The following is a 144179-nucleotide window of genomic DNA, read 5'->3' on the forward strand; positions in this document are numbered from 1 at the left end:
TGCTTCGTTTTAATGTTTGTTACATGCGAAAAGCCGGACTCGCAAAGATAAGTGGTGGTTAATGGTAAAAGAAATTTTACTGCGCGCTTTGCTAAGACGGGGTACTCTAAAATTGCACATATCCAAAAATCCAAAAGCTCCTTCCCTTTGAAACTCAATTTTAAGTTGCTACCTTCAGATAGTTGCAGCAAATCGTTTTCTGTATCTGTAGGAAGATTCACTTCTTCTGAAGCAATATCACACATAAAAGGATTCAAAATCCATAAATTTCCGATGCTAACATCTTTAGGAAAATAATGTTAAACATTATAGACAAAAGATCAAAGTGGTTGTATATTTCGTCAGAGAAGATGAATTCTATGTATTTTTCATGGGCCTCATCAAACCGTTAAAACATCGCAAAATTACCATTGCTGACCTTTTTCTTCAAAAAGTTAATTTTATTTTTGAACAACTCAATCATGACATTTGAAATTTTGCTTCCCTTGCATGTGTAACTTCATTGCTCCTACATTGTTTGCTTTAGTGATAATACCAGTATTTTTATGACTTCACTAAAAATAGAAATTCTAAAATTTGCAAAATTTGCGCAACCAGGACACCTATTAATAATGAATACCCATTAAAAGTCCTACCGCTTGATACACACTAAGCAGATCAATGACTACTATAATTATATATGTTTTCCATTTTATGTGTTCCATTTTTTTTTAAGTTTTATGATTTTTGTTTTATTTTTTCAAATTTCTTTTTTAAACTTCGAAAGGCTTCTCGGAACCCCTGAAAGGCGTCGCGGAACCCTAGGGTTCCGCGGAACCCCATTTCAGAAGCACTGCTCTAGACTACAACTTTGTAGATTTCTGTGATTAATCAATTAAGAAGTTACTAAAGCTCAAGCTAAGAAATATTAAATTTACAAACAACTAGCAAATATAAGAATTTTTCTTAAGAAATTAACAAAAATTAATATACGAATAGAATATATAAAAAAGAAGTCAAAATAGAACCTAATAAATATATTTAAAAGAATTTTGAAAAAATAAAATAAAAATAATGTTATAAAATTATTGCAAATTTAAGGATTAAAATTTTTTTCTTCTGATTTTAACTTATAATCTGAATTTATAACTACATAAAACTTATTATAACTTATAAATATTTATCTGAAACTAAAGATTTATAAATACCTATTAAAATATAAAATAATTTTGTTAGATACAAATAAAAATTTTAATGATTGAAAATTTTGATACCATTCTACTACAAGTTTAGGTTATAAACCTTTTTATGTCAAACTGAAGTACTAAAAACAACTTTACAAATTTTACAATATAATTAAATTTTTTTAAATGTTATAAGTATCTTATTTTATAATAGTTTAACTAATTAAAAGACCATAGTGCTTTATATCATTGAGAAAAGTTAAGGTTATTAAATTTTAGTGTACGGAGTAAAAAAGCTTCAAGTTTTTACTTGAGTTATTATTACTCAAGTTATTAAATGAGTAAATTCTCTGCTGCCCCTAACAAAAATACCACAAGTCGCCACTGGTTCTAACTTTTATAAAACAAGGTTCACGATCGTTTTAAGTTTACTTTCAAAAAAAACATTAGATTAATGTTTATTAAGTATAAACTGATTCTCAAAAAACTCTAATTTTACAATTCTTTTTATTTAATTGTTCAAATTTTTCAGAAGTGATATTAAATGTACTGTCATTTGTTTTTATCGTTCTAACCCTCGAGCCGGCAGTATTTGATCCGTAAGGGGCAGATTTTTCTATAAAAAATTATTTGCTGGCCGCACTGTATAAAAAAATTTGTCTGCAGGCGGAATTTAATTAAAAATACTTGTAGTAATCAACATTAAAATATTATTACAAACAAAACAATTTTCATAAAATAAGCTATATTAGAGCACTAATATTATTAAGTAACTATAGAATTAATAGACAAGTTTTAATTTTTTATCACAAAAACTTTTATTACTACTGTTTTTTAGAAGGTAAGTACAAAGGTACATGACCGTCAGATCCGCATAGTCCACGACTATTCAAATTCGGACAGTTCAAATTCCGACAACTGAAAAAAAAAAAACATACAATTGACCATAACTTATAAAGTAGTGTTTAAAAAAAAAAGCTCTTGTAGTCCTAACAAATACTTTTGTTGCTTTTACAAAAAAATAAAAGATATTGCAAAATAAAATTTTAGAAAGCATCCACTTTTAGTAGTTTTTGAAATTAATATTTTACTATAATGTATATAATGAAATTTTTTATTAGACATACAACCTCCTTTTTTTTTAAATATTGGTTAAGATTTGAGTTTTAGCCCTTAAAAAAATTTTTTTTAGAACTTGAATTGTGAAGTCATAATTATCTAAACTAGTTTAATAGCTGAAATTACTGATACAAGATAAGATAGTATTATTTAGTATTTTGTTGTTAATTTTTATAAAGAATTGTATGAACACTTTTTAGGTCTGTTTTAATGATTTTTCAGCTATAAATAGAGTTTCGATTAAAATTACCAATATACAGTTGTAAAATTTACAGCTTGGAAAAAATTTTGTAAAATTTTATTTATCATTTTTAATATTCGTTTTTCTTAAACGCATAGTTTCCATTGCAACCTATATTTAAGCTGTTTTTTTAGAAACTTTTTGAGATTTTATTATTGTCGCTGTTTAAAAACATATATTTTTTCACCTTAATTTAGTAGCAGATAACTTTTATAGTTGGTAGTCCAGAATCCAAATATACCATTAAGTATAAATACTTAATCTAAAATATACTTCAAGTTTTATTTAAAAACTATAATTTTTCTACAACTTTGAAATAAAAAGCTACTTTAATATCTATTAAAGTAATTATTAACAAAAATAAGAAACTTGAAACAAAAATAATAATTTCAACAACAAATTTATTAATAAAATTAACTATTCTTGTCAAAAAATTTAACCAAACAATTGATTTAATTTTAACTTTTAATATAATTATAACTCTAATGATTTTTGAAAATTAAACAAACTTTTTAACCTAAATTTACGTTTGAAATAGTACAACAATGCCTTAAATCAGGTTATAGTTTAATTAAAAAAGCATAAAAACTTAATTGTTTTTTTATCTTAATTGTTTTTTTACTGTTATTAGTTATTGGACAACAAAAAAAGAGCTCAAATTAATTGGTCATGGGAGCTTAGATACGAACAACCTTTCGGTTATTACGTCGTACACCTTTTTGGATACAATTTACGTCTTCTCAAGGATACTAAATGAAATACGACTCAATTCATTATAAGAACTGTTCAAACTTTTAAACATCTTATTTTATGTACTTTTGTAACCTTATGTATTTTTATCGTTCTAACTAGTGTTCGAAAAATTAAAAGTGTTTGAACTAAACTTTACACTAAAAAGAACCTACATTAACTTCTGAAACAAACGCCATTACCTAAAGCACTATTATTTTAACAGTTCTTAAAACATAAACAGTTTAAACTTTAAGACATTTTGCAAAAATTACAGTCATGTACCCGTTTGGTTTTTACAGTTTTAACTAACATATTATAAGTTTCATAACATTTTAAAGTTTACTTATTAAATAAACACCTTTTTTTTGCTTTTTCAAAGTATAAACTAATACCCAAAGTACTCTTACACAAACAACTATTTAGAAAACACTTAAAATTTTGTAGACATGCAGTCAAATGTAGACTTAACATTGCACAGCTATATTCCCATCTATTTTTAACCTTTCTAATTAGTGTTTTAAGTATTGAACGTTTGTCTGAACTTACCTTAAAAATAACATCTATATTTTAACTATTATTAACAGTGATTAAACAACTCGATTTTTCTTTATGTGTCTAGAAGAACTAATATCATAATTTGTTAATTAGATTGCGGCATAAACAAACTAGTTTCAATTAATTTTTGATTTTCTCCCTTCTCTATTTTAAAATAGAAGCCGCTATAGTAAAATATATACAACTATAATTACTGGTACAGTGCTTATTCACTTATCCGGACCTCACTTATCCGGACGCTCACTTATCCGGACAGTTTTGGTCAAAAGAAAATTCAAAAAATTTTAATAGTAAACACAAAAATTCATTTAAAAAGTTTCACAACTTTATACATTCCATGAGTTTTCTGCGGAAAAACGTGGAAAGACTATAAAATAAACGTCTATAATTTCTTATAGTACTTCCAACAAAAACTAGTTTGTTAGGAGTGATATGTTTCCGTTAAATTGACTTTAAACTTAGTCAAAGTTTCTCCTTTTCTATCTATCTGTTTTTGAATTTCTATCTTTCGATTAGTTTTTAGTTATAATTGGACAATTCATGATTTAGTTGTTACATTCATTTTTTTTATTAGTCTCGATTCTGATTTTTTTTTAAGTGTTAAAGTTTCGATTGTTTTTTTTAGCTCATATTATATATAATTGATAAAAAAATTTAAGCATTTTCGCTTATTTTTTGTTTTTATTGATAAACTTGTAATTTAATCCTTATAGAAAATGTTTTAAATTTACTACTTAAAACTTATAATATTTTGACATTAATTTAGGGACGGAAAACTTTTATAATTGGTAGGCAAGATTTACCATAAAAAATGTTTTGTGGGTCTTAATTGTTAAAAATATCTAGCGTGCCAGTAAATAAATAAAAAATAAATTTGGAAAGGAACTATTTAAAATTTAAATAAATCAATTTTAGATAACTGAATGCTTTGTACTATAAATAAAGTTAAGATTAAGACTTTCAACTTAAGAGCCCTAATCAAAATATTTGTTATTCAAAGTTCAATGTTTAATTTACATAATATGTTTTTTATTACGAATTTTTGTGTCAGCATAACTGAAAACCATTTGATAAACGCTATAAACATTGCAAAAAATACACTACAGTAGGGGACAGGGACATTAAATGAATTAAGCATATGTGTAAATTAATTTCTACTTTTAAGAAAAAAAAAATTGGATCAAAAAAGACAACAGCAATCTATTTGACATTCCCATGGGCTCCTTTATCGGTGTCGAGTTATCCCATCCAATCTGGTTATGTGCATTAAGTAAGCTTGAATATCTTTATGATTTTAAAGAGATAGGCTTATATAGAGACGACGGCCATTACCCACTTATACAACAACCAAGATTTAGAAAACAAAAAGGGAAAAAATACATCTTAAATATTCTATGACATTGGTTTTCAAACAACATATATACCGGTGCAACTATATTCAACTTTCTATACGTAACTTAAGACCTTACAAACAACGTATTTAAATCGCACAAAAAAGAAAACAAAGAAATTAGATACAACAATAAAAATTTGAAATATCCTAAAATTATTATAAAAAAACTTACCGACAATGATAGAAAATTGACTAATAAAAGTATCTAAAACAAAAGTATATTTGACGACAATATATACACATACCAAAACGCTTTAGACAAATAGAATTTTTAACACAAACTGACTTATACGGAAGATTTAAAAAAAACAAAAAAATAAACGGATAAAGAAAGATAGTTTTTTTCACTCAACCATTTTGCAAATTACTAAAGACAAATGTAGGAAACATATTTTTTGAATTATTAAATAAGTATTTAAATCAAAACAACCGTCTAAACAGGTTAATTAATAACAATAATTGCAAGTTGTCGTATAGTTGCATGAGTTTAACTAAAATGTTTATTCAAGGACACGATAAAAAAAACTTTAAATGATATAGAAAAAAACTGATAGTACTAACACAGAATAGTCACTTTGCAATTGCAGAAACAAAAACCCATGCCCACTCAAAAACAAATGTCTCACCAAGAACGTTATTTATAGAGCCAACCACAAAAAAAGAACTTAAGCAATACGTAGGAAGCACTAAGGGACCTTTTAAAACTAGGTGGTATGGCCATATTAGAGATTTTAAATTTCACAAGGAAAACAGCACCGAACTGTCGAAATATATTTGGAAATAAAAAAATAAACAATAATACTGATTACAACATTAACTGGAACATTTTATATCATATCGGAGAAATAAGAAATCTGCAGAGAATCTGCATGACCTGTATATATGAGAAGATATAAATAGCGAACGCTGACGGGAATTAATGTGTTAATTTTGAATTAATGTGTTAATTTTGAACAGCTTTATTTTAAAACTATAGAAATTTTGATAAATACATCCCTATTTGAACTTGTGCGAGCAAATATTAAAACCACCGACAAAAGTAACCAAATTTAAAGTTTCAAACTTATAGCACTATTATATTTTCAACAAAATTTTACGAGTGTGAAGTTAGCTGGAATAAATTTTTTTTAAATGTCCAAACTTTGGATCTAATTATTTTCCTTATCTTAATAGCTAATTAAAAACTTTTTTTTATTCTAAAGAACGGTCCTTTGTCTAACAACTAAAAAAATATCTTTTGGATTGGGGTTTCTTTTTTTGAGTGGGGTGAGTGAACAAAAAAAAATTAATAGTATTTATTTATTTTTTAAACCTTCTTAATTATATATGTATAAACAGCTATAATTTTTTCTTTTTACTTATTGTCAATAATTAATAAGAATGTGAATTACAACAAATTTAATTAAACTAAAATAATTTAATGTAAATTTGTTGTAATTCACATTCTTACTAATTATTTTTTTCCTTTTATCAATTTTTTATCTAGGAAATGGCCAAGGCAAATGATAGTGTAATATACATCATTTTGATTTGGGGCCAAATCGTAAAATATATTAACATTATTTATAAAATAAACATTTAAGAGTTTAAATAACATGCAAAATAAGTGAAAAAAAAAAAAAAAAATTTTTAGTTCTAAAACAATAATAATGAAAAAAAACAAAAATAACCTTTATTTTTGGAGGGACCCCAAGAAATAATTCCAACCCCAAACCAAATATTTTTTTTAAATTAAAGACAAAGGTGCGTTCTCTAAAATTAAAAAAAAATTTTAGATAGCTTTTAAGATAAGGAAAATAATTGACATTAAAGTTTTATGTTTTGTAAAAAGTTTATAAATTTGCCTTTAAAATTAACTCTATGCTCGTGGGTTTTTTTATGAATTTTCTTATTTTATGAGTTTGAGTTCATAATTCATAAAATTCATAAAAAAACCCAATTAAGGCTTTATTGTACAAAATATTGACAATTAGTAAAAAAAAATTATAGCCGTTTATACACATATTATTAAGAAAGTTTAAGAAAAATAAATTTGTTATTAGTTTTTATATTTACTCAAAATCAAAATATAAAAAATAAACAAAAAAAAACCAATTTTTTCTAAGGGGCCCACTCAAAAACAGAAACCTCAATCCAAACGATATTTTTTTAGTTTTTAGACAAAGGACCGTTCTTTAGAATAAAAAAAAGTTTTTAATTAGCTATTAAGATAAGGAAAATAATTAGATCCAAAGTTTGGACATTTAAAAAAAAATTATTCCAGCTAACTTCACACTCGTCAAAATTTTGGCGAAAGTCTGCAGAACAGAAGTCTAGACTTTCGTATGCCGTGAGACAAGATCAAGTTTAATAAAAAGGTTGATCATACCAATTCGATCATCAGACCACAAGTCTTCGGTAGACTAAAACCGGTTTCGTCATTAATCATTTTATAAGCCTAACTTACAATTAAATCACGATACGATAGTTGAATTTTTTAAACAGTAAAAGCAGTCATTCAGTACAGTGCTTCCTCGCTAATCCGGTCCTCGCTAATCCGGTTTCTCGCTAATCCGGCCGGTTTTAGTCGAGAAATCGACTTATTTACTTTAGCGTTTTTAGCGTTTAATTTCATTTTACTTCGAAAAAGTATTCAATTTACGCTTTATAAGTATGTAAGCAATATATAGTTACGTCGTAATAAGTTATCATTTGATAATCTTAAGTTTTTTTTCATACTTTTCCCGCTCAGTTGTAACAAACTTGTTTATTATTCATTTGCAACTTTTCTGTCTTTGCTAAGCAAGTTACACTTTAATGTACTACAATTAACATATCAATGTAAGACAGCAAAGAAACGAAAACGCGTTCAACTAGCAATTTAAAACAAGTTAAAAGTTTGCGAAATGGCAAACAATAATGTGCCTAAAGCTGTTATAATGAGCCAGTTTAACATTGGTAAGTCAACTTTAAATGACATTTTGAGAGGCGAAGAAAAGTTCAAAAAGTTTAAAGCCCAAAAGGAGTAGCTGGGACTAATTGGAGCTGCTAAAACGGCAAAAAAGTAGAGGGAGGCGTCTTTGACAAGCTAGACAGCGCCCTTTACATTTGGTTTCGTCAGGAACGTGAAAAGGGTTGTCCAATCACTGGCCCAATACTATTAGAAAAAGCCTCCGAGTTCCATCAGTTAATTTACGGTGAACACTCAAGGCCCTTTTCAGCAAGTACGGGGTTTCAATGGAGGTTTTGCAGAAGATTTGGCTTGCGTAATCTTAAAATATGTGGCGAAAAATTAAGTGCAGATAGTTCAGCTGCTAATAAATTCATAAATGAGTTCTCTGTCATAACTGAGGGCTATTCTGAACACCAAATTTTTAACTGCCAACCAGAAGCCACACCTGAAGATGTGTCAAAACTCATCCAGTTTCGTGAGTTTTCTGCTAAGAAACGAAAAAGCACTGTAAAACAATATTCCAATCTTTCTTTTTTCAAAAAAAATCTTAATTTAGTTAAAGTGTTAACAGTGTAGTTTTTTCCATTAATTTTGAACTTATAAAATTTTGTTTCGTTTAGTTTAGTCTGTTTTTATTCTTTTTTATTTAAATAAAGTAAAATAAATTAAATTAATAGAAATTTTATATTACGTTTTGTTATATACATTCATAATATAACTAAGGTAGGTAATTTGTAAAAAAAGCGATATTTTTTTCTTATCCGGCCAAAGGCAAATCCGGCTGTATTTTCAGAAAATTCTTACCCAACTTGGCCGGATTAGCGAGGAAGCACTGTATTGCGTTTTAGTTGCAAGATTTTTTTTGTTGTTCACGAATTTTACAAGCCTGCTAATTGTAAGTATGTATACTTGTTTGAATTTGAAAAATCATAGTATTTTTAAGTAGCTTACATTTTTCTAACCTTAATATAAGTTAACCTGGTAATATTATGATTTCCTAAGTTTATAGCTTTAAACTATAAGTTTTATTTTGTTTATTTTTACACATAAAAGCCAATTTTAGTTTTACTTTTTTTCAAGTTAAGTCTAATGTCTTCTTGAATGTTTATATAAAAAAAAGTTTAAGACTTTATTCAACTGATGATCTAGTTTGATTAAGTTCGAACGAGTGAAACATTGTTTTGTTAATAAAATTTAAAAATTTAAACAGATTATTCTCCTTATCATTTAGTCGAGAATTTTTATTGTGATCTTTAAAGTACAAGTACATAAGATGTTTTCAAGCTAATAATACATCCCTGTTACCCATACAATACCCGTACCTTAAATTGTCAATAGTAGCTGCTTGACAGTCTAAGTTGATAAAAATATTTATTTTACCACAGCTAGATTTACGTCATATTAAATTCTGGTGGCTATGTTGTGGTACTAGTACACTATCACTTTTCTTAATTTAACTATGATTTTTTGTTATGATGAAGCTGTGTTTACAATTTTAGATAGTTATTCATTTATGTTTTTTGAATAATAGAAAAAGAATTAAAAACATTTCATATTTATTATAAATTATATTAAAAGCAGACTCAAAAATATTCAAATAACAATTTAAAAAAGAATTTCCCACTAATAGGATTATTAATAACTATTGTTTTTTGAATGACAAGCGCTCAAAATAATTGGTCCCCTAAGACATTTCTTACATAAAAACCTTTCGGTTATCTAGAGCAGTGCTTCTGAACCTTTTTCTAGTGGCGGAACCCTTTTCCAAAGTTCAACTTTTCCGCGGAACCCCTAATTTTAATTTTGCATAAAATTTTTAATTAAATAAATGTTCTTTTTTAAATTTCGAAAGGCTTCGCGGAACCCTAGGGTTCCGCGGAACCCCATTTCAGAAGCACTGATCTAGAGTACACCAGGATACAATTTAACGTTTTTAACCAAAATACAGGACATAAAACTAAAAAAATTGAACTTAATATCATAGTTAATATTCTATAGTTATTTTAAAAAAAGTTTATTATGCCTTTATATAAATTAAAATCTAAACTTAATTAATTTTATTTGCTGAACAATTTAAAGATTATATTGTGTGTAAATACCAAACTATGAACAATAAAAAATGTAAAATATTTGAGAAAACAAAATGTTTTTGCTTTTTTTTATAGGACTTACTTTTTTTCAAAAAAAAAAAAAATTGCTACTAGTTGCACAAGACATAATGTCACATGTGCTAAATTCGAAATGTATTCCAGGCTTTTTTTTTTCCAGGACAAAGTGAAAAAATATAAAAGAATATTCTATAAATTTTTTTTAAACTGGAATACTGTTTATCAATAATCTGTACATTAGAAATACTAGTTGACATAAAAAACAGTTTAAAATACTTTGAAGTCTTTATTTGGAGTATATGGTACTAACTATAGAAGTTGAAAAAAAAAACAATAAATTATAAAAATATTTATACAACTTAAAACTTTATGTTACACTAAACTTTGTGTAATAGGCTAAATTTTATCAGTTAAATGTAAAGTATTTATTTGTAGTCTTTTTAGGGTAGATATCAATATAAACTTTTAAGGGATATGACAAAAGTATACAAAGCTTTTGTGCTCATCAGGTTTAGAAAGAAAGAAAGAAAAATGTGAACGCTCACAACTAAGGTCAATGGATTGGTGTGGAGAAAGACCTTTCGGTCATCAAGCTGCACACCATTTACTTGTAACTAATTCTTTGAGCAAACTTTAAAACAATAATGAAAAAATAAAAACAAAAACTTAGAAAGTAACTGTATTTACAATTTTTTTTTTAAGTTTAAAAATGGTAAGCACTCTTTTTTAACCCACTACTGCCAATATTGACCATGGAAACCATAGTCTACCATGGGCTCCACACCGTCTCCTCCCCTAGATTTCTATTTTTATGATCATGTACATTCACATTTTTCTTGTAGCCCTTTCTACAAGAGCAACCACAAAAAATGCAACAGATATCTCAAAATTGAATAAATGGGGAAAATTAGTAATACATAAAATATTTAGTTATGTCATACAACTGAAAGAGCGCCATGTATTATTATTATTAAATAGTGTCTTTAAATTTCTAGTATCTGTGTTTGTAGGTAAATAAAAATAGAACAAAAAAAAAATTGTTTAACTGTTTTATAGATTGGTAAACAATTCAGTTTTAAACAATAAATTCTAGCACTAATAATTGATAGAATTTGTTTAAACTACTTAAAATAAAATCACTCCTAACAATAAACAGCTAAATTTAAAAAACAAAATAATAAAACTTAACAAATATTCTGAAAAAAATTAAGTAATAATAAAAGTATATAATTGAGTTAAATAAACTGTTTGTAAACCTAAAACTAATTTTTAACAAACAAAATTAAATAACCAGAATGTCTAAAAAATATCAAGTTTTTACTTCTAAATTTAAAATCTCTATCTTCTGAAACAAATTGACAATTAATATATAGTAAACAAAAAACTACAAAATAGAATTAAAAAAGAAAAATAATACATCTACTTGTTTAATCACACTGTCAATGAGGACAAAACAATACTATTAAATTTTATGTACAAGAAACAAATTAAAAAAATATATACAGGGTTGCCACTTAACCTGGAATCCTGGAAAAACCTGGAATTTGACAATTTAGGCAAAAAACACCTGGAAAAACCTGGAATTTAAGAAATTTTGAAAAAAACCTGGAAAAACCTGGAATTTTGATCAAAAAACCTGGAATTTTTAAGAACTTTAACATCTTCAGTAGTAAAGTTTCGGTTTGACTCAAAAAATTTATCATATAGATAAAAAATTTAAGTCATTACCAAAAATTTTTTTATTAAAAAACATATTTTAAGTAGCTTTACATTATCTTTTCAATCTTTTTATACTGTTTAGCACAGTTTCCTACCTTAAATTTAACTTAAAACTAAAAATAGACCCAAAAATGTGTACTTTTAAAAACCTGGAAAAAATTTTGAAAAACGAGTGGCAACCTTGTATATATAAAAAATAAGATAATAAAAATAATAAAACCAACCTATACCAATCCAGCTCTACCTTCACCCAGTTTATAAAACCAACAGCAATCAGCCCAAAAAAAAAGTTTAAGACAAACACCAATACAAAGATATAAGTTTAACTATTAGTAAAGATTATGCTTGATATTTTTCTTATTGTCTTTTAAGTAAGTTTTTTATCATTCCATATTGAAATGCTCCAAGATATCTCTGATCTATTAAGTTTCTAGGCAATTCTTCCCATAGTTTAGAACCAAGGTAAGATAATGTTTTAAGACCAAAGAGACTATTTACTCTGGGAAAAAAATAGTTTGTTTTAGCAAATCTTGTTAGATGAATATGCCATTTATTAACGTTTGTAAAGTAAGGCTTAAAGTTAAATGGCAAAGTATCTTTTTTAAATTTGTGCATAAAAACTCCTACCTCATACTTAAACATATTTTTAACATCTAATATTTTCTTTTCTATTTTTATACTTTTAACACTTTTATTCCAACCTTTGGAATGAATGCATATTAATGCTCTATTAATGAGTTTATTGATCTCAGTAATTTTAGTTTTACTTGCCCTACCCCAACACAACAAACCATATCTTACATGACTCAGATTTAAAGATGTAGTATAAGGAATTTTGATTTAAAAAGTACCTTGTTTTGTATAATATACCTATTGTCTTCAATAGCTTTGTTTTTACTGCTTCAATATGGTCAGACCAATTGAGGTTACTATCAATTGTAAAACCAAGATACTTAAATTTTTCTTCCTTTAATATGGATGTATTACCTATTTTTATTTGTAAACTTGTGTTTTTCCAAACTTTTGTTTTACCAGAGTGAAAGAGCATGTACCTTGTTTTATCAGTATTTATTTTAAGCCTATTATCCTTTAATAATTTTGATACATTATCTAGTTTTGAATTAAGGTATGCAGTGTCTGTTTTGTAATTGTCTTTTTTAAAAGTGGTATATAATAATGTATCGTCTGCAAAATTTAGTACATTTAGACTGGTGTTGTTTTGAAGATCATTAATATGTACCAAAAACAATAATGGTCCCAATATAGAACCCTGTGGCACTCCTACTTCTACACCCTCCCAATCTGATTCATGCCCTCCAAAATTAACAAATTGCTTTCTTTCAGTTAAATATGATTTTATTAAATTATGCATTTTTCCATTTATTCCAATATATTCTAATTTGTCTAACAAAATCATTCTATCCACACAGTCAAAGGCCTTGCTCAAATCTAATAAAACAGCACAAACTGCATTTCCCTTATCAAAGGAGGACAATGTACTTTCCACAAACTCTGAAAGAGCTAAGGTAATAGAGTGTCCCTCCCTAAAGCCAAACTGAGAGGAATTTAAGATATTGAACTTTGTAAAAAACTTGTATAAGCGACTATATATGGCTTTTTCTATAATTTTGTTAATATTTGATAAAAGTGAAATTGGTCGATAGTTTCCTGGGAGTATTTTTGAACCTGATTTAAATAAAGGTATAACTTTGGCTAATTTTAAACAATTTGGTTAATTACCTTCATGAAATGCTTAATTGGTTAGTTCACTAATAACTGGAGCTATATGATAATTTATTTTCTTTAAGATTTTAATAGAAATATTATCTACACCACTAGCTTTATCTGAACTTAAACTTTTTATAATACTTATTATTTCATTTTCATTTACATCAAACCAGACAAAACTGTTATAGTGGTTTTTTGGGCTATTAATAGAAGACTTTGGATGAATTTTCTGTTTTAAATAAGTTTGTTTTCCAATATTGGCAAAATGAAGGTTCAAGTTATTTACAATTTCATCTGGACTAACAAAAGATTTTTCATTTATTTCAAGTTTATGAGGAAAAATATGTTTTTTTTCTGTCTGTTTGTAATATTATTAATTACCTTCCAAGTCTCTGCTGAATCTTTATTACAGCTTTGAAGTCTTATTTCAAAATACTTTTTTTTTGAAATTGTTTTAATTTTTGTTAACTTGTTTCTGTAAACTTTATATTCTTTTACTTTGCTTTTACTTGGTTAATTCAGGCTAAATCTGTTTATTTTTTGTCAGCAGAGTTGCCACTTTACCTGGAATCCTGAAAAAACCTGAAAAAACCCGGAGTTTGACAATTATGCAAAAAAAACCTGGAATCTGGGAAATTTTGAAAAAAAGCTGGAAAAACTTGGAATTTTGAACAAAAATCACTAAAAAACCTTGGAAAACCTGGTATTAGCAACTTTCACATGTTCAGTAGTAAAATTTTAATTTCAAAAAATCTATCATATAAATTAAAATTGTCATCATCAAAACATATTTTTTATTTAAAAACATATTTAAAGTAGCTTTACAGTATGTTTTTAATGTTTTTATACTATTTAAAACATTTTCTTACCTTAAACTTAATCTTTAATTAAAAATAGACCTAAAAATGTGTACTTTTAAAACCCTGGAAGAAATTTGGACTGGAAAAACGTTTGAAAAAAAGAGTGGCAACCCTGTGTCAGTTCAAGTGCTTAGAAATTTTGAACATATAAAAGTAGAGTATTGAATTCTGATTTTTTTTTTAAACAAGTATTTGGTTTTTGATGGCAAAGTGCCAATCTTTGTCACAGGGTTTTCACAAAACATGGAATCATGGAAAAACCAGAAATTTAAAAAAATTGAAAAAAACCTCAGGTTTTAAAAATTTTAACATTTAAAGTTAAAAAATTTTGATTTGACACAAAAAATCTATCATATAAAAAATTTATTTTATCATCATCAGTTATTTATTTTATTTAAAAACACATTTAAAATATCTATTATAGTATCTATAAAACTTTGTTATACTATTTAACACAGTTTTTTACCATAAAATAATTTTAAAATAAAAGACGTGTACTTTCAAAAAACTGTAAGAAACTTCAAAATGGAAAAAATTTGCCAAAAACCAGTGGCAACCCTGTTGTCAGTTCAGTACGAACGCTTGAGTCTACTAAAGAATATTTTTTCTGGATAGATTATATTTAGGTGTCAGTTAAGGCCATAAGGGGGGGGGGGGGTCCAACATTTTTTTTTACAAAAATTAACTTTGGCTGTTATATGAAAGCTTTAAGTACAAACTACAAGCCAGTTTTTATAGAATTCAAAAATGTTATTTAACTTTTGAGATATTTAATTTTTTGTAAAAATTTTCCTGTATAAACGTATGGACCGCAAATTTTTTTGGGGTCAATTTTCTCGGAAATTTTAAAATTTACTAAAATTCTATTTCCTCCTTCATTTTTCAAGCAATCTTCATCAAATTTTCAGGAAACATTCCTTATTATAAAAATTTAATCACAAAAATTAAAAAAAATGTGTTTTTTTTTCAAAATTTTTTTATTAAAAATAATATTATATTATTGTATAAAGATTAGACTGTGAAATTTTGAAGAAGATTGCTTGAAAAATGTAGGAGGAGATAGATTTTAAATGAAATAGTCTTTTTTCGCTGTTTTAGTTTTCCCTTCCCATAGGGAACCTATTATGCGGCCCGACTTTGACTGGTCATATCTCAAAAAATAATTTGAATTTTTAAAAACAATAAATAGCATCTTGAAGCTTAGAAAAAACTCTATAAAATCAGATCAACTTGTAAAAAAAAGGTTTACCCCCCCCCCCCCTTTGGCCTTAATTTCTAAAAAAAACCTTTATTGATAGCTAGATGATTGTTTGCAAGAAGTAAGCCAGGGTTGCCAAAAAACCTGGAATTTGACAATTTAAGCAAAAACCTGGAATTTGAGAAAAAAAAAAACACAAATTTTGAATAAAAATGTCTATAAAAAGCTGAAAAAATATGAAATTTTAAACTATTTTTACATTTTAAGAAACTAAATTTTATTGAGATACATAAAATAATATCATGTTCTGATGGTTCTAACCATTTTTTGGTTTTTATTTACAGGGTTGCCACTTTACCTGGAAACCTGGAAAAACCTTGAAAAACCTGGAATTTGACAATTTAGGCAAAAGTAACCTGGAATCCAAGAAATTTTGAAAAAAAACTGGAAAAACCTGGAATTTTGATCAAAAAACCTGGAAAAACCTGAAATTTTTATCAATTTTTAAATTTTCAGTAGTAAAATTTCGATTTGACACTAAAAATCTATCATATAAATAAGATTTTTTGTTATCATCAAAACCTTTTTTATTACAAAACACATTTAAAGTTACTTTACAATATCTTTTCAATATTTTTATACTATTTAACACAGTTTCTTATATAAAAATTAATTTAAAACTAAAAATGGAGCCAAAAATGTGTACTTTTAAAAACCTGGAAGAAATTTTGAAAACCTGGAAAAAATTTGGAAAAAACGAGTGGCAACCCTGTATTTAATAAAATTTTATATAGATTAAGTTTTTTTGTATCACTTTTATTTTTTCGTTAAAGAACACAATAAAAGTATCTTTTTAGTATCTTTTCCACTTTGTTGTACTATCTAAGACAGTTTTTTACGTTAAGTTTAATTTTATACTAAAAATGAATCAGAAAACTTGTTCTTTAAAAAACTTTTAAAGAAATTCTTAAGAAAACCTAATGATATTTACAAAAAAGCCTCAAAAAGGATAGAACAGGGTTTTCTAAAATAGTTTTCATTAGCTCTCCTTATCAGAAAAAAAAAGAAAAACAGTTTCTAGATATTGCTTCATTACTAGTTAGTTACCAAATTTTCCCATCCTACTAATTAATACTCCCTGATAGCCATAATTAACCCTAAAAATTTGCCCTCTTTCAAAAAAAAGTCAATCTAAATAGGTCTAAATTACTGAGCTAAATTTGAAAAACTTTGTGCACAAATCCTGACAAAACAATGGTTTCAGCTTAGTACTAAAAAAAAGTATTTTTAATCACTATAAAGCCACAGGGAGGGGTAAAGTGATTTAAAAAAAAGCTAGTTTTGTTTTTTACACAAATAAAATGGCATAGTCTGAAAGTGATTTAAAATATATTTTATATTTATATCATCATGCAATTGAAATGACATTACATCAGTAATATCTTTCTGCCTAGCTGACTTGACACATTTTATATTCTAAATAAAAAAACTAAAAGTAAAACGGCTGAAGAATTTGCTTTTTATATTAGAAAAAAAAAGTACAATTTTACAGACAAATTTTGCATATTTAGTGTAATAATGACTTCATAATACAACAAAAACAGTTGAAATGTCTTTAATTTATGCCTAAATTTATAAGCTTTAATTAAAATATAAATTATAAGTCTAGGACATGTATAAGTAATTTTATTACTGTTTAAGTTGAAAAATAAAAAAATATGTGATTTTTGAGGTTTAAACTAGTTTTTTGGGCAGCAACTGTTTTTTTTGTAAAATTATAACTTTTTTTAGATTTGTTTTAACTAAGCAAAAACACATCTGAATCATATGTACTTATTTGAATTTTACAATATAACCAGAAAAATGTGCTGTAATCCCTACCCCTACATTGTACAGACAAATTTTGCGGATTTAGGGTAATTATTATGTCATAATACATCAAAAACAGTTAATATGTCTTTAATTATATTTCAATAAGTATAAGCTTTCATTTAAGACATAGATTATAAGTCTAGAACATGTATAAGTGATTTTATTACTGTTTAAGTCAAAAAGTATGTGATTTTTCGGGGTGAAATTATTATTTTAGGCAGCAAACTTTTTTTTTTAAATTAAAGTAAATTTTTTTTCAGATTCTTCTTAATGAAGCATTACACATCCAAATCATATGGACTTGAATTAATATTACAATATGATCAAAAAAATGTGCTGTACTCCCTACCCCTATTTATACACTTCATTTAATTTTTGATAAACGATTTAAAACAGATGGTTTCTCAGGGTTAAAGCAGGCAAACAACAAACATACCCTAGCTTTTATTTTTTTTTCATACAAACATTTTGTTTCAAAAAGCAGTCAGAAGCACCACCCAAGTCAGATATAAAATATTGAATGTGCAAATAAATAGGGAACTATTTCACAATTTGATCTTAATATTTAGAGTTTCAACTAAGCTACAAGAAGCTTTTTACAGATTTTAAAAACTCAAAATAGTTTTTGAGATATAGCTGGTTGAAGTCAAATACTACAATAGGTTCCTTACGGTAGGCTCAAACTAAAACAGCAAAAAAAGACTATTTCACTAAAAATCTATCTTCTCTTACGTTTTTTGAGATAAATACCTTGAACTTTCAGGAAATGTTTCTTGCAATGTTTGGAAAATTTATTCAGAACAAAATAAAAAAATAAAAAGTAAAAAAATTACTAAAAAATAAAATAAAATAAGGTTTTTTTTTTGTTTTTTTATCATAAAATTTTTATTTTTCAATTTTTTAAAATTATGTTCCAATAAAATTTTCAATATATTGCAAGGAACATTTCCTGAAAGTTTGAGGCAGTTTTCTCAAAAAAACATAGCAGGAAATAGATTTTTAGTGGTCAAGTTTACCGTTAAGATTTGTAGATTGTTTAAGATTTTTTTTTGCTAAATTTAGGACATTATTAACTAATATTGGTTTAAAACTTATTATATTATTCCTTTTCAAATAACAAATATTTATTTTTTAAGATTGCATACACAAGGGTTTGCCACAGTGGTTGATTTCAGTAAGTCAGGGGAATATCTAGTTAAGGAAAATGGGGGCCAACTTTTAGATTAATGAAATAAGGGAACAACAAGTAAATTAAGTTTAGTATTTTGGGGTTTGTAATGACGAGTAAAAAAAAAATGTCTAATGCACAACTTACATGAGATTAGAAACTTACTGTGGATGTTCTGGTATTTGGAATTTTATAACTTACATTATATATTCTGGAATTTTATAAAAAAGGTCGTAGTTAGAATTTATGGGAGATTTGAAACTTACATTAGATTTTTTAAGGTTAGTAATGAATAGGGGTGCTCATTTTTTGATGCTCTGAAAAATAGGCAGTTGGTAAAAAATTGGAAACCCTGCAATACACTCAGGCTGATTTAAGAATTAACAAAAATAAAAGTGACTAAAGGGCATAGGGTGGGTGAAACCTTTTTTCACAATTAGATTTTATTTTATATAGTTTTTAATGAGCTACAAGATGCTTTTTATAGATTTAAAAAATTCAAAACAATTTTTAAGATATAGCAGGTCAAAGTCGGAGGCAACAATAGGTTCCTTTAGGGAGGCCCAAACTAAAACAGCAAATAACTAGAAATCACTAAAAATCTATTTCCTCCTATGGTTTTTGAGAAAACTGCCTTAAACTTCCAGGAAATGTTCCTTGCAATGTTTAGAAAATTCTATCTGAACAGAATTTAAAAAAATTAAAAAATAAATTTTATAATAAAAAAACAAAAACTGTTACTTCTACTTTATTGTTGTTTATTTAAAATCCTATATTTTGCATAAAGTAATACGTATATTAGTATTTTTTTATTTCCAATTGTAGAAGTTTAAGTAAACAATGTCAATTAAAGAAGAAATTAAAGAAGACAAAACTAAAATTCAAATCCAAATAAATGGCTTTAACGGAAGCTCACAAAAGTTTTTGGTCAGGAAGGAAAAGCCATTCAAAAAACTCTTTGAAGTTTACGCACAGATTAAAAAGCTGGACCTTGACCAAATAAAGTTCCATTTCGAGGGAGACAGGGTCCAGCCCCATAACACTCCCCTGTCGATGAAAATGGAGCAAGACGACATCATTGACGTGTCTGCAGCTCAAGAAGGTGGCTAATCTGTGACTTCAGTCATCTTTTTAAAACAATCAACGCAATGCTTTAAACTGAACTGGTTTAATTTTTATACCTCATTTTTCATTATTGGTACTATTCAAAGCGAGCCTACATGACATTTACACGAAACTGCTTCTTTTTTGTTGTGCTTGTGATTAGCTTATTTTCTAAGCTTAATTAAAATATGAAGACCGTAATGCTTACAATTTTAAGTAGCTTGGCTCAATTTGTTTTTAAGTTTACTATGCATGGTTTTCAAAACTCATACGTTATTTAAAAATAACTGCAACTGTATTTTTTTAATTTAGCAGTCAAACATTAGAAATTTGTAGCTGCATAACTATACTGTATAAACATACTATGCACAAATTTTAAAAAGATAGTTTTTATATTCGTTTTGTTTTGTATTTTCTAAAAGTGTTGCTAATTCCATTACAGATTTTTAGTAAAATTACAACCAACAAAACACCAGTTATTTACAAAGGTTATCAAAATGGAAAAAGGGTAAGCTTTTGTCATTAACCTCATATACTTTAAGAGCTTATTTGGTTGTGAAACAATTTTTCTGTAAACTTTTGTTAGTTTTTGTAATGTCTTGTAGCCCACTGGTGGAATATCTTAAAATTTGGGAACTTACTTTATGATATTTTGATTTTGATCCCTATCATATTAAACTTAGAGTTAACTTAAAAGTTAGTAATTTCAACAATAAACATTTAAGTTCTGTCTCTAAATGTGTACTATATTAAAATGTAGTTTAACTACAGACTATTTTGAAAAAAAATATTTTTGTCGGATTTAAGTTTTTTTACCATTAAAGTTTGGTAAAATTATATATTTTTATCATACTCAAAATCTGTTTAAATTATTTGTATTTTTAGGATTTAGTTTTGCTGAGGCTAGTACAAAGTTTGTAACAATGACCATCTTAAAGTAATTTTTATTTGTTTTAAAGTCATTAAAATGCTTTTCTCTTTCTGGATCCAATAAAATTGTATTTATTTATTGATAATATCTTTTAAAGCTATGAAGTATATTACAGTAAAACTTTTTTTTTACTGTTTGCTTCACCTTAGAAATTAATTCTTATTTAATAAAAAAGGTTGAAAGTTTTTTTTATATTCATAACTTTGTAACCAAGTTATAATCTCAAGCATATTTGATTCGCTTTCTTATTCACCTAATTTCTCAATTTCAGTGTGAGTGAAGAGAAGCTTCACAAGAAAGCGTCCAAGTTGATCGCTCAGCTGGTCGAGCAGAACGAGCTTGAAGAATTGGAGAACACCCTCCAAGACCTCAACAACAATTGCAACAAGTACACCGGAATGAAGTTGCAATATTGGAAAATTTGCTCCCAGCTTCTAACGGTTGTCTAATTTAATTTATGTATAGTTTAATAAAAAACATTATGAAATAACAGCATTTAAATGATAGACTGTTTAATGAAATTAAAAAAAAAAGTTTCCAAGTATGTGATTTGTGTGACTTTACAGTTTTTTGTTTGGTAGTTTAGCCTACTTTTTAGAGTTTTTATAGCGTTGTTTTGAGAAATGCAAATTTTACTTAAGTAAAATACTAGTTTTGCATTATCTCCTCATCAGTAACTAATTTTGAATGATCACATATTTTGAAAAAACACAAAAGTAGCTGTTCATATCAAAAAACCTTTTCTTCTGTAGTTATAAAATATATCTAGATACGTATTAACATTTTTTTCAAACTTAAACAAAAACTAAACTGATAAAAAGTTGTTTTTTAATTTACTGCCAGTTTTAACTCAAAAATTTTCATTACTCCAATTTCATATTAATTTATTATTTAGCAAATATTACATAAATTTGTACAATTCTAAACCAATCTATTTAGATATTAGGTTTATTAATCAAATTTTTGTTTGTTATGCATAACATTTTTAGCAGGAAAATACAAAAATCAATATAAAACTATCAATCTTTATTAAGGTTCTAATTTAAGGGCATAGGGGGGGGGGGGTCAACCTTGATTTTTACAAGTTGGTCTTATTTTATAGAGTTTTATCTGAGCTATCAGACATTTTTATCGCTTAAAAAGTTCAAAGTAATTTTTGAGATATGAGCAATCAAAGTCAGTTACCTCTATAGGTTACTAATAGAAGGCACAAACTAAAATCGCGAAAAAAGACCATTTCATTAAAAATTTATCTTCTCCTTCATTTTTTAAGCAATCTTCTTCAAATTTTCACAGGAAGTGTATTATTAAATTTTAAAAAGATTGAATGCAGGAATTTTTTTAATTTTGAAAAATATTTTTTTTATAAAAAAAAAACTACTTAACTTTTTTGTATATTTTATCTAATTTTTTTTTTTTAATAATTTTTAAAATTTCAACATTCAAAGTGTTTTAAACTATAAAAGGAACGTTTCCTGAAAATTAGAGGTCTCTAGCTCAATAAATAAAGGAGAAGATAGATTTTTAGTGATTTTTTAAATTTCCGAGAAAATTGACCCCGAAAAATTTGCGGTCCATTTGTTTGTATTGGAAACTTTTTATAAAAATTACAATATCTCAAAAGTTCAATAAAATTTCAAGTTCTATAAAAACTGGCTTGCAGTTTGTACTTCAAGCTTTCATATAAGATCCAATTTTATTTTTAGTAAAAAATGTTGGACTTCCTATGCCCTTAATGTTTTCTTAAGTTTAACCTAATTAATTACATTTTATACAAAATTTATTTCAGTACACTTAAGGTTTTTTGTATAAAGTAACTGAACATCCTTTATTTATATAGTTATATCTTTGTTTAGTGAAGCAAATGTAAAAATGAGTACTGAATATAAGTTTTCAATTCACGGTGTTCATCGTGATGTGCATAAAGTAGTTTTACTGTGCACAGAAGATTTTGTAAGGTGAAAAATTATTTTATAAATGGCAATAATTTTTTTTTCAGAAAAATATAACTATAACAAAAATTAAATTTTTAAGCAAAATACTATTACGTCAAGCCATTTAAAAAAAGGTTGTTCTTAATAAAATATTATTTTTCTATTCCAGTGTGCACAGGATTTACTGTGTGAGATTTCGAAGAGGTTGACAATCGCTACTTTAAGGCATTTAAAAATTTTATTATAACAATTTACAATAATTTATTTTAAATGTAATATTCCAATGAGTGTAGTAAAGTTTTTTTAAACGCCCAAGATTAATTTAAACCGCAACGATCAGGTTGAAATAAGCAAGTTGAAAGAAAAAGCAGCAGTGAAAGAAGAGAAAGTCAACGAAATACTTGATCTTACCAAAAGTATACCGTCCTATATCACCAATGATGAGTAAGTTCCATATCTGTTTTCAGTGTTGTTGCTTGAAGCTTGTATATATGCAAATTTAATTCTGTTTTTCAAAGCGAAACGTTCAAAACAAAAATGATTTAATATATGCAATATGCATATGTAAAGATTAAAATATTTTCACGCTCAATTATTAGTTTTTGTAAAAGCTTAATGCTGATTAAGTATGATCTTTTGCGAAACTACACTTTCAACACAAAAATAAGAATGCCAAAGGTTTATACCTGTTTGCGGTATTTTAATTGTTTTAAATTTTATTGTCTTACTATTTATTGTGGTTTTAAACTTAGTTTGATATAATTAATTTTTTTTATTTAATTTTATTAGTGTTTAATAGCTTTTTTGCAGGTTTATAATCGTTTTCAATTTTTTTTTTAATAAGTTTACATTTTTTTATGTCTGTTGAAAAATATTTTTGTTTGCAACTATATGTTTTTAAAACTTTAAACTGTTATAACTGTTTTTGTCTTAGGTTTTATCTACTTCTCCTAATCATTAATTTATTTTAAGGTATTTTTTTGTTCAACTTTGTTTAGACTCATAAAACAAAGTTAAAATTAAACTTCTAGTTTCAAATCTGTATGTCTGTTATTAACGATATGAATTAAATTACTTTCAATTTTTCTAACAGTTTAAACTCTATCAAGTACGAAAAAAGTGCAAGTGAAATTTCAATAAAAAAGGAGTATGCTAAAGAAAGCTTTGTCAATGAAGAAAAAAATGTTCTTATTCCTACTGAGCCAAATATTATAGATAACATAAAAGTATTTTTATTTTTTAGATGATGTAGTTTTTTATAGTTCTTAAAAAAAAAAGGTTCAATAAAGTGTTGATTAAAATATTACACTTTGTTTTTCAGAATGAACTTTAACTGAAATTAGCTATTTTTTCTCTGTTTTTATCTAAGTTTATAAAAAAGTGATTTTTACGTTTTGATATTAACTTTATGCATGAATTTGAATATAAAAAATTAACAGAGCGACGGCAAGCCTTCTCTCAACTCTCTCAAAAATGAAAATAGGTGAGAAAAGCCATTTACAAATAGAAAACAAAACAATAGTTACTCTCATTTGTAAAAATAAACCGCATAATTGTTTATTAGACAGTCTTGTTTTTTTACTTATTTGAACATATTGGTTGTAGATAGTTAGTTTCAATTTGTTTTTAAAATAGTTTTTTGTCAAATTAGAAGTGAGTTTGAGCTGTAATTTGTTTTTCAAAATATTAAAATAAGAATGTAAATACAAAAATGAAAAGTTGTTCATTTTATTGCATTAATCAAGTGTATGTATATATATCATTAGAACTTTGCTTTGACAATAGATGCAATAAGCATTAAAACAATTTTAAGGAATATCGAAAAAAGTATTCATACAAAAAATATTTTATTAAAACAGTGCTCATTAAAGAATTTGAAAATTATATATTTAAAAATCCAAAACAGTAGTTCAAAGACTCCGAAGCAAGGTTCGCTTGAAAGCAAGAAGAAGGCCGAAGAGTTGAACTTGCGAGCAAAGAAGCTGGCGTCTGAAGGCAGCATCCGGGAAGCTTACGACCTTTTTGTCCAGGCTAACAAACTTTTCCCCAACGAAAAGTTCAGAAAACGAATGGCCAAGCTTGAGGTTGTTTTTGTGTAATTATATAAATATTTGTGTTGGGTATAAAAAATTGCTCGATTTACTGTATAAAGAGCTTGTTTAAGTAATAATACAAATTAGCTAATTCTGTTGAATACTAATTTTCGGTGGGAAAAAATTCCGACCTTGTCAAATGTTTATCAATTAGTAAACTTACTAATTAAACTGTAGTTGTACTTAAAAATGTTACCTAATGTTGAGTTAGGTACTGTTTGAATTAGTTAATAGATTATTAATTAAGAATTGTTAGCTTCATTAGTAAGTTTACTATTTTAATTAAATTATTTTCTTAGGCTTTTACTTAGGTTGATTTTGTTTGGAGCAATGACTTAATTGTGTAATTTTTAACAATGTTTTGGTACTGTTTAAAAGCTTGCAATTATTTTAAAAGTATTTTTGGTTAGTTGTTTTAAGTCTTGGTTAATAATTATTTGAGGTAGTTTCGTGTGTTAGTCGTTGAATGTTTAATTTTAAACTTTTGTTAATAAAACTGGTATTTCAAAACTTCCGCAATAAATTTTATTTTTCAAATTTTTAATGTTTTTACTAGGATTATGAAGCTAGTTAGTAGAAATTTGCCACCCACCTCACTAAAATTTTGTTTGTTAATTTGTTTTATGTGTATCTGAAATTTTTTAAAGGGAAGTTTATTTTAAAATAAATCACAGTTTATAGTTTTATAACTACTGAAGTACGCAGCCATTGTTTGTGTAGTTTAACAATCAGATGTCCAATAAACTTATACTTTCACGCAAGTAAACACTTTTATTCGACTTGTTAAACCATTGTGTATGAGCAATTTTAGTTAGTATACTTTAAGACTTTTAATTTGATATAAAAAAAACTGAACAGAAGCAGTTTTCACGCCACGTTCATCGGTGTTTAATTTCGTATTTAAAATAGCTGTAACAAAATGAAGAAGTGTTTGTACTAACTAAGAATCATTTAACCTAACAAATCACAAGTCTAAATCAATTCGAAATAATAAAATGTAGTGTACCTAGGTTACCAGCCGTTTAACAACTTGTTTCATGCAGTTTTGGCTGAATTGTAATTTTATATTGTAATATTTTTTATCTGAAATATTTTATATCGCCCGTGTACTATTCACTAACCCATTTGATTTTTTGTCGCATTACTATTTAACGCTACCTGATGGCCTGAATGGTTGACATTGCTCACTTTGGGAAACCCCCTGACTCGAGCAACCAGGAATACAACAATAATTTAACTAATCAAAAATACGAGCAAACTTGATATAAATAAACACAGTACTAATAATAAAAATTCAAAATAATAAAAAATTAAGAAAAGGCATGTAACTAATTCGTTTCGCGCAGCCCCTGCTGGCCGAGCAGTCAGCCGAAGAGGAAGTTGAAAATTTTGACGACGCGAAGAGGGACGGCAGCGAACTGCAGATGAGCAGCAAGATCGTGTCGAAGTTGTACCAACACCAGTTTGTCGGCGTGCAGTGGCTGCACACGCTGTACAGGAAGAACATGAAGGGAGGCATACTGGCCGACGACATGGGGTATTTTGTTACAACTGTTTGATTTGATATAATTTTTGTGTGCTAGAAAAAAATCCTTAATATAGAAAACGGTAAACTCTATGAGGTTAGGAATTAGAGTTTTTGATTAAATGTGATCGGTTTTTTTTTGTTTATAAATAGAAAATAGCTTTGTAGTTCACAATAAATATGTATCCTTTAAAATTTAGCTGTTAAGTGACAAATGATTTCAATCTGTAAATCTAATTTTGAATTTACTTGAATAATTTCTATAGATTGGAGGTTAATCCTTCAGATTTTTATGCATAGGTACATGGTTTACCATTAAAAAACTACAGATATTATGATGTTAAAGTTTTAGGTCAAAACTAGCTTTTTTAGGTTGAGTGTTTTTTATTATACATAATTATATTAAAATTGTTTTAGTTAAAATCCAATTGGTATCTATACACATAAAGTAGTCAATTTTAAGTTTGTTTCAAATTAAAAAACACATTAAACACTACAACAATTCTCTTTGCTGCTACAAATTCGTTTTAAATTTTAATTTGGCTGGGAAAAGCGGTGCAAAAATTATCGCTATGTTTTGAAAAAAGTTAAATTTAAAAAAGTTATTTTGTGAAATAACATTTATCATTATAGTTTTCCCTATGGTCCACCTAAACAATAAATTCTAACACAGGTTGGGAAAGACGGTGCAAATAGTGGCGTTCGTCTCGTCCATGATGCGGCAAGGAAAGATCAACCACGTTCTACTGGTGCTGCCCAAATCGCTGGTTTCTAATTGGCGGGAGGAGTTCGACAAGTGGGCGCCGGAAGTAGTCGTCATGCTGTACTGCAGCGGCACCGACGTTCAAATGAAAAATGTTCGTTGTTCGGATAGATGTTAACTTAGTTTTATTTTTAAACTGTTGTAGGAGCCTCTGTGCATAAATAAATTTGTCAAGAGAAGATAGTCAACTTGTTTATCATTAATAAAATTAAAGTGTTCAAATGGAAATAGGAGATTCTTTAATAAATGTTATCAGTTGATTGTTAACTAGTATAACTTATTTAACACTGTTTGATTAATCACTAAAAGTTAGTTTTACAATATGTCATCTTGCCAATAGAGCTTACTTGTTATTTATTAAATTTAATTAAGCCCTTAAAATTCAAATTTCAATAACCGCATCATAGGTTTATTACATTAAGATTTTTCTTCTAGTCAAATTTTAATTACTTTATTTTAGCATCGTCTACTGCTCCATCTTACTAATGTCCTAAAAAATCAAAAATCTAGTTGATAAAAAAAAACTAACTGTTCAAAGGCGCTGCGAAACGCCAAGAGGCAGCAGTCCGTCCTGGTCACCACGTACGGCATCTGCCAGACGAGAGGGGAGTCGGTGCTGAGCCAGTTCAAGTGGGACTACACCGTCTTGGACGAGGGGCACCGCATCAAGAACCCGAGCAAGACCACCAGGGCCCTGCACAGCATACCTTCCCACAACAGGATCATTTTAACTGGTAGTTTTGTTCAACAATAATAATAATGTTACGCTTAAATTATCTAATGATAACTATGTTTTGAAATGTATCAATTATTGTTTACAGCTATGATTTTTTTAATGTTGTGTTTTTACGAATCTCATGATAGGATCATTTTAACTGGTAATTTTGTTGTTTTACAAATAAAAAACTATTACTTGCAGCTGTGATTTTATTTGAATAAGAAGACAATAAAACGTTGAATGTGTGTTTATTTGTTTTAATGACATTTAACAACTAAAATTTAGCTGAGTTGACTTATAACTTTTTAAATTTCTGTTTACCATAAACTATTTATCACAGGTACACCTCTGCAAAACAAGTTAATAGATTTGTGGTCGCTTCTCGACTACACGACTCAAGGAACCATACTCGGTTCAAAAAAGACTTTCATCAGTGAGTATCAGTGGCCCATTGAAAACGCCAGGAAACGAGTTTGTTTTGTTGATGTTTTATTTGAACGTATTTTGTGTTAACATTTTTTTCAAAAATTTCAAAATAAACTTGTTGTATTAAATGAAGATAAAATAATCAATATCCAGATTTTGACTTCCAAATACTGTTTTCATGCAAATTATTTTAAAGTATTCATGTTTCTATTTTACATTAACTTGTTCATTAAAAATTTAGTTTAACAAAGGGTTGGTCATGCCAATTCGATCATCAGACCACAAGCTTTCGGTAGACTGAGACCGGTTTCGTCCATATTAGGACTACTCAGTTAGTCACAACCGAAAAACTTGCAGTCGTCAATCTACAAACGGTTTATGATGCTTTCACATAAGGCAATCATTTGCTGGCAATGATCAGTGACGTCAGCATTGTCTTTTGCCGTGCAACGTTTAAGACATAATTCACGCTCGTATGAAGTACGATCAACAAGAACATCAGCGAAAGTCTGTAGAGCAGAAGTCTGGACTTTTGTCTGCCGTGAGACAAGCTCAAGTTTAACAAAGGGTCGATCATGCTAATTCGTAATAAGGACGAAACCGGTCTCAGTCCACCGAAAGCTTGTGGTCTGATGATCGAATTGGCATAATCAACTCTTTGTTAAACTTGAGCTTGTCTCACGGTAAACGAAAGTCCATACTTCTGCTCTGCAGACTTTCACCGATGTTGTTGTTGATCGTTAAAAAATTAGTATGCTATAGTTTGGTATGACTCATATTGTTTGTAAAAATATTTCCACTGCAGTTTTTAACTTAAATAATTTTTCAGGGTGCAGGACCGTCCACCATTTCGCATGGAAATTTCAAAGCGCAAAGTTTGTGGGAAGTTACGAACCCGTACATATTGAGAAGGACTAAGGTATTAAGTTAATTTGTTTTGCGTTAATATGATCAGAGATGCATTTGAAACTTTTACGGTAAAACTTAAAACTGTTCGTACAAAGATATAAACGCTGTTTAATTAGTGTAACACCGATAAGCTCGATTATGAAAAGTTAAAAAAAAACAAAGTATATAGCTGATTTGTTTTAAGCAGTTTACAAAGGTGTACTTCAGTTATATTATCACACATACTAGCAAAATCCGTACTTTTATATTTTTTCTCAAAGGAATCAGTCACAAAAGAGTCTCTGCAAACCATGAAGGAAGACGGTAGTGGTGATGCGATCAAACACGCGCAATTCCCAACATTGAACAAAAAGAACGATCTCGTTTGCTGGGTTAGCACATTTTTTTGTTGGCTGTTTAAAATCAGTATAAAACAATAAGTTATAGAACAAATATAGAAAACACATTCTTGTTGATGTTAGTATATATTTTTTAACTTGAAACAACTTATCATTAATCTGCTTGTCGTTAACTTGATGCATAAAATTAGCTAAGCTTTTTCTACAAATAAAATCATGTAATTAAAAGTACTCCATATTTTATTGAATTTAACACATAAAAAAAAACTTGGCTACTTTTGTAAAAATAATCAAAGCAGCAAGTTCTATCTCATACTTGCAACTTCATTCTTGAAACAAAATCATATGCTCGTATTGCTCACAATTCTTTTTTTACAAACTTTGTAACAAGAAAATTACATCAAGAGAAAGTTATATTGCTTCTGAGCAGCTTTGACAAATTAGTGAAAACGTATTCGCAGTGCTACACGAGCGAAGTGCAGAAGAAGCTGTACACCGACTTCATGTCGCTGCCGCAAGTGCAGCAGTTGCTCAACAGCAAAAAGTCCCCTCTGGTGCAGCTGAACGTGCTGAAGAAGATATGCGACCACCCGAGGCTGCTGAGCAAGAGGGCGTGCATTGAACTGGGGTTCATCAACGGGTGATTGTTTATAAATTTTTGTCGGGTTTTTGAAAATAGAAATAATTTAAACATAGTTTTTGCACATATTGTGGACTTTGGAGTCGAAAACTACAGGGTTGCCAAAGAATCTGGAATCTTGAAAAAATTTGGAATTTGAAAATTTAGGCAAAAAAAGCCTGAAATTTTTAACAGTAATCATAACCTGGAAAAACTTAGATATTTAAACTTTTTTTACGTGTAAAGTAACGAAATATCTATTAGGTATGAAAAATCTATTATAAAGATTAAAAAATGTTTGAAAAAAAAAATTCATTCAAAAAACATTTATACAGTATCATAACAATGTTGTTATACTATTTGAAACAGTTTTTTAACTTAAGTTCAATTTTATACTAAGAATGGACCAAAAAACTTGTTTTTTAAAAACTCATAAATTCAAAAATCCTGAAAAACGTAACAAAAAACCTTTGGCAACCCTGAAACTATTACTAAGCATAATTATCTTTGGTTAGATTTATGAAATAACTACTTTATATAATTATAGATCCTAGTTGAAGAAATATTTTTGTAGTTTATGAACTAATAAGATTAAAAACTTGAAACATTTATAAATATATTCAGCATGGATTCATCTCTGGACGATTTTTTGTTTTAATTGTGTCCAGTTTTCAAAAATATAAGTAATTTGATATTTGTTGACGTTTATTTGAAATATGTTTGTTACACATATATGGGTCGAAAACAATTTATTTCCTAAACTGTGATCATTTACAAAATTTGTAAACTATTTACTTTAATTTTCGTAATAAAGTAAGTTCTTATAATTTATTATGGGCATAGGGGGGGATCCACCTTGATTTTTACAAGTTGATCTTATTTCATAGAGTTTTATCTGAGCTATCAGACATTTTTAACCGCTTGAAAAAATTCAAAGTATTTTTTGATATATGAGCGATCAAAATCGGTGACCTCAATAGGTTCCTAATAGGAGGCGCAAACTAAAAGTACGAAAAAAGACCATTTTACTAAAAACCTATCTCCTCCTTCATTTTTTAAGCATTCTTCTTCAAATTTTCACAGAAAGTGTATTATTAAATTTTAAAAAGATTGAATGAAGAATTCCTTTAATTAAAAAAAATTAAATTTTTATTAAAAAAACCACCTATTTTTTTGTTTTTTTAATCTAAATTTTTTTTTTTAATATTTTAAAAATTTCAACATTATAAGTCTTCTAAATTACAAAAGGAACGTTTCCTAAAAGTTTGAGGTCTCTAGCTCAAAAAATGAAGGAGAAGATAGGTTTTTAGTGATTTTTTAAATTTCCAAGAAAATTGACGTTGAAAAATTTGCGGTCCATACGTTTGAATCAGAAACTTTTTATAAAAATTACAATATCTCAAAAGTTAAATAAGATTTTTTAATTTTATAAAAACTGGCTGGTAGTTTGTACTTCAAGCTTTCATATAAGATACAATGTTATTTTTGGTAAAAAAAAATGTCGGATCCCCCCTATGCCCTTAATTTAATCAAACAAATCTTATATAGTTTTTCGATTTGTAAATGTACATTAAATAAGTTTTTAGATGTTGATTGTTATATGCTGTTTAAAGAATTTTAATTTGTCTCTTAAGTTCTTCTAATGTTATTTGAAATTAAGTGGTGGTACAATTATTAACTTAATTTTGTATGGTAAACTTTTATTGTAATACTATTTAAGCTCGTAGTCTATCATTAAATTGTCGATGAAAATATAGAAACTATTCAAAATAACTTTTGAAGGAGTGTTATTTAGCTAAGTGTTCATGTTTTTGTGGTTAGAAATGTTGTAAAAATTTTTTATGAAGAAATAAAAGTTAAAAAAAAAGTTTATTCTTAACTTTGAAAAAGTTTACACAGATATGTTGCTTCACTTTATATAATGGTATTAATTTCAAATAAACGTTTCTACAACATTTATACAGTCAATTTGTATGCGAAGTCAAAAAAGTATACTATTATATATAGTAGCTACATTTAACTCCTTATAGTAGCTGACTAAAATAGTAGCTGACGTTTGATTCAATATTTACGTTTTATTTTCTATATTATAAATATTTGCAATAAGTAAGTTAAAGACAAGCTTTTTAAAAAGTATGAATGTTTAATATTTCATATGAATGTTTTCACTTTGTTTCAAACAATCACTAGTTTTTTATTTCTTTTTTTTCTTTCATTTTTTATTTTTTCATAAAACTTTTTAGCCGCTTAAAAAATCTGAAATAAGATAGTTGAAATAATGAATAAGTAATAAATAATAAATAAGTAGATAATATCAAGTTATAACTTGTTATAAAATATTTTTCATAATATTATTAGCAAGCTATAAAATGTTTTAAGCTTAAAATAACTACTTATAAAAAAAATAGTAAAAAACAAAAGGCTATTTATATGAATTAAAACCCAGTACTATTTACTTATATAAAGTAAAACCCAATACTATTATATATGTACATAAATATTAAAACCATTTCTTATACAGAAATTTTTTACTTAGTTACAATAGCTTAATTTCATTTAGTTTTCACTGATTTTTTACTGCGTATTTTTTATAAGCTTTTGATTTAAAAATTTATAAAAAATTATGCACGTATTATATTTATGTACTTATCTTCAGGAATGCAAGAGTAAAACGTATTTTTCAGTCGAGTTATTTTGTAGTTCGTTTTCAAATTCCTGATCAAAATTTTGATATAATTACAAATATGTTTCTTGCAACAGAGACAACATTGACGATGATGAACTGGATACGTGTGCGGCAAACGACATTGAAAACGTTTCCACCGACAAACTCATGAACGAATCTGGTATGTTGCATTACAAACAAGTTTGATATAACTAGTTGTAGTTTGTAACTTATATAGTGTTTTTTAATAAAAAGTTTTTAATTTTCTTTTCTTGTGATAATCTTGCTAACTTAGAACAGTTTGTAAAGGAATAAACTCTTAAAACTTTTGTCTTAATCTATACGTTTTTCAAAAAATATGTAAGCTTGTTTGTTCGAATATCTAAATTTATATCGCTATTAGTTTAAACAATTTGCAGTAATTTTTTGAGTTAATTTAGATCATCGATCAACTTACGTTTCATAATTTTCAGGAAAAGTTCAGTTCGTGATTGATTTGCTGGAGCTTTTGAGGAGAAAGAAGCATAGAACAGCGGTTTTTTCAAGTTCCAGAAAAATTTTGAACATCATCCACAGAATTTTGGCCGTGAAGAACTTCAAGGTTTGAAAAGCTTCATAATTTTTTAAACCTTTAACAGTTCTGAACATGAAGCTATCTATGCACTTAATGTTGTGTGAAATTATCTACGGTTACTTTATACTCAAATCGAAATAGTTAAAAAAATTATTGCTAGAAGCCGTGTTTTACTTCACAATCCAATTAAGTTGTTAAATGATTTTGCAGATAATGCGTTTGGACGGAAGGGTTACGAAAATTGAAGACCGGCAAATGCGGGTGAACAAGTTTCAAACCGACGAATCTTACAACGTGTTTCTCCTAACCATACAGGTAATAAATTGTTAAAAAAAATATTTTTATCTGAATAAAAATATGTTATTTAAATTACCACAGATGTTTTTGTGCTAAAACTTTATTCCGACTAACGGCGTTTCACTGCTCTCAAATAAGTTTAAGAACAGATCTACGGAGTCTATAAAGTATTAACACACATTAGAAAAAAAAACATGTATAATTATGTATAATGTTTATGTGAGGAGTAACTATAAACGAACTTTATGGTTTAAAAACAAAGTTTTGAATAAAAACATTAAAATATAAAATTGTCTGCAAAAATTACAAATTTAATAAAAGCATATACTAACCCCAAAAAAGCTCTAAGATTATTTAAAAAATTATACGTCCTAGCTTTTTTTTTTATTGTGACTGGTTTGTTTTGAATTGTTTGAAAACGTCAAATTTTTTCTCACCGAAACCGGTCACAAATAACTATTCATTCTAACTATACAGGTAATAAATTGTTATAAAATGTATTTTTGCCTGAGCACAAAAAGTCCAAGTAAATTTTTAGTCTTGTACAAATTAAATTCCTCATGAAAGTTTCTTAAAATCATCTCAAGCTTTGCACGTGGTGTTTTTATGATGTTATCTATTAATTAAGAATTGTAGAGCCGAAAACTCAAATGTATCATTTTTGATAAACACCCTAACATACAGTTTAATCTTGTTTATTCAGGCAGTAGGATTTGGTTTGACTCATTAGTAAACTTACATTGTTTGTTTTCAAAGACTTGGTTATTAAAATAAAAATCACTTAAAATATACTAACCAGTGTTTTGATATTTGCTAAGCGTTGAAAGTCTTTTAAATTAACAAAACAACCCTGTTGTGAAATTTATTCAGCTTTTGTTGATCAGTTTAAATTGGAAAAAAAAAAACTCGCAACTTCAGCAACATATTCCTCTCAATGTCATGTGGTAGAAGTCGGTTTTCCGCTCTAGTAGACTTACAAAGTTTTAAAATTATTTGTGTTCATCAGATCAAGTATTATCTACCAGCTTCAACAAAGTATTTAATGCAGGTGGGAGGAGTGGGTTTGACGCTGACAGGCGCCGACAGAGCGATCATATTCGACCCCGGGTGGAACCCGAGCACCGACAATCAGGCCGTCGACAGAATCTACAGGATCGGGCAGGAAAAGTTTGTTCAAATAATTAATACGTAATGTGTTGTTGTTAAGACTGTGTTGTCTGTTATAGTATTATTAGTTTATATAATATATAATTTATAATTAAATTGTGCTAACATTAAATCACTATATGTATTGATATTAAAAGTGTATAGTTTTCTTTTTTGCCTTTTTAGTATGGTTGTATAAGTTTTAAACTATAAAAAATTATTTGGCTCCAATTACTCAAAGTAAACAAACGCAATATAAAACATATCTTCCAGGGACTAGTAGTGTAATTAAAAAATATTAAAAACATAAAGTTTTTATTTCCTAGGGAAGTGATAGTGTACAGACTGATAACATGCGGTACAGTGGAAGAAGCTGTTTACAGAAAGCAAGTTTACAAGTCTTCCATCATAAAGCAAACCGTTGAAAAGAGCGAAGACCCGTTTAGGTTTTATATAATTTGTTTATAGTAGTTCCAAAAAAATCAAGTTTATATGAGTGGCTTTTGTTTTTCATTCTGTTTTGAGCTGTGTGTTTTATTTCGATACCATCCAGTGTCAAGCAATTGCAACAGTGTAATGTTGACCAGGAATTTTGAATATTAAATAGATTTTAAAAGAAAAAAATCACAGATACTTCAAGAACGAGGAGCTGAAGGAGTTGTTCAAGCTGGAAGACACGAGCTGCTCGAAGACGCAGATGCAGCTGGAGCAGGAGCACTCGCGTCAGAGGGACTGGAGCAATTATGTGGTGCAGCATGTTGACGAAATAAAAAAATTAAGTCAGTAATCAACTTTTTTATTCAAATTTTTGTTGCTTTGATATACGGTAACCTGCCGGTTGGGTGAGCACTTTTTTGGCCAAAAACGCTGTGCTTTTTAAACTTTAAGAAGAATAACCTGAAACGAATTTTACAAAAATATTAGTTTTAGACTAAGTTTTCTATTGTAAAGTTAAAAATATTGTTTGTTTAGCATGTTGGTAAAATTAAATTTCAGCTGACTGAAATCTTCCAGTTTTTCAGTTTGTTTTTTTTGTTTTTTTGATATACTTGTCCTGAAAACATCAATTTTTTTCCGTTTAACTCTACTGTTTGAATTTTTTTCAAAACTTGAAAATTACTTTAATGTTCAGGACTATTCGGAATATCTGACAACGGGCTGATGTTTTCAAAGAAAGCCGACGATTTTGAGGCGACCAGCGAACAGGAAAAACAAGCGATTATACAGCAGGTTGTAATTTGTTGTTCAATATAAATAAAAGTGTTAGTATTTAGTTTATGTAAAATGCAGCTCAAAACAACCACTAGTTTGCGAACAGAGTTCTGTAGTGCAGAGTTGACAAAAGTAGTTTTATATATTTTTCAGCCTGCATACTAACTAAAGCACTGTGGTGCTGTATTTTTAACATGTTGTTCAGCCTGTTTACTCAAACACGTTCTGTCAGGTGGCCGCAGCGCAGATAAAAATGAAGCAGGAGTCGCAGATGGAGATGAAGATGGACGAGAGGTGGGGAAAGCAGGTGGGTGCCAAGACCAGGCAAGTCACTGAAAAGAAAAAAGTCGACAACAAAGAACGTTTGAAATAAATTAATTTAAAATAGCTGCAATATTGTTGTAAAGGTTTTATTTTTTATGAATTAATGTGTAGGTGGAAATAAATGTTTAAGATCATCAGTTAGCTTTTAATGCCTTCCGGTATTTTTCGTTTACAACTACTGAGCTTCTGATAAAAATAAAGTAGGAGTAAACTGTTAAACACGACTCTAGTTATAAAACCTACATCAGTTTTTTTTCTGATTTTGTTTAAGAAACAAATTCTCATGCCAGCCATCTACGAAGTTGACGGCCTGGAAATGATCGGCAGCACCAGAGTCAGGCCCAGTCCTTCCAAGTATCCCTCCATAGTCATCGACGAGGACGAGCCAAATGAAAAAAGCGCCAGTTTGTCGCAGCTGAAAATCGAGGAGAGCGTCGACATTTCGGACGTCAGCTCGAAAAACCTTCGCAGTGACGTCATAACCGAGTCGATCGTCATCGACGATTCGGATGACGAAAGAGTTTGTTTTTGCAAAATATTTTATTTCGTTTTTTTTTGTTGTGTATTCAAAAGGGTTGCCACAAAACATGAAATCCTGGAAAAACCTAGAATTTTAAACAATTTTGCATTTTTTTGCATTAAGTTTTTAATTTTGTTCAGTAGATAAAATTTTGATTTGACACCAAAAGTCTATCATAAAGATAAAAAATTATTGTCACCATAAAAATGTTTTTTTATTGAAAAACACATTTAAAGTAGCTTACAGTATCTTTGCAATGTTGTTATACTACTTAACATAGTTTTTAACCATAAACTTAACTTTTAACTAAAAATAGGCCCAAAAACGTGTACTTTCAAAAACCTGAAAGAAATTTCTCAAAAACCGATGGTAACTCTATTTTAAGCAAATTTAGAAATGCATTTTGTTTGGCATTAGTTAATTTTTCTTATAAAGACCTTACTCAACATTTAAACTTTTGCATTAGGAAAATGTACTTAATTTTTGTTTTAAGTGAAATTTATCAAGGTTTACTTCCAACTTAGTTTTATATATAATAGTTTATTTAAATTTAACAGATGAACGAATCAGTAAAGAAGCCTTCCTTTGTTGATTTAACACATGTTAGTCTGCTTGTTTTGATTTTAACCTCTGCTAGAATTGTGTTAGCTAATTAATCTTAATAAAAAAACTTAACCATAACGCTCTTAAAGAACTTAATTAACGAGATATAACCTTATTTGACTATACTTTGTCTGTTTATTATGAAGCAAATTCAAATTAAGTATTTTTGTAGACAATTATATTGATTTTTTTAAAGTGTAGTTGTATCTATATATTCTAACCTTACGTTGTATTAATTGTTTCGTTATTTTAATTTTTTGCGCATAACATAGTTATAAAAGTTAAAGCTATAAAATAATTTTGAAGGACGATGACGATGAATCCATAGTGAAACCGGTGAAAAATAAAAGAAGAAACAACCATTTGATGAGCGATGATGATGATGATGAAGAAGATTTTGGTGTATCAAAGGTTATTTATCTTTTCTTGAAATGTTTTATTAATTTGATTTCACTTTCGAATCCAATCAATATACAACGCTTCAGTTGCATTTTTAATTTGTTTAAACTACGCTTGATAAACTTTTCTGTTTAACTAGAATAGATTTTTGTAATTGCTCGTCTTTAAATATACCGCTGTGAAGTAAAACAAACAAATAATTTTAGATGGACATATCAGCTTTGTCACTGGACGACAAAAAAGTTTAAAAATAAGTTTTGCATGCTAGTTGGTGTTTAGGTGTTACTAACAATTGTTTTTTTGTTTGCTGTTAGCACTATAATATTAGTTTTTTTTTTGAAAAACTATTAGTTTTAGATGAGTAGAAATTGAAACAGTAACATTTTGCTTGTCGTTTAATTTAAGCTGTTTTTGTTCGATAAAAAAGATATTAAGATTTTTTGAATAGAAAATTTGGTATTAACTATAAAGTTTTATTTTTTTTTTGTTACAAAAGTTTTAGTAAACTTCTAGTAGCGTAATTTTTCAAATTACATTAAAAAGTTTTTGGTTGTATCTAATATAGTAGTTATTAGTTGATTATTTTTTAAAGATTAATAGAAAGATGTATTAAATAAGTTTTATAAAATTAAGTTAACTAGTACAGTTTATTTTTGTGTAAATAGGGTAAAAGTGATTAAAATAAAGTTTAATTTAAGGTCCCTGGATTTTTCAGTCAAAATTTCAAAATAGTTTATCCTAATCATTAAACCTATTTGCAAACTCCACAGAGTTATAAACCAAAAAAAAAACTGGGCATTCTAGATAACTAACTTTATATCTATTAAAAAAAACTTCCTAAGATGTATTTTTATTATATTTTTATTATAAACAAATTAAGCAATCTAGAAACTAAGAAATAAAGCTAAAAAAATGTGAGAGGTAACAAATATATATCCACTTTTTAATTTTACTTATAGTATTTTCTGTGCACAATTTGAGGAACACTGTTCTACATAACAATTTTTATTTTCACGCTTCCAAAGCATGGCGAAGTTAATTTTTTTTCAATCTTAGTAATCTTTAAAACAGTAATTGTGCTGAGAAATGCTTAATTTGAATTTCAATTAATCAATAGAATTGTTATTTTAAAACAAGAAAATTTATACTTAATATATAGTTGTTAATGGTAGCATGTTTTAGTTAAAAATGACTGATAATAAATATTTATAACATAAATATTTACATTATTAGTCGTAACTTACCCTTAAAATTTCCAAAAGTTAGCAAAACAATTCTAATTAAGTTTATTTTGTTACATATAAACCTTTTTATTTCTTGATAACGGTTTAATGCAGTTTCAAAATATCTACAAACTGAAAATTAACTTTACTTTTAAATGTATGTAAAAACAATTCTGGTGCTTATTACAATTTGTTTATTTAATAACAGAAATTAAAGTCTGAGTTGTTTGAAACTCGCTTCGAAACCAGCCAACAAGTGAATGATGTGAAGTTTGCTTCTAACAACCACCAGGTGAGTGCATGAGTGATTAAGTGGCTTTATTTTGTATGAAAATCAACAAGCATCGTTAATTAACACAAGCTAAAAATACTAAAAAAAATGAACACCCATTTGATTGATTAGTTGTAAATATACATTTTTGAATATCTCAAGTTTGATTGTTATATTGTAAGTGACATTTGGCTTGCACTTTTTCTTCAGCAGCCATCAAACTCTGCATTCATCAAAAAAGAAGTTGACGAAACAGTGGAAACGATCGATGACGTCACAAAGCGTTTTGGATTTAACATCGATACTGACGCCACTAACACCAATTACGGAGATTCCAAAGATCTGAATTTTGAAGAAAAGGTTGGTTTGAATTTTCTATAACTTAGAGTTTTAAAACTTAAATAAATTTAAATAGTTCTAAAGAATTCATCAATATATTAAAAATTTGGTATCCCATATTATTGTAAAACTTTCAAGTAGTTACCTGTTTTAAACTTCTGCCTGTACAGAATATTTAATTTGACACTTACAGAACTCCTATGCCAATACGCCGTTGAAGTCAAATATTGACGAAACAGTAGAAATGACGTCAAATATTGACGAAACAATGGAAGTTGATGACGTAAATCTTGAAGTCGATGACGTAAAGCCTGTCATGACGTCATCGTTGATACAAAGTCCCGCCAACATGCAATCAACGCCAAACGACTCGAAAGTTCGCAACAAGTTTAAAGACTTGAACACCACTCCGGTACGTTTGAAACTTTTTACAAGCTTATTAAGTTTGTTCCTATGTTTTACACGAAACCTAATTTGTTCAATAAAGAAAGTATCTATATTTTTTTATACAAAATTATATATGATAATAGTTAAAAGTTTAATTATGTATGTATGTATTCTTAAACTTTGGGTTCATGTGTAAACAAAAAAATAGACATAACTTTAGATCAGTGTTTCCCAAACTTTTTTTTTTAAAGGTCCCCTTTAGAAAAATTAAAAAAACTTTAGCGCCCTACCACAAGATTTCTCAAAAATCTACCATTGAAATCGCCCAAGAACTTTTTTTGTTATTCATCATCAACTCCAGAGTATCTAGTGTAAGTTTCAAATTATGACCTCGTTAGGCACCTTTTCTGCTCATTGCCCCCAAGGGAGCCACTTGGCCCACTTTTGTAAACCCTGCTTTAGATCTATTCAAAAATATAATATTTTTATATCTTTACAGATTCACACAGAGCTTTCAAATTTCAACAAAACGTCCCAGACTCCAACCGGGAACGTTCAGGAAGAAGTCATGTCTTTACAGAAAAGCGCCAATTTCGTCCAATCGTTTCTTTCTCCCCCTTCTTCCACCGAATCAACGCCAAGTAAAATCCCCGAAAGTTTTCAAAATTCCGAAAACAACCAGAGCGCTTTTCACGGCTCTCTCATACATCAGTTGATAACTTCAGGTTTTATATTTTGTGCTTCAGTGATTTTTTGATGGATTCATAAACTTTTGTCGTTTAATCTTGCACGTTTTGAACTTTGACTTTTTTCTATCAAATTATTATTATTTTACTTACGTCGCTTCAAACACGTTCAACTTAATATTTTATTTGAAATATTTAATTTGTACTACTTATAACATTACTTACTAATTGCCTCCGGTGACTTTGACAACTTTGCTCTGTTCAAGTATAACTTAAAGATATTTTCTAACACCAACCGACAAACGCCAGGAAGAAACGGGGAAGCGCCCACGGACGAGACGCAGTTCGCCAGCCACGACTTCGACAGCGACGAAGACAGGGACTTTGTCGACCTCGAAGACGGATCACGTGACCTAGATGACGAAGATGATCACGTGAGCAGCTCTCAACACCGGGTGGCGGTCACGAGCTACCAAAACTTCTCGGAGAGCGAAGAGGTAAAATGAATAGTTGTTTAGGAATTATATAATATTGTTATTAAGTTAAACTGTTCAAACGTTAAAATTTAAAACGTTGTTGAACGTCAACTGCTGTTTGAAGTATGTATGGAAAAAAGTTTGCATTTTTAAACGTTTTATTATGCATAAACTTAGATTTCAGAATGAATAGTTCTAAACATCTAAACTCGCACTTTAAAAGCAAATATTTTACAACGTGTGATTTCAATTACTTATAATAAATTTTTTGAATTTCAATTTAACTCCAACATTTATTATAACACAACAGGAGGATGATATTCTAGCCGAGGCAATGAAAACGATTACGGACGACGACGAAACAAATTTGACGTCAGATTCGAATTTTAGTTTGTAACACAATATACTGCCTCTATGTTGATTGATTTTTACTTGCAAAAACTGCTCGTTGTTTGGTAAAAAACAACGAAACTGTTTGAACCTTTTTTTTCAGTCGTGAGCTGATGGTTACTGTAAAGTTTTAAATAAGTTACCGGCTCATGGCTTACACTTTTGATTTTTTAATTTGAAATTTCACACTTTGAAATATTACTTTATATTTGATTTTTACGAATTAAGTTGTTTTTGAAGCTTCAATGAACTTAAAGTACAATGTCTGCTTAATCTTTCTAAAATTTGATATTTTTTTAAAAAGATTTCGGTTCAAAAGCAAGCATTGCTTAAATATGCTAATAACAATATTTAGATGTATTTAAAAACTAATTTATGAGCTAGGCTTTGCTAATGTTCGTATATGATTACCGTTTTTTTTTAAACTTAGCCAATAAAATTATCATATTTTAGTTTAAACAACTTTGTTTTTTTTAAGAAGAATCAAGAAAAGTGGTTTATCTAAAACACTGCAGAGTATTGAATATTTTAAAACTAAAACTAAATATTTATATATACGAAATTTTTGATTATAAGTGTTTATTTTCAGCAAGTTTTATAACTTATTCTAATTGATATGTCGTTTTATTATAGAATTAGCTATTTTAATAACTCATGTTTCTTAGATATACAGGCTGCAATTGAACAATGATTCAGATATGGCTGCAATGATTCGATAAGTATCACGCATCTATATTGTATTTGGAGATAGGTCAAATATGAACGAAGACACTTTTGCACAAAGATACTTTTGCACATGTGACAATTTTGCACAGGAGTAAAAATATATATAAAAATAAAAACTAGTAAAAATATAAATTACCGACCCAAGAGTTAGGGATAGCAGTGATAGTTAAAAAAAAGAAAATAAAAGCATATAAACAAGAAAATAAAGTTACTAACTAAGGGTAACAGTAAGGGGTAATGATCTACCGGTTCCGGAACTTTTTTCTAAATTAAGATCTGAGCGAATCCGATTCCGGATCTTATTTTTTAATTTGGACCCGGTACTGGATCTAATTTTTCAAAATAAGATCCGGTTCCGGATCTATTTTCTAACTTAAGATCCGGCCGGATCCTAGATATTTTATGTAGATTCAATAGAGAACAAACTTGTAAAATATAATTGTTATAATACCATTAATTAGTAAAAATTGTTTAATACAAATAATTTTAATAAAAAAACGCAATGTTATTGTCTAAATTTGTATTCTAACACTACGATAAAGAACGTTATAAAAAAATCTACTTATATGAAATCTCAGTTTAATTGTTAAATTTCAAGCTAGTATACGACTAAACTTCAATTTTGTATAATGTAAAAGAAACTAAATGTAACAATGCTTAAAAAAATAACGAACTTAATTTATTTTGATTATGTTAAGCTTTACATTATACCTGTATTTATGAAAGTTTGAACTATAAGATGAGCAATAACTTTTTTAGCTTTAACTTGTTTGCAAATATAAAATTAAGTAATTCGATTTTGCTTTTGTTCTTTAAAGTTACCAGGTTTGAAAAAAACCTTTTAGAACAAACAGAAGGTTGTGGTGTAGAAAGATATCTTCTTGCAAACTTGGCAAGATGTGTTTTTTTTTTGTTTGAGTTCCACCAAGGAAGACTTCAGCTTCTTTAACTTCTTGAGCAGGTATATCTTTTAAGGCAAAAAAAGACTTGGTTTCTGTCTCAATCTCTTGATCAACTTAATCTTGTTGCTCACTTTCTCGAGTGTTGCACTTGTTTCCGATTTAGATGTAGAAAAGCACGACAAAAACCTTTTGGGAATATCATTTTTAGGTCCATTCGACGGCACTAGAGGAACTTGACCACTTTGACCAGTCTCACGAAAACTGTTTATTTTTGCTTCTGATATCAGTAGTCTTAAAACCTTCTGTTTGAGATTAGCAAAGAAAAAGTCGATACTGTGGATCAACAGCTGTTGTGAGTAAAAACAAGTCGTTATCATGAAGGTTTATTCGTGTGCTGTTATAAGTAATATGAAATCTTCTTTCAAAATTCTCTTTAATATTTTCTACTAAGGTTGTAGAACTACCCTGACCTGGTAGACTATAAGCTTTATGATTAAAAAACTTTTTTAGTACTGCTGTATGCGGGATTACACTTGACAGCAATGCGCTTTTGTATAAATTAAGTATTTAAAACACATTGATGTTATTATATAAAACTGAAAGAAGCTGATCGAGGAAAACAAAGTATTTCCAAACTAACTGGATCCACAACTGGCAAAATCTCAGCTAAGGTCCGGCCGGATCCGGTTCTATTTAAAAAGTTAGGGTTATAAAGCTTATAGCCAGTTCCGGATCTTGGGTCCGGTAGACCACTAGCTAGGGGTAACAGTTAAAAAAAAGAATAAATTAATTAGAAAAAAAGAGTTACGAATTTTTTGAAGAAAGAAAATATTTTAAAGCTGTAAAAACTTTTGCTTTAAATATTTATAAAAATTGCACTTTTTTTAAAAAGCTTATGAACTCTCAAGAAACGTAGCTTGGTAACGTTGCGATTGCTGTTGTTTCTATATAGAATTTGTATTGCCTTATTTTGCTGTTATACTTTTTAGTAATTTTATCTAAATTTTATAAGACATTTAATCTTTTGTCATTATTACTAGTGCTTTTGTTAATAAGTTTCTCATGTTTGATTATAAAAACTATTTAGAAAAAAAATAGTTTATACTATATTAAGTTAATTTATTTAAAAAATACAACTACAGTTTAAATTATCAAAATTGCAGCACAAGCTGATTTTTATAAAAGAAAGAACAGTGTACACTTAATAAAAATGTTTCTAAAACTACAAACTGATCTATATTTTGAATGAATATCAAGTTGATACAAAATTGTTTATTTGATTCATAAAACGTCAAATACTTCAAAACGATGCATTGATTGATATTGAATACAATGGATAAAATTACTGCTTTGAAATTTGATTTATAAAATATTAAATTATAGTATCAAACTTAATTATAAAATTAAAATAAATTAAACAGCCAGTCGAATAGCATTTACAAGATAAGGTATCAAAAAAGTTTTACGTAGTTTAGTATTTTACTAAATGAATTTCTACAATGACTATAGTCTAAGATATTTCATAAAGTTTTATGGAGCATTTTGTTGTGGTTTTATGATATTTTGTAGAATTTAAGTAATTTAAGCAAACTATAAATTAATTAAAGTATTTCGTAAGTAAAAAAAGAAAATTTATACTATAACAGCTTTATAAAATGATTTTTTATCAGAAAAGTGATTAAATCTTAAATTTTTTTTGTGAAGAAACAAACAAAAAAAATCACTTAATTCCTATTTCATTTTATAATTTTGCCAACCTTTTATTAAAATTGAAAACTTTATCTGCCTAAATGACAATAGTTTTGGTTTAGTTAACAAATAAAGTTAACAAATAATTTTTTCTCACTATTTACGCAGGTTGTTCATAGATATTCTTTTAAAAATAAAATATAATAGTATTAGTATTTATTTTCAACAAACGCTTGAGATTCAGTCGACAAACCAAAAAAAAAACGAAATCTAAGTATAAATAGTACAAGGTAAAATACAGTAACTTCAAGTCCAATCTACTTTTGCCTTTTATTTTCTGCCCTTAAATTTTTCCATTGTCGAAAAGATATCAAATAAATCACCCAAGTAATGGAGTATTTTGAATGGAAACATTCTGAAAAGAAGATTTGAAAGTTATTTTTTGAAACTTTATGATCTCGCACGTTAAACAAAAATAAACAGTTTAATGCTAATAGTAGTTTCTTTAAACACAAAAATGGTAATGAAATATTATTTAAAAATTGAAAATAATTGTTGTTATTTGACATCATTAAATTAACAAATGTGGTGATCGATGTTTTATTTCTATTTCAAATAAATAAAGAACTTTGCAACAGAGTTCACATGTATATAAAATTATTATTTTTTTTTAATATGAACTTTATTTTTAAAACAACTAAAGTAAAAAAAGGATTTACAAAAAATATAACAAATTTAGAGTGGCTAACCCTCTTGCAGCATAGCTAAGAATGGTGACAAATGGCATGATCACCATTTCTTTGTTTTTGAGCACACCATCTACTATTTGCTGGACTGCATCGTCCGGTTCGATGATTGGTATGTATCTGTTGTCGTGTTGTTTTTTTTAATAATAATCTATAAAACTTCCCAATGACTAAGTAGGCATTTAGAAAACTCATTAAGTGATGTAAAAAGTTGTTTGTAAAAAAATTAAAAATAAAAACAATTACTTGATTTTTTAGATTCTAAAAAGACTAAATTTAAACAAAGTTTTTTTAAATTTTAGTTTAAAGCATAAATACTGGTTAAATAAAACAACTAACGAGCTGACTACTCCCTTGAACATGCCAGTACTGATGTAGTAAGGACACACCGTGGTCACTTTGACTCCGGTCTTTTTTCTGTACCTCAGCTCCATGCTGAGAGCTTCAGCCATGCCGACAGCTGCGTATTTGCTGCAGAAGAAAGTTAAATTAAGAAAACTCTTGTTTCAACGTTTGGTTTTTTATAAGGAAAATGTATTCAAGTTACATAAATAACTAGTTTATATATTATAAAACAGTAATATATTTATTATACTTGTTCTGCATTCAATTTCATCTATAAGTTAGGTAAAATAAAATTATAGTTTAGAATAGAAAAAAAAAAATTTTGCCATTAACAACAAAAAAAAACTACAGCAAGTGCAAAAACGGATTACCTCGCGCAGTAGTCAATCAGTCTTGGCATGCCGAAGAGGCCGGCCGCGCTGGCAACCGACACCACATGACCATAATTCTTTTCCATCATTTTCGGAAGGAAAGCTTTCAAAAACTGTGTAACACTTTATTTGTAAACCAGTATTGATTTATTATTTTTACAAAAAATTAACAAACCCAGAAATGAGCGTTGCAGTTGACATCCATGGTTTTCAAAATGTCCTCATCTTTGCAATCGAGGAAGTCTCCCCCGGTAACGATTCCCGCGTTGTTCACCAAAATATCCACGTCTCCCACTTCCGATTTTATCTGTGACATCATAATTAATCAACCTTTACAGAACTCTTAAATCACTTTGGCTAATAAAGTGTTTTACACTTTATAAATTTAATGTTGTTTAAATTAAGTTTTTAACTAAAAAAGTTGATTTAAGGTTATCCTTTTGAAAACCTTAAAAGTTTTTCTTCGTGTTGTGAAATTAATATTAAAAAGTAAAATGATATTTTGATAAGTGACTTTATTTTAAGTTTTGCTAAATATATTATATTTTAGTTACATTGATTTCAATAAAGATGTGCAAACAAAATATTTTATTCACAACCGGGTTTGGGTGACAAAAAATGGTGACCACTTCAACTTAAATAAAATACTAAAAAAAAACATTGGCTTTTGAATAAAGTTTGTGAATAATATATTTAACTCGCAAATTATAAGTTTAATTTAGTTTAGATAAGTACAAACGAAAATATTAGTAAAATATAAAGCAAGCAATACTCTTACTCACTTGGTTTGAAGTTTCATAAACATTGCTTCTTTTACTGATGTCACACTTATAACAATGCCAACTCGAACCAAAACCTTTTGATTTCATCAGTTCTTCAGTGGTCAGAAGGCCTGCTGGAGAAATGTCAACACCGACAATCTTGCAACCTTTCTTTGCAAACTCAACACACATTTTTTGACCTAGAAAGCGTGATTTACTAAAGACTGTTTTTACAGTTATAAAAGATGTTTTGTTTAATTTACAATTATTTTTTACGATGAAAAACAGAAAGTAGATTTAAGTTTAAAAGCAAAGTTGACATAATCTATAAACAAAAGCTTTAGTGAGCAAAATTTAGCGAAAATTTTTATGATGTTTAGTAGAATACGAAATAAGTGCTTTGCTGGAAAAAGTTGTTTTTTAAATGAAAATAAAAATCAACTGCTAAATTTTCACTAACCTATACCACTTCCAGCTCCAGTAATCAAACAAGTCTTTCCTCTAACATCTTTGTCAGGTGTAGGAAATATTTTCAGGTACAAAGATTCCAAAATGTAGTAAGTTAAGTAGAAAGGAAACAGAAGAAGTTGTAAAATAAAACTTATCATATTTTAAATATTCTAAATGTTGTACAAACTATCTACAAATTGTTAATGTTTTTTTTTTCTCAGTTTTTAGTTTATATTAACACAACTATGAAATATAATAAACACGTTTTTGAACAGTTAAACTAAATTATTTATAAAATTTGTATAATTTTTAATTGTTAACAAATGCTTATTATCAGTAAAACTTATTTAACTTCAATTCAACAAAAAAAGTCTGCATTTTCATTTTGCTAAAACTAACTTATTATAACTTAAAACAAAACTTATTCAAAAGTTATTTAAATTCAAAAAATGTAATAGTAAACTGAACTAGTAGAAAAAACTAACAAAAACTCATTTTAATTCAACTCAAACTAATCAACAAAGCTACGAACACAGTGCATGTGCTGACGCAAACAAACTTGCTTGAAACTAGACAGCAGGCTAGCATAGCCTTCAAAAATAAAGTAAACATTTGTCGTACAAGCCGTTTGAGCAAATAAGGAAACAAATAGGCCTTCAATTGATCAATGTAATTTAAAACGTAGTGTTAGTAACTTTTAATTTATTTAAATTGTTTTAATTTGTGTAGCTTAACTCTGTGTAGCTGGTAATTGGTGTTATTAAAATGATACTAATACTACAGAAGAATATTTAAATACATTTTAAACTTTTTTCTCCTATTTAACAAAATTTGTTAATTCACTTTGTAATGCTTAAGTTTTTTCTCTTCAAAGGAGAAAACAAAGTCCAAACTCCAAATAACTTGTGAAATAAGTAAAACAATTTATGAACTATTGATAAAAATAGATTAAAATGAACATGTTTTAGATAATTCATTTTGTTTAAGTAAAGTTTAATAAATATAGAGTTTTTAACAAATGTGTTATAAAAATGTTTTAAAAACAGATTTCAAATAAAAAAAATAGTTCAATTAAAATGTTCGCATAATCAAAAGGTTTATTTTATTTAATAACGAAGTTTTGACCTCAATCATTACATTTTTTTTCTTTGAATATTTTTTGAAGTAGAGAAAAGACAAAAAAAAAGTTTGACATTAGAAATAGACTATGAACGGTTTAACCTATTTATAAAGATTCATCATTTATACGTGATGAAATCAAATTTTTTTGTTATAAATGGCTAGAACTACGTTAACTATAAACTTTAGTTAGTTACTTTAGAAAGTTTTGTTTTCAGACTAAACTAAATATTTTATTAAACGGTAAATTACATAAGATAAAAAGTCTATTTAAATTGAACACAATTATCTGATACTAGAATACAATTACAAAATTAACTAGTATAAGTTGATAGCTTTTTTTTTAACCTTCAAAGAAAAATAAAAACTGTCACTTTCAAAAAAGACAAGTTTAACTACTGCGTAGCTCATTTTAAAGTTTATTTTTTACTTTATAGTTTTAGTCAATAATCACAGAAAGCACCCAAATTCAAATAATTGCCTTGCAGTTTACGTTCAAAGATTTTAAAATGTGTTTCTTATCTGAACTCTGTAAACTCAGCTCAGTTTACTACATCCGAATCGACGACCAAAAAATCACTCTTTTCCAGTTTCGTATGTGACGTCATAAAACCATACGTCCTTCATATACAGTAACCTCTCGCATCTTTACGCACTCGTGACGTTACGCACTCTCATTTAGTTACGCATATTAGAATTCTGAAAATTTCAAAAAATAAAAATGATAATTTTTTTTAATAGTGTACAAATTAGGTTTATTGTATATTTTTAATTTAAAATATGTTTTTAAATGCTAACTCACCTCTCTATATCTTTAGACTTTGTAAACTTATGTTCCTAAACTAATAGATAAAATTTTAATTATACCTCAGTATATAAGAAAGTTTGTTAACAATAAGAGATTAGATTAAAATTTTCAAAGAAACATGACTGTATTAAATAATGAAAATAATATTTTGCAAATTCATATTTTTCTAAAAGGCTATAAAAATAACTTTTAATATAGACAACACACCATTTCGTAATTGTAAACAAATGCTTAATAATAAATTTGCTATGTAGAACACAATATAAATATTAAGTATCAAATTAGTCACATATAAATAAAGATAAAAGTAAAATCTACTTATTACTAAAATTAGTAAACTTTATCTACAAGTATTATTATTTTATATAAATTTAAACCCTTTTTTTTTCAATATATGTATAGTTTTATCTTTTGTTTTCATATTTATAACTAAAGTAAACAAATTGTAAAAAGTGGGACAGTCCCCAGTCTGCTTTTAACTAGAAGCAATATCAAAAACCAGCCATTATAGTAAGTATATTTGGTACCTCTCGTATCTTTACGATGTCTCGTATCTTTACGCATTTTTTCTATGGAAACAATGTGCGTAAATAAGTGAGAGGTTACTGTAATTAAATTGCAGAACTTGTTGGAGAATATTTCTTATATTTTGATTTAGAAAAAAAACACCTAAACTACAAATTGTAAGACAGAAGTGTCAAATATTTTAACTGCTTATCTTTTGAAAAATAAGACAAATATTTGATAAAAATGTTTTATATAATATAAAAATAAGACAAAATTTTTTTTTATGTAGAAAGGCAAATAACTTATAAATTTGTTAAAAGATACAACTTAAACATTAAACTTTTGATTAAAATATTTAAAACATCTTGACTTTTCTTTATTAGTTGATAGTTTATAGATTATACAATAAAAATGTTGTACTGTACATAGTTTTCATGACTAAACTTTTATTAATTTTGTACAGAAATTTTTAAGATTAAAGCTAATTGATAAAATTTACGACTGAAATTATATATGCCAACGGTATTTATATACTTATAATCAAAATAGTACTAATTGAAAGTTTATAAGGTCGATAAAACATATTTAAAATTAAAAAAACGGCAGCATCAAAAATTTTATAATATAAAAACAATAGAACACAACAACAGCATCTATCTGTACATCTGATATGTTTACTATTAAAATTAAGATGTAAGTTAAAAATAAATTATTTTATTAAGTGTTCTAATTTAAATAATTGAATTTTAACTTTTTTTAAATATGTTTATTTACAATAATGGGTTCAAAAAGTACTGATGCTAATTCTTTATCAAATGTTACTACTTTAAATATTTTTTAGTGTTTAGGTCAATAAATCCAAAGATGTTTTTAGTGGGATTTATCAGTTTGCACATTTTTAAATACTTATTTTAAACGACATATTATAAATGTGTCCAACTGTAATCGTGTATTGTTAAGTGTTGCTGGTTAATTGTTCTTTTAAATAATCATAAGTCATTTAAAGTAATAAAATGTATGAAATAACTTTTAAAAACTAGCTAAAAAAGTGAAAAAGAAAAACATGTACTTTTAGTTTTACAAAACATGAATTAATGCACAAGATTGTGTAAACAAAAGCTTATTTGTGTTCATTAGCAAACAATAAAGTGAAATACATCTGCTATACAAAACAAACTTAAAATAAGTTACTTAATAAAAAATTTAAATGTTGAAAATGTAGTTATTTAGTTTAATGTATTGCTATATTCTTACAATGCTAATGTAAAACTAATTCTGTGTGTAAATGATTACAATAAATAGTAAATTCGAATAATAGTAATTTAATGCATAAAGTTAAGTTTGTTGAACTAAACTAAAGACAAAAGTTGAAATTAAAGCTATTAAAGCAATATTTAAAACGAAGCACTGTTGTAAACCTATAAAATTTAACGTAAACTTATTTAACACTAAAGCAGTTCTAATAACTGTCATCATGTAGCTAAAGGCAGCATTAATTTCAACGTGTGTTTAGTTGTAGTATTTTCTTCTTTGAAAATAGCTCATCCGTACAAAGCTTGATTGAGAAAAGCAGAAGCTTTATGTAATTTCTAGGACTTTTCTACAGTTTTTAAACATACGGTTACTACTTTTTCAAATGCAAACTCATAGTTTGAGTATGAGTAAAAATCTAAATAAAACTATCTTGTTTATTGTCTTGAAAAGTAGTATATTGAACTGCAACAAAATTAAGTTAAAAACATTGTGTTTAAACTGTACCAGCATAAAACTGATAATGTACAAATAGTACAAATAGTATGGATAAAGCTCAGAGTATTTTTCTTAAAAACTTTTATATAAATTTTTTGAGAACATTATATGGTTTTTAAATAGCTTTAAGGTTTAAATGTTAAAAATGTGTCTACTTGGCTGCTCATTTTATTTTGAGGGCTAATCAACAAAACTTAACTTGCTTTAAGTTTTTTAGATGAATGGTATTTTATCAAGAAAAAAAGAATTTAAGAATTATTTTTTTACCTTTTCACAAGATACATCTGCAAACGTTTCTAATATGCTATAAATAATACTTCAGTTAAAATAAATGTCATTTTATTGTAAAGAATTTTGCTGATGAAAAGTTATATTTACTTTTTTAAATAAAATTAAACTAACTTTTTAAAGCAGTTGATATAAAAAATATGAAAGTTGTTCGAATATTTTGTCTTATACTAGAAGTATAATAATTAGTATTCAGTTAAAGTTATAACAAACTTAAATAGTTTTATTTTTTAATTATTGCTTATACTGTTTTATTTTATTTTTACAAACTTAGTACAATAAACAGCTGATTAAGTTACCAATGTTTTAAAATTTACATTTAGTTTATTTAAAATTGCAAAGCTATTTTTATCGACTTATGTTAATTTGTTGTTTGTTTCTGTATAGTTTTTAGTATTACTTAACAAATATAATCTAAATAAGTTAAATCTACAACGTAATACCACGACTGAAAAAATACTACAAACAAACAGTCGTAAATAATTGTGAAATTAATCTAATTACTAAATATAAATTTAACATGTGAAAAAACATTACACAAAAAAAAAACATAATATAATATTGCATACTAGTTTAATTACCGCCATTACCTATAAACTATATTAAAAAATAAAGTTTAATTTTTTTTTCAAGTAGTTATAATTTATTGATCTATTTTTTTATAGTCGTTATATAACATACTCACTAAAATTGGTGTTAACATGTTAATTGTTATTTATTTTACAAAATTATTCTCTTCACCTGAATTATTTTCAAATCTAATAAAAGTTGTAATGCACTGCACATAATTCATTATAAAAAAAAAAGTTCCATTTTTCAAATAGCTTTTATTTAATGCAAATGTCGCTTTATGTACTTGAAACTTTATACAAACGTACTGTAAATTTAAAAGATTTTTAAGATTTTAAAAACAAATTAAATTTTGAATTTTAATGTATTACAGCAAACTAAGACATGCAAGATAGATTTACAAAAAAAATTTTTATAAAAAACTATTTTAAGCGAAAATCAAAGTAGCTGAGCTTTGTTTTACTTATCGGAATTATAGTTTTGTTAAACTAAGTTAGTTTGAAATTTTTTTATGATATTGATGAATCAGATTTTTTAGTTTTAAATATATTGTATTGTGATTACTTTAGTAGAAAACGAACAAAATCGAAAACTAAGTATAATTTTTGGCCTTCTACTTAAAAAGTACTTTTTTATTAAAAAACAGTTTAAAACGAATGCAAGAAAATAACTCATAAGTTGTTTAAAAGATAAATTAAAAATACCAAGCTACTTAGTTGAACTGTAAAAGTCTTTATTGTTATGAGTTTAAAATACTTGCAAGATGATTCTAAACTAAATGTAACAGAAAAATAGTTTTATATTTTAGCTAAAAAACCAGTCTACAAAAATAAAAGTTTTACAGAACTTAAACTTTTTGTAGAGATGATAAACAACTACTGAAAAAGTACAAAATGTATGAAATTTTGATGGTAAATAAACAAATAAAAACTTAAGTCATAAAAATAAGTAACTATACAAAACGTAGTAAATCAGACACTAACTATTGTGAAGTGACTCAAGCAAGTTGAAGTTCACGAAATTACTTAAAAGTCACGCAAAAATGTTGTGTATATTTTGTTTCAAAAAAAGTAAATTAAGCTGTTAGGAAAAAAAAAAGAAATTTTTTTACTGGTTATCAATACAAACTCGTATACATTAGGATTGAAAAGTTGAAGTTATAGGAAGAATTTGAACAAGTGTTTTTCTACTAGCATGATTGAGTTTACGTAGTTATCATACTTCTAATCTTATAGCCTTTAAAGGAAAAATACGTTAGTCTAAAAAAAATTTAACAGTTTTTTTACTGAGTTAACAATGAAGATACTCAATCTCCTTCATTTCAAATTTTAAAAGTAATTGATATAATATTGTGTAAATTAGTTTGGTTTAATAAGTGTAATTTTTGACTGTAAAAAGTGATATATAAGTATTGTTTAATTTAGGAAAACTAAAAAAAATTAGTAAAGCTCTTGGAACAAATAGTTTGTTTAAAAATGTAAGACCTGGTTTTTAGTGTAATGCTGTTCAAATTGAAAAAAAAAAGATTTGCAAAAGTTTAAAGTCTACAAAAAATTACTAGAACTAAGACTTTACTAGATTTGAAAATAAATAAAAAGGCTTACATAAAGTATTTTGTTAGTAAGCTTGTTTTGTCAAGTATAGTAACAAAAATAATAAAAGTTATTTAGTTATTTTCTTCCTTTAAACTTTTCCATTGTGGAGAAGACGTCAAATACGTTTCCCATGTGATTAATCACTTTTACTGGAAGAAGTCTGAAAAAGTATTTAATGATTTTGTAAGTTTCATAACAAAATATGCTTTAAAGTTGTAATCATAGATTTATTTAACAAATACTAGAGAAACAAACGAGTAAGTGGTTTTTTGTTATTGATCTTAAAATTTAAACCTCAGAAAAGTTTAGACCAATAAAAACTGTCATAAAAACAAATTAAACACGTTCACGACCTTTATAAACTAATATTTTTTTTTTCTAAACATAAAAACAGTTTTACCCTCTCAGCGCATACGAAAGAACGGTGATGAACGGCATTATAATAATTTCTTTGTTCTTCAAAACTCCGTTGATGATCTGGTCGACGGCATCATCAGGCTCAATTATAGGAATGATTCTGTTGTCATGAAAAAATATTACCTCCTAAGGTTTAAGTAGTTAGCAAAAACTTTGGAAAAACAGAAAGTACGCAAACTTTGAGTTGTCGAGAGTTTGTATGGTCTTTTAAAAACTTTATTTTTAAAACAAATATATTAGGTAAATATAAACCATTCGGCTTAGTTATTGAATAATTTTATTTTCATTTATAAATCGATAAGTAGTAGCTTTGAAATGGTTAAAATCAAATTACTTTAAAAATTACATATTTTTCTCAGTTTTCAAGGCTTTTTGTATGACCCTTGGAAATTTTGTACCATGGTTGAATCGATAAATAATAGCTTTTAAATAGTAAAAACAAACTATTTACAAAGTACATAATGTTTTCAGTTTTCAAGGTTTTTAGTACGGTACTAATCAACACTTTATTAATAAAACATAAACATTTATTAAATAAAACGACTAACGAGCTGACTACTCCCTTGAACATGCCAGTACTGATGTAGTAAGGACACACCGTGGTCACTTTGACTCCGGTTTTCTTCCTTTGTCTAAGTTCGGTACTGAGCGCCTCTGCTATGCCGACTGCAGCAAATTTGCTGGAAAATTTTTAAGTAAGAATAAAAGTTTAATTTTCAAGTAGTTTTGTTTTAAGATTATTATAAATTACAAACTAATTTGAGCTAGCAGCACACTTGTATTAATTTTGAAGAAATATCAAAACTAATCTAAACAAACGTTTATATTTTCAAAACCAAATACTAAAACTTTGTACATAATAATAAAAGAGTTTAATGCTTAGAGTATGTCAATTTATTCTGTTCCATGTACGAAGCAATGATTACACTAATAAACTATTATAAAACTTAGGTATAAAACTTTATGCATTAGTTTTAATACTTTATTAGTAAAAAAAAAATTGAGTAGAATTTAAGAAGTATTGCTGTCTCTAAAATAAGTTTCTAAGAATTTTTTACATTTAAGAGATTCTTTTTTTTGTATTTACACTAAAAACGTGTTAACTAGTTTCACTTAATCAATATTTACCAGGTACGTGTGAATTAGTAATGTTGAAGCGACCTTTTAAAAGAAAGGAAATGTTTAAATTTTGTAAAAAAAATCATGATTGAAATTAAAGGCTAAAAATCATGCAACTTATTTTTATTTGCTTGAAATGAGGTTTTAAACAAGAAAACACGTTTTCATTCAAAGTAAACAACTCACCTTGCGCAGTAGTCGATTAGTCTGGGCATTCCGAATAAGCCGGCCGCACTTGATACAGATACTATATGACCCGAATTATTTTCCATCATTTTTGGCAGAAACGCTTTTATAGTCTGCAGATTTTATAAATATATTTTTTGTGTTATATTGGTAATCTAAAAGTGAAATTTTAATTAAATAACATAATAAAATTATTATGTTTTTAAAATTGATTTCAATGCAGTATCTTTTTACAATATATAAGAAAATAAAACAAGTTATTTTTATTTTCTAAGTTTTGGATTAGTATAAATTCTTTTTTTTTCTGTTTGAGATAAACTTTTTAAAGTTTTCTTCTTTTAAAATCTAAAACAATCATTTAAATAGAACGTACATTGTTAGCATACTGACTTAATTGAATTAAACTGTTTGGGCTTCCTTTTGGTCAAACAAAAAGCAACCTAATCTATTTTTACTCTTAAAACTTGTGTGGTCTCTAAGTTTATTTTAAACATTTTTAGATCTTCTTTTGTGTTATTTAAAGTGTTAGGTATTGTTAAAACAAAGTTTTGCAATTTACTAAGGATACTACGTATAAAGATGTTTTTTTTTGTTAGCTTCAAAATCAACTTTGATAACAAGTTTGCTTAAGTACTATATTTAGTTTATTTTTAAAGTTAAAGCCTGTATTTTTATCTTAAATATAAGCACTAAGATAAAACTTATTTCTTACTAGTATTTAAATTTCGGTATAAGCATTTAAATTTAAGAGTTTTTATACTGAAAACCAGTCTTTAGAATTAAGTTGCACGTATTTTTTTTGCTATGAAGTAAATTTCAGATTTAAAAACACACTTTAAGATTATCAAAAATAGCTATGAAATAGAATAATGGTGAAAAAGTTAATCACAGATATTTAAAAGCTACCGGACAAAAACGTTTATTTGTTACATAATCTTTTCAACAAATTGTATAGTGTATTAGCAAAAGACGCTGATAAAGTTAAATAGTTTTAATGACATTAAAACTTTATAATCTCACAGTAAAAAACATTTATTAATAAAACAAACCCAGAAATGAGCGTTGCAGTTGACATCCATGGTTTTCAAAATGTCCTCATCTTTGCAATCGAGGAAGTCTCCCCCGGTAACGATTCCCGCGTTGTTCACCAAAATATCCACGTCTCCAACTTCCGATTTGATCTGTGACATCATAATTAGTTTTCAAACTTTATAAAGTATCAGCTACTAATACTTCTGACTTAAACAGTAAAAAACCGATCAAAAAACTATTATTCGACAAATTTAAAACAAGACTATTTATTTATCTTAGTTTAGCTGATTGTTAAAAAAAAAAATAACTAGTCAACTTATCTAAAAAAATGTTGTAAGTTCTGGTTATATAAATTACAGTACTTTATAATCAATTATATTTTAAATTTTTGTGTTGCTTTTACATTTTACAATGGAGCTATGTTATCAAACTAATTGTACAAACTTAAACACGTAAGTCTATGAACTGAAATAATGTTATCTAAAACTTAAATACTTTTTTACACAATTTGAAAAGGAGCTAAATCGAAAACTTTTAAAAGTAAAAACTAAATAAAAGTGTAATTAAAGTTGTAATACTATATTTTAAAAAGCCAAAAAAATTAAATTTTAATTATAGTTTTTATTATTACTAAGTATTTTTTTGCACATTTTGGAATTTGATAAAGTAAAGTATAAAATAATTTGTAGTTTAGTTTTTACTTTACAGATTTAAATAAATATAAGTTAACTTATCTAAGCCGTTTAAAAACCATTTAATAATTCAACATTTACTTTAATTATATTTTTTATCATAACAGCAGTATTGTGTTTATTATCATAATAAATCTACAATGCGATCTAGACATTAAAGTGTACATAGATTCGGTTAAACTAAAAAATGTCAAGGCACAAACATTTTCTACACTGATTGATTTATTCCACACTAAACAAGTGATATAGAACTTTGTTAAGCCAAAAATTCGTTGAAAGAGTATAGAATAAGCAACTTTAAAAGCTTACAACAATTAAAAATCCTTAACCGTGTCAGCTGTTTTATAAACGTTTTTTCTTTGACTGATATCACACGTGTACGAATGCCAACTCGAACCAAAACCTTTTGATTTCATCAGTTTTTCAGTGGTAATAAGTCCTGCTAGAGAAATGTCAACACCGACAATCTTGCAACCTTTCTTTGCAAACTCTACACACATTTTCTGACCTTTATAAAAACGAGATAAACAATCATGTTTCTAGCTAAAAAAAAGTTTTGCAATTACAAAAGAATTATGTTATTTAAAATTTTTAAAGTTATTTTCATAACATTACAACATAATAAATATTTAGAAAATCGATACGCAATAACAATTTATTTTCAAGTATTAAAGTGTTGAATATATTTATAGTCAAAACCACAATTTTTTGAGTTTTAAGTTCTATTAGCAGATTGTTATAACAAATTAGTTTTATGTATTTGAAAGTAAAACATATACTGTACACAAAGCACGAGCTTACAAAACTGTTTTATAATTATATTAAAATTTCTAAACTTTATTAAAGTAATGTGTTATTTCTAACATTTATCATAAAAGTACGAAATTATTTTCCTTAAAGAATATGCATGTTTAAAATTACTCTAGAAACTAGCAATTTAAGTTCATCATTATTCAGTCTCATTAACAAATTTCACTAACCTATACCATTTCCAGCACCAGTAATTAAACAAATTTTTCCTCTTACATCTTTGTCAGGTGTAGGAAATATTTTCAGGTACAACGATTCCAAAATGTAGTAAGTTAAGTAGAAAGGAAAGAAAAGAAGTTGCAAAATAAAACTTATCATATTTCAAGTACTAAGACAAAAAGTCTAGATGTTATAAACTTTAGCTTTAGTTACATTACTTAAAATTGTATTTAAATAAGAGTTTTGTACCAACTGTTACTCTTAAAAACTTTTTTATATTTTTTTCATACGATTAAATTCTAAAAAAAAAAGACAGAAATTAACAAATTAACAATTTAATTAAATTTTGCTTTACCAATTAATAAACTGCTAAACTAATCTAAAATTTAAATCGGTTTTTTTTTCAAAAACACTTAATTAAGGAATGAAGTTGTAGTTATTAGTTGTAGTTGTAGAATTAAATATAATAGTTTTGTATCTTTTCTATTGAAATGCATAAAGTATAAAATGTGTTTTTTGAACTATGATTAAAAGATAAAACTAAAGCAAATAAAGATAAGAAACACATTTTATTTGTGAGCATACTTCCTGTTTCTATTTTTATTTTTTTAAAGGCTGAGCGCTTGATGATTTTTAGCATTAAAAACTCGACAATTTCTTATCAAACACGTTCTACAAATACATTCGTGCGTAACTTTGTAAATTACGGACATGGTTGCCATGATTTAGAGATTTTTTGTGAACTAACATGTAATTTGCATAAGCGCAAACAAAAAGCACTGATTTAACGGACTAACAAATTTGTTTTCTAAATGAAAAGTTTGTTGTCTGATAATAAACTAAAAGAGTTTAAAATTGTCACCAACATAATTGTGATCATTAGTAAGTTGTTGTGTAAAAAAGCAAGTATTTAAAACGGAAAACTAAGTAATATTCAAGATTAAGTAAGTGTAAAACGAAAGTAAACATTTGTTCTAAATTTTTTGAGCAAACAAAAACTTAAAGTCTTTTGAAAAATACGCGGTTTAGTTAACTTGAATGGCGTTAATTATCTTAAGTAATATTTGCTTTTAGTAAATACCTTTGTGTTACTTTCAGTTTTTTTATTTGTTAAAACAAATAGTTCAAAACTTATTAAACGTTGGTATTTACAAAATACTTTAAGCAGAATAGAAAAATGTCATCTACTTACTCAATTATATATAATAATTTGTTTAAGTTCTTTTTAGAAACAATTTTCTACATGCTTCGAGATAAAAGTTCCGGGTTTGAATAATTCAACTATCTTAAAATACTTTCAAGCTTGAAACTCATCAATCTACGCTTTTTTTGAATACATTTAATTTCTTAAAGGGCTAGAAATTTTCAATTATAAGTATAAATAAAACTAAAAACAGATTCTTAAGCGTATATTAAAAAATCTGTATTAAACTAATAAACCTTTTCAAAGTTTAAGTAAGTTAGGTATAAAATTCATTTTTTAGTTGTTAATTAAACTTCCTAAAGCTTTTTTATTACGTTTTTATCAGATAGCCAATCAAAAATAAAATGCAGTTTTAAAAATGTTTTTAAAGCATACGCCTCAATTTATGTTTACAACATTATTGAGATAAGCCAATTTTAATTGAAAAGACAGTTTTCTTAGTTGCGTAAGTGTCATATGAACGAAATTAACAAAAAAAAGAGTATAAACTTGTTTTTTTTTGTTAGCGTTTTAAACTAATAGTTTTAAACGTAAATAAATTCGTTGCATCAAAAAAATAATGTTACACTTATAAAAAAAATCAAATGAAAGTCAATGTTTAAACTAGTTTTTACACTTAACAAGTTTAGTTTGCTTAGCATAAAGCTCTTATTCTTTAAATTGTTTTAATTGTTTAATTGTTAGTTTATATTAAAAAAAAAATAGTAGAAAATAAAAAATAAAATATTACAAACTGCATTTACCTTTACTGCAAACAACTTTTACAATTATTCATAATGAGAAAATGCACATTACGTTATAAGTATACTTAAACCATCGGTACATAAGTAAAATAGTATACTGTGTATTTTTTATTGCTTAATAATAGATTATAACCATTTAGCTTTTATTCGCAAACTTTGTTATAAAAAATATAGTTAGCATACTATTTTAATAACAAAAAAAAAACTTTTATAAACCTAAAGCTATTTTAGTGGTCTATTAATCAAACAAAGTAATACAGCTGCTTTAATTTGATAAAAATGTTCTAAAAAACTTTCAAACTTTCAACAAAACTGCAAGTACAAAACCATGCAGTAGTTATGTTAAAATGCGTGTAGAAAATTCGAGGCATTTATGTATAATATTAACTGCCTTGCGGTTTACTTGCAGTAAAATTCTCTCAACAAAACAAGCACAAAAACTATCTGACCAACAAAAACTGAACTCTGAATACTGTTGTTTAGTAATAAAAAAGTTTAAGATTGCAAAAAAAGTATCAAAACAGGCTTTTGTAAACTTTTTATATACATGTTTTTTTGTAAAATTTAAGAATAAAATATATAACAAAAATTTTTTTACAACAAAAATAAAATTTAACTGCTGTTAGGAAGACAAAAGCCAAGTCTTTAAAACAACAAAACAAACAGTATATTCACTACAGCCCGACTTACATAAACACTTACGTATATACAAAATTTATTGCGTATAAGGCTGCTAAGCAAGCTGTTTCATTCAGTGTTGTAATAGAGTGTCATATAAAATAGAAAATATTTTACTTTTTCACTTTTTTGCGCCGGTTATTTTTCACACAGCGCCTGTTCTCTCGTCCAGCGTATTTTTTATTTTTAACCCAGTTCACCGTGTTTTTTTTTACGAAACCGAATAGCCAACAAAAAGGTGGCCAATTAATGTAATTGAACACTGCGAAATGGGTGATTCATGCGTTTTCCGGTGCTATCTTGTTGAATGGAAGTTATCTCACTTCGAAAAAAGCCAATTTGTCTCAATTTAAGAGAGCCACACACGAGAATGTGGTGAACTTGTAAACTCTAAATAGTGAAAATGTGTCTATGCTAGAAACTCGCAAACTTTTGAACTCATTATTTTTTTACTGTCTGGCGATCGGAAAAGACCTCTGTTTTAGTGGATAATTAACAGCTTAGTACTTTAAGTTGAAGTTTTAAATGTATGTTTAGTGTTAAATAAAGTAAACGAAAAATTGCAATTATAAATTTAAAATAATGAAACTTACTAAATTTTTAAAAGCTCGTTTTTAATTATATTATACATACATAAGTGCATATCAAACATCCTTTTTCCCTTGTAAAATTTGACCTATTTTCAAAGCACTTCAATTACACAAAATCAAAGTTGTGTTCAAAGAGTTTGATTTTTATCACATGACAGCCAAAATTACAAAGCACACATTGCTTTTAAAAGCAGCTTGACATTACAAATTGGCTTTTAATTTTTGTTAATAGTCATAAAAACAATAGAATTTGAATTTTATTAAAAGATGACCTTTAAATGTAGCCATAAAAGTACATATTTTTATCTTTAATAATTCTTTTAAGAAGTCTTTAAACATACTTACTGTTTAAGATACATACGAGATATGACATACAGATATTGATTATAAAAAATTTTTATTGATGTTCAATTTAAACTGTTGTGTATTGCTAAAATTATAATTCGATTACAAAAAAATAGACTAAACAGTATGTAATTATTTATACTAACTTGCTTATTAACCACGGATTAAAATAAAAAGTCTTGTAAATATTAAAATAAAATTTTCTGTGTAGTATGTTCTACATTAAAAATACTGGTTCATTTAACAATTTGTTAAAATATTGCAATTGTTAAGATTTTTACTGCTATGACATTGTCATGATAAACAACTAGATATTTAATTTTATAGTTCGGACTATGAAAAAACACTAGTTTGATAACTCTAGTAGTTAGAAAATAGTTAAAGCTTTAATAAAAGATATTGGTTAGTATTTTGAAACTTATTAACGGTTTTGTAATTGATTCAGAAGTTTAGCTTCTTACTTTTAAACAGATATACAATTGTTGCAATAAAAGTAAGTTACAAGTAATTAATTTAATCTAAAATTTATTACTACTATTCACAACAAGTTTATAAGTATCTATCAGAAGTATTTAACGTTTTATAAAAATGTATACAATAATTAGTCAAATTTAACAAAGCTTTAAAATTTGGATATTCTGAGAAATATGCATTAAAAAAATTTAATTTAATACAACTTTTAAAATATGAAATCTTTTTAAAAATAAGCTTGTTTTGAAAATATGTAACCTTTTTAAAAATAAACTTGTTTTAAAAATATATTTATTCACCTAAAAAACATTTTTATTATTTTCTTATACTAAAAATAATTGTTCAAAATTTTTTACATAAAAATGATATTATCTATGAACTTTCAATATACTAAATTGTTGACCACAAACTTAATTAACCTTTTTTAATTAACAATGATTTTGAATAATTAATCATAATGGTTTTTAACACATGAACATTATTTTTGAACATAATTCACGAGGTTAGAAGTTTTTGTTATTTTAAACTAAGCCTTTTTATACAATATTGAATATAGTTTAAACAATTTCTGTGGTTCATAAGGTTTAATAATTCTAAATAAGAAGTATTCAATATAATAAACAAATTGCTTATTAAGCTGATAAAGTTTACGTTTATCTATTGTTTTTCGTTCTACCATGTATGACAACAATTACTTTTCTAATCAAAATTTAATGAAACTTTTTTTATGATGTTTAGTTATTTGATACATATTACTAACATTAAAAATTAACTTTACCTTGTAAGGGTTTACATAAAGAAATTGTACTACAGTTCTTAAGTTTAAATTCTATTTTAGTTATTTAAAATCTTTTTTGTATCCTTTTTTTAATTTATAAACATATATTTACAGTATTTGTTTACCTAATAAGTTATAAAATATTTTCACAAAATTTTGCATGCTTTATTCAAATTTAAATTGACTGATATTTACAGACTATATAGAGCTTTTATTTTTACTATAAAAACTACAATACAAAGTTTGTTTTTAAATAAAACATATACGTCCTTGTAGGAAACGACGGTTTGGAAAATACTATAATTTTAACACTAAGCAACTAAGGACATAGTGTCAAAAAAAGTTAAGAAATCCAAAGCATACTTAAGTACTTAGCTAGTAAGTTTTTTTAATCCTAAAATAGAACAGTAGAAAAATTGTTGTTTTATCATAAACCTAAGTGTTGGTAAATTGTAAGATTAAAATACTTTATTTACTAATTTATTAGTCCACAATGTTTTTTCATACCATAAAAAATTTATAACCAGAAAAATAAAGAAGAAATAAACTGTTGCATTTTGTAATCATAAAGAAATTTATTTAACTCCACGTTTAATTTGTCTAGTTAGTTTTGTGATTAAAAATACACACTAGTATTTTGGTATCATCAAATATTTTTGAACTATCAGAAAAACTGTTCTTAATTTTTGAAGACTTTTTTTAACAGTATTAAATATTTTTCTTTGAAAGCATAGTTTAGTAATATAATATAATAAAAATTCGTAAAACTAAAAAAATAGTAACAAATTATACAGTTATATACCTAACAATCTTTGGAAAAAGTTAAAACTAAAAAAGCAATTCAAATTTAAAAAAACTAGATAACAAAACATTAAGAAATAATAATTTATTTATACAGTAAGAAGCTTGTAAAACAGAAATATTATTAATTAATATTTTTCATTTTATCTAGAAGCTGATCCTTGTTATAAAGATTTTATTTTAATCGAAGAAACTGTTGACTTATAATAAATGAGTTGGATGTTTCTAATCTTCTTGTTAATTTTCAATAAAAAGATAAAGTTAAACCATAAAATCTGGTTTCACTGTAGCCTTAAAAACTTAAATATTACATCCAAGTTTTGTCACATTGTTAAAGCAAACATGAACTTAAAAAAAATTTTCATTTGATTGTTGTTTTATTATCAAAGTTGCCTAAAATTGAAAGACATCATTTCGGCTACAGAAAATTACACGGTAATAACTAATTCAAGAACTGAGTGTTTCTAAAATGCTTTTAGTTTGGTACTATTTTACGTCTATAAATACAGTTTTGCTTTGTTTTATTGTGTTTTTAAACAAGGAAAAAACACAACAACTAAATTTTTGTTCATTGTTGCACCTTGAAATAAGTGTTGCAGTAAAAAGTTAGTTTTCTGGACATATAAAAATTAAACAATATTAGTATTTGAACATATTTAAGTTTTTTAATTCAATCATGTAAATTTTTTGGTTATTTTAGATTAGTTTATTTTTGTACCTAGCTTAAATATACATTATTTCATTTACGTTATTTAAAAAAAGATCATACTAAAAAAAAAATTAAGTTAGTAAACAAAAACAATAAAATTATACTATACTTGTAATATTTAATAACACACATCTAATAAAACAGAACAGTTTAGGATCGTAGTAAGTAATCTTTTATGACGTAATAATAAAACAAATTGATTTGCGTAAAATACTGTGCTTAATCCAAAAATTTACAGTTAGAAGTTTAAGTAGCTAAAAATAGGCTTGTCTTTTAACTTGTAAGTTTTAAATCTTTTTAGTTGTTACAACTTAAAGAAAGTAACAACTATACGAGGATAAATTTACTGTACAAGGGTTAGATGCCATAATCTTTAAAATCCCAAGATGCTAACAAATTTTTTCATGCTGCTATCTAGTTTTAGTTGCTTTACATAAAAGTTAGTAGAACTTATGAAAAGTAGTTTTTTAATTGACTTATCTTAACATAATTAAATACAGACTTACTTTAAATAGCTTTTTTAACAAAGGTATTCTCTTTCTAGGTTATTTTAAAACGTTGTTTGAGTTTTTTGATAGACTTCAATTGCAGAAAACAATTTTTTAAGATAGCAAACGTGGATTTCTATTGTAAATACTAAATAAATACAATACTGTAAATAAAAAAGTTTTAAAATGATCAAATTTTGAACATTAAAACTTTAATTAAAAATTTTTACTTGTTAAACTCGCACTAGAGTCAGCTCTAGTTTATCTTGTATAAAAATAAGATTTGATAAGTTAAAGCATATAAACTATGTTTTTTGTCATTCACCTAGTTTTCTAATTACAGTGCTTTTAAAAAACTGCAACAACAATTTATAATATTGAACAATTTTTTTGCAGTTATAGTTATTAATAAACTAATAGATAAACAGGCAATGTTGTCCATTCTTTAATTCCCATAAAAGACAAAATTGCTTTGTGAGAAAAGACAGACCAACATAAAAGCAAGCTCAAATTTGTCTACAAAAAAAAAAGAAACAACCGCTAAAGCTATCAAAGAGCAGTGCATATTAGTCAAGTTTACTATTTACGCATTGTAAAACGTGAATGGGAAACAGAGCAGGCAGGCTATTGTAGCTTTCTTTAAACTGCAAGCTTTTTGACTGCTTTACGAAAACTTACAAGGACAAGTTTCGAAAAATAAAATGGGAAAAGGGTTAGTGAAAAATATTTTCTTTTAACGTGCTTTTGCTTTGTTAAGTAATATATTCAAACAGTGTTAGTTCAAAAAGTTGTTAAATAGCTTTTACTAGTGTAAACATCCGTTTGTTTATTTTTACTTTAACTACAAGCTATTCGTCATATTTGTAGCTTTGTTTGTAAAACCTGTAAGTTGTAAGAACACTAAAATATATATTTAGAATTTTGTTATATACTAGTTGTAAAGTTTTAGTTTTTAATCTTGTTGTTTTTTGTTCTTTTTGAAAAACACATATTTTTTCTTAAGCAATTTTTTTGTTGTGAGTAAATGAACTTTTCATCAATAATCAAAAAACAAAGCTTTAAAGATATGCATTCAGTTGAAATATGACCTGGATAATTTCATTTGCACGAAATCGCGTGAGAAAGCGTTACCGGTGTTTTATTATTTAATTTTTATCTACTTCGCATTGCAGTTTTAAATTAAAATTATTTAAATGAAGTTCAAAGTAATTTAATAAACTGTAATATTTATCTGTTGCACGGTGTATATAAAATACTTTCTTAATATTAAAAGAAAACAAAAGTAGTAAAATGTTTTTTTTCAAGTTTATCTTTAATAGCTGTGTTTGTTGTTTCGTGCAAATTGCTTTTAGGTATAGTCAAATAAATCTTCTAGAAAACGAAATACATTTTTCCTCATTAACTTACTAGACATCTTTTATAAATATGGATGACACTGTAAAGTTTAATAAATAACTTATTTAGAAGAGTGATTTTTAAAGAACACTTTTAAGTTTTTTTGAGCATAAACGTTATATCAAAAGTTTTTGAATGAAAAAAAAAGCTACTTTACAATATTTTTTAGTTTAATGAAGTTTGGACAAAGATGACCAATTGTTAAATAAATTTTCGAACGTAACATAACAAAGTTAAATGAAAGTTTCTAACTGTATTCCTAGTTTGGAAGTAACATGTTAAATTCTTACAGCACTAGTTTCAGTAAAGATGCAGATGAGATCAAAACAGATGAAACGGCATCATCCAGTCTTGGTGAAGATAAAAAAGAAAAAGAGGAAGACATACCATCCATTCCATATTACCGACTTGTTAGTGGTTTTTCGTTTCAAATATTTGACGTTAAATACTTTCCAAGAATTAACTTTCAACTATTTACTAGTTAAGTGTTTGAAAAGCTACTATTTTTATAACATCTTATCTCAGTAAAATATTACATGCTTTTATAAATAAAACTAAATTGTGGCAATATTGCTCTAGAATCTAGACAATCGAAGTATTAAAGTATGCAATCTTAAAAATTGCTAAACTTTTGAAAATAACTTATCTTTTCCTGGGACTAAGTAATCTGTCTTTATTGCGTAAGAAAACCATAAGCATGCCGAAATCCAATGAAGTGTGACGTTTTTGATAAATTATTAACATTTGTCAACAGCATTGTCTTAATTTCTGTTGTTTTGATGTAAATAACCACTTTTGTGCTACTTGATTATTTTTAAACTGTCGCGTTTCTGTTAGTGGTTGTATTCTGTAACAAGTTGCTTTTATTTGTTTTCAACTTTTATACTGTTATTTACTTTAAAGCGGTTTTGTGACAATTTCAACAAAATTTTTAAAACTTTAATTTTGAAATACTTTATTATACATATACTAGTGTTGGCAGAACTTATATTTTGCATTATCAAAAATTTGACAAGTCAAAGTATTAAACATTAAATCTAAACTGTTACTAATGTGGTTATTTTACAGCCTGAAATTTAAAGTTATTTTCACACGAGCACGTTTTTCAACCTTTGAAAACCTTATAAAATGAACCAACAAATTTAATTAGTTGTTAATTTTTTCTCACCTACTAAAAAACAGTGGTTGAAATTTTTAAAATCTGTGCAGCTTTCGCCAATGGTAATTAGACACCAGAATGTGCAGTGCACATAAACTAGACTATGTATACTTTTATTAAATTTGATTTTAACTTCATTCATAAACTAACACTGCTTGTGTCAAGCTAGTATACTGAAACAACTTTTCACCACCAGTTAAAGTAACACATACTCAAAAAATTATTGTCAGTTAGTATTTAGGAAGCAGTTTCTGTGCACAAAAGTAAGAAAGTATGATACTTAAAGCTTAGCTAGAACATTGTTATTTTAAACGATTTACTTGAACATATATTATGCAGTTTACTAAAAGTTAAACAAAACCTGTATTTAAGATAAAAAGTAAATATGTTTAAAGCTAAGACTTTTAATATAAAATATTTTTGAAAACTAATTATTTACATATTAAAATTTGTTTTCCGTTTATTAAATTTTTTTATACGTTTTATATGTTTTATATTAAAACATTTAAAAAAAAAGAAAAAATTTACCAACATCAGCTTTTATTATTAATTAATAATTTATAATTGCTTATAAGTCGTGAATAAGATTAAAAATAAAGTTAATTGTCATAAGTTCCATCTACTTACATTACTTTTCGTAACTAAGTTTACAAAAAAATAATTACTTAAGTACTCACACCTTAGTAATTATTTCAACATACCATAAACATACAGTTTTTTTTCTAAAACTGTTTATAACTTTTTTGTACAGTACTTTATTTATTTTGTTGGAAAAAATGCTTCGGTTTTCGTTAAAAACTAGCAAATACCGACTATTTTCTTTTTTACTTAAATGCTCATAACTTAGTATTTTGTTTAGAAGCCAATTGAATATGAAATATCATAACGTCTAAACATGTTTAACTTTATTTATTTCGCTAAACTTTTGGTAATATCTTTTTTTTTCAAACAACAACAGCAAATTATTATTAGATTTAATTTTTTTTGCTAACACCAATTATTATACTTCACAGTTCCGGTACGCTAAGCCGTTCGACTTCTTCCTGTTGACAGTCGGGATCCTCGCAGCGTCCATAAACGGTGCCGGACTTCCGGTCCTGTTCATATTCTTCGGCGACATCACAACTTCGTTCACCGAGTACGGGAAGTATGACACGTGCAATTTCGACTACACGACGTGCAAGGCCGCCGGCCTCGTCAACGCCAGCATGACTGAGGCGTGAGTGAATTTTTGTCATCAAGTTTCGGTTAATTTTAAATTTCTATAATAAAGAACTTTTCTAAGCACATTTGCCGTTTCAAAAAAAATAGAAGTAGAAAATTTTGAAAACAAGCTTTTATTAAATTTTTCTCAGGTATTTTTTCTATATTTTTAAAAGTTTTCTGCTTGATAAATTTATAGCTTTTGTAAACGCATTTGGCCTTTTAAGAAGTGGAACAGTTTAAAAAAAAGTTTTTAATGAATCTTGTTTATGTAGTTTTTCAGAATTAAAACAATTAATGAAATTTAACCACTAAAGCTAATAAAATTATACGAAAAATAGTCTATAAAAAAATATCAAACTTATATTAAGTTTAACCTAATTAAACGTTTTACAAAAAACTAAATTATAATGAGTTACAAAAAATATACTCAGATGCAATTTTAAATTATTTAGTCGTTTAATAAAACTCAAAACCTAGGTTTTCTATATTTATGTTATGTTTGTTGAACTTAAAATAAGCTTTGTTTTGATGTTTTTTAAATTTTAAATATGTAGGACTTCAAACAATATGTAATATTTAAGTTTATTACAGTTGATGTTTTATATTTCTGGGTAATTTGAAAAACTATATATGACAAAATCTATATTTATTCTTAAAATATATTATTGTCCAAAAACATGTTAAAAAAATGTATTGAAACAAGTTAATTTAACAAAAAATTAAATACAAAAGTAGACTGAATATACATGTCAGTGTAAAAGTTTTAAGAACACCAAAACAAACCCTTAGTTTGGTTTAAACTTAATTAAAAAAAATAAAAGTGTTGTAAGTTTACAACTGTGCTATGATTAAAACTTTCAAGTATTGATTTAATAAAGTTTTTGGGGACTAACTATGTATTTATTTTAAAAATTATTTTGATATTTATTTAATAAAACATTATTTTTAACAGCTTTTCAAACTTTCTGTCTAAAAGACATTTTAATACATTTACAGCAAACTTTTTTTTTTACTTAAGGGAAAGAAACTTTGGTAAGAACTAAACTTTTAGGTTGTTCTTTAAAAAACAATGTATATCTTTATAGTCAATTTAACATAAAACATTTTAATACTGTATTCAAGTTGTGAAGTCGAGCGTTTATTCAAAGTTGCTTTGCAATTTCGCAGTAATCAACGAAAATGTTATTTGTTTAAACACATACTACGTGCCCTTATTTAAACGTTAAAGCTCTTTTGTTTTGCAACCATAAGCTGATTTATCATAAGCTTTTCACGAAGTTATTTGATTTGTAAAATTTCAAAAGGATCACCTATAAACATAATTTGTTTAAAAAATTTAAAATCTACACAGTTAAAACCAACAAACTTAAATATGAGAATTTATCTAGAAGTTATGATTGTCAAACTTCGCTAGATTAAAAAACTCAGTTTATAAGTATTCTGTAAACAACGTTTAAATGTAATTTTTTTTTTCAGTGAGTTCGACGATCAGATAGGGTCGCTTCAGACGAGCTTCAGGTCTGACGCGATACAAACAGTTCTGATGATGGTGTACATCGGGTGCGCCACATTCACGTGTAGCACACTGCAAGTAGCGTGTTTCTCGCTGCAGAGTGTCAGGTTAATTGAAACACTATAGCTACCTAAGTTTTATAAGCTACAACTTGTTTTTCTACTTTTTCTATTCGGATTCAACTTTTTTTTCGTAACGATTTTAGCTAAGTTTTCTTATAGTAAGGTCTTCAAGAATTTTATACCTTTTTAACTAAATGTTTTAAAAAACTTGTGACTTGTTTACATGTTTTTTTGTAACTATCTCAGTGGTAATTATTACGTCACAGACAAATGAAGGAAATAAGACTCGAGTACTTTAGGTCGATACTGAGGCAGGACATGGGTTTCCATGACAAGACGCCCGCAGGGGAACTCAACGTCAGATTATCCAGGTTTGTTGGTTTAGAAAAAACAGTTTATTTAATATTGAAAGTAATAAAACAGTTTGATACTTAGAGTTTATTAATTTACACTGTGTTTCATGCACAAATCAATGATAACCAAAACAGGCTCTTATAAATCAAGATAGACACATTTATTTATACTATCACTAAGTAATATTGAATAGTACTAACTTGAGACTAATTGTAATCGAAGTCATATAACATGATCAATGATCATTGCACAGCACAATTTTTAATTTTGATAACTATTGCAATTTGAAAATTAAATATTTTGTTTAGTACTCAGTTTGTACTGCTTTTTTTTTTTAATAAGTAAAACTACTGAATTTATTAGTCAAAGAAAAATGTTTGTTCGACCAAATAAAGTCATCAGACCATTAAGATATTTCTTCTTGGAAAAATATTTGGGAATGCTTAGTTCTTTATTGAAGAAGTTGCAAAGTCATTGCAAACAGAGGAAGCTGTTGAAATAAAAACTGGCTATAAAAATGATTAATCTTTTATTACTACGAAATTTTACTTTCTTTAATTTTCAATGTTTTTTATTGCTTACATTTTTTTAGATTGCGGAATGTGAAAAAAACAAAACTTTTAATTGGTTTAAAAAACGAATTACAGTTCGATATAGTTTTGTTTTTAACTTTGTTTATAAGATATTTTTTTCATAGGTTTGCATAAAAATATTTCAAACTGTGTACAACACTTAATAAAATTTTAAAAGTTCCTAATAGATACATTAATGAATACACAACAAACTTGCACAGTACTTTTAAGTTTTTTTCAAACAAAACTTTCATCAATGACGTCACAACACAGCGACATCAACAAAGTGGCCACGGGGACGGGCGAGAAGATCTCCTCGCTGCTCCAGTACATGGCGATGGCGGTGTCGGGCATCGTGGTGGGGCTGGTGTACACTTGGAAGATGGGACTGGTCACCATGAGCGTCACCCCACTCATCGCAATATCGTCGACGCTGTACTTTATGGTGAGTGGTTGAATGTTGTTTTGTAAGGGTGAACGCCTGATTGTATGCTAAAGTTTGTTTAATTTCTGTTTATAAGTTTAAACTGTATGTTTAAAATTGTTAAGAAGTTTGTTACTGTTTCCCCTCATAATTGCAAACCATCAACAACGTACATTTCACCTTATTGATCGCAATATCGTCAGTACTGTATTTCATAGTGAGTAGCTGCATGATTGAAACAAACTTTAAGTTTTAAATTTCGAGTTGAAACTGATAATGTAGTTAGAAATTATTCATAAACTTAATATAGAATTAATTAATAGAAAATTATATTCTTTAAAACAATATTTATTAATTCAAATATAAAGTTACTTGAAGTCTCGTCGAACACTGTATTTTATAGTAATAAGTAGCTGCATAATTGAAACTAACTTTTAAGAACTTGTTACTTTCAAGTTTAGCAAGGTTTTTTATTTAGAAACTATTAGTAAAACCTTTAAGAAAGTTGCATGTTGACTGATGTTTTTATAAACAACTTTTTGTAACTTGATTATATATCAGAAAATATGTATAAGGTTGTAAGGGTACAGATTTTTGCTGGCTTAATTAAAACTTTGTTTTTGTTTTTGTAAACATATACTGATAGATTAAATTTGCTGCAAAAGTTAATTTATAAGATTTTTTTTTTTTTTTTTCTTGGTCACAACAGTTTTTAAACAAAGGTTAAAAACATTATTAACCTCACTAAAATGAAAGTCTCGATATAAACATCGACACAGAAATTAAGTGTGACGTTTGAAAGAAGGAAAGCGTTTTGAAGTCGTAAACATGAAAGTTAATAAACCGCTCGTACCAAAACGTATATCTTTTAATCAAACCGTATAATTACAAAAATTTCAATAAAGCCACGTAAGAACTAAGGGTTTTAGTTTTAAAGTTAATTAAACAAGTCAAAACTTATGAACTAAAAAAATAACTTGAAGAGAAAACTTTAAAAACCAATAAACATTGTATTTATCAAAAAAAGAAACTAAAGCTTCTTTTGAAAAAACTATACAGCTGAAAGATTGTTTTTTATTAAATTATTCTTTCATTAAGGGCATAGGGGTTCCGACATTTTTTTTACTAAAAATAACATTGAATCTTATATGAATGCTTAAAGTACAAACTACAAGCCAGTTTTTATAGAATTTAAAAATCTGATTTAACTTTTGAGATATTGTAATTTTTATAAAAAGTTTCCGATACAAACATATGGACCGCAAATTTTTCAGGGTCAATTTTCTCGAAAATTTAAAAAATCACTAAATTTCTATCTTCACCTTAATTTTTTGAGCTAGAGACCTCAAACATTGAGGAAAAGTTCCTTTTATAGTTTAAAAGACTTTCAATGTTGGAATTTTAAATATTGAAAAATAAAAATTTTAGGTTAAAAAAACAAAAAAATAGGTGGTTTTATTTTAATAAAAATTTTATTTTTCTAAATTAAAAAAAATCCTGCATTCAACCTTTTAAAATTTAATAATACACTTTTTGTAAAAATTTGAAGAAGATTGCTTAAAAATGAAGGAGGAGATAGATTTTTAGTGAAATGGTCTTTTTTCGCGTTTTTAGTTTACGCCTTCCATTAGGAACCTATTGGGGTCACCGAATTTGATCGCTCATATCTCAAAAATTACATTGAACTTTTTCAAGCGGTTAAAAATGTCTGATAGCTCAGATAAAACTCTATAAAATAAGATCAACTTCTAAAGATCAAGCTGGACCCCCTATGCCCTTAACTAACAATATTTACTAACATTTCTAATAAAAAATGATTAGTAATTTTGTTATTACTGTTTAAGTAGCCTAAACATCGGTCACATATCTTTTTTTTTCTTTAATAAATTTTAGCTGGTTCGAATTTTTTATAACATCAACTTAAATACTTGCAATAGTAAATACAAATTAAAAGCTTAAATTCTAGCTGCTTTAGTACTTTGTTTAGAACTAATCAAATTTTAGTTCAACTTGTTTGTTAGCAATAATTAATACACTACTGACTAGTAACTACAGAATAGAAACCAGGAAACATAACTAAATAAACTTGATATATTTCAAGCTGTGCTCATCCGTAGAAAACAAAGCTAACATGAGATAGGACTTTTTAACCTTTGAAGTAACAAAGTAATTATAAAGTAGTCAATTTTTTTAATAGCAACGCAACTAACGTAACTCACAGGTGTCTACAGTTTACACGAAGAAGGAATTGTCGGCGTACGCAAAAGCCGGCAGCATCGCGGAAGAAGCGATATCAGCAGTGAGGACGGTCACCGCACTTGGCTGCCAGGGCAGGTTCACCGACAGGTAACATTTTGAGGACAGTATTAGTAAATAAGTATTAAAGTTTTGGCAAAAAAGTTAAAAACAGATCTATGTTGCAAAAAATATCGGTATGTAAGTATTAGAGCTTTTTGAATAAATAAGTTTTAAATTAAAGTAAGTCAGAGTTTAGATTTAAATTTTCTCATGGTTAAAAAAAAATAAAAAATGAATTTTACCTTAGATATATATTACAAAAACGTTTACGCTTAAAGATTTTTTGATTTTGAAGCTAAAAATATCAAACTTGGTAATTTTGTTAACCTTTTGCCCCAATACTAAGTTAAACTCATTAACTCAACAACTAGCTTTGGTTTCATTATTAATAATTAATAGTAGGGAAATGGTCGTATGACCTTTTATCGAAGCAAGCATCTTATTTTCTTGTGTTAAGTTGTTTTTAATGTGTTACTAAAAACATAAAGAAATTTAAATTTTCAACTTAAATATATAATTAAGCTTAAAATCTAAAAACAAGTAATAAATTATTTTTTCAAAATACCTGAAATTACATAATGTTAAACTTTTAACGTAGACTCAAAACTAATAAATAACTTGTTTAAAAATACGTTGATGGTGTTTATCTAGTTTCTTAACGCAATGACCAATTATTTATTTTTTTCTTAATACTAAATTAACTTATTGTGACTTTTATACCGTCTTTCGTCTTGTGTCATAAAAAAATTCTAATGCAGATGCACTGCATAAGTTTGTTTTACCTAGTTTTATTTATACCGACATAAATGAAACATTGAGTTGAAAACTAGATTAGTTAGGCAGCTGTACAGCGTTGCTTTTTTACTTACCGTTATACCTAATTGTGGTTATACAGCACAATGAGTATAAACATTTTGATATTTTCTCGTTCATAGATGTTCAGTATCATAATACGTATATTGCTAAATCTTAATCTAACTTAAACAAAACATCCTACCAGAGTCAACTAAAATAAAACATTGTAAACAACTTGTATTTTAAATTCTAACAGATACACAGTTAATTTGGTAGATGCAAAAAAAACTGGTATTACCAGAGGTGCACTTACTGGATTAAGTACAGGAGCATTATATCTCTTCATGTATGGTGCGTTGGTATTTTGATTATCTAAATGCTTATCTTTGGTACGAATCATAGTTTATAATTTTGAGTTTAATTATTTTTTTTGATAAAATACTTAGTTATCAACTTTTGCAAAAAATTCTAAGCAACTGACATAAACTGTGGACTTGTTAGTTGCGTACAATTAAAAAATGAGCGTCTAACAACTTTGTCACTTCTGAAGGAGACAAAATTTATATTTTATGAAACTGCACGTGTTTTTAACACCTATTTTACTTAAAATATGCTAGAAATTATGTTTTATTTTCCGACCAACATATTTTTCATTACTTCATCATGCTTTGCCTCACTTACACTTTTTCGTTACCACTTCAGGTGCGTACGGGTTAGCGTTCTGGTACGGCACGTCTCTGGTGTTATCAGGAGAAATAGAAGTAGGTGACATGATGACCGCTTTCTTCGGAATTATTATCGGTGCCTTCGCGCTTGGAACTGTTAGTTTTATATTGTTAGTTAATTGTTGAAGTTTAGCTTATAGGTAATACAAGGATACAAAGCCATTAAAAAAAAAACTACTTTTTGTTTACTTGAACAGAAACTGAACTGTTAATTTGGCATAGTCTGCTGTATTACTATTATTTCGAAAAAATGCTAAATTTCTTTTTTTTAACCATATCCTATTTTCTTTATTTTTACTCAAGAATTGACTCAAGTTATAAATCTGTTCATGATATTTTCAATTAGCATTAAATACTTATTCTAGCTTATATTTAATCACTAAACAAACACCAACAAATTTCCGAATGAATTACTGACACGACAATCGTATCGCAGGCAGGCAGCTACTTCGGGGCGATAAGTGAGGGCAAGGCTGCGGCCGCCAAAATATTCGAAGTAATCGACATGGTGCCCACCATCGACGTGTTTTCCACGGAGGGGGAGAGGCCAACACTAGATGGCTCCATCGAGCTGAAAGACGTGGAATTTGCTTACCCTACGAGGCCCGAAGCTCAAGTATGTTAAAGTTGAAGTGTTAATCGAGTAAATTTAGTTTTAGACTGTTAAACTTTTATGAATGAATTGATGTAATGTAAGCTTGTTGAAAGTTTGCTACTTTGTAGAATTTTTGTTAGAAAGTTGTTGTATCAAAGTAATAAAAGTTAAATCTAATTAAGATCTTAAACGTTATACTTTTAAAGCTATAAAAAATTACCACTTAGCTAAGTTGAACCCAAACATTTTCAAAATGAAATTAAAACCTCTATTTTTATTTTGAGCACAACGTACTGCTTTTAAAAAAACTTAAAGCATAGATTTGTATCTAGCCCTAATTGATCGGTATTGCTTATTAATGTAGCAGAAAATCAAATATAACTAATACTCCAACAAAACTCTTTAGCAACTGGTGCTGATGTATTTGTCTGAAATATTTGACCATGTTTGCTGTGAAAAATAGTAGTTTCTGCAAAATATAAAATAAGAAGCAATCTATCTGGTTTCATGAATAATTGAAACTATTTTCGGTCAAGTGCAGACGTTTTCTCACTTTAGTAATTTGTACGATAAACATCAACTGTTACCAAACTTTTATATTTCAAAACAACACACTTATACAAAACGTGGACTATTCTTTTATGTAGTGAAGTTTTGTTTGGTGTATCTATTTACTCTGTGACGAAAACAATAAACAAAATCCAGCATATAAATTTTACAAACAATTTATCACCCTTACTTCTTTATGTGTCACAAATTTAATTCTTTGTTATAAAAAAAACTATTAAAAAACTACAACAAATAAAAAAACTAAGAAAAATTTTCTCCTAAATTTATAAATCACTCTTGTATAGAAAAAAAACTTTTGTTTGTAACGTTGTTTGACTAATCCGTTCAGCTATAGAGTTGAAATAAAGTTGAAAGCTTTCAGTATAACTTTCTCTTCATACTGTTAGTTATATAAAATTGTTAGGAAGCTTCAACAAATGAAAAAAATACAAACATTTTCTTGTAAATTACTTTTGTTTGTAATGTTGTTTGACTAATTCGTTTCTATATAGAGTTATAGTTAAGTTTGAAAGCTTTCACTTAGACTTTCTATTTATAAACTTGAAGCGTTTAAGAACTGATTTGAATTTTGTCTTTGAATAAGGTTAATCTATTATACTACTTTTAAAAACTTCATACGCAAGCAAAGAAAACAGCTTAAAGTGTTTTAATACTACATAACGTTTTGATTTCTTACGCGTTAAAAAACCATAAAGGCTTTGAAACTTAGGACAGCTACAGACAAAACTTGAAAATTAAAAAAAAAAGCGATAGAAATATATAACAACAAGTTGTAAATAATCTTAAACTGTATTAACAGAGCTATTAAATTTGCAAGGTATTGAAGAAAGTGTCTTTGAAAGTGGAACAAGGGCAGACTGTGGCGTTAGTAGGACACAGTGGTTGCGGTAAAAGCACAATCATCCAGCTCATACAGAGGTTCTACGACGCACTGGTTGGTTATTTAGAATATTATAATAAATTTTCATTTTTTTTTATTAGTTTAAGATTTATTGATTTCTTCTGTTGAAAGCTCTTTGTATTGAGACTATACTTCTTAAAAATAATTAACAAACTTTAAAATGTAGTAATTTAAAGTATTTTTTTCGATTTTTAACTCAAGGTAGGGAAAACACCATGTTTTCATTTCAGTTTAACTAGCGGTACAGCTGTGATTTTAAAAAATTATTGTAATACATTTAAATTTTACAAGGTCATTTTTGTTATAATAAAACTTACGTAACTTTTTGTTTTATTTTTTTTAGCTTTATTAGCACAAGTGTGAAATTTAAGTATTTCAACCTTTGCAATGAGTAAAAAAATACAAATAATTTTTATATATCTATTGTTATTCAAGATCAAAGAAAACAAGTACATCTTTAAAAATATAACAATTTACGTAAATCTATGTGTATAGTATTAAGTTTATGATAAAATAATCTTTGTTTGTCTAAAGTTTGTCTGTAATGAAACTTATCATAAAGAATTTTATAGACGCTTATTTATAGATAAACAAAAGTTACGAAACTAGATATATTATAAAACAAATAGAAAACTATACTAACATATTTTTTTTACCTAAACCTTTATTAAGATAGTTTAATGTTTGTTTTAAGATTTACATTACTGATTATTAACTTTTAATTGATTGTAATAATTTTAAAGAACATTCTGTGCAAACTAAATTACATAACAAAATAAACATTCGTTTTTTTATCAAGTTACTTTTGTTGAACACAAAATTTGTCTTTAATTTAAACTGCCTTCCAACTTGTAACAGGGGGGCGGCATCGAGATAGGAGGGGTGGACATCACCAAGCTGAACGTTATGCAGCTGAGGGAGCAGATCGGGGTGGTAGCACAGGAGCCGGTGCTGTTCGCCACCTCCATACACGAGAACATAAGGTGGGGCAGGGAGGGGTGCACCATGGAGGAGGTGAGGGAGGCAGCGAGGATGGCCAACGCGCTCAACTTCATAGAGGAAATGCCCGATGTTAGTTTTTTGAGTGAAAATATTATTTTATTGTTTTTCAATAAAAATACCTTTGCTATATTTAAAAACGCTTTTTTTCGTCTTAAAACTGTTTAAGTTGATTTACTTACGTAAAGTGTAAAAAAAACAATTGTTTAACTAAATTTTCAGCCAAAAATAGTAGCTTCAACTGCAACTGTTTATGTTTACTTACTTATTTTTTATAACTAAACACTATTAAAAAAAAAGTTTAATCTTCGCTTGAAGTCTACAAGCATTTAAATAAGTATCTAAAGCCGATAATCTTAGATTAAGTCAACAAAATGCTTTGTTGAATAGATTTTAGTTTTTAAAAGGCTTGTTGTGTTGTAAAATTTCACAACAGATTTTTGTTTGACATTATGCTTGTTAAATTGAATATTTTAAAAAGCAACATTTGAAGCTAGTCTTTATGAAGTAAATAATGTATAAAAAAAACTTCTTCAGATCATAGTATTAACCAGTGTAATGCATGTTGAGTTCATAATATTTACTTACGAAATCAAGTAATTTATAGGTTGGTTGTATCACGAAAGACGCATACAAAATTTTTAATTACGTTCAAACTAATTAAAACGTCTTTTTTGTAATCGTGAATGAACTTAATATGAGCAAATGCTTGTTAAATATAAATCTAAACTTTAAAACATTCTTACAAATTAAAACAAAATAAAATTATTAGATTTTTGGAATTTTATGAATAAATTTACATAATTGATAATTAACCACATAGTTTAAAAATCAATATTTTTAGTAAACAAATTTTAGCAATTCTAGTAACGAGCAAAAAAATATTACACACACTTTTAGAATTTTGATATTTTATTTGAAATTACGTTTGCAATTTGCTGAAATAGCGTTTTTCATAAGCACTTTATAAGCCATATATCATGAAACTAGATATTAAATCTCGAATAAATAATTTTTATAATTTCGAAAAAAACTGTAACTAGTTATTTTGTAAAGTATTTTATGGTTTATTCTTATCATAGTTAAACATCAGTAACGACAAGGTTACATATTTCTTCGTAAAAACAATTACGCCAATTTGCAGTCCTAAAAGTCAAATTCACTTTAACTAAAACCGTTTAAATAATAGTTTTGAAACAACAATTTAAAAGGAATTTATCATTCTTAAAGAGTTTCCAATATTTTTAAGTTGCTCACTAGAAAAATTTATATGTATTGTATGTTTCAAAATAAACTTAAAAAATTAATGTATTCATAATAATACCAGTAATATACTTTATTACAGAAAAAGTTTAGTTTGAAAAAAATTGTTTTATGTGTAATTATGACGTAAGAGTAGCGTGCAAAACACACATTAGGAATTTGCTGAAAAGCATGCTTATAGTTTGTTCAGTTATTTTTTGAACTGTTGTAAACATAATTAACTAGATAATGTAATTGTCCACTATACATTGACATTAAACAAATTTCATTGCAACATTTAAATTAAAGTTTTTCGTACGAACTCGAAGTAAAACATATTGTCTCATGATCTCGTATTACAGTGTCGTAGTCACGAAAATAATGACTTAATAAAATATATGAAAATTAGCAACGTACTTTATAAAGTTTTGTCGCAGAATCAAATAAAAATTTTGCTTCAAATAGAAATCTGTAAAAAAGGTACAAATAGTAAAACTATAAAGTTAAATAACTACCTTGAGATTATTATATGTTTTTTAGCTAAAAAAATATTATGCAAGTAGTTTCAAGATTAAAGTAATTAATTATAAATTTTGAAATATTTGAAACTTCTTCAAATTTAAGAATAAGGTTTTGATTACTTTAAAAAAAATAAAACTGCATCTAAATAATATTTTCTTTAATTAACTCGAAAAAGAAGTCTTTGTAGCGTACAAATGGTATTTTATTTTAGCTAAGTTTTTTGACGCGATAATTCCTGTTTTAACTATCTCATTATACAAGGTTGTTTTTTTAACTTTCTTTATTTTTACAGTATTCAAAAATAAGTTGTTGAAACATGTAATAAACTTTTTATACATTTCAAGTATGTTGTACTTTTTTGTTATATAAATTTTAAGTTGGATTTATTTTATTTTTAATTAATAACATTATAAAATGTATTTGTCCATTCTGTGCATTAAAAAAGGTCTAAATAGGTTTTATAACACTGTTAAGTCAAATAATGGTTTTGTATAAATTATATTTTTAAGTTAGAATTAACTTCTAATGCATAATATATGTAAATCAAAATATTTATAGTTTTTTTGTCAAAGATTATAAAGAACTTTCTACTTTACATTAAAATATCAATGTTTTTTATAATTTTATTAGAAAATAGAAACTTAATTAACAAATGTTCAACAATTGTTTTTAAATTGTTCAGAAATTTGACACCCTGGTGGGAGAGGGGGGCGGTCAGATGTCTGGGGGCCAGAAGCAGCGGGTTGCCATAGCGAGGGCCATCCTGAGAAACCCCAAAATATTGTTGCTGGATGAAGCTACGTCGGCGCTCGACAACGAATCAGAAGCCATCGTCCAATCGGCCCTCGATAAAGCTTCTAAAGGTGTGAAATAAAGGGTGTTGAGTTATTTTAAAATGATTGATGTTTTAGAATCAGAATAAAATGTTTTTCAAATTTTTGGTTTGTTTTAAGGTGTGCATAGTTTATTTAAACTCGTGATAAATTTTTCAAATATTCATAAACATTACTTAGTGCTCACAAAATAAAACAGTTTATGATCTAAACAAAAAACAAAAAATTTATTAGGTAAACAGTAGCTTATTACATAAAACTGATTTGTATTTTGTAGCTGAATTTTGGATTCAAAAAAAGATGCATTTTTGGTTTAAAGATTTTTTTTTTGGTTGCACAGTTTGTTTAACTGGTTTTTAATTTTGTAAATAGTTATAACTGCATTAAGTTACTTAACTAAAAAAATTTTTTTTAAAGACTACTAAAATATTTGTAAAGTTTATTAAACAGTTGGTTGTTACCACATTTTTTCTCCCAGGACGAACGACGATCATAGTGGCACACAGGCTGTCCACTGTGCGCAACAGTGACGTCATAATCGCATTCGACGGCGGCAGGGTGGTGGAGCGTGGCACGCACGAGGAACTCCAGTCGCTTGGTGGCGTCTACTCGAAACTGTGCAAGGCGCAGCAGTTCATTCACAAGCTCGATGAAGGGGAAGTTACCGAAGGTGAGAAAAAAGAAGAGGAAGATAAAAAAGATGCAGGTTTTTTGTATGAATTTTTACTGGTTATTAGAATCATTCGAATCATTTTGTAGTATACATCTCAGTAAACTAATTGAAAAAGTACTTTCATTTAAACAAAAAATGTTTTATAAAAACATATTAAAACGAATTTATGGCTTTAGTTTGCATAATCTTAGCGGTTGTTTTATTTTGAAATGCATATTGAAAAGTTTGTTTTAAATTATGTTTGATATAAAATTCAATCAATCTCATCAATTATTTTTACTTTTAAATGAATACTGTAAAAAGGGTAATAAAAAAACTTATACTTATATGTAGTTAAAGTTTTTCCATTTTTAAGCATTGTAGAATATATCGGTTATGCTCTTTCTTCCATATTACAAACTTATCAATAGCTCCAGTTTTCGACGAAGAAGTGAAAATTTTACCGAACCGAGTGAAGTCTTTCGAGAAGAAGAGAGGCGAGTCTAGATCTTCATCTAGAACAAATGAGGACAAGGAAGAAAAAAAGGAGGAAGAAAACGTTTCGTTGAAGAGATTGATTTACATGAACAAACCCGAATGGGCATACATGGGAAGTTAGTTTGTTGCTGTTTAAAGATTTTTAAATCTAAAATAAATACTTTACAAAATAAGTTTCTATCAAAACTGACAATAGTAGCTTGTCCTTAAATAAATTGCAACAACTATGTAATTATATTTACAATTCACTGTTCAACAACTTGTTTAAGTAAAAAAAACTAAACTAAAAAACAACCTTGTTTGATGGCTAGCATTGTATAAAAAAACACTTTCCATAAACTACCGAGCAAATGTACATTCATCATTAACTTTTCTGCAAAACTATGACAAAAAAAATTACCTTGCTTATCGGTCTTAACTATAAGAAAAAGTACTGTTCATAAAATATTTACCAAATTTATTCACATTTTCATTTCAAACAGTCGGAACTTTGTTCTCGGCGGTGGCTGGGAGTGCGGACCCGGTATCTGCCATCGTCTTCGCTCAATTTCTCACCATTTTCACCTTAGGCGACCCGGACGAGCAGACGAGGCTGTCGATAGTGTACGCGGGCGCCTTCGTCGGGGTCGGGGCCGCCGCTTTCATCTCTTACACGATGGAGGTTTGATGTGTAGTAGATGTTGTGTAATATTTTGAAAATTTATGGTATTTATTAGTTTATTAAATGTTGTAAAAAAATGTTAAAACTAGCTATGAGTTATAAATGCATAAAAAACTCACGTTGGATATTTTGTAGAATGTATAGTAGTAACTGTTAAAGTTTGAATGTTTTAACTTGTCCGTAAAGTACTGAAGAAGAAAAACGTTCTTGTTGAAATTAGCTATGAGATATAACGTGGTAGGGAAAAACGTTAAAGCTGCAATTTGTTTTTATCACTTAATAAGTTAACGACTAGCTTAATTTACATACAGTATCGAAGTTGAAAACTTTAGTTTTCTACATCGTAAAAACTACAAAAACATTATTTTCAACACTTATTAAATAGTCTATAAATCAATATACTCAAAAATTTATTGTTTACAATCAGGCGACGCTGTTCACAAAAGCTGGTATGGAGCTGACTACGAGACTGCGCAAGAAGACTTTCGCGGCCATTCTGAGGCAGGAAACGTCGTTTTTCGACAACCCCGACAACAACTCTGGCGTGTTGTGCTCCAGGCTGGCATCCGACGCCACCAAGGTTCAGGGGTGCACCGGTGGAAAACTGGGACTGGTCGTCAAGAATTTTTCGTCGCTAGGTAAGTTTTTTGAATGAAGTTGTATCTGTTTTAATTTTAAACACATAGACAAAAAAACTTAAGTAAAACTGATAGCTTGATTTATGTTATAAAAGTTTTAATTAAAAGAAAGCTTTTTAATAACTTTAAAATGTTTTCATTTGTTCATTAGATATTTTATAAGGTGTTTGCATGTACTTCTATAAATTGTGCTTATGTAGATAATAGTTTCAAAGCTACAGAAGCTGCATAACTTGTTAAAACAGCTTATTATTCAACAGGAGTGTCGCTCGGTATAGCGTTTGCTTACAGTTGGAAGTTAACTTTGCTTATGATGGCATTTGTGCCGTTCCTCATACTGGGCGGAATTATCGAGATGAAGCTCATCATCGGCGATGAAGAAGCCGTCAAGAAAGAATACGCTCAATCCAGTTTGTTTTTTAATTAAAATTTTGTTAAATAAAAAACAACATATTTAGCTAGTTTAAATCCAAACTGTTACTGTTTGTATACAAAACATAGGCTTTATTTTTTATACAGTATCTTGAACGTATTGGTTGAACCAGCTGTGTCTAATACTTTTTTTTTAACTCTTTATGAACTTGTACCTTATATTTTATGTCTTCTGACAGGTCAAATAGCGGTTGAGGCGATCACGAATGTTAGAACGATTGCATCTTTGACAAGGGAGGAAACAGTTCTTCGCAACTATGATGCCGCCATATCTGTTCCTATCCAGTGAGTTTTATCAATAAAACAATATGAACTAATTTAAAGATATCTTATTTTAGAAAATTGCCTCAATTATATTTTCTTTATGATAGTATCATTTATGAGCTACTCATAAAAATAACTTTAATTGCACTTTAGAGTTTTTTTCTTCAAGTTCAAAAATACTTCACAGAAAGAAAAAGAACAGATCTTTCCTGATGGGGCTGGCGTACGGGTACTCCCAATGCACGATATTTTTTACGTACGCGGCCGTGTTCAGACTGGGAATCGAACTTGTCATCATGGGCGACACCACCTTCGATAACGTTTTCAAGTTTGCACTCATTTGCCTTTTTATTTTTGAAATACTCTAAGCAAAATGTACTAAACAGAAAACTATTTTAAGTATGTACAAATATGCGCTAACCTAGCTTATTTATTAACTTTATTTTGTTGAAATAGCTTATCTTATATTTAGTAGTGATTGAAACTGAAAAAAAATATTTAATGTTTAATAAGTTGATGCGCTTACAAACAAATCATAACAAACCAGTTATAATGATAGGAGCATATAACTGATACATGCAGAATTTTAAACTACCAATCTACAAACAGAGTGGTGACGGCTATTTTGTTCGGAGCGCTCGCAGTTGCTCAGAACAGCTCGTTCGCTCCAGATTTCGCCGAAGCGCAGACGGCAGCTCACAGGATACTGAAGCTGATCGACGATGTTCCCAGCATTGATGCCTACAGTGAAGACGGCCACAAGCCTGTTCGTTTATTTGCAATAAAATAGAACATTGAACTTTTTGTAATACATAAGTTTTTTTCAAAATGTTTAAACTTTTTCACTACTTATCAAATCGTCTTATGCGGTAAGAAGCAATGAAAACTGTTATTTATACAGCGAACACATTTTATGTTTGTATTTTTTTAATATCAGTGAAACTTACGCGTAGCAAAGTCTCATTTAAGAATCCATCTCTGTACTTCAGCAACTATTTAAAAACTATTCTCTTTCAACTTGCTTCAACAAATCCTACAAACAAACACTCCACAGTCGCACTGTACCGGGGAGATAGAACTCCAAAGCACCACTTTCAGCTACCCGACGAGGCAGGAGGCGCAGGTTTTGAACGAGTTGTCGGTGAAGGTGAAGCAGGGACAGACGTTGGCGCTGGTCGGGCAGTCCGGCTGCGGCAAGTCCACCACAATTCAGCTCATCGAGAGGTTCTATGACGTCACAGGCGGCAAAGTGGTCAGTGTTATTTTTTGTGTTTATAAAATTAAGCTTAAGTTTTTTTGCTTTATACAAAGTTTAAAAGAGAGTCTACTAAATAGTTTTGCTGTGAAGTAGTTAAATTTGCTTTTGTGCTTTAAATAGTGTTTATAAAACTAGATTCAGTGGTTAGTTTCTGCTTAAAAGTACTAATATATTATCTTTATTTAATAAAACAAGCAGCAATTTTTTAACATATTTCATTTTTTATTTGTTATTATATAAGTAAATTTGGTTCAAATATCTAGTAATCATATTTTTATAAGGTGAACTTTTAAGAAGTTTTTATTTCTATTAGTTTGAAATATTAAAAATCAACACTAAAATAATTTTTATACATAAAACAAGTCTTTTTCAACAACACTTATATATTTCAACAATTTTCTTCAGTGTGGATACAATTGTAACAAGGTAAAACAAATTTTAAACTTATATAGCCTTTTTAATTATATGAGAAATTATCAATCAATTAGCAAAAAAAACCCTAAACTATAACAAAAAAAAAAATTAAAAACAACAAGGAAAACGTAATTAACTGTAACAAATTAAAACAAAACAAAATTAGTCTAATTTAAACAAGGATAATGAGTAATCAATCTAACGTCTATTTTCAGAAAACCATTTACTGGTCAATACCTTAACTTTCAATCATATTGCAGTAAAAGAAGAAAAATTGGTTTGATTAAAACCCTATTTCATAGAGCAAATAAAATATGTTCGCCAGAAGTATTTCAGAATGAACTTAAGGTTATAAAAGAATTACTAATAAAGAACGGATATCCTAATCCGTTGATTGATAAGGTATTCAAAACTGAATTGAAAAGACTAAAGTACACAAAACCTTATGGACCAGAGAAATGTCCTGTTCTATTAATTTTGCCCTATGTGGGTGAAAAATCAAAACAAGTTGAAAGAGATATCAAGAATATGACAGAAAAAGTTTACCATGCATCTAAACCAAGAGTAATTTTTACTTCTGCTGCTATCCTAAATCCTAGAGGTAAAGATCTAATATCCTACAAACACAAAAGTTGCGTGGTATACACGTATAAATGCTGTTGCGCAAACAGCTATATAGGACAAACTTCTAGGCATTTAGAAACAAGAATAAAAGAGCACGTACCTAAGTGCGTGAAAGACCATATCAAAAATCAACCGAAGAAAATGAGTAATGCAACCTTAAACGCAACAAAAAGATCATCAATTTCAGAGCACTTAGTAAAAAATCCTAAATGTGGTAATAATTACAGTGAGACAAAGTTCAAAGTTTTAAGAAGTTGCACGAACATTTTTGATCTAATTAAAATAGAAGCTATTTATATTCACTTAAACAAGCCAGAATTATGCAAACAAAGAGAATTTGATTACTCATTATCCTTGTTTAAATTAGACTAATTTTGTTTTGTTTTAATTTGTTACAGTTAATTACGTTTTCCTTGTTGTTTTTAATTTTTTTTTTGTTATAGTTTAGGGTTTTTTTTGCTAATTGATTGATAATTTCTCATATAATTAAAAAGGCTATATAAGTTTAAAATTTGTTTTACCTTGTTACAATTGTAATCACACTGAAGAAAATTGTTGAAATATATATGTGTTGTTGAAAAAGACTTGTTTTATGTATAAAAATTAAAATTAGCAGACATATGTTTAAAATACTAAAATAATTGTTTAAATTTATCCTGAAGAACTTTAGAGATTAGATTGATCATTTTAATGTTGTTAAAACAGCTACATCTGACTTTAATTTACTAAACAAATCTGCAGATAGTAGACGGAACAGACGTAAGAGAATTAAACCTGCAATGGCTGAGGCAGCAAATAGGGCTGGTGTCCCAGGAGCCCGTTTTGTTTGACCTCAGCATCGAAGACAACATCAAGTAACTTAGAACTTATTATAGTATTTATTTCTTAAAAATTTAAGGATCCCACAATAAAAATCATAAAATATTTTTTTAGTTTACGTTAAAGTGTCATTTAGCTTGTTTTGGAAATTTTTGGGTTAAATTGTTATCAATCGGTGTATGAAGTTCTTTTGGCCTGTCGCATTTTTTGATTAGCCTAGAGTAAAAAATTATTATGAGATGCTTATTTTTCACCTTTTTCGTTTTCAGTACAAAAAATCTACCTTAAAACTTAAAGCTAATTTGAATTGTTATCTTTTCAGAATGAACTAAAATTTTAGAAAGATCTTAAAAGGACACATTCTAAAGCTAAATATTGTTTAAACATGTTGTAATGATTACAGATACGGTGATGCTTCAAGAGAACCGACTCACGATGAAGTAGTGAAAGCTGCTTCGGACGCCAACGCTCACGACTTCATTTCCAAACTTCCCGACGTTTGTTTATTTTAACGCATTCTTAACTACTTTGATGTGATGAAAACATTAAATTAGTCAATATTTTTATTCAGGGTTTATTGAAAATGCTTAAAAGTATTTTTAACTACTTCGATGTCTTGAAAATAGTTGTTTAACTGGTTTAAAACAACATACTATAATGATAAAAGCTACCTAGCAAACAATTATGTATAATAGTAAAGAAAATTTAAAGTTTATACAAAATACATATTGATATAGGTACAAAGAATGAATCTTTCAAAAAAACGAAACAGTGTTTACATATGCAAAAAAAAAGTTAACTATTTGGTTGCACTTAATCAACCAACTTTATTTTTCACAGAACTACTCAACACCTGCCGGTACGAAGGGCGGTAAGCTGTCCGGAGGACAAAAGCAAAGAGTGGCCATTGCGCGAGCGTTGCTGAGAAATCCTAAAATATTGCTGCTCGACGAAGCCACCAGCGCGTTGGATACTGAAAGCGAAAAAGTTTGTTTACTTTATTTTAAGTTTTTTTATTCATTTTAATACAACAATAATGAGCTGGTTGTGTTTAGTTCATCAAAAAATTGTTACGTCTGTTTCTCAAAGATTTTTTAAGTTGCTTTTTGTTGTTTTTTTGATAAACTAATGTATATTAATATAAGTAAACAACTACATAGTCATATAATATTTTTTTTGCTTACATCAAAGGAAAGCTTTTCGCAGCTTTTACTAATTTTAAAATATTATAACATTAGAGACCAAGAGAAATAAAAACCTATAATTTAGTTTTAATGCTGTTTTGTGAAAATCACGTGATAGAAACGCTACGGTTGGTAAATAATTTCTCAACACGAAACAATACATTCAGATCGTCCAATCGGCGATCGATGCGGCCAGATCCGGTCGAACCTGCATCGTCATCGCGCACAGGCTGTCTACCGTCAGGAACGCTGACGTCATAGCTGTGGTTGACAAGGGAAGGGTGGTTGAGATTGGTAACCATGACGAGCTGGTTGCTATGAAGGGCGCCTACTTCGGGTTGGTTGCAAATAATGTATATGTTGTGATCAAATTTAATTTAATATCTTTGATATATTTGTGATTTGTTTCAACTCTAATGTTTTTGGGATCAACATACGTTATGTTTTAAAAGATTTTTATCTATATAAAAAATTTACAGCTACATTAGGTCTATATGTTTTTTAGAAAAAGTAGTTTTTATGACAAGACAAAGTTATGTTTAAGTATTTAGATCAATTTTAGCTAAAATTTTCGATGTTTTAATAATGAAGGTTCACTTTTCTTCTATATTAGTTAAACCGACATGACAATAGAATAATTTACAAATTTACAATTAAAAAAAATCTTTGTTATAGTCGAAAAACTAAATTGTTTACCTTGAAAAAATCTTAAAAATTATTTATTAGTAAGTATAAACTAATGAAAATAAATAAATTTATTATTTTGTTATCAGATTGGTCAACGCCTCCTAAGTAGGATAAATTTGAAAGCAGGAGAATTTGTGGAGTTTGTTTTATGTGTTAGCCTTAATGACAAAACTAATGAAGTATTTTAAAGAGACCTTAGGACTTTGCTTAAATTACATTTTTCCCGAAAACCTCCATTTACTTTATCGTTTTTGTTTTGCTACGGTACATTTAAAACATTTGCATAACGTTTTGTTTCACAGTGCAGTGTAATTTATTTTAAGGTATTTTTGTTTAAAGTTTTGCAACAGATTAAATTAGATTGTTCATTCCAAGCACTAAAATGTAACACATTCAAACGTGTTCATTGTTTTATAATAAATAATATTATATAAATATTTTTTGTAATACTGAATTAAACAGTTTTTTTATGTTTTGTTCTACAAGTATTTTTGTACACAGTAGTAATTGTTTAAAGAATAAGAAATGGTTTAAAAGTATTTATTAGATGCTTTATTAAGCTAGTTTAAAAGTTAAAAAAGAATTCTTGATAATGCGTTAAACATCTATTTCATTCAAAAGCTAATATTAAAATAAAACACTTAAGCATATTATCCTTAGTTACTTGTTTTATTTGTATACTGTTTTTATACTTGTTTGATAATCATTTTATTTTTGTTGACACTTCGAGCTTACAAAGTCTTGTATCACATTGCCTAAAATAATTATTCTTGTTTGTTACTTTTTGTTTATGCGTTTAAACAATTTACAGCACGAATAAAATATTGATACACGAATGTTATTTAAAACTGATGTCTTTTTTTTAATTTCTTAATATATACCTACTTTGTAAACAAATACAAACTCGAAGATATTAACGTAGTTGTTAAGCATAGTTAAGTACTAAGTTATTAGATTATTACAATCAGTTTTAAAAAGAAAAACTTTTGTTTAGTTATTGAATAAATAAGTATATGTGAATGAATAACAAGAACAACTTACTTAAGAAATAAATGCAGGTTGTTTTAGATTTGATAATTGTTTAAGATTTAAAAAATGAATTAAAAGATTATGACTTTACGAGAACAATACCTTTTATTGATATTTAACACTGACATTCTTATGTAATGTTATAGGTTTTTTAAATTAAAATTTATATAAAAAAGTTATTTAGTTGATTGAGACTTTCCTTTGTTGGCCGTAAGGAAATAATAGCCGTGAAAAACTCTCAAATTTAGTCAAAGAATAAAAAAGTTTTGTAAAATTATTTAAAAAGTGCATAAATGTCTTAAAAACTCAAACTAAATTATAAATATTGCTTTTATTGACAAGTTTTTTCAATTAGAAGCTTGCCATTTAAAAAATGTCTTAAATCGCTTTAAGTATGCATTATGTAAGAGTTTATGTATATTTTTTTTAACGCAATTTCAATTAAGACAACATTTTTCAAATAAATTAAAAAGAAAAAGTTTCTTATAAATGTTGGCTATAAATTTAAATTCTTAAAAACATCTAAACAAACTTTAGACTTTTATTAAAAAGTTCCTAAACTTTTAATAAATTGTACGAGATTAATTAAAACAGGTCTTGTTGCAACGCAGAGTTTCATGCAAAAGGGTTCATTAATAAAAAAATAATCCCAAAAAATCATTTAAAATTAACCTAAATTACCGATGGTAATACAATTTCAAATTAAAAATAAATTAAAATTTTATAAATTAAAAAAAAACTTGGCTAAAGGAACTTACATTTAGCTTTTAAACTTTAAAAAATGTAGAAGCCATTATCATATTAAAAGCTACTAAGTTAATGAACTAATAAAATTACCAAGGTATTGAATTTTTTAGTAATAATCTCAAGTGAAATTGTAGTTAAAAGTAAAACTTAATTTTAAATGTAAGCTCCCGTAAAAACTAGCATTTGAATGAACCGCACCACAAGACTATAAACTTTGATGCTGCACTCTGCGATCTGGTTTCGTCCTCATTAGGACTCATCAGGCAGAAATGACTACGATGAATCGTTGTCTCAGTCAAAATCTTGATTAAGTACTTTCGCACCGATGAACCATAAACATTACCCAGTCAATAGCTTTTTTAAATATACTAAGAAAACTTTTATATAAATCTAAACATAACAAATGTTTGTTAGTTCGATCGTAATTTAAAATTTAAACTTTTTAAGTTTTTATGTTTTAGATAAATATGAATTTCATCTAAACTTTTGACTTGTAGCATACTATATTTTTTAGATAGTACATAATTTAAAAAAATTGAATAAGCAACATATAAGTTTTTGTTTTCATGCAAGAATAAGTTTTAATTATCATGTAAACAGATGTTAGAGTACAGTTCACTATTTTGTTAATTGTTTGACAAAGCCAATTTTTTTCGAAACCAGTCACAAATAAAATAGAATTAAAAAAAAACTTTATTATTTAAATATATAAACATACACAATTATTACGTACTTAAAAAAAAAGAAATCAGTAAAAAATATTAAAAAAAAAACTGCATACACTTCTTACGATGAAGTTGAAACTACTTCTACTCGTCATCTTGTATGTTTGTTCCGTCGAGTGCCAGATCAGAGGGGGGCGGAACGCGAGGGAGTGGGAAGCACCGCACCAGGCCCTCGTCGAAATCGGCAGGTTCAGGGAAGGGGGTTACCAGGAAGTGAGAAGGACTGTTTGCGGGGGAATTTTGCTGAACAAGAGGTGGGTGCTGACGGCGGCGAGTTGCGTCAGGGGTGGGGACGCCCACGACAGGGTCTGGAGGAACGAGGTGGTGCAGGTGACGGTGGGGACCAGGTACCGGGGAAACAACCAAAACAAGGACCGGGACAGACAGACGAGGAGGGTATCGAAAACTTTTCTGCACGAAAACTTCTGGCCCGGTGGGGGCGAGGAAGACGTGGCGCTGCTGCTGATGGACCGGGAAGTGCGGTACAACGGTCAGACGCGACCCGCGCTGCTCGCTCACAAGGAAAAGGAAGCAGAGAAGGGATGGAAGTGCCGCATATCCGGGTTCGGCGCTTTCGACCCAACTGGTAAAAATCTTTACCCTGCATCACTTAAAGTCGCTACTGACTTGAAAGTGGTGAAAGACAAGCATTGCGAGGCCAGCTTCGGGGTCAAGAGTCTCGGAAATAGGTTTTGCTACGCTAGCGCCAACGAAGACAAAGTACAAAGCAGCGGGAAAGGCGACTCCGGAGGTCCCGTGGTTTGCGACGAGGACCGGGGAACGGGCCAGGTCGTCCACGGAGTGATGAGCGGCGAGGGGGGCGATTGCCAAGGCACAAAAAAATCCCCTTGCGCCGCCGCGAAGGTCTCCCGCTACGTCGACTGGATCGACCAGGTGGTCAGGTCTGAGACGCCGAGCATGACTGTCAGGCAGCAAGGAAACGATGCCAATGTGGGGGACGCCCCCCACCACGTTGCCATGGTGAAGCACTCGAGCCGGCGCGTCGTTCTGGCAACGTGCCAGGGGGCGGTCGTAGGCGAGATGTGGGTGCTCACCGCGGCGAGCTGCGTCGGCAGGAACAGCGACAAAGGCGAGTTCATCACCGTCAAGTCCGGTATTTTTAGAAACCGGGTGGATAGTGGAAAATCGTTCGAATGGTACCAGCACCCGATGTACAGCGAAAAAGAAGTTTCGGACGAAAACAACGTCGCGTTGGTGCGCTTGAATCGGAAAATAAGCGGCGACGACATTAAACCGATCAGCTTGATCGCTGCCGATCGCGCGAAAAACTGCAAGGTTTCCAGCTTTGAGGAAGAAGACGAGGAAGCGGGCGTGCTGCAGGTGCGGAAGGTGGACGTAATTGAAGATAGGAAGTGCAGGTCGCCCGCGCTGAAGCCGGCGGCAATGAGCAAAATGGCGGGAAGACACGTTTGCGCGCAGCAGGAGAAAGGGAGGGCTTCGATCAGCGTGGGAGAGGGGTCGGCGCTGGTTTGCGAGGATTCGAGAGGAGTGAAGGGAGTTTTCGGGGTGGCGTCGTTCGGAGGGGAGTGGGAACGCGTCGGGGGAGGCGCCGGGCCGAAAGTGTTCACGAAAATTCACGGAAGCAATTTTGAGTGGATTCGTCAACACGTGGAAAGGAAAGGAGAACTGTGAGGAAATATGAATAAACATTAACAAGTAATAAAATTAGCAGAAAAACTAGGCTTGGTCGCGAATAAAATAATAAGCATGTTAAAACTTTCAGATTCTGTCATGTAAAAGTAAAACAAATCAAATAAGACTATAATATATTATTTTGATTTAAAAAGTGTTTTTGTAAATGTATTAAAAGCAATTGTTTAATATTTTTTCTGCACAACTTTGATTTTATATAAGCTGTTTTACTATTGCCAAAAAAATATATATCGCCTCCTGTTGTCCATTTTTTAATGACCCTAGGTGTTGCGGTAGATAATATACTCATGATGAAAAGAGTTTTTTCGGCTGTACCAACAAACAAACACTTAAGTGTTAATGCACTCAGAACGTTTTGTTTGACTAATAAAGCGGTTCATGTAAGTATGTCAGCCTGATGAGTCCTGATAAGGGCGAGACCAGGTCTCAGAATGTCACACTGGTTGTTGCTGATGGTTTTGCGGTTCAGTAACGCTAATTGTTTACTTTTCATTAATAATTTTATGTACCGTGGTATTCAAAACAAGGTTATCCTTTACTGATGAAATATATTTAAGTTACAGTAACCTCTCGCTTATTTACGCACATTGTGTCCACAGAAAAAATGCATAAAAATACGAGAGATCGTAAAGATACGAGAGGTACCAAATAAACCTATTATAATGGCTGTTTTTTGATATTGCTTCTAGTTAAAAGTAGAATGGGGACTTTACCACTTTCAACAATTTGTTTACTTTATTTATAAATATGAAAACAAAAGATAGAACTATACATATATTAAAACAAAATTTACATTTATATAAAATAATAATACTAGTAGAAAAAATTTATTAATTTTAATAGTAAGTATTTTTTTCTTTATTTATATATGACTTATTTGATACTTCACATTTATATTCTATTCTACTTATCAAATTCAATTTATAATTAAGCATTTGCTTACAATTAAGAAATGGTGTGGTGTCTATAATTTAACATTGATTTAGAAGAAAAAGATATAAACAGTTTTATTACAATTGACAATGAAACAACTGAAGAATACTCAAAAAGTATTTTAGAGGAAGTTGAAGCGGCAAACAGTGAAGTTGATTCCACAAACATGCCTGGAACTTCAAAGGGTCATCTTGAAACTGATGAAGAATATTTTTTAGAGCAAGAAGAATTTGAATTTGAGGGTTTTAAAACAATGTTAATGAAGACCATCAGTTTTAACGCGCAGTTGTGTTCTTCCAAAGCTGTAACTGGTGCTGGTGAGCATTACAAAGAATTGAAGGCAACGTGCGAAAAAATTTCAACGCTTGCTGTGCAAAGCAAGTATTACAGAAGAAGAACTTAAACTAAAAAAAAAACGTCAAATTAAAATTAGTGATATGTGAACTAAAATTGAAATGATAAACAATTGAGATTTGTGTTAAGTGTAAGCTCTATATTAATTAAGTATCACTGCTACTTTTTGCTAGGAAGTTTCATTAGATTTATTTTTTAGATATTTATTCATATATAGGGCAAGAGTGCTGTACTATTTATTTGTGTTTTAAACTCTCATTATTTCATTATACTTTCATTATTTAACACAGTCATATTTCTTTCAGAATTTGAATTTAGTCTCTTATTAATAACAAAATATCTGATATACTGAGGTATAACTAAATGTTTATCAATTAGTAATGAAACATAAATTTACAAAGTCTAAATAAATAGAGAGGTGAGTTAACATTTAAAAATGTATTTTAAATTAAAAATATACAATAAACTTAATTTGTGCAAAGTAATTTTTTTTTTGAATTTTTTAGAATTCTAAAATGCGTAACTAAACGAGAGTGCGTAAAGATGCGAGAGGTTACTGTACTTAAGTTTTATAGTTTAAACATAGATAAATAAAATTTTATCTGAAGTATTTAATTTTCAATGAAAAAAAAAAAAGTCTTTAAGCCACAAGTAGTTGGTAATTCTAAATGTATTTCTAAAATTGAAATTAACAAGATTTTAAATATTTTTAACTTTACAAAAACTTCGCTTTTATATTTTAATTAAAGTTAGAACATTTGGTTAAGCAGGTTCTAATTTAATATTTAAATTGCTAATACAATTTATGTACATTTAATAAAATTTCTACTTCAACTTTTAAAGACTTATACATATTTAGTTTCAAAATAAAAATTACCCTAAACCTTAACAAAATATGCAAGACTATCGCTATCCTATTAAGAAGAGGGACCTATTGGTATTTTAAGTAATTGAGCTTTCTAAGCTAAAAATAAAAAAAGAACAGTACAGTAGTCAGTAATTATCATTTTGTATTTTAAAACCAATAAGTTTGTAATGTTAGGATATTTTTCTTAAAAGGAAAAAACAGTCATAAAAATTCTAGGTACGCTAACATATGTCTTCAGTTTGAAGATGTCTTCAGTTTTGATTTGGAGATTTTGACTTAGTGTGTTGGCATAGAAAAGTTTAGGTTTTTTCTGCAAGAAAGAATTCTCAGTAAATAAAGCAACTGTGAGTTCTTATTTATTCTCTGCTTGCATTTCATTATTTTATTATTTGCAACCTCATAGTTATTTTGTTTGATAATAAATTAAGTAGTTTTATAGTTGTATATATTTTATTAGTGATTTTCAATACAATTTTAGTGATAATTAAGGTTTAAGTTTTCTGTGTTTATAAAAGTTCGGCCATTTAGTAACTTTATAGTTGTGTATAATCTATTATTGATTTTTAGTAATTTTTAAAGGTAAGGTTTCTGTAATTATTAATTAATATTAAGTTTTATTTAAAACATTGATATTTCTGTTGTTATTGATATTCTTATATTCATCACATACTAATATTCATATTTATAATTGATACTTGTATATATTATATATTGTTTATGTATACTTTAAATAGATATGAGTAAGAGACACTGTACACGTAGTCAAGAGAAGGGTACTGGCCAGAGCCATGCAACTATTAGAAGTGACTCTGAGGCAGTACCTGTTCCGCCAGTGCTACCAGGCCCTCCGAGCGGACAAGTTCAATAAAACAAAAAAAAATTATATTTTATAAGTTTTGTATTTCCAGTTTATTAAAATTTATGTGGTACATAAAGTAATAAAAATTCAATTTTTATAAAATTTGCACTTTCTTATAGTTTTTGTACATTTTATGCTTTGTTAATAATGAAATCCCATTCACATCTAATAGGTATGATTTAATATTCGTAAAGTCTACAATTTTAGAGCTGTATGAAGTTATTTTTAAATTTAATCTTAAGTAAAATTAAGTTGTGATGTTAAGTGTCTGTTAAAATAAATGAGGGTAATACTGAAAAGAGATAAGTCTATCTGAACCGACCTATTAAATCTAGTTGTTACCGATGTAACTTAAATGACTTAAGTGAAAAATATATAAACTTTTTTAGAACTTTGAAGGTTTTAGAACTTTTTCGTATAAAATTATGCAATAGTATTGTTAATTCTTTAAGCCTTGTGCTTTAGTTTAAATTTAAGTTTCTGGTTAGTTTTTGAGCTTATCTAGAAATTTTAAATAAGATCAACATTTTATCAAATCTGCCCTTAGTGATGTTTTAGTGTTTTTATCTTTCATCAAAGTATTTTATGACTTTAAGTCAGGTTTGCATTGTAATAGAAAAATATCATGAAAGTTAATTAACATGATTTCTTCAAGAGGTAAGGTAAGCAAGTGGCAAAATTTCTATGCAACTTGATTCTATTCTACTTACCTTTATTTTAATATAATTTAAATCCAAAAACATTTATCGTATATTCTTTAAAAGGTGCGCGAAAATAACAAATTAAAAGGAAAAAAAAGTAAACCATTAAGGCGCTAAGCATATTCTTTAGAAAAAGTAATACTGGAACAAAAAACATTTTAACTACTATTTTTTAATGAAGGGCTTCTAAAGATGGTATTATGCACTTAATCAGAGCAGCAGTTTGTTATATTTAAACAAAAACATCAGTTGAGTGAAAAAAATTCTATCATGTCTAAACTGTGGCATTCAGTTACATTTCAACAGAACAAGTTATTATCTCAGATATAAAGCACCTAGATACTTTTTATTTGTAAAAGTGCTAACCAGTGGGCTTCACCTGGCAAATATCATCAGTTTTAAAAGCCGTCTTTAGGACCCCTACACCACACGTAAACGTATACTAAAAACATTAACAGATTAAATTATTATCTAGGTAATAAGAACTGCCGAAAAATCGAATTAAAGCGATTTACACTGCGTCAAACTCATTGTTGTGAATATTCACCAACTTGATAAATATAAAACAAAAAACTTCAAATTGATTCGCTAAATTATTCTTTTTTAAAAACTTAAACTCAAATAAATAAATCAGTATTTACAGATTATAGCAAAATTATAAGAAAAAATTATTTCTTTAATTACACTAAAACTTTTATTTAAACTTATTAAGTCACCAACCTAAACAATGATTATACAAAGAACGAAACACGAAAGACAGCATTAAAAAACAAGAGCACTTATCCACACAGCTAAAATTTTCTAAAACAATTGCATAAAGTTTTGGAATCACTGAAAAAAACACATCAAATAAACGAAAATACTTCAACTCGAAGCGCGATAAGCAAGTTCGCCTTTCACGTAAGTCATCCGCACTCTCGCCATTTTCATCAGCTCCGCGTTTTCGTTCAAATTCACGGGAATCCCCGTTTCTAGGTCCGTGGGAGTGGCCATGACGACCAGGTCCGCGTCGAAGCCCCTTTCTACTTTGCCCCTGAACTTTTCGACGCCGTCGACGTACGCCGATTTGGCGGTGTACAGCTCGACCGCCTCGTCGAACGTGAAGCACTCGTCGCTGTTGAACACGTCACCCGCGTCGTTCCGCCTCATTATGACGTCATACATGCCGGTGAGAGGGTCGAGGTCTTCTATTGGCGCGTCGCTGCTCCCTCCGATGTGAACTCCTGAACGTTTTTCACTATTTTTACTGATCATAGCAATTATTTACGAAGTTGTAAGATTTACAATAGTTTTTCATGCTGATAACTGATAGAAGAAAAATTGAAGTTTCATGAAGTAATAAAAATTTTATAGATCTTTCTATTTATTTTTATCTAGTATGTTTTGTATAGCTTTATTTTATTTAGTTTTGTTATCACCTTTATATGAGCAGCCTAGTAGTTGAGCAAAATTTCAAACTTAATTTAAAAAAAGCAACTGCCATCATTTTTTTTACAACTTATTCATGAACTAAAAAATAGAAAAATCTTTATAAATAAGAGTACCCCTTTCAGCGAAGGTCTTCCAGGTGTAAGCGTATTTGTGAAGCTGTTCAGGCAGGTGATTTTTAACAAAGTTGTAATCATGCGGGGCGAAACTTGGCTGGATGCTCGTACACGCTCCCTGCTTCACCATCCTGCGTTATTTTTATTTAGCTGTAAACTTTAAGTTGTATAGAAACTATAAAAAAAATAAAACTTTCATTAGTCATTATAAGTAAACAAAATTGAAATACAACACTAACAAAAGATTAAAAATTTCAATAACACTAAAAAAACCTATCAATCAGGTCGTCTCGCAATATCTGACAGTGGACGAAAATGGGTCTCATCTCCGGCGGAACATTGGCCTTTTCGAGGCAGTTCAGCGCAACTTCGGCGGCCCGGTCGCCGATCGTGTGAATTTCCAGCCTGAACCCTTTAGTGTTGATCCTGTCGATGAGCCCGTACAGCTCCTCCTCGGTGTACTGCAGCATGCCGCGGTTGCCCTCCTTGTCGGTGTTGACGTAGGGAAGCGACAGCGCCGCCGTCTGAGCTCGCAGCGCCCCGTCGATGAACACCTTCACCGTGTCGCACTGCAGCTTGCCCAGTTTCTTCACCGGCGCGTCGGGAAAGTTTCCTTCAATGTCCTGGTCCTTGAAGGAGGGCGCGAGGTAGCAGTTGATCGGCAGCCGGTTGGTTTCGGCCAACTGCTTGTAGTGGGGCCAGCAGCCGGCGTCTTGCACGTGGACGGAAGTCACCCCGCGCTTCACCAGCTCGTTCAGGGTGGCCGTTATGTCCGCCTTCTTCTCTTCACCAGTCTCCTCCGGCATGTGTTTCGTCACCAGCGCGTGCTGCTGGTACTCCTTCAGCACTCCCGTCAGCTCGCCTTCGTGCGCGTGGCCTCGGGGAAAAACGTCGAGGACGCCGTCCGGTTCCACCTTGCACGTTTCCAGCGCCTTCGAGTTGGCCACGAGGACGTGGTAGCAGGTCCTGTAGAGGATTATGGGCCTGTCGCTGCACACCCGGTCGATGTCGAACCTGTTGGGCTGCCGGTCCATGACCTCGTCGTCCCAGCCGTACCCCTTCATCCACTTGCCCCTCGATTCCGGCCCGCCCACCATCTTCGCCAGGTTCTCCTGCAGCTCGCTGATCGACCCGGGGTGGTCGAGGAACTTGAGCGGGTTGGTCTTCATGCCGCACAGGTCGCCGTGCATGTGGCAGTCGTGGAAGCCGGGAAACAGCCACATGTGTTCAGCGTCCACCACTTTCTTCGCGCTGCTGTCCGCGGGAACGTTTTCGTCGCCGCCGTAATCCTTGATGACTCCGTCTTTGACGGCCAGCCACGTGTTCGGCTTTCTGGTGTTTTTCTGCCAGATTTGGCAGTTTTTGAAAAGAGTGTCGAATTCGGTCATGCCTTTTGTTTGAGTATGATTTCAAACTTGAATTAATCTAGGAGTTAAAAAAAGTTTTATATGAAATTAACTCCACATGTAAAAATAATAAACTTGTTTACGATTCAAAGTAAAATAAAATCTCGCATATTTAGATCACATTTAATCGTTTGAGTTAAGAACTGTAGTTTTTCAATTTAGAACCAAAGTTATTATATAAATAGTAACATTTTAATGTACAATTATTAGGCAAGTGATTTTATGTAAAATAAATCAATTTGAAAAACTTACAATTGATAAGATACAAATCTATTCTTTGTTTTACTTAAATTTACAATTATTTTCCAACTTGATTGCTAACTTTTATTTTTAGCATTAAATTTATCAGTAAAATAAAAGGTATTCATTTTTTAAATTAAGCCATAAATCTTAAAGTAAGCAATATAGGAAATTTACCTTGAGAATTATAGGACAAAATACTTATGTCATTCAACTAAATCTTTACTAAAATCAGTAAAACTTAACTTTGAAATTTAAATCCTATATATTTATTCATGATATTGATAACAAAAATGTACAAAAGTTAGGGTATAAGGGGTAAATCACTTTTCGTTTAAGGTTAGTCTTATTTATACATTGGCAATTAATATGCAACCAGTGTTGCTTATCAAAATTTGAATTAACTTTTTAGATTTAAGCAATTAAAGTAAAAGAATAATTAGATAAAACTTCAATGTTATACTAAGTTAATACTAAGTGAAAAATAAAAAGTGTAAAGGATTGCTTAACTAAAAATATATCTATTCTTAAAGGTTATAAGCAGTCGTATTAAATTTTTTCAGTCTTATCATTTATTACAATAAACAAAAACTTAGAGAAATAAACTTTTATATCTTTTTCAAATTTTTTAAAACTAAAAATGAACTATTCCGAGAACTAATTAATAATAAAACAAGCGACAATTCCTATAAATTTCAGGTAAAAATTTAAAAGCGTAAAGGATAGTTTTCATTATTTTTATTGAAGTTCTAAGGAATTCTTTTTCATACATTTTAAAGAACAGACTGTAATTATAATTTCGATTAAAATATCTATACTATATGTCAAGTAATTATAATACCTTAAACCTTAAAAATAAAATTCAATGTTTACAGTTTATTAATTTATATATAAAAATAATGACTTTACTGATGTAAAATAATTCGAACTTAAATATTAAGTTTTTTTTTCTTTTAGTTACATAATAAATCTGTAATAAGAAACATATAATAGTGATATCTAAAACTTTTTTTATTTCTTTACATAAAACTTTATCTTAACTTAAAACTTAATTTTTACAACTTTTTAATCTCACCATACAGAAAAGTTTACAACATATAACTACAATATTTCGTTCTATAGTTAAAATTAGTTCAATAAAATTTTAACAGCTTTTTAGCTATAATTAATTGTTTGAAAATTTAAAATATTAAACACATACTACATACAAAACTATGGTATCAATATCTTTATTTTATTTTACGTTGATAGCAATACTACACAAATACAAGGAAATCAGAAAGTGACTGATAATACATAGTAACACTAAAAAAACAGTAAAAAGTTGAACAACAAAACAACATTGTAATATTTTAAGCACACTGAAACCCTTTTGCTTTTGAATGTGTTTTGAGTTTGTGTTAGAATTCTGATTATTACAAGAATCAACTCTATTGACATGAGACAGCCATGAGAGAAGAAAGCCTAGGGTTTCAAAGACTATTAACTTCATCACAAGCTTTTGTGTTTTCATTGTCTACCCAATCCTTAAGCGCATCAACAAGAGTGTCAGTTCTCCTGTCCTTCAGCTAATTAGTTTTTAATTTCCCAAAAAATACCTCGGAGTCTTGTAAAGGTTCAGCAAACAATGTTGTTTTTTGATATTTTGTTGTAGGTTTCCATTCTGCATCAGCTAATTTCTCCGCATCTTCTCCCAACAACTTGTATCGCCCTCGAGTTCATCCATTCTGTCTTTGCTGAATTGTTTTTTATGCTTTTTACAGCAATTTTTGGAGTCCGTTGGTTCCTCACAAAGTCAAGTGAAAGAGTTGCATTGTGAGTTTTGCGGTGTTTCAACCACTTTCTTGTTATCTTTTTCACTTGCCAGAAGTTTGAATAACTCTACTTCATTGATCATAACCTAAAACTTATAGAAAACAACCTGTTAGATGAAAAGATACTTATTTATAACTTAAAAAAATTGTATTGTTTTATACACATTTAATTTTATTTTAATAGCTTTATAACTGTATTGATCAAAAACTAAACACTTAAAGAATAAAAAAAATTGTTTTTTAGCTGTGAAAACTAGTGAAGTAACTTAAGCAATAGTTTATAGCTGATATACAATATATATGGGGTTAAAAAAGGTTGCGCAATTCAGAATATAAAATTCAAATTCTAATATTTCTAAGTTAAAATTAATTATATTTTTATTTTTTAAACAATTTCAATCTTTTTTATTAGACCTACACGAACATTTATTTTGGCCCTTTAAACTTTTTTACCAGAATCAAAATTGTCAGAAATAGAACTGTTGTAATTTGAATTGTCATGTAACCCAGGTTTACTGGTATTGGCCATTAAAAATTCAAAATCTCCTTCAACTTGTAGTATGCAAATTACTGGGTTAAAAACTAACCTAAGAGGGGTGAGACGTGACTAGCTAAGGAGCCATATGGGGGTACTTAGATAGAATCAAAAGAAAATCAAAAACTACACTAGATACCCTGGGGTTTGTAATAAAACAGCAAAAAAGGTCTTAATTATATTTAACAAGAAATGTGAAAGCTACACTAGATATTGTTATACTTAAAGAGAAAATCAAAATTACAAGATATTCTCAGGTTGGTAATGAGTAGGAACAATCATTTCTTAATTTTCTGAAAAAGTTTATGAAAATGAGTCCAGGAAACCCTGTTTTATGGTTAACTCATTTTTATAAAAACTTACACTGACTGCTAAATGAAAGTGTAAGTTACAAGTTAGTTATAAGGTAACAAAGTTTAAATTAACTTTTAAGATATGAAAAAATTCAAAAAGTTTTGGCTTTTTGAGTTTTCTGTCTACTTTATTAGGGTTGATCATGCCAATTCCTTAATAAGGACGAAACCGGTCTCAGTCTACCGAAACTTGTGGTCTGATGATCGAATTGGCATGATCAGCCCTTTTGTTAAATTTGAGCTTGTCTCACGGCAAACGAAAGTCCGGACTTGTTCTGCAGACTTTCGCCGATTTTGTTGATTGTACTAAAACGAGCGTACCAGATGTCTTGCCTAGTGGACAATGTTTTAAACGTTGCACGGCAAAGACAATGCTGATCACTAATCATTGCCAGCAAATGGTTGCTTCATGCGAAAGCATGATAAACCGTTTGTAGATTGACGACTACAAGTTTTTCGGTTGTGACTGACTGATGAGTCCTAATAAGGACGAAACCGGTCTCAGTCTACCGAAACTTGTGGTCTGATGATTGAATTGGCATGATCAACCCTTTTGTTAAATTTGAACTTGTCTCACGGCAAACGAAAGTCCGGACTTGTTCTGCAGACTTTTGCCGATTTTGTTGATTCTACTTCATTAGGAAATTAAAAATTACTATAAACGGGTCTACTTTTTATTTTTCGAGCTAAAAACCACAAATTTATAAGAATTATTTTTAATAGTTTTAAAGATTCAATTTGTTCTACTTTAAACTAAAATTTATTAAATGTATTTAGAGAATTTAAAAAAAAAGGATAGTCATTTAATAACATTTTTTTTTGAAGTTAATAAAATAATTTTTGTTATTTATTGAAACATGAGTGATGAAAAGTAATAACAGGTTTATATTTAAACAGTCTTATTTAGTTTTTAGATTGTGCCTTCAATATGAAGCTTATTAAAATCACTTTTAATTGGACTTGTATATTTATTTTCCAATTCTTATTAAATTATATACAACAATCTTGATCACTAGTATCAAAAGGAAATTAAATAATGGCATTGTTTTCTTTTTTAAATAACTTGCCTACTATACTACTATTTGTTATAGAGTATAGGACATTTATTTGAATCCCTACGCAATGACCTCCAAAGTGAAAACATTTCTAATTATAAGCCAGATTTATAAGAATAAACCTTTTCGTGTCTGGTCTTTTTAAATTTATAACAAAGTGCTTCAATGTTATTTATTTTAAACAAAAAAAAATGTAATCAAATTTTTAGAAAAAAATTAAATAAGTTAATACCATCCATGACAAAGTAAGTTAGTTAGAATTATTTGACAGACAGTAAATTAGATAAACAAAAAACGAATTGAAAATGGTAACAATATAATACATATATTCAGCAAATCTTTAAACCTGTTCAAGTCAAAAGTTATTTTGATATAAAGCTTACACTGACTTGTTCATATGCTGAAATATTTCAAAACCTACAAAATAGACTTTTTATCACCTTAGTCAGATTTAGTGCAAGTTCTTATAATTGCTTTAAATATACTCAGTTGCAGTTAAAGATGATTGTAACTATGAGTTGCTAAAGAATTATTCAGGCTTGTCAGAATAAGAACATTCTCAAAATGTAACCTGATTTGATAAAAAACATATTCTGAAAGACCAAAAACTGTTTTAGGTGACTTTAAACTGTCCTGAATCATACTGAGTTTTTTAATCTTTTAATAAATTAAAATTAAAATAACTTTTCAAAGTGAATTAAAATCAAGTTTCTAAAAAAAATTGGTTGTAAAACATCACAATATTGAAATTGGAACAACTAAATCTTATTCGAAATTTATAAAACTGGAATGAGATTTTCAAAAAAGCTTTAAACTAATCTGAAATTAGAAAAAACTAGCCTGTGCCATACTGAGATTAAAATAGAATATACTTAGCTTGAGTTATCCTGATATTTAAAAAAAATTCAAACTCTTCTGAGTTATCCTGAGTATCCCAAGTGTGTGGCAAACCTGTTATTGTAACTTTACAAGTTTAATTAAAGTTGTTTTTTATATATTATTTATTGATTTATATTTTCAACATACTTCTTTGATGAAACCTTGGAAAGCACAAAAATAACAAACTTTTAAATAGAAAACAAACTCTATATGAAAATAATTTTAAACATTAAGGCTATGGGGGGTAAATAAGTTTTTATACCATTTAAAAAAATCAAATTAACTTTTGAGACCTTAGAGATTAAAAATAGAGGCCAATAGTACTTTATGGAAGGTGCAAACTAAAAAGGCAAAAATAAACTATTTCACAAAAATCCATCTCCTCTTTCATATTTGAGCGTTTTTTTAACTTTCTCAGTCTAAATTTTATTTTAGTTTTAACAATTTGTAGGAAACAAATTTTCTATGTTTTTCTTAGTTTTTTTTTCTTTATTAAACAAACATTTTTTGTTCAACTTTGATTATATATTTTTCTAATACACTTTTTAAATTGTTTGTAATATCAAAAATAATGTTTCATAAGAGTTTGAAGTAAATTGCTTTTAAATATAGGGATGATATTGATTTTTAATGAACTTTTAAAATTTAAGAGAAAATCAGCCCTTATACATTTTTGTACAGTGCTTTTTAACTTATCCGGACGCTCACTTATCTGGACAGTTTCAGTTGAGAGGAAAATTAAAAAAAAACTCAATATAAAACACAAACATCTTTGTGTGATATAAATATTTAAGCTTTCATGCTGTAAAAAAAAGTTGAGTGATTTCATAATTTCTGCAATGTAGTTCATTATGATAACGTAATAATACTATTAAAGCTTACATTCAAACATTGTTCAAAACTAGTTTAGTTATCAAAAAATGTTGTATGTAAAGTCAGTTTTTAAAAGTTGTTTAAACAATGTTATTTAGAATATGAATTTAAGTCTTGTATTTAAACTTTAAAAGTTTTTTTGACAGTTGTTTAAATTCTAAGTTGTTTTTTTAATGAACTTTTAACAGTTCTTTTATGTTTGATTTTGAATTTAAACTATATTATAAAAGTTGTTAATTCAAACACTTTTTGTTTAAGATGAGGTGCATGACAATTTATTTATAAGTTAAATAAGTTTGACACACTCAAAATACTAAATTTTTGAAGTAGAAAAGATATTAAAAAAAAACCAGTTATTAAGCATCGTAAAATAATAAAAAAACAATGTGCCAAAGTCTTTTATAATGTAACAGTTCAGCATATGCAGGTTTACTTTGTACAACAATTTGAAAAATGAAGAAAAGTTTAAAGCAGTAATAGGAGCTGAACTTTTATTATTACATTTCATAATATTCAGCAGTTATATTAATAAATGAAAAAAAAAATTGTATTTATCTGGAAAAATTCTTATCCAGACATGTTTACAGAAAAGTCTTGCCCAACATTTCCGGATAAGTGAATAAGCACTGTACTATTAAGTTGCTTTAAAGTTTTTATATCTCAAAGATATTTGAAACTTTTTTGTTCTATAAAAAGTATGTTATAGTATATACTCAAAATTTTCATACAAGAGTCAATGTTTACTTTTGCATAAAAAGAGTTGGATCGCCCTATCTATGGCCTTAAAAACTTATACTTGGAAATTTGTTATAACTTTAATACTTAAAAGAACTTGATTTTTTTTGAAACTTTAAACTAGGTTACATTCTCCAAAAAAAAACAATGTAGTCATAGTGGGGACGGGTCAAATATGCACAAAGACACTTTTTCAAAAAAAGGTAATTTTCGCAGGAAGAGTCATTTTTGGACAAGAGTTTGAAAAAATTACTAACCAAGAATAAGGGTTAGGGGATAGAGTGATGGTAAAAAAAGGACAATGTATGAAATAATAATAAGAAAAAAAGTCACTGACCATGGGTTTGGGTAACACTGTTACAGTGATAGTTAAAAAAAAACAAAAAAGATGAAGAGAAAAAAAGTCACCAACTAAGGGTGACAGTGGTAGTAAAATAAATTATTAATAAAATAAAACATAAAAAGGTTTTAACTCAAGCAAAAGTGACCTCTAGTCTTTGTGCAAAATTGTCTTAATGCAAAACTTTCTATGTGCAAAAGTGTCCCTTTGTGCATATTTGATACCTACATAGTCAGATTATACTGAGTAAAAGGTTTGCCTTGTTAATCTGTTGCTAAAAATTAACTTCAGGGTTGAAAAACTAAAAATCATTGAGTCAAAAAAACTGTTCTTAGTGATTAAAAACTGTCTGACTGACTTTAAACTGTCCTGAATCATTCTGAGTTTGTTTAAATACTTAAATAGTTCTTTTTAACTTTTTAAAATCGATAAAAAATAAGTTTTTCAATAAGTATAAAAAACAATTAAACTAAATCTTATTAAAAAATATAGAAATAAAACTGTCCTGAAACTTTTCTTTATTCCTCAAACTATCCATAACTTTTGTTTGCTCTTTTAATAAATTTAACTGGCCTGATTCATTCTGAGTTTATTAATACATTTCAAATAATCCTGAGTTATGATGAAATTTTAAATATTTCAAACTGTCCTGAACAATCTTGAGTGGGTGAAAAGTCTGAAAGATAAAAAATAAACAAAACTTGATAGCAGCTTTTCAAACTTAAAGTAGGGGTAGGGAGTACTGAGGTGATTTTAACTGCATACATTGACTTGTTCGATTCTGATGTCATTTGGCTTATTTTAGAAACATCACTAATCAAAAAACTAATGTTATTTTTTAAGCTAGATATTAAAGCTCACTACTTTCTCAAAGGCAGGAGTAGAACAGTTTTTTTTTAAAGTTTGTATTAACTTCCAGAATGTTATCAATTACTTGGTTTACTACGGTTTACTTATCAGTGTGGTGACTATTTTTCAACTAATACTAGGCACAGATATTTTTGAGTTGTAGAACAACTGACATAAGCTACCTTTAATAAACATTTTCATTGTTTGAACAGCAGTTTACCAGTTAAAATTATTTACTTTATCATAAATAAACTTTAAGTTTACTTTTATAAGATTAAGTTTTCTTTTAAAGTTTTGTGAAAATTTCTTTGAGTTTATAGCATCTATAGTTACACAATGAAATTCATTTGATACACACAATAAACTTAATGCAGGATCAGTTCTTAAGTAGATTAATAAAATAGAATAATCTATCATGGCTTTACCAAATGCTTTCAAAAGTTTTATTTTAACTTAGTAGTTTTACTATAAAAAACTCACTAAGTTTAAAATGTCCCTTATATGCAAAATAAACAACAAACAATTTAAAACTAGTAAAATATGTTGTCTTAACTCTAGTTCTAGTGTATTAAAAATATTAACTGAAACTGTTATCCTTAGGTTTTTGGTGCGTAATTTATTGTTTTTAAATGAAAATAACAGAAATTTTAAAGTAAGATAAAGTGTTAACTTAATAAATTTAAATGACTTAGATTAAGAGAAATCTATATAATAAACTTCAAATCATAATACATGTAAATCAAACAAAAAAATCAAAACAGCAATATGGCAAGAAAACTTGGTGTGTTTAAGTAATAAAAATTAGTATCTATTGTAAAAATCAAAAAATATTTTTGACTAAAGTAGTTTTGCACGAATTTTGAACACTTTGTTGATAGTAATTTTTTTCTGATTAAGAAATGCTTTTATAGTAATTTTTTTCTATTATTAACTTATATAAACAAAAAAAAAGTAAGACAGTTTAAGTTTTTTTTTTAAACCTAACTCAACAATTATAAAATATCTAAAAAAATTCTATCAAATTGTCTGTTTCAAGTAAAAAAAACTAAGTTGTGTTTTTTTAAATTATGTCTTTGTAAAAAAGCTTTGAAAAAATAATTAATACAAATTTAAAATAAGTCAAACATATGTTTCAGTTTATGATACTTAACCATTTTGTGTTAATTTCTGGTAAAGTTTTCAAAATATAAATGTAATACTAAAAAAAACAAGCCGCTTCGTTACTTTGTACAAAAGATTTTTATACTTGCAATTAGCTTTTTTCTTAAGTTCAATAATAATACTAATTGGAAACGTTATTATTTAACATGTTGACAGTTGACACCAAACACAAAAAGAAACTGTAATAATAAAGAGGGTGAATTTTTTCAAAACACACTGTATTAATAAATAAGTAACTCGTTTCAAATAATGCATTAAAAATTTTGTTAAGAATTTTTCTATAGAACTGCAGATACTGATTATAGCCCTAAACCAGTACACTGCAGCTACAATATAAATTATTCAAGCTTTTTGTACAACCAGGATAGTTTCTTGAAAACAACCTCAATGAATTGGCTAAAGTAAAATTTAGATCGCAATTGACATGTTTTTATTATTAAGGACAGCTTTATTTTTGTTTTTAACCCTTCTAACTAACTTAAGTAAAACTAACGACGTCTAAAATTTATAATTAATTAGGAAACACTAAAAAATCTGTTTTGAAATAATTAATAAGTTTAATACAAATTTTTGAATCCGTAGTTTATGAATTATAACTTAAAATCAAAAAAGTAATATTTTCTTAAGTGGGATTTATTAAGTTATTATATACAGACCAACTTTTGATTCAAAAGTCAGATCCCATTTTCTTTAATAGAAACTAATAGTTAAAACACTAGACATGTTATATATCGAAATAAAACTAAACTTTCCGATTTTTCTGAAATTGTTTCCGTTTATTAGAAAAAGGTATTTTCGACAAACTTACTTTACAGTACATACAATTTAAACGAGCATATAATCGAAATATATAACACTAAACTCCCCTTGCTTTAAATATTACATACCTATTTTTCATATAGAACCTCTTTTTCTAATAGTGTATTTTCAAAAAAAAAGTAACAGTTGTGATTCTTTACAAACAAAAATTCTTTTCAATTTATCAATTGTTGTACAATCTCCTTCCTCCGTAAAAAGCTGCTCCTGCTGCAGTACCCACCGCAAAAAAAAAGTCCCCAAAAATTTTCTCACTTTTCTCACTTTCAACCCAACCCTGTCTCTAATCGTCAATTCCTCCTTACCTTTCCACCCGTCGATCCAATGAAGTATGTTTCCGATCAGCAGCCCACTACCCGGAGCGCCAGAGGAGCATTTTCTCCTAATGTCATCGCATCCGAACGCGTGAATTGCGACGACGGCGCCTTCCAGAGGGGATTCCCCTTCGCCGAGAGCGCACGTGATTGGAGCACCAGAGTCGCCCTTGCCCGTCATCGCGCACCTTCCCGACTGGCAGCCGTAGCAGAGGTGATGGTGCGAGCTGTGGGGAAACTTGCACTTTTCGTGCGGCAAGACCTCGACCTCGCCCTGCATGGCGCGATCCGGTTTCGATTCGGGGAATTCCAGTTTTTCGTCCCACGGGTTCTCCCCCATTTTGACGACGACCTCGTATTGGGAAGTCCCCCATCCCGCAACGACGCATTTCGCGCCAACCGGCACGACTTCGCCGGGAAGGAGAAATTTTTGTGCTTGCTCGACCGTGTCGCTTTCTTTCAGCGGCTCCCTGAGGAAGACCAAAGCGGCGTCGTGCCTCCGGTCCTTGTCGGGGAGGTACTTCTCGTGCACGACCACGTCCTTCGTTTCCACCTTCCGGCGCTGAGCGTTTTCTCTCACGTCGTTTTTGTCCTTGGTCCCCGCCACCACGAGAATATTGTACGGGGAATACTCGAGGGAGTTTTCATGGTACACGTCGAAGTTGTGGGCTGCGGTCAGGATCCACCTCATGTTTATTATCAAACCCCCGCCTGTATATTCCACTTCGTTCCCGCTCTTTTTGTTCAATGAATCGACCCGGATGTAGACCAGGTATTTCAGCTTGCCGGCGTCGGCTGGTTCGCCTTCGAGTACTTGAGCCGTTGTTGAATAAATTGTCGCAAGCAAAATAAACAAACTATACGTTGAACACATTGTTTTTAATTGATAACACAAATTAGGACATTTCAAGAACATTTTTTTTTACTTTTTAAATATCTATTTTAATCAACAGGTATGACGCACTTGTATCAAAGGTTTTTTAACAAAATTTTTCGTTAATTTAAAGGTCGGCAAACTTTTAAGTAAAAAAATATTTTGTATAAAAAATATCCTTCTTGGGTCGTAGCCGTTCAAATAAATTGTATCGTAGCAATCAAAAAGATTTATTTTCAACTACCAATGTGATAAAAACAGAACTAATAAAACACTTGTAACTACTAAACTAACAGTCTAATTGTAAGTTTTTCCACATATTTTCTATTGTTGTTAATGAACTTATAAAATTTTTCCTTATGGAGTTTTTCATCAACATCGGTGCACATTTGCAGTTACGCACCGAATCAGTATAGTGAGTAATAACATGTACTTTCCTAACTTGTCACTAATTGGTGTTCAAAATTTCGTTTAACTTTTTGAATACTAGATAAACATAGTTGAAAAAAGGCAAATTAAGCAGAAAAATAAACTATAAAGGATAAAGATATTACATTCTTTTTTTTACATTTTTTTTTGGGTGGCACGCATGCGCCAGTGTCCCTCCCCACGCTACGCCCCTGCTTTACACTACTAACAAAACAGATCTTTTTTTTTTCCTATGTCTAAAAACAGCTAAGGTTTGTATTGTAAAATATTAAATAAAAAAACGATACTGAAAGTAAATTAATAAAATATCTAAACTTTTGTATAACATTTAATACCGAAAGATTTCAAAAGCCATGAAATTCCTCTTTCGTAAAAAATTTGAAGAATTTTATTACTACTTAATCGCTAATAACCTATGTTCTATTTGGTCTCTTAAAACTAAAACTAGATATGGTAAATCTATTCTTTTAAAAAGATACGATTAGTGGTAATTTTTTTTCAAACATTTTTAATGTTTAACACTGTCATAGATAAAAAGTTTTGATATAAGTTTCAAAGTTTTCATATTTTTACTAAAGTGTTTTGTTATACGGTAGTATTGTTAGTTTTAATGCTGTAAATCATAACGAATATTTTTTAATTAAGTTAAAAAATTCCTAGTTAACAAAAAGTGAAAAACGCGTAAAAATTTTCAATAAGTTCAAATCACATAAAAGATAGTAACTGCGAACAGAGTAAACCGAAAATAAACTAGTTTCTGTTCAGTAGAATCTCTAAAAACATATTTAAGTTTTTTTGTAAAACTGTTTTTTTTGTTTTGTAAAAACTTTCCATTTATTTTTATTTGTTTTTCAATTAACAAAATTAAAACTAAATTCTAAACATACAAAAACAACCCATGTCAAGCTTATTTACTGTTAAAAACTTTAAAAACCTATTTTGTATAAGCAAAGTTTTCTTGCACACAACCTTAAGTTGTTATCTATAAAAATTTAAAAACGAAAAAATACAAAGTTTATTATAAAACGTATGAAATGCCCTTTTTGAAATTTTTTTTATAAAACTTAGAAGTTGTGAAAACTACTTAAAAAACTTAACAATTGTAATTATTCTGTATATTTGAAAACTCAAAGAAGGTTTTGAGGAACAGACGTTTAAAATGTAAGTATAGTTGTATTTATCAAAAACGTATGTTTGTTTGATAACATTAAGTTTAACTAGTCTGTTTTATTTTTTAAAAATAGGTTGATGTAAAATATTTCCAGTCAATAGCATATATAAATTTAATATTTTTTCATAAATTTCAATAACATAATAAATCAATATTTTAAAACTATGTAATTTTGACATAATAAAATAAATGTTTATTTTTTTAAAGTATCTTTCTATGTTAAATAGTTTTTTTCTATAAGCCAACTTAGAGTTTGAAAAACTATATACATTATTTATTCTTTAATTGTACATCACACTACTAAAATATTAAAAAAATGTAGCTTTACTTAGCAATATCGTTTTTTTGTAACAATTTAAACTATGAAAACTTTTTGATTTTCGTTTACTTTAGTAAGTGTTAGTATGGTTCGTTTACTTATAATTTATTGTCTATTATGAACACATACCACGTTTAACAATGACGTATATATGCAAAGATAAAAAAAAATAGTGCGTAGGTGTTAAATATAGTATAAAATTTGTTCATAGTATATTTTTATTCGAAATAAAAGTAAACTTTTAATATTAATAAAACTAAACACATTTAGTAAAAAAAATCATACTTAAGCTTCGTTAAAAAAATTAGCAGTAGTTTTTTCACATAGAAATAAGAAATAGTTTTTATTAGACATTTTTTTTATAATTACTATAAAAGGATTTAACCTTATGTAGAATAATTTCGTTTCAGTTTAATTTAATATGTTATAAATAATATTATTAATTTGAAAAAAAAAGATGAGCGATAAAATATACGATCAAAGGTTGTTTTATTTAGTAAAACTAAATTTCATGCTCTACCCAGTTTTTAGTTTCTAATAAGTAGGGTACTTATGATATAAATAAAAGTTTTTTAAGAAAAGACAATAATTATTAACTTAAAACAAGGTTAACTTTATTAATATTTATACCAAAAAAAAACTTTCAAAAACATTAGCATCTAGTATTTAAAAGTAAATTACGAAGCTTTTTACTGGTGTACTTTTCAATGTCAGCTCTATAAAGTATTAATAAATATAGTAACTTTTCTTATACAGAATTAATATGTTTTCTAAGGCAAATTGAAAGGCAATCTGTTTGAAATTTTTTTTAAAATTAATTTTTAAATTGTTTTTAAAAAAAATTAGTAAGCTTTTAAGTTCTATTTAGGAAATTTATAAATATCTAACATATTAATTTTAATTCTTAAAAAAAGAAATTGAATTTTAATTTTTTAATTAAGAACACTTTATTTAGTAGGTAAAACCCAAGTGAATACTGTAAATATTTACAAAATAACTTTTTCTTTAAAATTAAAAAAAAATTGACTATAAAATTTTGATATAAAAACTTTTTATGGACAAGCTTATCCTTGTAGCCACTGCTTGTTTTGTTTCTGTTTAGCTTTTTAGTAAGAAACTAAAGACCGAGTTTACGACGAAGTATCTTAACTTATGGCTTTTTTTATTTTGTTGTACTCAAAAAAATACTGACTAACCCCAAATAAAAACCAAGATAGAAAGTTCAGCAAGCATCTATAAAATTTATCTACAAAGAAAAGAAAGTATACCAAGAATAAAAGCTATAACAGTCAAACAGATAAACATTTAAGTTTTTATAGGAAGAAATTGGAGGTTCTCGAAAGAAACAGCGCAGTAAAAAGCTATGTTCGAGACAGAATACTGTCCGGTTGTGTTCCTTGTCGGAAAACGGTGCAAAATATAGAAAAAGACCCCCAATTTGAAACTAGATCAAAAGGTTCCGATTCTTCGGATAGCGATGACGAGAGTGAAACTGACATTCCTCGAAATGATTTGAGCTACAACATTGTTTATTCGGTTAATTCAAGTGTTTTTTAGGTTTTAGTTGATGTTAAAGTTTAGAGCTTCTGTGATTGTAACAAAATCGAACAATACTTTTATGGCAACGAAAGTAAATGAAAAAAAATAATAATTTTTTTTAAAAATATAATTATAAAAAAGCTAAAGGTAGTCGTATACATATATTTGATTACGCTTGTATTTTTTAGAACAATTAAAAGTTTTTCATAAAACATAAACGACCGTGTTTAAAATAAATAACAATTAGTTTTTATCTTTAAGTGTTTTTTTAAATCTTTATTAAATAATAGTAGTTTCTGATATTTTTAGTTAGTAATGTTGCTGTTAAACTAGTAAAGTAATTTCAACAAAAAATATTAAAGTAGCCTAAACTTTTACCTTTTGCTATTAGATTTTTTTTAAATGTTATTTAAGTTTAGCAGCTTTCTAAAAAATGATTCAATTAAAGTTTAATTTGAAAATACAGTTTTAGAAGCGCAAATAAGTTAAGATGAATTTAGTATTTGTAACTGTAAAGTTCTTAGTTTAAGTTAAACAATGGTTACGGATAAGTTGGTAAATTTAAAAAGTTTATTCGAAAAGTTTTAAATAAACTAATACTATGAAAACAGGTGTTGAACTACCAGTTGAATTTGGCAAAACAGTTGCGCAGTTACTTGGTGAAAGCACTTACGAAATATGGCCGAACCAGATTTTTACTGATATTGCCGAAACAGCAGATCATTACTTTCTCAACCTTCATAGTGTGGCATTTCCTTGTAGATTCTGGATTTTTCAACATTATACTCCCAGCAGCTTTCTTCGTATTTGTTTTTGCAACGATTACTAAATCCAGCTACAAAGCAATACACAGTGGGTTGACAATACTTTTATAGCTTCATAACATAAAAAGTATACGCACGATGTTTTTAAAAAGGCCGGATTTTTGTTCTCACCGAAAGTGGTCACAAACAAAGTTGTTAATTAGCACGTTTATTAACATTTCATTAAGCTCTTTACTGAGTATGTTGAGCATTATTTTATAGTCAATACAAATAGTTATATAGCTTCATAACGTTCAGTCCATCAAAACATTCTACTTTTTTCAACAGACGAAGACAGGTTCAAACAGTTTGTCGAATGGTCGGACTCTTTGCAGGCCGTGGACCGTTTGATTAGCAACGAAAAAGCCGAAGAATTCTTCAAAGCAAAGCACGCGCCGATGATCAAGAACATTTTGTTCGGTGCAGCAGCAACATTGATAATGACCCCGCACTGCGCCAGCTTTCTGCCAGTGACGTTTCTGTGCGCAGCTTCGTTTGCTTTTTTCGCGTTCAGCTTGTGGTCTTTCGGAGATGTATCGAAACATCCTTTTTGTTTGTTTTGTCTGCTTTTGATGCTTGCCGAAAAGTATGCAGCACACTCCGGTTTACTTTTGTTCGAAATCTTTCAGCTTGACATGCATAATTTTTTCAATATAAACTTTACTACACATTCTCTGCTGCAGATAATTATTTGTGCGTTCTTACTTTTGTTTCCTTTTTTTAAAAACGACTTAGGTTTGCAGAAAATATTCAAAATGAGTGATGTAAAATGCGACTTTGCTAAAATGTCTATTATATCTTTTTGGCTTCAAACGACTTTCATTATGGCTAAATATGTTCCAAGTTATTATTCCTTGGCTATTTCTACTTTTCAAATTGCTTTGCTAATACTAATGTTTCCTTTAGCGTACGCTTGGTTTTTATTCAGTACCTTCAAATTTCTTTATTCTATCTTCGGCCTACAAAACGTTACTTTTATTATCTTGATTTTTTCCACTGCGCTTATACTGTTTAAATTTTCAACCTTTGTGCAAAAACACGTCGGGTCGGTTTTAAACAAAACCTCACCTCTGCCCTCGCATGTGGTTTTAGTTTTACTTTTAGCGCTGGCGGCCACTTTTACCACTCCCCTGATAAACAAATCAATAAAGACCGAAACGGCGCCGCAAGTCAGCATTGAGCAGTTTTCTGAAAACTGTTTGAAAGATGAGCTGTCAGCCGCCGACCAACTGAACTGCCGACAGCTGAAAGGCTTCGTGGTCGAGTTCGAGGCTTCAGTTGAGTCTACTAGCATCTCAGCTGTTATAAACAAAGTAAGAGCTCATATTTTGTTTAATGTCTTATTAATATTAGTTTACGTGTTTTTGCTTAGTTTAAATCTTGAACTATTTTTTTTTTAATTTTATATTTTACAAATTTAATATTTTACTTTACAAATAGGCCTCAGTGTTTTAAGAGTAAATATTTTATTAAACAATATGTTAGTTTTTTTTTTTTGTGTTTCTTATTACTTAAAGTTTAAAACTTTTCTTATCTTATCTTTTTAATTTTGTTTTGAATATAGTCAAAAATACAAACGTTATAAATAAATTATTAACTCCAAAGCAATTAAACAAAATTCAGGCCGATGACGTCACCTCTGTATTGCCTTCGTCGATCGCCGATTTCGTCAACTGCGCGTTCGGAGACGCATACCCGATCGGCAACTGCTCTGAGAACCTGTCTGGTTTCGATGGAAGAGTGTGCAAGTCAGTTCCGATAATAAGAAGTGGCAGAAAATGCCACCTGGAAAGGTACAATCAGTACAAGTTTGGTTTGGGGTTCAAGATTGGTGATGGGGGTAGAATATTTGCAGAAGCTGGCGATAGTGTTAAGGTAAGGGATACTTCCAAGTACGGAACAAAAATAAAGTTTGAACTTTAATAAATGCAATTATAGCACTGCATTGTGCAATTTAAGTGAATATTCGTGTCGCAGTTTATAATTGAAGAATGTTGAAAAGTATCATTTACACCTTTGTTGAATAAGTTGGAATTGTTTCTTACTCAGCCGAAATAAAAGTTTTTGCACTTTGAAAAGCTATGCTGTTTTAGTGTAACAAAACATAAAGAACCTATAAACAGTAAGTTTAGCTTTTATAAATTTTACAGCATTGTTTTTTTTTTGTAGGAACTTGTTTTTTCTTTGAAAAAAGAAGACAGATTGATGTTGAAAGCAATTGTACGGCCTGACGGTAAAAGTTTAAAAGTTTTGAAAATGAAAAAAATCTACATGGATGGTAATAAGAAATAAATCAACTAACAACACGAGCTTTTTATTAGTAAAAGAAAATTTGAAAACTTTTATAAAATTATTCATGAAACAAAAGCAAAATATACTTACCATAAAACTTGATAACATCTAATTGTTCTTTTAAATGTTACAAGAATCTTAAGGAGTTTTGAGAAAATGAAAATTCTTTGATAAATTGCTATTTTTTATTTTGAACTTAAGCTTAAAAGGCTATATGTATGAAATTTTTCTTTTTAAAGTGTAAAAAAGGTATATATTTATCAAAAAAAACTCTTTATTTTTACCATACATTATAAAATTAAGTATAAATAAAAATGTTGTACTAGTTACTAATGTACATAATTTTCTTATACTTTCGTTTAAAAATATATCTAATCAATTTAGTTAAAGTAAACTTTAGAACTTAAAAATCCTAATCATAACAAGAATAATTTAAAGAAAAGGAATAGTATATTATCGTAGAAAGGTTACTTGTATCTAGAAACTAAAAAGAGCAAGCATAGTAAACTTTTAAGCTGAGTTGGCAAGGTACATATAGCTCCTAATTTATCGTCGCAAAATTTATTTCTAAAAATAAAATATACACAATACTGAAAATTTTGCTGTTCAAATGGACCTCAAAACTCTAGTTAAAAACTTTTGTTTGTTACTTAAAGTACACATTAATTGCTCTTATAGACATATGTGTTTAAACATATTAGTAAACTTAAGTTATGTTCAAAACTTACTGACGCGTTTTGTAACTTTCTGTAGAGTGCTTAAATAAAACCGCGTACTGACACTTTTTCATTTTACAAAACAACATAAAAAAGCTTAAGTTTACCAAACAAGAATTATTTTAAAATTAATGTATAAAAGTTAACAGTTAATTTCGTTTAAAAAAATGTTATACTTATCATATAACTTTAATTGTTGAGTTTTTCTGCAACCTAAATTTTATAAAGCCATATATTAATTAATTTATTATAGTTAACTAGACTTACTTAATTTCGTTAACTTTTTAAGTTTTAACAAAATATTATGCAAAAATGTTTAGATTTGCAATAGCATTAAAGTAACCGTATTAATTAAGTTACATATGTATTTCTTAACAATTTGCTAGAAAACTTACAGAATTTTTTATGTAATAATATTTGTAAAATTTTAATCGAAATTACCTAAATCATATTTATTTTTTTTGATATGGTTTCATAAACTTTCATTGTGTTTATTATGTATAAAACAGGTATATAAGTACAGTTGATAAAAGAAGCTTCAATTATTAAATTAATATTTTTAGCAAACTTCTGTTGAACCACATCTTTAAAATAAGAACCATGTTATAAATTCAAAAACTTTTAATTAATGAAATATTTGATAACTGTTTAGATTTTAAAGAAACTCTTTTAAATCTAAACCGCACAAGTTAAAATAGTATTGCTAAAATCTGCATACCAAGATAGACTTTCCAAATACTAACTACTAATTACTAAAAAAATATGTTTCATGTTAAATCCTAAAATTTAGACTCTTATTTTATTATATACTAATGCTTTGGATTGCTTATTTTATCAAACTTTTAGTTTATTATCTTTATACTGATTACTACATTTATTTCAAATAATTATGGTTCGCAAAAGACTTATCTCTTTAAAGTGCGGCCTGTGAGCAACTTTTTTTTAATTTCGCGCAACTTATAATAGTTTGCTGACCTGGTATAGAGTTTCCTTAGTTTTAGTTGGAATAACTTATACAAAAAAAATTTAGCGTTTGGTAAATGAAACAGTAGTACTATTAAGAAACTTAAAACTTATAAATCTAATATTTAGAGTTAAATGTTATGTTACATATACATCTAAAGAAACTAATTATAATTAAAGAAAATGTCTTCTAGTTAAAACTTTTTATACTTATTGCTAAAAATTCATAACAACTTCTTTTTGTTATTAAGTTTGTAAAAATATTTTAAAGTTTATACTAAATACCAAAAAATTTTCAGTACTATTGTTTAATATGAAATACCCTTGGTCTTAGGTGAATCATTTTTAAACAGTTTTTACTGTTGTTAATTAAAATTCATAACATTTTATTAACTTTACTATTTTTTCGTATAAGAAAAAATTGTAAACATTTTTACTAAATATACTTTTAGTACTTGAAATAAAACATGTATAAAATTATGTACTACTATAATGAACTTAAAAAGTTTTCCAAAACATTCATAAGTTCTTTTGTACAGAAAAGCCTAACAAAATTAACATGCATAAAAATAAAAATTGAAATATATATATATATAGTAACATAAATACAGGTAAATTTTTACGAGTTGTAAAATAAGCAATATCAGTATTAGTAAAACTACTACGGCAACAAAAACTAAAGGCTGAAAACATGCATAAAATCACAGAGTTAAAGCTTAGGTGTGAAGATTTTTATGAAAAACCTCTAAAACATGATTAGTATCTTTAAAGTTATTGTAAATGCAACATCATATTTAAGTTTTGAATGTAAGTAAAAAAAATTAAAACATTTAAAATTTGGTACAGAAAAACACTTTGATGGATAGTAGACTTATAACTAACGTAATAATAAAAGAGTAAATAACAAAACACTATATCGAAAACTTATTATTTAAACTTTAAAAATTAGTTCAAATTTAAATTAACTCTTAAACTAGACTAACCAGACTTAAAACTGAACCTGATTGAGCAACTTAATGTTATTTTGTTCCAACTTTACTTCTTCTTCCTCGCCTCCCCTACCGCCTTGACCAAATCAATGATCAGCATCCTGTCAAGGACCTTGGACGCGGTGATCAAGCCCCCGAAAGCCGCCCCGATGAACCCGCAAGTGAACACGTCCTGACCGGTCAGGTACAAGTTCCTGATGTTGGTGTCAGGTCTCGTTTCCATGGCCTCGACCAGGTCGAACCTGTCCCTGGTGTGGTCCAGACCGTATATCTCCCCCTTTGTGCTGTTTATGTAGTAATCGTGGGTCAACGGCGAGCCCGCTTCCATGTGCACCACTTTGTTTTCAAGCTGGGGGAAGTTTTTGACCACCTGCCGCCACGCCTGCTCAGCAATGGTGTTTTTGAGCTCGTCGTAGGTGATTCCCCTGCGCTGACACTGGTCATCTTTCCAATCAGACCACCACTCGTACTTGCTGAAGGTCACTATGGCGCACGTGGACTTGCCCGGGTACCTCTCCTGCCACGTGGGGTCTTTCGCAGAGGGAAAGGAAGCAAATAATAAGGGGATTTCCCTGTTAGCTGCATCCTCCCTTTCAAGGGCCAGATACTCGTCCATGTCCTTCTCCTGGTCGTACGAGCTGAACACCCAATAGTTCTTGGCGACCAGCCCAAGCTCCTCGGCGGTGCCCTCCAACCCGACAAAGACCTGGAAGCAGGCGTGACCCACCTTCTTGCCCTCTAACTGGTCCAGCAGCCCGTAGGATTTGGCCACTCGCGGTGCCAGCAAGCTCTTGAAAGTGTTCATTGCCCCTGCGTTGCTAATGACAACAGGCGCCCTTATCTCCATGCCGTCGAACTTGGCCACCCTGACCCCAAAAACTTCCCCGTCCTCCACAAGCACCTTGTCCACCTTCACTCCGGCCAGCACCGCCCCTCCGCCCTCCTCGACCACCGGGATCATGTGGTAGGCGATCTCGCTCGCCCCGCCCACCGGGTAAAAACCCCCCGTCCTGAGAAAGTGGTTGAATAGCATGGCGTGCATGACGAAGGAGGTGTGCGAGGGCGGGGTGCCGTAGTCGCCGAAGCAGTACGACAAAACTGCCTTCAGCTTCTTGTCGGTGGTTATGTCGTCCAAAACTTCTTTCAGGCTCACGCTGGACAGTTTCAAGTACTCGCCGAATATGAGCTTGTGCAGGTTCAACTTGACCATGAGCCGCATGAGCCACAGCGGGAGGACCTTTGAAGAAAAAAGCAAAGTAAACAACAATTAAATACGATTTTACATATTACTCCTTGTATTTAAGTAACTAAACATTTAATAATTTTAGAACAAATTATAAATTTTCATATGTGCTCATTCTACTCGAATAATTAAATTACAAAAAGACACACCACAACAACCTGGTGGTAAAACAAAAATACTGAAAACTGCAGTTCAGCGAACAACAAATTCACCTTGACTATCATGTAAGCCGCTCCTGCCGCCTTGGCCTTCTGCATCAGCGCGAAAAACCTGTCGATCCCTTCGCCCTCGCTCGGAAACTGCCCCTTCAGCTTCCCCCTGTACTCTTCCTTTCCCTTGCACACTCCGTACCGCTTCGTCCCCGCCTCGCCCTCGTCAAACACCGCGTGGTCGTACTCGCCCTCTATGGGCTGCCACTGGAGGCGCCCGTCGGTGAGGTAGTCGACGAAGACGCGGTTCATGCTGTTGGCCTCCATGTTGCCGATGTAGTGGATGCCCACGTCGAACTCGAACCCCTTGTTCTCGTACGCGTGCGTGCACCCTCCTGCGGATATTTTTTTGATGAATGTAAACATTGACAAGGTCTGACTTTTTCTATACGTTGGTCGTACGGGAGCACTCTAGTACTACTCCTTGTAATTTGATGAAAAGTTGTTATGGTTATATTTAAAAATATCTTTTTTAAGTTTTTAAAAATTTATGGACACCAGAAAAAACTTTTACAAACCCTCCTGTTGGAGTTGTTTTAATTTTATTTTTATATGATAATAAGATTTGATTTTGTTATCATACTTAGCTTTTTACTCAGTAAAATTAGCTATATTTTTAAGTCAAAATTTTAAAACTTTAAATGGAAACACTGTCAACTTTGTAAGCTTGTTTGCACATTCAAGGTGAGCTTTGCCAACCCACTTCAAAGCTAGTGAAAGTCCTTTTTAGACACTGATGCCTGGTAAATTGAAATGAGTTTGTATTTATGGTTTTAGCTGTTTTTATTTGTACCGTTGTTCTGGTTACAAATAGAACTTACATTTCGAAAAAAAAGGTGAAAAATAATAACTGGCAATTGGTGTCATGTCAATTCAACATAGAAAAATAGTTAATTTTCAGTATGATGGGTAATATATTAAATTAAACTGTTACTATTATATTTTACAACATCTTATAAAATAAAAATAATGAATTGTTTACATATAAGTTTTTCCATTAATAAAAACATGCTTTTTTAAAATATATATGTGTATATTTATAAAAACCTACTCAATCTATTTAGTAGAATTTAATGAAGTTATAAAATAAACGTCACCAAATCCATAAAACACACACTTTTTTACTTTTTCAGATAGTTTTAAATGACGTATTTATCTGAAACAGCCTAAACAACGAACAATTTTAACTCAAGTTTCGATGATAATTTTTTTTTAAATAAGTTCTTCTTACTTTATGAAAGCTTAATATTTAATGTCTACTTAACATTTGCAAGCTGTTACAAAACAAAAATATTTAAGTATAAGATTAACTTGTCTCATTTTAAAATTTAAAATAAACTTATTTACTAAAATAAAAAACATATACTAAAAACATTTTAGAAAATTGCTACTTCAAGTCTTATAATTGTTATTAAAAACTTTTTTTTTAGTTTGAAAAATCTTGGACTACAAAAAATCAGAATAAATCTTGGACTACATTAAAATAAGATGTTTAAAAAGATTTACAAAAACTATTTAATACAAATTTCACTCTCTATTACCAATTCAACGCGATGTGGACTATAAATAAATAAAAAACTAAACAAAAAAAACTGTGCATAAAAAACACCAAAAAAATCTTTAAAACTTATAAAAGCTTTAATTTTGAATACAGATAAAAAGTTTTCAAAATAGTATATGTATAGAGAAAGAAGTATATTTCTAATATTTTACTTTCAAAAATTTCAATATTGTGTACACGCTTAGCTTACATTAAACCTTTAGCGTTAATTATTTATATAAATAAGAAAAAAATTATTGTATGCATTACTCTTTAAAATGAAACTAGATTTTCAAAACAGAGTAATTTTTAAAGTATAAACACAGTGCTTTGTTTTAACTAACACGTTTTGACATATTAGACCATTTTGTTTTGAAAATCTAGTTTACATTTTGAAGATCAAAATAACGTGTAACCTTCAGTGTGTATTGCATAACTTTCGAAATGTAAACTGTATTTCAAAACAAAGTGATGTAGATGTCAAAACGTGAACTTTTATAACAAAACAATATAACTAAGAATGCTTTAAAAATAATCTAAAGTTCATTTTGTTTTAAATTTCATAAAAATTAATATTTTATTGTAATTTTTAATAATTGATACTGACAAAACTTTTGTTGTTAATAAAACAAATACTTCACCTTTGTTTGTAAAACTTATCAAAATGTTACATTTAGAGTGTACAATAAATGAGTTTTACTTTAAGATAATACTACAAGTCAAAAAAATTTTATTGGTAGTTAAGGAAAACTCTATCACAAAAGTTTTTTTATTTACAAAATTTCAAACTTTAACTTAAATTTTTCTTTTATAGACAAAGTAAAAATGTTGACTGCCAAATTAAAAGATAAACATTATAACTGAAAAACACCAATTTTAAAAAACCAGTTACAACAAAAATTATTGAATAAAACCAAAGAATAAACAAACAGTTTATCAAAAAAAAATTTGCAAAAACTTTTAACTTCAATTTAAACTTTACTTTCATACACAAATTGTTAGCATAAACTTTAACTTGGTACAAATGTTCAACTACTAAAGTTTTCAAATCACAAAACAAGTATTTTTAAGTACATATTGACACCAGATTCAACAAAAAACAATCAATCAATAAAAGTCATTGACAAACATATTGCAACAAACATAATTGAAACTTAACAAAACAATCAATTTAGTATATCAAAGAAAAAAAAACATTTTATATTAATCTATATCATACTATTAAAAAAAAACTATACATCAAAACAACCAACCGAGTGTATCATGGTGAAAAAATTAATTATATTTTCATGTTATTTATACCTATATAAAATTAATTTTTCATATAACAAAACAAAAAACCAACCGAGTATATCATGCTGCTCCAATACCAACACCTTCTTTCCAGCCCTGGACATCAGCGCGGCGCAGGTCAGCCCACCCATGCCGCTCCCGATCACTATGGCGTCCAGTTGCCTGGGAACCAGCTTGGGGTGGAACCGGCGCTTCAGACGCTCGTTCCTCTTTCTGCGGTCTTTTTCCAGAGGGCGCCAGCTAGCGGTCGGAGGTTTGAAGAACGATTTCCTCGTGATAAGGAGGAAGGCCTGGTGAACGAGGTAGGCCAGTATGAAGTACAACGAGCAGAGTTGGAGGTAGCAGAACATGCTCGTCCTGCTTTCTGTTCCGCCTTCAACTTCCATATTGTAAAAGAGCTGCACAGGTTAAATGTTAAGCCCTAAACAATTATCAACTAAATTTAGAAAACTATAAGTAAGTATGGATTTGCTGTAAGAAAATTTGTTTTGTCAACTAGCAGGGTTGCTACTCTTCGAAGCTAATTCTGACCTGAATTACCAATAACTGGCCGGGAACTACCTGAAATTGTTTAACAAAATTTATTTGTTTAAAAGTCTTCATGCAGAATTAGGAGTAGTAAGCATGTTTTTTTTGATATGTAACAGTACTAACTTTCGAAATATTTAATTTAAACTTTTAAAGATATCAAACTATATTAATCTACAATAAGTCTCCATAGTATCGTAGCAATAGATTAGATGTTTTATCTAAACTGCTTGTGTTATCATCATAATTGTTAATTTCAGCACTCAAATAGATAAAATGTTAGCTTGAAATAAAGCTATATTAAGGACAAGAAATGTTCCTAAAATTGGAAATCAACTAAAAAATTTCAATGTTTTTATACAACATTTTATCATACATCATATTTTGATTATAATCCATTCAATCACACTTAAAGTCCAAAAAAGGATAAGTTTCTTAGAAAAATATAAAACTAAAGTGGAAGTTGGCCTGAGTTTTTTGATAAGCTTATAAAAGTTAAGCCTACATTTCTTACAACCCTGAAAAAATTGACTTAGGGTCGTTTTTCATAAAAGTTTAAAACCACTGCAGAAATTTGAACAAGAATAAAAAAGTTTAAAAACTAAACAAAAAAACTTAAATTCTTACATAAGATAACAAAAACTATGATTCTTTTGATTGAAATATAAAAAACTATAAAAAAACATATTTGTTAAGTACTACTGAAAACTTAATAAACTTGTAGTAAACTAATAGTATTTGATTAAGAAAAACTCTGTTGTATCTCTAATCAAAACTACAACTTTGTAAGCTAAATATAAGTTTAATATTTAACACAGATTTTTTTTTTGAAAACTTACAGAAAATATTGTATCAAATTTTTGCAAAACTTGAAAAAATAATTTTAGCAAATCATTAAAAACAATAACTAGTTGATAATTAATTTGAACTTGTTGCTACACTGCGGTACTTATAGACTCTGAACCTTGCAATGCAGTCATAACAAAGTAAACAAACTGACACATTTGTGTAAATAAACTTGAGCATTATGCAAACTGTTGAAGTAGTTTTTTAGGCTACTTCTTTAAGTCCTAATTGATTTCAAGTTGTAAATTTTTACTGAAATATAGATGTTTTATGAACAAAACTAATAAAGTTAACGAAAATATTCTAATTAGTTTTTTTTATAAGCGTGAAAAATCATAAATTTTTTTTTTTTAAAGCTTGAGTTTTTAAGTTTTATAGAATGGTTATAAAATTGACAAAGTAGCAGCAAAATAGAAAAAAGTTAGTTAAATAGTATATTAAATAAATTATACCTCAAAAAATTTAAAAGTTTAACTAATTGAATTGAAAAATTTTCAAAACTTATCAATATTTATGGTCTGATCAATCAGTTTTATTATCTGATTTAGAGCTCATAATCGTTTTCATTCCAAGCAAAATCAGACCGGCACCAACAAGCCAAGTGATGGTAACTCTCTCAGAAAACACAACTAAACCAATGAAAGACGTCAAAAATATATTGGCAGCTGTGCTCAGCACAACAGTCTCATTCGTGGAAATGTCCGCTTCAACAAACAGCGTCCACATCAGACCATTGAAAAGAAGTGCACAGACAACCAGCATAGCCCTGACAGCCAAATTGAACGGCGTCACGTCATCAGAAACCAGGTGATCGCCCAACGCGAGTTTGGCGATGAATGAGGTCATTGCGGCACAACAACCACTGACAAGAGCCGTTGTGTACTTGTTGAGTTTTACTGACATTTTATATAATATCTGTAGTAATAAAAATTTATAAGTTTTTTATTTGAGTAATTAACCGGTACACATTTGAAAACACAAAAGTATTTTTTAATTTGATTTCAAGAAGCTCTATACAAAACTTAATGTTACCATATAGGTTTTATTAATAATTACTTTTACTTTTAAAACACTTAATTGTTTAAGAAAATTTTTTTCAAAAACTAACTTATGGATAGAAAATCAAAGCAAGTGTCGAAATTAAGGAGGTTAGCAGCCTTTAAAATTGACAACCTGAAATAGTTTAAAATACTATAATTTAATAAGGTTTATAAGAAAAGACTCTTTTGTGGGAAAGATTAATATGAAAAAAGAAAGCTAAATTGTAATTATTTTATTGATAAAGTCTCAAATTTTGGCCAGGCAGCATATTGCCAACCCCTGCCAACTAGATAAAGAATTGTTTTATATATTTTTAGTGTAAATTTTTTAAAACCATTTACTCTTTTACTTTAGTAATACCTCTAAGTTATCTATTTAATTAAACTACTACATGTCTAACAACTTGTATTTCAACAGCATTTTTTATTTAGATCAAAGATATAATTTATTTTTTTATTTTCGAATGTTATAAATTTTCAAGCATTTGTATTGTACTGACAAATCCTGATTTTTGCCAATATAGTCTCAACTTTTCTAAAAACACTCTTTTACTTGAAAAGCCCATGTTTAGATTTTTTAATTCAAAACTTCTTAAACAATTTTTTTTAGAAATTAATAACTTTTTAAGCATATGAACTCAAAAAACTAATATGTTGATAATATTTCTAAAAAAACTTATTAGCCTTATTTTGCTTATTTAGCTTGACAGGTATGACCCTGACAGATGCCTGCCGACCCCTGATAAAAAGCATGATTACAAGTCACTGTTATAATAGCAAAATTTCACTACAAACTTACATTAAAAAGTGTTTAGTATAATCATAAACCCTTTTGGCAAAGTTTTGATGAAAAAGAAAAATTTTTGTAAAATTAATTTGTTTAAAGCTATTGAGTCTTAAAAAATAAATGAATTAAATAAACATTGGTGATTAATTATACATTAAAAAAAGTTTAACCATACAAATTTGTATTTCAAAACTTAAAAATAAACTTAAAGTTAAAAGTCTAAAAATTATACTTTGATTAAGTATTCATCATTGCACAAACACAATTATAAGTGAAATAAAAACTCAGTTTAAAAAAAAGTAAACTAATATATGTAATAATTAAAATATATTACAATTAAAGGTAAGAAATGACTCGATTAAAAGTTTACTTTTTTGTATAATAAGTGATTGAGTTACAAATAATGATTGTACAACCTGAAAAAAGTTACATACAGATGCATATGACTTAGTCAAATATTTTTAGGTATATCAACTATATAAATTAACAAACAAAAGTATACTAAATTCTAAAAAAAGTTTTTTGTCATTAGTCAATTAATGGAAATATTTATTCAAAAAAGATTACAATAAAAATTTTACATGAACTGTTAAACATACTGAATTAGTTAATCATAGTTTTTATAAACAAAAATTTCAAATGGTTAAATTGGAAAATCCATGTTCCAATTGGTCAGAAGATGGCTTCATGGCCAACAGAGACTGTACGTAATTCTGCCTTCTGATCTGGTGCCCCCTTGCCTTTTCAAAACTTTCAACAGCGTATTCAGGGTTGATTCCTTTGACTCTTATTAAATAACTGCAAACCATAAAACCGGTTCTGTTCAATCCATGTGTGCAGTGAACCAGAACTATTTTGTTGTTGTCTCTGTTTGCATTTTCAAACTCCTCTATGACATCACAGAACATTTTTATGTACTTTTCCCCTGGAACCTTCTGGCCAAGTACCATGATCTTCTTCACAGTGATCCCTTTGCTTTCAAAGTCACTGGTGTCATAGTACTTGTCAGTGGCGCACAGGTTGACCACCAACCCCACTCTTAAGTACATTTTGTTTTGAACAATGTCCACTGCGTCATGTACACTGAACTTGTCACTTTCACTGGAGATTTTGAACTCGGGTTTCAGCGGGACCCTCATGGCAATGATGTTAGAGTTTTCCACAATCTCTCCCATTTTTGAGTACTTTAGCCAGCCCTGTGGAATAGCATATTTACTTGGCATAACTTTTTATTCAATTGTTTCTGTTTGAAAATCTTAAATAAAGTATCTTTTTTGGTTTAAACAATAAACATAAATTTCCTTTTTTTAAATCATTTACAGCAGGGCTTTCCAATGTGGGCCCCATTGAGGGCCATGAGCAGTAAAGGGACCACATGGGGGGGCATGTTGTCATAGTTTGAAACTTACACTAGATATTCTGGAGTTGATGATGAAGAGCAAAAAAAGGTTGTCTTAGATTTACAGGGCTCCCCTTTAAACTTCATCAAAAAAAAAGAAAAATATTTACAGGCTATCTGATTGCTACAACTTTTATATTAATTTAATTTTTAGTTACTCTTAAGTGGTAAGTTTACTATGGTGGCAGTGATCACATAGTTTGATCTTTTTTCTTTGTTGTAGTACTGCAAAAAATTGCTTAAAGATCTGAGTTTGTTATTTTTTTACATTTTGTGGTTTTTAGTCTTGGGATTTTAACCCAATGAGTTTTAGCCAAACTATGTGTGTAGAGTTATGTAACTCATCTGATAATTTTTCTGTTTTTATCTTAACAGATTGTTCATTCTTTTAAACCAGGTAAACTTATCAGTTTAAATAATGAGTTGTTCTTCGTGAACAGTCTTAAAATAATATAAATGGCGTGTTTTTAGTATTTATTGTGTTTTGTTGTGTACTTTTTTATTTAGTTTCAAGTAAAATTTTTTTAGTCTTTAATGTTTTTTTCTCATAATTTTATCTTAAAAATAACTTCAAACCAGCAAAATATTACTTAATTCTAATTTAAACCTTTAAACAGATTTTAACATTTAACTTATGATAACATAAATATTTTTAGCTAGATTTTAAAATATCACTATATATAAATAAACTTATACTATATTCCTATTGGTTTTTAGCAAGCTTATTCTGACAATGTGCTAAGGAAATTAATCAACAAACTTTTTAACTTTTTAAAAATGAGTGATTTGTGTTTAAATTTTTCAATTAGAACAGTCTTATATGGTTATAAAATGGAAATAATAAATTTACATTCAAGTAAGTGGATCAGGAAAGGATGAAAAGTCTATTGAAATTCCTTTTAAGCATGACAGTACAATCGAATTTAGTTTTACAATACAAGTAAATTCAGTTATTGAAGAAATTGAAAATAAAATTGATCAAATGATGCTTCATGAAATAAATTTAAGGTTTGATTTGCTACTTTAAGAATTTCTTCACTAGATGAGTAAAGATGAAAAATATGAGTCATCTAGCCGCCGAGGCTATAGACAATTCAGTTCTCAATACTACAGAAACTAAAGATACTCAAAACCTACACGCAAAAGTTATTACTTGTCCTCACCTAGCTACAAAAGCCTAGTCCAAAATATCACAGTAGGAGCAGTAGATATAATGATCAACCTGGCAGATATAAATACTATTATTTCATCCAAATGCAAAACACTAACATATATGCAGAAAAAGGTACAATGATTCACAGGAGTTTCATGGCAGCTATGGAAATCTATCTAGTAATGAGTTTCATGATTCTCTGGACAATGTTGGCGACCATTCCAATGGTGCCACTACTCGTCAACTAGTTACTAGTCAAGTAGAAGAAGAGCAAAATCCTGTTGTGGTAGTTCCAAGAAGAAATGGTAAGTCATTTACCAAAAGATAAAAGTGTACTAGGGAGGCTTTTACGTGAAGTAGATAGTGTAAAAATGAAATGATGAGCATCCCTTATTAGCCAGAAGGATATAGCACTAAATCTAGAAAAATTAAAACTTATTTATGTGTAAAGTTTCATAATTTTATATATATGATTTATTGTTAAGTTCAAGTTAACTATGTTAGAGTTATGCTAAACGCTTTTAGGGTTTTTTGTGTAAGAAATTTGTAACTTTTCATTTTCTCTCTAAATAAAGAATAATCTTTGTTTCCATGAGCTTGGGGGATGTAGAGTTATGCAGCTAATTGTATTGTACTTAATTAACTATTGTTATCTAAATAGATCATTCATTAATTAATTAATAAACCTAATTTTATATCAGTAAATTTTTTTTTTTATTCAATAATAACTGTTAAAAGGGTTGGTAAAATTACATATAATGTAACTTATTTTCTTGACCTTCAACAAACATTTATTTTTGTAGAGGAAATGGTGAGACTTGTTATGACATCTTAAGTACTTTATTCATCCACTTAAAAATAAGAAATGTTTTTTAAACCTTCAGTACTACATATACAAATTTTCATAATCATATGTTCAGTAGGGTGCTTATAAAAAGGTGACCTTTGAGTTTAGTGCTGGATTTTTTTTACATTTCACAAACCTCCCTGTGCAAATTTAAGGTGATTTAAAAAATACAATGATGCTAAGTCATTCTAAAATCAGCTTAAAATGACCAAAAAAATTACCTTTTTGCTGAAAAGTTTAATGAAAGATAAAAAACACTTTTTTTTTTTTTTTTAATTTGTAAATATATGTTTAAAAGCTTTTCTGATATACCAAATAAAATAATTTTTTTTAGTGCATTCCTTTACTATTTTGTTAATATTATGACTTTTATAAACAAATAAAATAAGTTTTGGTTAAAAAACTAATTATATCTATATTAAATGAATGATCTAAATTAAGTTATTTTAATTATTATTAAATTTAATATACTTTAAAAATAAATGAAACTATTGCTTGTATGAATAAGCTGAAAAGAATAAGGAAAAAATAAACACACTTAATTGCAACAAACAAAAACTTTAATATATTCTGTACACTTTGAAAGATTTCTTAGAAAGTGTCATTTTATAAATGGGAACGGGTCTAAATTGCACAAAGACAAAACTGTACAAGGTTACTAAATTGCATAAGAGGACTAAATTGCATGAGTGCACAAAATTGCTTAAAGCCAAATATGCACTAAGTCAAATTTGCACGAGCTCACAAAACTGCACAAGGGAACAAAATTGCAAGAATACAATTTTGCACCAAAGGTCAATTTTGAACGAGTTACATTTTTACATGAGATTAAAAAATAAAAATAAAATAAATAAACAGAAAAAAATAATTAAAAATAATTAAAAAAAAAAAGATATTGACCAAGGGTAAGGGTTAGGGGTAACAGTGATAGTAAAAAAATATATATATTAAAAAAAAGATAATAATAAATAAAATTTATAAAATAATAATAATAATTTAACCAGTGCAAAATTGTGGGCCTTGTGCAAAAGTGTCTTTGTGCAAAATTGATCTATCGTGCAAAAGTATCTTTTTGCAATTTTATGCCCTCATGCAAATGTATCTTCATGCAAAAGTATCTTGGTGCAGTTTTGTGCACTCGTGCAATTTTGCCCCTTGTGAAATTTTGTACACTTGTACAATTTAGACAGCTACCCTTATAAATAGTGTTGAAAAAAATACATACTTCTAATTCAGAGTTGAACTGATTTAGTTGACAAAAGAACATCTACCTTTTTTACAAGTATGTTCAAGTGATAGAATTGCAAATTTAAAGTGAAATGCATACATTAGAATAAAAAGAGAAAGAAAAACAATGAACAAATTTCTAAAGCAAAACAAAACTTATTAAGTGTTTTCAATGTTATATGCATTTATTAACTACAGTTTAGGCAGTTCAGATAACCAGGTTAATTAAAATAAATAGTTTATGCCACATGAGCACAAGAAAACCTATGAAAACTGGATGGTATTTAAATTTGAATTTTTTTGTTGCAAAACAAACAAATAGTTTTGAAATCTATAAGACTTAAACTTGTGCACATAAGCTCACTTATTTATTGGAAAATTGGTTTTAGTTACAATAGGACACTGAAGTTTACAACTTATGCATTTACTATGGTGATAAAAGCTTAAGTAGTATACAGGGTTGCCACTCTTTAAGTCAAAAAATCTTCCCTGAGTGACCAGAAACTTCCCTAAGTTTTTTGCAAATCCTTTTTTTTTTATCAAAAAATTACCATGTTAATTCTAAGAATATTGATGAACTTGCTGCAATGCTAAAATAAATTTCTAAATAAGCACTTAAAAATGAATAAAATTAACATTTTTTTAACAAAATATTAAAACTGGATTAATTAAATGTCATTCTAGGTTTGGAAAAAATTTCCCTGAGATTTAAAAAAAAATCTTAATACTTCCCTGAAATTTTTAGAAAAGACCAAAACTGCCCTGAGTTTCCCTGAGTTAATAAAAAAGAATCAAAATTCTCTGAGTTTCCCTGAGATTTTCTACAACTTGAAAATTCTCTGAGTTTCCTTAATTCCCTGAGTGTGTGGCAACCCTGGTATTAGCCGAAAAGTATTAAATGTTAAGAAACAAAACTGGGTTCCACCTTCTAAGTGTCTTGCCCATTAGGATGGGAGGACCATAACAATTTTTGATGGTAGCAACAATGACAATTAAGGAGCAATTTGAGTATCTAAATAAGGAACTAGTTTGTTAGAAGTGCTAAGCATAGGTAAAATTTATATTTTCATTTATAAAAGTGTTTCATTATATTAAAGTGTTTTTAATTATATTCTGTCTTAAAGTTTACAGCAAAGAGGTCATTTGACTGAAATTTTGAGAAAATAAATTTAGGCATCATGAAAGTTTCTTTAAATCATCAAAAAATTTGCATAAGGTGTTTTTGATTTTATAATGGCAAAAAGCATCAGTCTCAAACTCAACCCTTTGATAAAGAAAGCTACTGAACTGAGACAAAAATATTCAGCAGAAAATTTGTTAGCTGCTTTATATTTAAGCTTTTTAACTTGCAGTAACTTTGCCAAAAAAAAACTATTTGAAATAGTCCTTTGAAAAGTATTTACAACAGGTATTGTTAATATTGTTTACTGAACGAAAAAACTCAAGTATTTGGTCTAAGGACCTGGTGTCCAAAAAAACCTTTCTGTTTTCGAGTCATACACCAGGATACAGTTTAAAGTCATGTCCAGGACAATTGTACTATTGTACTATAGCTTACAGAGAAAAAAAAATTAAAGTTTTTTTTTTTTTTCAAAGGTAGAAAAACTTTACTAACAGAAAATCTTCTTAAACTTTACTTTTAACATAAAATCGCATACTTATTTTATATTTCAAACTAGCACTTTAGTAAAACTTTATGACAACTATGTTTTATTTTCACTTGATTTGTATTTATAATATTATTTTAATTGCTTATATTTACCAAAATTGCAACAATTTCCTAGTTAGGGAAAGTACAACCGTCATTACTAAAATCAAATAAAATTATATATACACTTCTCGATTTCGCCTTATATCGAATAACAACAATACACATTAAAAGATTATTTTTACCACTACATAACTTTTTAATTTCAACTTTGATCTAACTTTCTTTATATTTATATTTGTGATCTAGATTTTAGTTTGTGTTCAAAGCGTGTGGTAAAACAAACTATCTATGACATCACAAACAACTTATAACGATTGACTTTTAGCAATAGTTATGTTTTGTTTATGAAGTTTTTATAATTAATTGTTTTCAAAGATATTGAAAACAGCTTTAAAACGAGATTTAAACTAAAAATAAGCAACTAAAAAAAAATTGCTTAAAAAATTTGGTATTTTTCTCATATGTAAGTATAGAAAATGATGATTGCATCTAAACTAGGGTTGGGCAACGTACGGCCCGCGGAACGGATCCGGCCCGCAAAGGGTCAATATTACAATTTTTTTCTAAAATTATGTATCATATTTTCAAAACAAAACTGTAAGAATTTGACTTCAAAACATACTAAAAAGTTATTTTATAAATTATTGTGTACTAATAAATACACCATTTTGTTCTAATGTTTTGTGTTGTTAGATGGAGTATCTTTTTCCGAATTACTACAAGCAAAGTTTTTTATCAAGTAAGATATTTCACATACGTACAATTACAATGTCAATTCTATTTATAGACAATATTTAAACATCTGACATGTCTCAATCTGTATCTTAAGTTGACTGACTTGATATAGTTTTTTTGAATTTGAAGGATTTAAAAAAGTGGTCAACTGTATCAATAAAATTATATTCCGGCCGGATCCAAAACTTTTATTTACAATAGAATCCGACCGGATCCGTATGTTGACTTAAAATTAGTTTCCACTTGGATTCGGATCTAAAAAGTCATTATTTGGCTGGATCCGGTAAATCATTAATTCGAAAAAGGTTCGGCCCGCAAAAGACAAAATTTTTCTGGATCCGGACGGTTGATTGAAAAACGTTGCCCACCCCTAAATTCTAAACGAATAAAGTTGAACAATCTGAATAAAACCAAACGTTAGTTATCTTTATAATTAATAGATATTTGATGAAGCATATATCACAGGCTTTAACTCGTTTACGACTAACAAGTGAAAGAAAAATAAATAAAAACGTTAAAGAAATAGCAAAAATAATAAAATTATACTTAATGAGAATTACATAGTTTATGACTCCGTTTATATAGTGTTTAAATTTATAATATTTCCATTTTAAACCTTTTCTTTTTGATTAAGTTTGTCCTTGAAACGACGTTAAACTATATACAAGTATTGTACGACTCGATAACCAAAAGTTTTTTCTTACACAATAGGTCCTTGGAAAAAAATGTTTTGAATCATTTTTTGTCGTTTAACAAACTAACATTTAGTACAAATAAGAAATTTTAGGAAATTGAAAAAAAGATTTGTAGTTTTGTTCTAAATTTGTTTGTAATACTTAGTTTGCTAAAGCCTTCTACTAAAAACTTATATTGAATCTTTGTGTAGCTGCTAAACTGCCGAAAGTCACGAAAATCTGGATAAATTATTTATTCATAAAGTTTTGTTTTTTTTTTACACAAAAGCTATGGAAAAGAAATATGGAAGAGAGTTTATTTATTATCTAATTTTGTATTTGAAGAACTTAATTATTTGTTTAGAAGACTTGTTTGTGTTAGTAATAAATACTTTTGGACTTATTACAATTATTTATTTAATTTGGATTTACTCACATAACTTTTATTTTAGAGAGCTTGTACAAAATGACTAACACTTGCATTTCGTGTTTCAAGTTGGAAAACTATGATATTATGCTACATTTTTAAACAAGATGCTATAAGTTGTGATGTATAAAGTTTATGTAATTGAGGTTAGAATTAAGTTACTAGGTTCAAAGTTTTTTGAGACAGCCAAACAAGTTTAATGCATATTATTAAACGTTTCTCGAGATTAGCCAAATTCGCATTTAAAATTTAAACTATTCCAATGAAAACTACATACGGCATCACATCTAAAAAAAAAGTATCAATACATTTCGCAAGAAATAAAATTTACAACAGACGAAACAAAAAAGGTTTAACATAGCTGCAATATTATTGCAAGATGGAGACTTTTTTTTATTACGCTTGTTATTATTTTTTATTTTACGTATATATTTTTTTAAATTCAGTCTAGAAACTTATAAACAGTATATATTACATCAAACAACTAAAAACAAACAGTTCACAACGTATGACGAAACAATTTGCTAAGAGTGCAACCGTACTGCTGCAGCCAAAAGAAATTGTTAAATGTACTTAGGGTTAGTTTGACAGCATGAACTTTCTGCATAAAACTTATAAAATTGTTTACTATGAAATTGTCTGCTAATTTGAAACAACAGTAGTTTTGTTTAGTAAGTTTTGACAAAATTTCATATCAGTTTAATGTTCCAAGTTCCAACATGTTAGTTGCAGCAGTTGTGATAAAAACTATTTTATTTGTCTTGGTAAGTTACCGTACTATTTCAAAACGATAAAATAGTTTTTTTTTGTCGCTATTGTTATCAAGTTAATTATTAAGTTTTTAATTTAGTAGTTTTTTCAAGTAGTTTTAGTAGTGATTTTTGTTATTTGTGTTTAATAGCCATTATGTAAAGTTTTATTGATATTTTACATATAATTTCTGCTGCTAACTTTTAAGGTTATTTTGATTTAAAAAAATAATGTGTACTGTTTTCGAAATAAAGAAAAAAATTAAAAATATTTTTTACATCTAATTCTGAAGTTAAAACAAATTCTGAAGACAGAAACTAAAAAATAATAGTTTTTTTTTACTGTAGCTATCGTTATTTACTGCATATTGTGTCTAAAACTTAGAAAATATGTCTGATTAACAAACTAGTAAACAAGTTTTATATTTTAGATTTACAGACATAATCTGTTAATTTTTATTCTTACAACTTTTATTTGTTTATTAATTTATAATCATATTTTGATTTTAACTAAGTTCATCATTTCAGAAAAACTTTATAATTTATTAAACTCAATAGTGCTTGTATTAGAGCTGTAAATTTTTAATACTTAATTTAATATTGAAATTATAGATATTAAATTAATCTTCAGAAAAAAGTAATTGCTACGTGACTTAAACTGAAAGTGTTAAAAATAATTTCAACTGCTTAATACTTTGCAGTATAGATTTAGACGTATAAGTAGTTAGAGTTTTTTATTTTCTTATTCTACATAAAAGTGATTTAAAGCTTGAAACAACAAACAAAAAAACTTAGCAAAACTTTGATATTTACGAGCTAAGTTCTAATTAAGCTTGTAAATATAAAATAGTATTAGTATAAGTACTCGTATAATAGTGTTTTAAAGGCAAATAATTATGTCGATAATAGTATATAAAAAAAAGAACACAAGATTTTTTTTAACTTTACTGCCATCAAATGATTTTATCTGTTTAAATTAAAAGGTTTAATAAAACACTATTGTAATTAACTGTTTAGTCTCTCTATCACCATATTAAAAAGAGTTTACTTACTTATGTTTAAACATGTGTGTGGTTTGTTTATTGATAAATAGAATGAACAAAATCAAAAACTTGACCGCTGAAACTGGGCTTACTTTTTGATTGTGTTATTTGTTGAAAAAATAACTGTAATAAGTTAAAAGTATTTTTATAAAAACATTAGACCTTAGGCATATCTATGTAATGATTAATACTTAGTAGGTAGCAGTTACTTAGATAAAAACTTATAAGTTTTTACAATATATCTAGAAAAAAAAAAAAAGAAAAAAAAAAAGAAAACATGATATACTGTTACTAAAACGATAAACACTAATATTTTTTTACTCAATAAAAAACATTCTGTCTAATTACATAACCAAGTTAATTTTATTACAATTTAACTTTATTAAAAAGCATACAGTTTTAAAATTGATTTACAATTTTTTTTTTAAACGATAGTTTATTTCAGTGACGACACATCTTAAGTAAGTGATGTGGAAAACTTTTGAATGTCTAAAACTCCCCCTCTTAAAATTTTTGGTTCGGGCGGCTATATCAGCAGCTTTTTTTAATTTTATCATTTCGGATGATATTTCTTTCAAAATTAGTAAAAACAAAGCTACTATACAAAAATGTTATTAACGTAAAAATATGACCCTTTTTGAGGAATTGAAAGTAGTTTTTTCATTTGAACATATCAATTAAAATGATTGTTATTCAATAATTTTCAAAACCTGAGTAACCAAAAACTAACCTGAGTTGCATCAAACTGATTTAGACTGAATTTAAGATTTTTAGGAAATTTCATTTTTGTAATTTTCTTGTAGATCTAGCCTAATAATTAAAAATAACATCATAATTAACCTCAAATTTCCATAAAATGTCAATTAAAACTTTTTATCTTTTTAAACATAAATTAGAATTTACTAAAGTAGCTTTATTAATAAGAAAGATATCCAATGCCGAAGTTGAGAAAAACGAAAGGAATATTCAACTTTATGAGCAAAGAAATTTCGTTGACTGGAAAAGTTATTCCAAAATGCATCAAACTTAGTAGATTGCACTAGTCATTAGTTATAAAAACTATCTAACCAGGATCAAAAAAAAAAGATTCTCAATTTTACCTTATACCGAAATACCACATCACACATTACAAACCTATTTTTCCCCTCTACAACGTTTTTGATTTAGTTTTTACTATTACTAATTTTTGTATTCATACTCCTAATGTCAATCTTAATTCGAGTTAAAGCGTAATCATAGAATTCTAAAGGCTTTGACTTTAAAAAATCAACCAAAATGTTTAAATATTTTTACTTTGCAGCAATTAGTGCAGTATTCGATGAATCTTTTATTAGTAAATTCTCGTATAAAAAGTCAAGCTGTTTTTTTAACATGGTATGGGCGTTCACCTTAAAATCAGTAGCTTTGCAATTCAGTATTTGTTTCTTTTTTTCAAAAATGACATGACAAAGAAAAAGTCTTTTTAAGTACTTAGGACCGTTTAAAATCATTATCTATTAATTTATCTTACTTAAAAAAAAATGGGAGCCGATCATTTCTAACCCGCTATAATTTCTAACCCGATCACTTCTAACCTTATTATTTCTAACCCGATTAATTTAACCGGATCATTTCTAACCCGATCATTTATAACCCAATCACTTCTAACCCGATCACTTCTAGCCTGATCGTTTCTAACCCATTTTACTAGTTTATTTTATTTGTATCTTTTAATCTGGTTTTTATGCAAAAACAAACTAGTCTTAATAAAGTTATTAAAATAATAATAAACTTTTAAATTTTTAATTACTTTAAAACATAATGATTTTAATGTGTTACATAAAAATATTTTTAGTATAAATTTTAGTTTTAGTATTAACTTAAAATAATTCAAATTTATTTTTATTACCTCATTTTTTGATTTTTTATTCTACACATAATTTTTTTTTTTTTTTATTATGTCATATTTTTTGTTTTTTCAATCTACTTTAACGGACGTTTTTCGTTAATCATATACAATTTACTTGATCGTTTACTTTACAATATTTTGAACTCTTCTTTGTAGGATTTTGAAGTAAGCAGTTATAATTATATTTCAGTTGGATTTTACTGTGATTCACGTGACTATAATAATTTTAACATTAGTAAATTTTAAAAAGTAAACCTTTACAATTATAATATTAAGATACAAAAACCTTTATATACTAAAAACTACCCTGTATGTCTGGCGTAAATGTTATATTATTGCTGAATAATGTATAAACGTTTTATAGTAGGTTAGTTTTAAGTTCCATCTAAATGACTTATACAAATTGTTCTACAACTTGCATAGGCCTATAAAGATAATGGAGTTCAAACAAACATTAGGAGAAATAAAATATTTTTGTTATATTAAGTGGAAAAGCATGACTTTTAGATATAAACTAGCTAATAAAACAGTTATGTCATATAACAAACCGCATAAATATGTTACGTCGATTGATTGACCGTCTTGATTTTACATCATTAATAAATTTCTACTTAGTCCTAGAGCAAAAAAAAAGTCAACTATTAATTAAACAGACATGTTTGTTTGTATAACAAGTCTGAGGGTAATTAAATCTTGCCTAGGTAATCTTTTTTTAAACATTCACTTTAATTTATATAATGTACGAAATATTTTAATTACTACTTAAATTAGTACTTTAGTTGACAAACATTTTTTTAAAATTTACTTTGTTATGAACAGTTGAAATAACGTAAGTAAAAACGAAACAAGTAATAAAAAAATATTTTGAAATAGAATAATAAATTAATTGTACTTAAATATACCTAGGTGCAGTAGTTTATAAAAACTCCATCAAGTTCTTTGTTTCTTTTAATCAACTATTTTTTCAGACGGTTATTACACACAACATATTTACTTTTTATTCATTACAGTTAAGCCAGCTTGAAATCTATTGACTTTATTCTCGGTGTTTTTTGCACCTCTAAACTTCTATAAATGTCATGAGTTTTATCTTCATTAATAACTTAAACCCATTTAATAAGTTTGAAAATACAAACTATTTCCATTGTTTTGTTATGAATTTTTAAGTTATCCAAACTAATCTAATAACTTATACTAACATTTCATATTTAATGATCGCTAAATAGTCTAAAGTTTTTGTGTTTTTTGAAGCCTGTGGAACAATAAATTTAAAAAGATATCAAGAAACTATTAAAAAGTTTTCTACTTTTAATCGTGAGAAATTGTTTTTGCAATTTTAAATTTCTAAAACTTCTAAGTTTTTATGAAAAATTTAAATTTAGTTTGCTCTATATACATCATATTTTAAAAGAAAAAAGCAAAATAATAAGTTTTTGAAACTTAATTTTTATAGTTAAGTTTATCATATAAGATTTTTTATTTCATATTTAGATTTAATTTACCATTGGCTAAAAGAAAGAAAACTAAATTTAAGTTCTAGTAAATTACAGGTTATAAGTATTAGAAAAAAAACGTCTACCTCTACTTTTGACTTTGTATTAAACAGTGTACACTTTCGTTTTAAGAACTTAGAACTTAGTGATAATAACTTTTAATGAAACTACCATACTAATTACGATTACTATATTTTATTAACTGTATTATTTCAAGTTGCATATATACTGATATTAATATTCTTAAAAAGTTGCATTTCATATAAACTCGCCCTAAATTTGAATGCAGCTTGCCAATCTGGTCTCCATACTCAAAAATACATATTAACCATATTGAATCTCTTCAAAGAAAAGTACAGAATAGATTTTAACTGCTGCAATACTCATTATATTTCTTACATTGACGACTATCAAAACTTATTACTTTATCTTTAGAATACAGAAGATTTACACTTTTCCTAATGCTCTTCAAAACTAATTAACTACAGTTAATTTAGAACTTATTTTGAACCTTATTAAAATAATTAATTACCACGAAAATAAATCAAAAAATGTATGCAGTCATAATTATTTTTCAGTTTAAATGTAGAATTAGCTTTTAAACAAAATTAATCTTTGCAAAAAAACGAACAACTTTAATTTAAATTTACTTTATTAAGATAAGATACTTTATACTAGAAACTATCAGTAATTTAACAAATTTTAAACTTGTAAAGCATTGATTTAATATGTAGGATTTTGTTCATTTTATAGTTTGATTTTACTAGCAGCGCCTTTTCTCTGTAAATAATAAACTATTTATCAATATTTTCGATAGATATTTATTTGACCTGTATTCTAAATGTGCTCTGGACTTAAGATTTTAAATTAAGTGGTTAGTCAATGCACTTAAATTTTTAATTCTTTTTTCTATTGTGTGTTCCTTAATACCAGTAATGTTTAATTTAATTGAATGGATTACGCTTTGGAAAAGTGACAAAAACATTTAATAAAAAAATGAAATACCAAAGGTTGCACAAATGTACAGAACCTAAATCTAAAAGTTAGGATGTGTACTTCCGGTTGATCTTTGAACTAGAAGAAAATTTATTCATGAACTTTTGTAGTTTGTTTAAATTCTTACATTCTAGTATGTTATAAGTGAATTTTATAAAAGCAACCCTAAACCTTATTCTAATGTAGAAGTGCGTGATTTAGACTATTTTGCTGATTTCTGCACTAAAATCATTGAAATAATTTAGTAAATCTTCTCAATATGTGTTGCTGATTTTCGCAGAGAAGGTGTTTTGTTGAAAAGAAACTAAAAGTTAATTATAAAATGAAAAATTGTGCAGCTGTGTTTGGTTTTATTGGAACTCACTGATTGTTGAAAGACTTGATGTTTAAGTTGCTTATTATTAAGTTAAAACCAATTTTGTTAAAAACCATCTACTTTAAATCATAAATAAGTTAATTAGTATTACACTAAAGTGTTGATTTTTTTTTGCTGTTAATCTATGATAATTAGATAAAACTTTAGTTTTTGATTTTCAGGTATATGAATAATTTTCGTCTCTTTGTTATGTGTCATTAGTTTAAGTAGCTCAGATTTTGATGCCTGGGCGTAGGACAACAAACTTCCAATAGAAATAAATATCGAAAATTAAATTTTAAAATAAGCTATTTAAAGATTAATTTTTATTTTAAACACTATAAACTAAATTTATTAAAAAAAATTGTTGAGATTAGCTAGTTTTCTTAACATATCCTTGTTTTAAAACAATAATAAATAAACATATTAATACATATCGAGTTATTAATTGTCGGTTTAGATCGGGTTAGAAATGATCGGGTTAGAAATTGTCTTGTTAGAAAGGATCGGTTTAGAAATTATCGGGTTAGAAATGATCGGTTTAGAAGTGATCGGGTTAGAAATGATTGGGTTAGAAATTATACCGAGTCAGAAATGATAATAAACCAAAAAAAATTGTTGGTAAAACTTTAATATGATCAATACTTATGTACCTTTGGATATTTTTTAAGTATAAAAACATATTTTTGTTAGAACCATGTAAGTTTTAAATATGTAGTTTATCGACAAAAATACGCTCAAAGTATTTTGTCTTAGGGCACAAAAAAACCGTTCGGTTATCGAGTCGCACGCCACATATATCTTTTAACGTCGTGTCCAGGACAAATAAAGTTTTATTAGAACTTCAATCAATCGTTACTTAGAAACTTGATTTATAAAATCAAAGCAGAAAAAAAGCTAAAAGATAAACTAATAAAAAAAAAGAAAAAAAAATTACCGACCGAGGGTAAGAGTTAGGGGTAACAGTGATAATAAAAAAAATAATTAAAAAACCTAATTAAAAAAAAAAAATTAAATCTAATAATTGATAAAAAACTTAACCCGTGAAAAAATATCTCCATGCAAAAATGTCCCATCGTGCACAAATGTCTTCATGCAAATATATCTTCGTGTAACTTTGTCCGCTCGTGCAAATTTGACACCTATCATTTATTTTTAGGAAGCAACACTACCTATTTAAGATTAAATACTTTAAGTATGTTTATTAAATTTCTAGATATGCTTTAGTGACAAAAAAATTATCATCTTATAAAGTTTGTTTTTTTGAAAATGTCTCTTAAAGTTTTAGATGTA

At 28.1% G+C, this 144179-nt stretch overlaps 8 protein-coding genes and 1 pseudogene across 11 annotated transcripts; 3 read left to right on the plus strand and 6 right to left on the minus strand.

Annotated features, from left to right (window-relative positions):
• The first annotated feature begins 20339 nt into the window (after positions 1-20339).
• Positions 20340-42106, plus strand: LOC145849553 (DNA excision repair protein ERCC-6-like). 4 transcript variants are annotated; one of them, XM_082954502.1, is made up of 31 exons: positions 20340-20400; positions 21095-21263; positions 23098-23201; positions 23851-23983; positions 24197-24240; positions 24664-24841; positions 26197-26387; positions 27049-27232; positions 27677-27872; positions 28197-28327; positions 29112-29201; positions 29452-29562; positions 29991-30169; positions 32909-32994; positions 33287-33414; positions 33598-33702; positions 34733-34851; positions 35157-35276; positions 35461-35609; positions 35963-36060; positions 36275-36404; positions 36657-36886; positions 37444-37488; positions 37796-37900; positions 38095-38130; positions 39320-39403; positions 39593-39742; positions 39915-40133; positions 40608-40833; positions 41104-41291; positions 41581-42106. In XM_082954502.1, exons 1-31 carry the CDS (start codon positions 20390-20392, stop codon positions 41665-41667), a joined length of 4026 nt encoding a protein of 1341 aa, XP_082810628.1. In that variant the 5' UTR covers positions 20340-20389; the 3' UTR covers positions 41668-42106. The 4 variants fall into 4 exon arrangements, with proteins under 4 accessions (XP_082810628.1, XP_082810629.1, XP_082810630.1 ...); XM_082954503.1 differs by having other exon boundaries at positions 39596-39742; XM_082954504.1 differs by lacking the exon at positions 38095-38130.
• A 3072-nt stretch (positions 42107-45178) lies between these two features.
• Positions 45179-47831, minus strand: LOC145849903 (epidermal retinol dehydrogenase 2-like). Its single transcript, XM_082955006.1, has 7 exons — positions 47661-47831; positions 47222-47400; positions 46615-46746; positions 46440-46552; positions 46063-46194; positions 45727-45843; positions 45179-45392 (listed from the first exon to the last, which is right to left on the minus strand). Exons 1-7 carry the CDS (start codon positions 47806-47808, stop codon positions 45308-45310), a joined length of 906 nt encoding a protein of 301 aa, XP_082811132.1. The 5' UTR covers positions 47809-47831; the 3' UTR covers positions 45179-45307.
• Positions 47832-53606: 5775 nt separating this feature from the next.
• LOC145849919 (epidermal retinol dehydrogenase 2-like) lies at positions 53607-58860 on the minus strand. Its single transcript, XM_082955026.1, has 7 exons — positions 58713-58860; positions 58062-58240; positions 57058-57189; positions 56009-56121; positions 55252-55383; positions 54687-54803; positions 53607-54446 (listed from the first exon to the last, which is right to left on the minus strand). Exons 1-7 carry the CDS (start codon positions 58858-58860, stop codon positions 54362-54364), a joined length of 906 nt encoding a protein of 301 aa, XP_082811152.1. The 3' UTR covers positions 53607-54361.
• Positions 58861-66102: 7242 nt separating this feature from the next.
• Positions 66103-90580, plus strand: LOC145849561 (ATP-dependent translocase ABCB1-like). Its single transcript, XM_082954514.1, has 27 exons — positions 66103-66220; positions 67196-67313; positions 69076-69281; positions 70745-70888; positions 71110-71214; positions 72043-72214; positions 74415-74539; positions 75543-75637; positions 75989-76107; positions 76448-76627; positions 77994-78110; positions 78936-79148; positions 81523-81703; positions 82152-82379; positions 82757-82939; positions 83306-83484; positions 83912-84122; positions 84383-84532; positions 84734-84839; positions 85006-85146; positions 85428-85584; positions 85873-86070; positions 87856-87968; positions 88337-88430; positions 88774-88920; positions 89285-89454; positions 89891-90580. Exons 1-27 carry the CDS (start codon positions 66210-66212, stop codon positions 89907-89909), a joined length of 3882 nt encoding a protein of 1293 aa, XP_082810640.1. The 5' UTR covers positions 66103-66209; the 3' UTR covers positions 89910-90580.
• Positions 90581-92371: 1791 nt separating this feature from the next.
• On the plus strand, positions 92372-95315 carry LOC145828729 (uncharacterized). Its single transcript, XM_082936484.1, has 2 exons — positions 92372-93954; positions 94985-95315. Exons 1-2 carry the CDS (start codon positions 92372-92374, stop codon positions 95313-95315), a joined length of 1914 nt encoding a protein of 637 aa, XP_082792610.1.
• Positions 95316-98408: 3093 nt separating this feature from the next.
• Positions 98409-100650, minus strand: LOC145829331 (putative amidohydrolase YtcJ). Its single transcript, XM_082937096.1, has 3 exons — positions 99512-100650; positions 99239-99369; positions 98409-98917 (listed from the first exon to the last, which is right to left on the minus strand). The coding sequence occupies exons 1-3, from the start codon at positions 100624-100626 to the stop codon at positions 98559-98561; spliced, it is 1605 nt and encodes a 534-aa protein (XP_082793222.1). The 5' UTR covers positions 100627-100650; the 3' UTR covers positions 98409-98558.
• A 19576-nt stretch (positions 100651-120226) lies between these two features.
• On the minus strand, positions 120227-126157 carry LOC145849789 (all-trans-retinol 13,14-reductase-like). The gene is made up of 3 exons (XM_082954847.1): positions 125041-126157; positions 122159-122490; positions 120227-121940 (listed from the first exon to the last, which is right to left on the minus strand). Exons 1-3 carry the CDS (start codon positions 125372-125374, stop codon positions 120750-120752), a joined length of 1857 nt encoding a protein of 618 aa, XP_082810973.1. The 5' UTR covers positions 125375-126157; the 3' UTR covers positions 120227-120749.
• A 65-nt stretch (positions 126158-126222) lies between these two features.
• LOC145849791 (uncharacterized) lies at positions 126223-127272 on the minus strand. The gene has a single exon (XM_082954848.1). It carries the CDS (start codon positions 127263-127265, stop codon positions 126885-126887), a length of 381 nt encoding a protein of 126 aa, XP_082810974.1. The 5' UTR covers positions 127266-127272; the 3' UTR covers positions 126223-126884.
• A 1334-nt stretch (positions 127273-128606) lies between these two features.
• Positions 128607-129502, minus strand: LOC145829608 (RNA/RNP complex-1-interacting phosphatase pseudogene; annotated as a pseudogene).
• Positions 129503-144179: the final 14677 nt, after the last annotated feature.

The sequence above is a fragment of the Thalia democratica genome, chromosome 2 (assembly GCF_965202585.1).
Source record: "Thalia democratica chromosome 2, ktThaDemo2.hap1.1, whole genome shotgun sequence".
In the NCBI taxonomy this organism is placed as follows: domain Eukaryota; kingdom Metazoa; phylum Chordata; class Thaliacea; order Salpida; family Salpidae; genus Thalia; species Thalia democratica.

What these genes read in the sequence shown, in the direction of transcription:
- LOC145849553 (XM_082954502.1), top strand. An exon ending in ATACTGGCCGACGACATGGG is followed by an intron (nt 26,388 to 27,048) that starts GTATTTTGTTAC and finishes ATTCTAACACAG; the next exon opens with GTTGGGAAAGACGGTGCAAA. An exon ending in TGACGAAATAAAAAAATTAA is followed by an intron (nt 35,610 to 35,962) that starts GTCAGTAATCAA and finishes TTTAATGTTCAG; the next exon opens with GACTATTCGGAATATCTGAC.
- LOC145849903 (XM_082955006.1), bottom strand. Translation starts at nt 47,808, where the DNA reads ATGATAAGTTTTATTTTACAACTTCTTCTGTTTCCTTTCTACTTAACT. An exon ending in TGGAGCTGGAAGTGGTATAG is followed by an intron (nt 47,401 to 47,660) that starts GTTAGTGAAAAT and finishes CACGCTTTCTAG; the next exon opens with GTCAAAAAATGTGTGTTGAG. An exon ending in TTCAAGGGAGTAGTCAGCTC is followed by an intron (nt 45,844 to 46,062) that starts GTTAGTTGTTTT and finishes ACACGACAACAG; the next exon opens with ATACATACCAATCATCGAAC.
- LOC145849919 (XM_082955026.1), bottom strand. Translation starts at nt 58,860, where the DNA reads ATGATAAGTTTTATTTTGCAACTTCTTTTCTTTCCTTTCTACTTAACT. An exon ending in TGGTGCTGGAAATGGTATAG is followed by an intron (nt 58,241 to 58,712) that starts GTTAGTGAAATT and finishes GTTTTTATAAAG; the next exon opens with GTCAGAAAATGTGTGTAGAG. An exon ending in TTCAAGGGAGTAGTCAGCTC is followed by an intron (nt 54,804 to 55,251) that starts GTTAGTCGTTTT and finishes TCATGACAACAG; the next exon opens with AATCATTCCTATAATTGAGC.
- LOC145849561 (XM_082954514.1), top strand. An exon ending in CGTCGACGCTGTACTTTATG is followed by an intron (nt 72,215 to 74,414) that starts GTGAGTGGTTGA and finishes CGTAACTCACAG; the next exon opens with GTGTCTACAGTTTACACGAA. An exon ending in TCATTTCCAAACTTCCCGAC is followed by an intron (nt 88,431 to 88,773) that starts GTTTGTTTATTT and finishes TATTTTTCACAG; the next exon opens with AACTACTCAACACCTGCCGG.
- LOC145828729 (XM_082936484.1), top strand. Translation starts at nt 92,372, where the DNA reads ATGAAGTTGAAACTACTTCTACTCGTCATCTTGTATGTTTGTTCCGTC. An exon ending in GTGGAAAGGAAAGGAGAACT is followed by an intron (nt 93,955 to 94,984) that starts GTGAGGAAATAT and finishes AGATATAAACAG; the next exon opens with TTTTATTACAATTGACAATG.
- LOC145829331 (XM_082937096.1), bottom strand. Translation starts at nt 100,626, where the DNA reads ATGACCGAATTCGACACTCTTTTCAAAAACTGCCAAATCTGGCAGAAA. An exon ending in CGAGACGACCTGATTGATAG is followed by an intron (nt 99,370 to 99,511) that starts GTTTTTTTAGTG and finishes AAAATAACGCAG; the next exon opens with GATGGTGAAGCAGGGAGCGT. An exon ending in GAAGACCTTCGCTGAAAGGG is followed by an intron (nt 98,918 to 99,238) that starts GTACTCTTATTT and finishes AAAAACGTTCAG; the next exon opens with GAGTTCACATCGGAGGGAGC.
- LOC145849789 (XM_082954847.1), bottom strand. Translation starts at nt 125,374, where the DNA reads ATGGAAGTTGAAGGCGGAACAGAAAGCAGGACGAGCATGTTCTGCTAC. An exon ending in GGAGCAGCATGATATACTCG is followed by an intron (nt 122,491 to 125,040) that starts GTTGGTTTTTTG and finishes AAATATCCGCAG; the next exon opens with GAGGGTGCACGCACGCGTAC. An exon ending in CGGCTTACATGATAGTCAAG is followed by an intron (nt 121,941 to 122,158) that starts GTGAATTTGTTG and finishes TTTTCTTCAAAG; the next exon opens with GTCCTCCCGCTGTGGCTCAT.
- LOC145849791 (XM_082954848.1), bottom strand. Translation starts at nt 127,265, where the DNA reads ATGTCAGTAAAACTCAACAAGTACACAACGGCTCTTGTCAGTGGTTGT.